At 44.0% G+C, this 144,179-nt stretch overlaps 6 protein-coding genes and 1 long non-coding RNA gene across 12 annotated transcripts in view; 4 read left to right on the forward strand and 3 right to left on the reverse strand.

Annotated features, from left to right (window-relative positions):
- LOC311108564 (tektin-2-like) overlaps window positions 1–9,103 on the reverse strand; it is a gene marked incomplete at both ends in the record, with an annotated part of 17,685 nt that extends 8,582 nt beyond the window's left edge. The window contains 5 exons of the mRNA XM_084151219.1: window positions 6,463–6,577; window positions 6,946–7,089; window positions 8,028–8,233; window positions 8,708–8,794; window positions 8,957–9,103. Of these exons, the coding sequence (XP_084007345.1) occupies window positions 6,463–6,577; window positions 6,946–7,089; window positions 8,028–8,233; window positions 8,708–8,794; window positions 8,957–9,103 (699 nt within the window). The remainder of the gene's footprint in view (window positions 1–6,462; window positions 6,578–6,945; window positions 7,090–8,027; window positions 8,234–8,707; window positions 8,795–8,956) is intronic.
- Window positions 9,104–14,933: 5,830 nt separating this feature from the next.
- On the reverse strand, window positions 14,934–55,367 carry LOC311112148 (protein argonaute-3). The gene is made up of 19 exons (XM_084155122.1): window positions 54,540–55,367; window positions 42,262–42,433; window positions 41,870–41,990; window positions 41,432–41,640; window positions 40,315–40,451; window positions 34,889–35,023; window positions 33,491–33,578; window positions 32,756–32,903; window positions 32,422–32,541; window positions 29,420–29,542; window positions 27,388–27,521; window positions 26,187–26,371; window positions 25,715–25,874; window positions 24,944–25,034; window positions 24,430–24,624; window positions 23,891–24,025; window positions 23,043–23,144; window positions 22,465–22,664; window positions 14,934–21,752 (listed from the first exon to the last, which is right to left on the reverse strand). Exons 1-19 carry the CDS (start codon window positions 54,556–54,558, stop codon window positions 21,644–21,646), a joined length of 2,583 nt encoding a protein of 860 aa, XP_084011248.1. The 5' UTR covers window positions 54,559–55,367; the 3' UTR covers window positions 14,934–21,643.
- A 4,774-nt stretch (window positions 55,368–60,141) lies between these two features.
- LOC311112138 (protein argonaute-1) lies at window positions 60,142–79,686 on the reverse strand. The gene is made up of 19 exons (XM_084155115.1): window positions 79,603–79,686; window positions 74,738–74,924; window positions 71,884–72,004; window positions 71,531–71,712; window positions 70,781–70,917; window positions 70,155–70,289; window positions 69,011–69,098; window positions 68,364–68,511; window positions 68,115–68,234; window positions 67,717–67,839; window positions 66,402–66,535; window positions 65,810–65,994; window positions 63,515–63,674; window positions 63,201–63,291; window positions 62,210–62,404; window positions 61,755–61,889; window positions 61,452–61,553; window positions 60,677–60,876; window positions 60,142–60,437 (listed from the first exon to the last, which is right to left on the reverse strand). The coding sequence occupies exons 1-19, from the start codon at window positions 79,625–79,627 to the stop codon at window positions 60,329–60,331; spliced, it is 2,577 nt and encodes an 858-aa protein (XP_084011241.1). The 5' UTR covers window positions 79,628–79,686; the 3' UTR covers window positions 60,142–60,328.
- Window positions 79,687–80,956: 1,270 nt separating this feature from the next.
- LOC311117276 (dehydrodolichyl diphosphate synthase complex subunit DHDDS-like) lies at window positions 80,957–93,627 on the forward strand. 6 transcript variants are annotated; one of them, XM_084157506.1, is made up of 10 exons: window positions 80,967–81,024; window positions 81,627–81,695; window positions 84,744–84,824; window positions 84,956–85,072; window positions 85,333–85,475; window positions 91,021–91,137; window positions 91,409–91,510; window positions 91,669–91,783; window positions 92,085–92,192; window positions 92,413–93,627. In XM_084157506.1, the coding sequence occupies exons 3-10, from the start codon at window positions 84,762–84,764 to the stop codon at window positions 92,653–92,655; spliced, it is 1,008 nt and encodes a 335-aa protein (XP_084013632.1). In that variant the 5' UTR covers window positions 80,967–81,024; window positions 81,627–81,695; window positions 84,744–84,761; the 3' UTR covers window positions 92,656–93,627. The 6 variants fall into 6 exon arrangements, with proteins under 6 accessions (XP_084013633.1, XP_084013632.1, XP_084013631.1 ...); XM_084157505.1 differs by having other exon boundaries at window positions 80,967–81,012; window positions 81,546–81,695; XM_084157504.1 differs by having other exon boundaries at window positions 80,973–81,024; window positions 81,546–81,695.
- Window positions 93,628–93,822: 195 nt separating this feature from the next.
- On the forward strand, window positions 93,823–98,130 carry LOC311115360. Its single transcript, XR_014611252.1, has 6 exons — window positions 93,823–94,497; window positions 95,831–95,851; window positions 96,259–96,288; window positions 96,394–96,447; window positions 96,789–96,839; window positions 97,467–98,130. It is a non-coding gene; the product is annotated as an uncharacterized lncRNA (long non-coding RNA).
- Window positions 98,131–106,352: 8,222 nt separating this feature from the next.
- On the forward strand, window positions 106,353–112,361 carry LOC311110215 (putative transmembrane protein ZNF593OS). Its single transcript, XM_084152983.1, has 3 exons — window positions 106,353–106,901; window positions 107,659–107,776; window positions 111,084–112,361. Exons 1-3 carry the CDS (start codon window positions 106,867–106,869, stop codon window positions 111,246–111,248), a joined length of 318 nt encoding a protein of 105 aa, XP_084009109.1. The 5' UTR covers window positions 106,353–106,866; the 3' UTR covers window positions 111,249–112,361.
- A 27,885-nt stretch (window positions 112,362–140,246) lies between these two features.
- LOC311114924 (uncharacterized protein C1orf232-like) overlaps window positions 140,247–144,179 on the forward strand; it is a gene marked incomplete at both ends in the record, with an annotated part of 4,302 nt that continues 369 nt past the window's right edge. Inside the window, 4 exons of the mRNA XM_084157249.1 lie at window positions 140,247–140,327; window positions 143,590–143,667; window positions 143,874–143,980; window positions 144,176–144,179. The exon at window positions 144,176–144,179 is cut by the window's right edge and continues 369 nt beyond it. Coding sequence (XP_084013375.1) covers window positions 140,247–140,327; window positions 143,590–143,667; window positions 143,874–143,980; window positions 144,176–144,179 — 270 coding nt within the window. The remainder of the gene's footprint in view (window positions 140,328–143,589; window positions 143,668–143,873; window positions 143,981–144,175) is intronic.

Raw genomic sequence — 144,179 nt, forward strand, 5'->3', positions numbered from 1 at the left:
GAACGGCAATACAGGCTTCACACGAAGAGTTGCCTGTATTGCGGGAATACTGGTTATTTTGTGTACACCTGTCCACTAAAAGACCAGGCTCACTGGTAGAAGCGAGTACTCTGGTGGGCCATACAGATAACTTTTCCTCTTCCCTTACTCACACCCCCTTTCATGCCATCTTGCTGTGGGGGAACCAGTCGAAATCTCTCTGGGGCCGATGAGAGCATTATGGACGCCACCCAGGCATCCGAGCTGGGCATCCCCACTCAGCCCCTCTCCATTCCCATGGACGTTTGAGCACTGGACGGGCACTCTATAGGCAGGGTCACCCACAATACCACCTCCATCAACCTACGAGTATCAGGGAACCACAATGAGATGATCCAATTCCTGCTAATTAAGTCTTATTAGGTTCCTGTGGTATTGGGTTTCTCTTGGCTCCAGCGACACAACCCCTTTATTGACTGGTCTACTGCTGCCAGCACTGCCTGAAGTCAGCGCAGCCTGCCCCGGGACGTTTTCCCGGGGGCTCAGAAGTTGCCTCTGGCCTCTCCGCCATTCCCGCAGAGTACCAGGACCTCCGGGAGGTGTTCAGTAAGGCCCGGGCCACTTCGCTTCCACCGCACAAACCCTACGACTGCGGAATTGACCTTCACCCAGTCACCACTCCGCCCCGTGGACGACTGTACTCGCTGTCGGGTCCGGAGACCAAGGCTATGGAAACCTACATTGAGGACTCCCTAGCTGCAGGGTTCATCCGTCCATCTGCCTCCCCCACCGTCGCAGGGTTCTTCTTTGTGGAGAAGGACAAAACCCTGCACCTGTGCATCGACTACGTGGCCTCAATGACATCACGGTGAAGAACCGTTACCCGCTACCACTCATCTCCTCGGCCTTCGAGCCACTCCAGGGGGCCAACGTGTTTTCCAAGCTGGACCTACGGAACACCTACCACCTGGTGCGGATACGGGAGGGGGACGAGTGGAAGACTGCCTTCAACACGGCCAGCGGTCACTATGAGTATCTGGTCGTGCCATTTGGCCTTACCAATGTTCCATCTGTGTTCCAGGCCCTGGTTAAATGATGTTCTCCGCAACATGTTGAACTGGTTTGTCTTCGTCTACCTCAACGACATCCTCGACTTCTCCCCCCCTGCCCAAGAACACATGCTCCACGTCCGACAGGTCCTCCAATGTCTCCTGGAGAACCAGCTTTTTGTGAAAGCGGAAAATGTGAATTCCATCGCTCCACCATCCCCTTCCTGGGCTACATCATCGCTGCAGGGTGGTGGATTGGCCCCAGCCTACATCCAGAGTGCAGCTGCAACGTTTCCTGGGGTTCGCCTATTTTTATCGCCGCTTTATCCGGGGTTACAGCACCCTGGCTTCCCCCCTGTCGGCACTCACCTCTACCAAGGTTCCGTTCACATGGTCCCCAGCTGCTGACCTGGCGTTCCGGGACCTCAAACACTGTTTCACCACTGCTCCCATCTTAGTTCATCCTGACCTGTACCGCCAGTTCATGGTGGAGGCCGATGCTTCGGATGTTGTAGTGGGGGCGGTCCTGTCCCAGCGTTCGGCTCTGGACCTCAAGTTACATCCCTGCGCCTTCTTCTCCCATCTCCTCAAAACCATGGAGAGGAATTACGATGTGGGGAATCGTGAGCTTCTCGCGGTGAAGATGGCGTTGGAGGAGGGGTCAGAACATCTGTTCAGTGTGTGGACAGACCACAAGAACTTGGAATATCTCTGCACCGCCAAGCGTCTCAATTCCAGGCAAGCTAGGTGGGCCCTGCTTTTCACCCGGTTCAACTTCTCCCACTCATACCGACCGCGATCCAAGAATGCCAAGCCAGATGCGCTGTCACACCGCTATAGCCCCGCGGCTACACCCCCGGAATCCGAGACCATCCTTCCCACCTCGTACTTGGCGACGGCACTCAGTTGGGGAATAGGGAAGCAGGTCTGGGAGGCGCAGCGTTCCCAGCCGAACCCCAGGGGGTCCAGATAACTGGATGTTTGTTCCTGATGCTGTCCGCTCCTGGGTCCTGGAGTGGCCCACTCCTCCAGGCTTGCCTGCCAACCGGGCTCCCGTCAGACCCTGGCCTTTGTACAACAACGCTTTTGGTGGCCTACCCTGGTTCCTGACGTCTCCACGTTCGTCGCCGCCTGCACGGTGCGCAGAACAAGACTCCTCGGCAAGCTCCGGCTGGTCTCTTCCAACCTCTGCCTGTTCCTCGCCGTCCCTGGTCTCACATATCCCAGGACTTTGTCACGGGTCGTCCCCCGTCTGATGGCAACACCGCCATCCTGACCGGTTTTCCAAAGCTGCCCACTTCATTCCTCTCCCCAAGCTACCCTTTGCCAAAGAGACGGCTCAGCTCATGGTACAGCGGACATGGTCTCCGACCAGGGTCCTCAGTTCTCGTCCCGGTTCTGGATGGCGTTCTGCATATTCATTGGGTCGTCGGCCAGCCTGTCCTCCGGTTACCACCCTCAGTCCAACGGCCAGTTGGAGCGAGCTAACCAAGACCTGGAGATCATTATGCGCTGCCTGGTCCCCCCTAACCTCACCACCTGGAGCCAGCAACTAGTGTGGGTCGAATACGCACGCAACAACCTTCCCTGCTCTGCCACGGCTCTTTCGCCTTTTGAGTGTTTCCTGTGTTATCAGCCACTGCTCTTCCCAGAGCAAGAGGAAGAGGTCGGCATACCCTCGGCCCAGATGTTTGTCCGCCGCTGTCGTCGTACCTGGAGGAGAGCCCGGTCGGCTCTTCTCAAGACCACCTCCAGGTACTGACGACAAGCGGACGGCCACCGGACCCCAGCACCCCAGTATCGTCTCGGGCAGAAGTTAAGGCTGTCCACCCGAGATCTGCTCCTCCGGGTGGAGTTTTGCTAACTTTCCCCCCGGTTTATCGGCCCTTTCCCCATCTCCAAGATCATTAGCCCCTCTGCTGTTCGTCTTCTGTTGCCCCGTACCCTCCGTATACATCCCACTTTCTTGTGTCTAGGATCAAACCCATGTCTCACAGCCTTTTGTCTCCTGTTTCCATGCCCAACCCTCTCCCCCATCTCATTGACGGCCAACCGGCGTACACGGTGAGGCGTCTCCTGAAGGTTCGACCTTGGGGCAGGGGATTCCAGTACCTGGTTGACTGGGAGGGTTATGGCCCGGAGGAGAGGTGCTGGGTCCCCGCTAGTGACATCCTGGACCCAGGCCTCATCGCTGAGTTTCAATGCCGGCACCCCGGTCAACCAGGTATGCACCCAGGTAGGACACCAGGTGGAGGGGGGTACTGTCACACCTGTCTTTGTGATTGTCTCCACCCCCTCCAGGTGTCGCCCATCTTCCCCATTATCCCCAGTGTATTTAAACCTGTGTTCTCTGTTTGTCTGTTGCCAGTTTGTTTTGTTTCGTCAAGCCTACCAGCGTTTTTCCCCTTGCTCCTGTCTTTTTGAAGTTCCTGTTTTCTAGTTTTCCTGGTATTGACCATTCTGCTTGCCCTGACCCTGAGCCTGCCTGCCGTTCTGTACCTTGTCACACCACCCTGGATTATTGACCTCTGCCTGCCCTGACCCTGAGACTGCCTGCCGTTCTGTATCTTTTGGACTCTGATCTGGATTACTGACCTCTGCCTGCCCTTGCCCTGTTGTTTGCCTGCCCCCTTTTTTTGTAATAAACTGTTGTTACTTCAACACTGTCTGCATCTGGGTCTTCTCCTGAAAAGTAATAATGGGGCTATTTTGCTTCATTGTTAAGGTCAATGGCATCATCATTGTTTTTAAATCAAGTAGTAAGTACCAGGACATTTTAACCCAAAATCTGGTTGCCTCTGCCAGGAGGCTTACACATGGCCGGAAGTGGATCTTCCAGCAAGACAATAACCCCAAGCACTAATCAAAATCCACAAAGAAATTGTTAATTGACCACAAAATCTGTATTTTGCAATGGCCATCTCAGTCTCTGGACTTACATTTACATTAGTCATTTAGCATACGCTCTTATCCAGAGCGACTTACAGGAGCAATTAGACTTGAACCCCATTGAAAACCTGTGGTTTGATTTGAAGAGGGCAGTCCATAAGAGCAGACGAAGGATATCAAGGACTTGGAAAGATTCTTTATGGAGGAATAGTCTAAGATCTCTCACAATGTGATCTCCAATCTCATAAAACATTTTAGAAAAAGGCTCAGTGTCGTTATCTTCACAAGGGGAGGGTGCTGGAGTACTGATAACAGGGGTGCCAATAGTTTTAACACCCATCTTTTTGAGTTTTTTGTTATTAGTTGTTAAACACAATATCTTTATCTGAGCAATTGTATTTGTATAAAATAATAAAATGTCCACCCCAAAAAATGTGCATGCGATACAGTATTTTTTGCTCATCTTTATCAAGGCTGACAATAGTTATGGACCTGACTGTATATTATTTCAAATTTTTTGTGGCATATCAAGAAGCTGATTAAAGAGCATGATCACTACACAGGTGCACCTTGTGCTGGGGACAATAAAAGGCCACTCTAAAATGTGCAGATTTGTAACACAACCCAATGCCACAGATGTCTCAAGTTTTGAGGGAGCGTGCAATTGGCATGCTGACTGCAGGAATGTCCACCAGAGCTGTTGCCAGAGAATTTAATGTTCATTTCTCTACCATAAGCCAACGCCATTTCTCTATTGGAGGCCAACGTTGTTTTAGAGAATTTGGCAGTTTGTCCAATCGGCCTCATAACCGTAGACCACAACGTGTAACCACGCCAGCCCAGGACCTCCACATCCGGCTTCTTCACCTGCGGGATGGTTTGAGATGAGCCACATGGTATGGGGTGGCATAAGCTAAGGACAATGAACAAAACTGCATTTTAACGATGGCAATTTGAATGCACAGAGATACCGTGACAAGATCCTGAGGCCCATTGTCGTACCATTAATCCACCGCCATCACTTCATGTTTCAGCATGATAATGCACAGCCCTATGTCGCAAGGATCTGTACACAATTCCTGGAAGCTGAAAATGTCTCAGTTCTTCCATGGCCATTGAAGAGGAGTGGGACAACATTCCACAGGCCACAATCAACAGCCTGATCAACTCTATGCGAAGGAGATGTGTCGCACTGCATGAGGCAAATGGTGGTCACACCAGATACTGACTGGTTTTCTAATCCAGCCCCTACCTTTTTTTAAGGTATCTGTGACCAACAGATGCATAGCTTTATTCACGGTCATGTGAAATCCATAGATTAGGGCCTAATGAATTTATTTAAATCAAATCCAATTGTATTTGTCACATACACATGTTTAGCAGATGTTATTGCAGGTGTAGCGGAATGCTTGTGCTTCTAGCTCTGACAGTGCAGTAATATCTAACAAGTAATATTTAACAATTTCACAACATAAACTCAATACACACAAATCTAGTAAGGAATGGAATTTAAGAATATATACATATATGAACAAGCAATGACAGCGGCATGGACTAAGATACAGTAGAATATTATAGAATAGAATACAGTATATACAGTACATATGAGATGAGTAGTGCAAGATATATGAACATTATTAAAGTGACTAGTGTTCCATTTCTTAAAGTGGCCAGTGATTTCAATAGGCAGCAGCAGCCTCTAATGTGCTACTGATGGCTATTTAACAGTCTGATGGCCTTGAGATAGAAGCTGTTTTTCATTCTCTCTGTCCCAGCTTTGATGCACTTGGGTTGACCTCGCCTTCTGGATGATAGCGGGGTGAACAGGAGGGGGCTGAGCACGCACCCTTGTGGCGCCCCAGTGTTGAGGATCAGCAAAGTGGAGATGTTTTTTCCTAAATTTACTGATTTCCTTATATGAACTGAATCTCAGTAAAATCTTTGACATTGTTGCATGTTGCGTTTTATATTTTTGTTCAGTGGTGTATATATATATTTATTTTTTAAAGTATTTTCATTTTATTCAAATGGGGATAGCATGAAATGAGAGGGGAGACAGAGGAGGAGGGAGATGCAGAATAGGGTCTATGTACCCACAGCCTCAGGCACGTATACAGTTTGAAATAGGCAGCAAGCGATTTATTAAAATGCTGTCCAAAAACACTTAGAAAAACCAAACATCCCTTTTTTATTCGTTTGTTATGGGAGTTGCCCTATTTGCCTCATGGGAACAATTTCCATACTGCGTAAAACGGTCTCTGACTGTACATCCACACATCCTCACTTCCTGGTGTCCTCATGAGCCACCCACCTCCCCAGTTTCCCCAGTTTCCATTCCCCGACCCTGACTTCCTGTGCTACTAATAACATGTATCCCCCTCCCCCTCCCCCAATACACAGACAGTCCCACCCACACATCCTTTTGTAAGAGTAGGTTGAAGTTGCCCCTAGACACTGATCTTAGCTCATTCTTGTGTTTTTACCTCTAATGGTTAAGGTTAGGATTTGGGGAAGGTAAACTGATTCTAGATCAGCCCTCTAGTACCTGTATCCTTGTAGAGGTCATTGTCTCCCTCAGCTGTAGCGAAGCCTGCATCTCCTCCTCAGCCCGGGTCACGTTGTAGTGGGTGAACTGCTCCCACTCCTGGTGTGTGGAGGCACTGCAGGGTGCAAGATAATAAATCAGCCACAGTTATACATCGGTAAGTACTGTACACTGTAAGTACTGTGTTATAAATGAGAAAATGTTTCAAGTTTAGATGATCAGAAGAGGTTTAGTGGTTCAAAAGACCATAAATCAAGATTTAGGTAAAGGCTGAGAATTTGTCTGCCATTGAGTGTTCTTCTTTCTTTGAGTGTTCTGCTATCTCAACACTGAAAAAAAGTATTTAGGGTGACGATTATGTAAAACAAAATTCCTAGAAATATCCTAGAAATATAAAGTATACTTTCACTCATGATCATCTCACTATCATCTAATTTATTCTACACAATAGGTTGACAAGGCACTACTCTGCTCCGTCCTTACCTAGTGGGTACGCGGGTGGGGTCAGGCTTGAAGGATATGTCAGATGACCTGTCTGTGAGTGACAGGCAGGATAGGTCCACATCCAGGGCCTCAGTCTTGTTGGTGAGGTCAAAGGTCAGCTGTTGGCGTGCTTCCTTGAGACAGCTTAAAATTAAATGGAATAAACTTTATTGGTGCTACATTGCTAAGAAGGGAAATTAGATTTATCATCCGAAAAGGACTATAGACACACACAAGCATACATCTGTAGGGATCCTATTAAATTACTAGAGGGGATATGTCATGAACCCTCAAAGTTCCAGAATGGGATGATAATGGCAGCCATTTTGGTCAGGGAGAAATCCAAATTGGAATGAATGGCAGTAGAGGCATAGGTGATACATTTCCTGCTTTAATTTAGGCGGGAAATTAAAAGAAAGTCATGTGATATATCAGAAATTGTGTAATAGAATTACCAACCTAAAATATTGTCATATAATTATAAATACAGTTTACACAGGTTTTAGACCAATATTCTGTACAAATAGCCTCTAAAATATCATCAACTGATTTCAGCCACTGAATGGCTGTGGATTGACTGCATTGTTTGTATGGAATATTGGCAGTTAATTTGAAAAATTATTGGAATCATTCCAATAAAATTGTCTGGCTAGTTAACTAATAAACATACTGTAAAGATAATCTTCAAATTGATTGTTTTCACAATATTTTAATCACAGCACTGGCTGATCACGGTTGACCAACTCCCTGAACAAAATGGCGGACCTTTTATACCATCATAAGATAGTTAATCTCCAGTCTAGTATTCTAATTCAGCACACATAGGCTACAGAACACAGTGGAATGTTAACGAATCCTGTCAAATTTGCTGCAATTCATCTTTATGAAGAAATTGTGAAATGAATGCCTCCAATTGTCAGTACCATCAACCCGTTTCTGTTTCACATTATCCTTTATTTTATTATTATTTTAAGAGCAACAAAACTGCCTGTTAGAAGCCCTTTCTGTTCCATGGATCAATGATACCATCTCACGAGACACAACCTAAGACCTTTGGCAGTTAAATCTCTATCCTGTCTTACCAGAGCTGCTCGAAGGCCTTGCTGATGTGCTGCTGCAGCTCTTGCTGCGTGGTGTCAATCATCTGGGCCTCCCTCTTCAGCTGGCCCTCCAGGGGGTCACGGACCAGCTCGCCCCCCCGACAGCTCTTTCTCTGGGTCAGACACTCCACTACCACCTCCAGGGGCACAGCCGTGTCTGCCAGGGCCCTCTCCGCCTCTTCCTTCACCTGGGAGAGAGAGAGAGAAAGAGAGAGACAGACAGGGTTGACAATAAAGTTTGTACTAAACGGCTGAGGTAGATCCTCTAGATGATTAAACATGTGTGCTATAATTCATTGTCAACCAGCACACATACTTCCAGAAAGAACAAAAATAACACCCTCAGGCATAATTAGATTATGATTATCTTCCCTAATAAGGGTAGGATTTGGGTAGAGTAGACTGCACCATACTACACAACAATGCATACAAATAGCATAGTGCTATGTGGATTCCCAAAGCAATTTGAGAGGTCCCTAGAGTTAACAAATTAGGGACACTGACAGATTGTGTTCTGTGAAATGCGTACTACAGTATAAGTGTTGATGATGTTTTTGGTTAGTAAAGTGAGTTGAACATTAAGTAGTTCTCCCACATTTTCTGCCATAACAAGTATCAGTGACCTGTGTCATAGCTTCAATCTCTCTCTCCACTGCCTGTACACAGAACTGCAGTCTGTCCTTCTGCTCAGTGACCTCATTGATCCTGTCACCCAGCCTGCCTCGGCTGTCACTCTCATCCCAGCGTGTCTGACAGACAGACAGAGACAGAGAAGAGCCCACGGTCACACACAGTATTATTCTGTTATTATGGGGTATAGATGTGAACATGAGTTGGTCATCTCTCTGTCAATGCATGGCCTGCTGGCTGGCTGGCATCAGACATCCATAACAGTCCCTGTCTCTCCGTACCTTACAGGCTGTCTGGTGCCTCAGGGCCCGCCCCTCCTGCCTTGTCTGCTGTGATTGGTGGCATTGGTGCTCGGCGGTGTCCATGAGCAGCCTGTTATTGGTCTCCCAGTCTGTCATGCAGTAACGCTGACCGGGCTTCCTACTCATAGTGGCCATTCCTACCAACATAAATAGACAGCTTGAATTGAGTTAGTCAGTCAGTCAAAGGTCGTAGAGACCTGTATACAGGTCTAGATCCTCCCATCAGCAAAGGGAAATTCTTTTCCACTTAAATTACATTTATGCTACTGTTATAATCCAATCATAATGGGCACACAGGTTGTTATAGCACCTCCTGGTGTGAGCCAATTGGCATAAGTTTCTACATTTGTTACATTTGATATCAAAAAGTAGGCTATGAAACCTGGCCATGATCAATTAAGAAGTTTACATAATGCTTTAAAGTAAACCTTTTAAAATCTTTTCCATGGGAGGAACAGAATAGGAAGGACAGTAGTAGCCATGACTGCCATGTAAATGTAACTGAAACCCAACCCATCTATCAAATGAAGCATGAAATGTGAAAAACCTAGGCTAAAGTTAGCTACGGTGGAAAAGCCCTAAACATGCACACCGAATAACCTGTAGCTACTTAGGACTACCAGAGCACCACTCCTGCAGAAGTAGCTAGAATGAATTCTGGACAGCAGTTTACATGTTTATGTGATCTCCTGATTACTTTACATTCCAGACAGTAATGTGATGTTGTTGGCACAATGTCACAACCCTCTTCAACTGCCATCTTTGTGCACAGACTGTTCCACAGAGAGATGAGTTTCCTTGAGGATTAATTCTGCCATAGACTTAGTGAAGGATAAATGTGACTATAAATAGGATTTTAGGAGTTTCAATTCAATCCACCCATATTTTCCACGAGGGTTGAACTGGTTCAGTGCACTCGGGTACACTTTCCATTTTCATTACGACCAGTTTGTTATGATTCATTTAATATTAGGCAATGGTGGAAAATGAAATAAAATTCAGTTGGTAGACTAGATTGTATTCTGCATTTTCGTGGTTCTTAACCTGAAACGTTGACAGGTTCAGACTTCCAAAGTCAGCTGGGCTATACTGTAGCCTAGTCCCAGTCATACATGCTTATGACAAAATGTACAATGCATTATAACGGCTTCATGATGCATTGTACAGGAGTAGGGTTGCAAAGCTATCGGTAATTTAACAAAGTTACCGTAATCTTAGGTAATTTTGGTAATTAACAGATAATCTATAGTAATTTATACTTGAATAACTTAAAATGTATGTAAGTATGTATATACACTACATGGCCAAAAGTATGCCAATAGCTCATTCCAAAATCATGGGCATTAATATGGAGTTGGTCCCCCTTTGCTGCTGTAACAGCCTCCACTCTTCTGGGAAGGCTTTCCAATAGATGTAACATTGCTGCTGGGACTTGCTTCCATTCAGCCACAAGCATTAGTGAGGTCAGGCACTGATGTTGGGCAATTATGCCTGGCTCACTGTCGGGGTCAGGGCTCTGTGCAGGCCAGTCAAGTTCTTCCACACCGATCTCGACAAACCATTTCTGTATGGACCTCGCTTTGTGCACGGGGGCATTGTGATGCTGAAACAGGAAAGGGCCTTCCCCAAACTGTTGCCACAAAGTTGGAAGCACAGAATCGTCTAGAATGTCATTGTGTGCTGTTGCGTTAAGATTTCCCTTCACTGGAACTAAGGAGACTCGCTCAAACCATGAAAAACAGCCCCAGATCATTATTCCTCCTCCACCAAACCTTACAGTTGGCACTATGCATTTGGGCAGGTAGTGTTCTCCTGGTATCCGCCAAACCCAGATTCGTCTGTCGGACTGCCAGATGGTGAAGCGTGATTCATCACTCCAGAGAACATGTTTCCACTACTCCAGAGTGCAATGGCGGTGAGCTTTACACCACTCCAGCTGAGGCTTGGCATTGCGCATGGTGATCTTAGGCTTGTGTGCGGCTGCTCGGCCATGGAAACCCATTTCATGAACCTCCCGTCAAACAGTTCTAGTGCTGACGTTGCGTCCAGAGGCAGTTTGGAACTTGCTAGTGATTGTTGCAACCAAGGACAGACAATTTTTACACACTACGCGCTTCAGCACTCGGAGGTCCCATTCTGTGAGCTTGTGTGGTCTACCACTTCGCGGCTGAGCCATTGTTGTTCCTAGACATTTCCACTTCACAATAACAGCACTTACAGTTGACTTCAGCAGCTCTAGCAGGGCAGAAATTTGATGAACTGACTTGTTGGAAAGGTGGCATCCTATGACTGTGCCACATTGAAAGTCACTGAGCTCTTCAGTACTGGCCATTCTACTGCCAATGTTTGTCTATGGAGATCACATGGCTGTGTACTCGATTTTATACACCTGTCAGCAAATAGCCGAATCCACTCATTTGAAGGGGTGTCCACATACTTGTGTGTGTGTGTATGTATGTATGTATATACAGTACCAGTCAAAGGTTTGGACACACCTACTCATTTCAGGGTTTTTCTTTCTTTTTACTATTTCCTACATTGTAGAATAATAGTGAAGACATCAAAACTATGAAATAACACATATGGAATCATGTAGTAACCAAAAGTGTTAAACAAATCAAATATATTTTATATTTGAGATTCTTCAAAGTAGCCACACTTTGCCTTGATGACAGCTTTGCACACTCTTGGCATTCTCTCAACCAGCTTCACCTGGAATGCTTTTCCAACAGTCTTGAAGGAGTTCCCACATATCCTGAGCACTTGTTAGCTGCTTTTCCTTCACTCTGCGGTCAAACTCATCCCAAACCATCTCAATTGGGTTGAGGTCAGGGGATTGTGGAGGCCAGGTCATCTGATGCAGCACTTCATAACTCTCCTTCTTGGTCAAATAGCCCTTACAAAGTCTGGAGGTGTGTTTTGGGTCATTGTCCTGTTAAAAAACAAATGATAGTCCCACTAAGCACAAACCAGATGGGATGGCGTATCGCTGCAGAATGCTGTGGTAGCCAGGCTGGTTAAGTATGCCTGGAATTCAAAATAAATCACTGACAGTGTCACCAGCAAAGCACCCCCACACCATCACACCTCCTCCTCCATGATTCATGGTGGGAACCACACATGCAGAGATAATCCGTTCACCTACTCTGCGTCTCACAAAGACACGGCGGTTGGAACCCAAAATCTCAAATTTGGACTCATCAGACCAAAGGACAGATTTCACCGGTCAAATGTCCATTGCTCATGTTTCTTGGCCCAAGCAAGTCTCTTCTTATTATTGGTGTTCTTTAGTAGCGGTTTCTTTGCAGCAATTTGACCATGAAGGCCTGATTCACTCAGTCTCCTCTGAGCGATACGCCATCCCATCTGGTTTCTCAAATGACTGCCTCGCCTGGTTCACCAACTACTTCTCAGATAGAGTTCAGTGTGTCAAATCGGAGGGCCTGTTGTCTGGACCTATGGCAGTCTCTATGGGGGTGCCACAGGGTTCAATTCTTGGGCCGACACTTTTCTCTGTGTATATCAATGATGTCGCTCTTGCTGCTGGTGACTCTCAGATCCACCTCTACGCAGACGACACCATTTTGTATACATCTGGCCCTTCATTGGACACTGTGTTAACAAACCTCCAAACGAGCTTCAATGCCATACAACACTCCTTCATTAGCCTCCAACTGCTCTTAAACACTAGTAAAACTAAATGCATGCTTTTCAATCGAACGCTGCTGGCACCCGCCCACCCGACTAGAATCACCACTCTCGACGGGTCTGACCTAGAGTATGTGGACAACTACAAATACCTAGGTGTCTGGTTAGACTGTAAACTCTCCTTCCAGACTCACATTAAGAATCTCCAATCCAAAGTTAAATCTAGAATCGGCTTCCTATTTCGCAACAAAGCCTCCTTCACTCATGCTGCCAAACATGCCCTCGTAAAACTGACTATCCTACCGATCCTTGACTTCGGCGATGTCATTTACAAAATAGCCTCCAACACTCTACTCAGCAAATTGGATGTAGTCTATCACAGTGCCATCCGTTTTGTCTCCAAAGCCCCATACACTACCCACCACTGTGACCTGTACGCTCTTGTTGGCTGGTCCTCACTACATGTTCGTCGTCAAACCCACTGGCTCCAGGCCATCTATAAATCACTGCTAGGCAAATCCCCGCCTTATCTTAGCTCATTGGTCACCATAGCAGCACCCACCCGTAGTCTGCGCTCCAGCAGGTATATCTCACTCACCAAAGCCAACACCTCCTTTGGCCGCCATTCCTTCCAGTTCTCTGCTGCCAATGACTGGAACGAATTGCAAAAATCTCTGAAGCTGGAGACTCTTATCTCCCTCACTAACTTTAAGCATCAGTTGTCAGAGCACCTTACCGATCACTGCACCTGTACACAGCCCATCTGAAATTAGCCCACCCAACTACCTCATCCCTATATTGTTATTTATTTTGCTCTTTTGCACCCCAGTATCTCTATTTGCACATAATCTCTTGCACATCTAGCATTCCAGTGTTAATACTAATTGTAATTATTTTGCACTATAGCCTATTTATTGCCTTACCTCCATAACTTGCTACATTTGCACACACTGTATATATATTTTCTGTTGTATTTTTGACTTTGTTTTTTTTTGTACCCCATATGTAACTCTGTGTTGTTGTTTTTATCGCACTGCTTGGCTTTATCTTGGCCAGGTCGCAGTTGTAAATGAGAACTTGTTCTCAACTGGCTTACCTGGTTAAATAAAGGTGAAATAAAAAAATAAAAAAATAAACAGTTGATGTTGAGATGTGTCTGTTACTTGAACTGTGAAGCATTTATCTGGGCTGCAATCTGAGGTGCAATTAACTCTAATGAACTTATCCTCTGCAGCAGAGGTAACTCTGGGTCTTCCTTTCTTGTGGTGGTCCTCATGAGAGCCAGTTTCATCATAGCACTTGATGGTTTTTGCGACTGCAATTGAAGAAACTTTCAAAGTTCTTGAAATGTTCCGGATTGACTGACCTTCATGTCTTAAAGAAATGATGGACTGTCATTTCTCTTTGCTTATTTGAGATGTTCTTGCCATAATATGGACTTGGTCTTTTACCAAATAGGGCTATCTTCTGTATACCAACCCTACCTTGTCACAACACAACTGATCGCTCAATCAAGAAATTCCACAAATTAACTTTTAACAAGGCACACCTGTTAATTGAAATGTATTCCAGGTGACTACCTCATGAAGCTGGTTGAGAGAATGCCTTGATGAAAGCTTTGCACACTCTTGGCAAAGGGTTGCTACTTTGAGGAATCTCAACTATAAAATATATTTTGATTTAACACTTTTTTGGTTACTACATGATTTCATAGTTTTGATGTCTTCACTATTATACTACAATGCAGAAAATAGTAAAAATAAAGAAATACCCTGGAATACCAGAAATTATTAGACACCTGTGATAATCTGAAGTACCCAAGAATGCCACTAGATGTCATCTGATCAAATTCCATATATTCCTCGAAAGTTACCAAAATTCTGGTCGATTACTTGTAAACGTAGAAAGTTTCCAGTAATATACCCTCCCTGTGCAACACTATACAGGAGTTACTTACCAAAAAAGATCTTCTGACTTCTAAGACTACTTCTTTACATTCCTTGAAATTAAGAGACTAGCACCACAATGAGTCTACACTACAGGCAACGGTCTGGTGCAACAACACAGAATCAGTAGAATAATATAACTAAATAATTAGAACACAGTGCAATGACGTGTCATAATCAGTCCATTTAGTAACATTACATCTGTGCTGAACCTACCTTCACTAGAACTGACTAGTGGCTGCAGCGGTACAGTCAAATAGCCTGAGTATTTTCTTTATACTCCACCATAAATTAAGGGGTGTGTGTGTGTGATCACGTGTGTGTGCGTGGTCCAGAGACAAATATCACAAAGCGAGGGGTTTTAAAGCAAAGCTTTTTATTGCAAGTATTAGTGAAAGATACACTTCAAACTGAAACAAAGCAACACTAAAAAGGGCTAAAAGGAGGAACTATAAAACAAAGAGACATTTAAAACTGAAATAAAAATACCTGCTGGTACAACAGAAAGTTTGAAACATACAGAGTAGTAAGGGAGAGAGATCGAGGCATGGAACTCATGTGGCTACCTTGTTCGGATCATCAAACACCCATTGATTTTAGCTGGTGCCTCAGGACTCAAATGGTATCACAGCACACACTCCTGATGGACATTCAATTAAAAGTAGTGACACAAAGCGACCGCACGTCAAATACAAAAGCACCTCAAGATACCGATGAAACATTAAGGAAACCCTTTAAAAAAGGCCAGCATTCTTGGCCACTGACGAGATGGGTCTTCAAACCACAGTGTAACGTTGGGAAAACAGCATCCGATAATCTCTTGAGCAAATGTTTTTTCATAATCCTCACTTGGTCTGTGAATGGACTGAAAGCAAGCAGCATCTGCTTGCACATCAAACAGATACATAAATGGAGTAAACATGTCTTAAATAAAGGATTTGTCTATGTGGGTAGTAAGAAAAGCCTATTTGGTTCTGAACAGGGTTGATGACCCATTCCATGCCTCTGACCTCTGACCCTAGAGTGAGGTGGGAACGACTAACAGACACCCTGTGGGAAAACAGAACAGCAATTCATTATTACAACACCTTGATTCGTTATACAGGCACAAGTCTCTAAGTACAGCACTCAGAACCCTCTGGCTACTCTTTTTACATCCATACACGTGGTGAAAGCTACACTTTCGTACATCGGGGCTCACTAACTACTATAGCACTGTTAGTGGTTTGAAAAGAAACACGAGAATGAACTCAGGCCTTCTGTAGTCATAAATAAAACCCAACAACGAAGTAAGAACACACTTAAGGCGGATAATTGTATTCGAGTGGAATGGGACTTTAGACTCTACTCCTTACTGTGTAAAAGTCTCTGGCACAAGGAAAAACTCCACAGAGGAGACATGAAAGGACAGAAGCCACACCTAACCATACATCCTCTGCTCCTTCTGCCTTATCACCATCGTTCCGTCCCTCCCTCCATCCTTCCTTTTCTCCTCTATTCTCACCCACCTGTCCTGTACGAGGCCAGGGGAGTTTACATGGCTAACATACATGTATTAGCAGCTCTGGATGAGGAAGTCCGTTTTTACAAGGCTCAGCTCAGTCTGTGTGGTTCAGTAAAGGTTCCCTACTCCTACAGAGATGAGATGCAACATGTGGGGAGTGGTGGGTGGGTGTGGCCTCATCAAGATGGGAGGAGAGAACCGGGGAGGAGAGAGGGAATAGAGAGTACAAGAAGATAAGAGGACATATGACAAGGCCTCTTCCCTTCACTGGGGACCAAACAGAAAGCTTAACAGCTAGATGCTGGGGTCTACATCATTAATACCTAATTTAACAGGTCCCCTTGCTCAACTGTGCCCCTCTGTCCCCCCACCACCACGTTGCTGTGCTTGTGTGTTTGGGGAGGATAAGGCTCCAACATGGAGGGGGGAGGGGTTTAAGGCCACGTCCCCTAGCTCCACCTCCACCATGCTGCCAATGTTGAGACTCTAGCCGCTCATTTATGCATTCAATAAATACAGCATAAAATATTTTGCAATATATATTTCTTTTATATATATATTAAAAATAATGACATTTAAATAGGACGACAAAATAAAAAGTTCGGCTCAAGTCAGATAAGTGTTAAGACAAAAAAACTAAACAAGAGAATATCTTACAGTTATACTTCTGTCTCTAAAATAGTTATAAGAATATCATAATCAGGTATTAATCAAGCATTATACTGTAATAATAATCAAAGCAATATTTGCAGTTTTTCCTCTCATGTAGTATAACATATGCAGCATACCAAGGTAAGTGAGGCGCAGTGTTTTTTAAATCTCTTGTAAAAGGTATCACCCCCCCTGGACTGACGGGTACCCCAAATGACTCATACAGACCCTCAGTCTTATTCTACACCCGAACTGCCCCAAAACACCAATGAAAGTGGGACCACTATCCTTCAAATTAAGGAGAAGAGAGACACAGGCCAGGGCCAGGCATTGCACTAGGATGAGAGAAAGCCATGGTCCAGACAACTGCCAACCTCCTAATATGGATGCCATACTACAGACTTCCTAATATGGATGCCTAACATTGGAACACTTAAAAACCGTTGAGGTGGTTTCAGATTCTTAAGGAGAAACCACATAAATGCAGGTTGACTGAGAGCCATCATCAGGGAAGTCACGAGCTGGAGGCACGCGTTTAAAAATGACCACTTATTAGCGATTTGTTTGGTGTCGTAATCCCCTCTTTCCCAGAGGATGAAAATCTCATTCACATAATAACAAGTCCTCGATACTCCACTGTATCTGGGAGATGGGGATTGGAGGAGGAACAGAGACAGAAAACCTCTTGGCTTTGTGTCCGAGTGAGAGTGGCAGTCTATAAAGTGCTGTGCTATGTTTGTCATTTGTGGGCCAGGCTGTGTCACACACATCGGTTTTAACTTTGACCACGCTTGTCAACGCAAGTTCCACTGTACCAACCAAACGAGTCGATTGGTCCAGACTCAAAATGCACCACTAAGAAGTGAACGCTCAACCAAAATCATATACTCTAATGTCTTTAATAACCAGACTGCAGGTCCGCAGTATGCATTTTGGTATCTGTGTGTGTGAGTGTTTGTGTACTGTGCATGTGTGTAAACGCAGGCGTTTCTGCATTGCAATGAGTTTTTTTTCTTTCAAAAATGAGATACATCTTTAGATTTTTAATTTCACTTTCGTTTTACAGCACCACCATAAAGAAAGGCACTTTCTGTGGACTTCTTCACTCTGCCATAGGTTAACCTTCCGCCCCGCAAAGAAAAAACATACAACTCAAAATCCAGTATATATCTGTGCGTCATAGACAATGGAATGAATACACATATAGCTACTTTTCCATAGAGCATAGAAAACTCTGGGGTGATGTTTTAGATCTAGAAAGGCCTTGCTCATAAATATCTATAAACTAAGCAAAGAACTGCTGAAAACACTAACGCACATCTGAAAAACGTTACTGATGATGATTTAGCGAGTTGTAATGTTGTAAGGATGTTAGGCAAACACATCTGCTATATGTAAACATGTGTTTTTTTGCCCAGGAAAAGCAGAATGTTCTATACAGTCATTGACGTTCATCAAAATGTCAGCTTGGATGATAGCTACGCTTGTCACCTGCTAAAACAATGTCCCGATCTACACACACCACCTCCCTCAACGGAACTTAGCCCTACTTCTCACTTTACATACACCCGATCCAGCCACAAGCACAAAACAATCATACCCAACTCTTTACCAACTTACTGAGCAAACTTCCTCTACTCTTCCATCTTTTCTCCACTTCTCTCTCAGGGGAATCTCATGGCAGATCTACTGGCTATGGAATGTAGTCCTCTGGCATTGGGAATCAAATCAACAGTCGGAGAAAGTGGGAAAAACAAATGAGATTATAGGCTTTGTCACATTGCAGACTTACTGGAGGCCTATACACTTTGTATTTCTGAGCACAAGAAGTGCCCTTGGTGGTGCGAGGAGAGAGAAAAGCAACAACAATTACAAGCCAAGTCTCATTCTATAGGGGCCTCATAACCCACAAGGCTTAACCTAAAACACAGCGGGCCACATTGGTACTAAAGATGAGCAGTCAAGGTAATCATCTCATTCTTTGATCAACCACACCTTTTAAAGTGGGTCTACAACACTTTGACAAGCCCCGGTGTCTCCCGCTCTCTCCTATTCTACAGGCATCAACTCCAGCCTGAGAAAGACGATCAGGATCAGAACAAATATGCTCAAAAATAAAAAAAAGTCAAATGATTCCATTTGTATTCCATGACAACAGGGAGTGAAAGAAACAGAAGCATCTCTTACGTCTAGAATTCAGAAGAGGAGACAAGTCCACCACATCCCGATCCATAACAGTAGAACGATCCCGACACGTTACATGTTGAAATATATCCACCCCCACTGTACGCACGCCGGAATACACAAATCATCTTATACATTGCCACAGGACACGAGTCAACAACAGTCTATTGCATTATCAAAACTCATATTGAATTACTGTTTACTTTTAATGATATTATTACTATGATGAATAACTATATAACTACATATGTTAGATTTTTTGTTAGCAAAAATAAGTGGTGTGCATTACAATAATGTGAAATGTACATATATACTTCTTCCAATCTGGCTTTTTAAAAAGGCTTTTTGGACACTAGTGAAGATCATGAAGGCTCAAACTCATTGGCTTCCAGCCAGGGGAAGGCTAGAGTTGGGAAGGCAGTCAAATGCAACTATAGGGGGACACAGGATTCTACCATTAGACCTCACTACAGTTCACCTATTGGGGCAGTCCTTGCCTTGAGAACTTTGTGTCCTTGTATCATTGTACCGTCAAAACAAGAGATTCTCAATGGCAACTGTTTCCACTAACAGTTAGGACGTGAAATCCATACCGTGCCCCACATAACACAGACCCTCTCGTCTACCTCATTGGGAGGTTTACTATGGTACATTCGTACACCCCCAAAGGCCTACACAGACTCCAAATTCTCAAAGGGGTGTGGCAAGGAGGCCACACCCCCCCATAGCACCAGAGGCATGTGTTCGGTCCGACACACACTTCTTTTAGTGCAGATTATTGTCTTTCTTTTGAACACCACTAGGCATGCCTCATGTCACAGAGCACATAGGAGCTAAGCAGTGACCACACAAATCACTCAGTCTCTCCGACTTCCAAGATTCATACAACTGTTGACTCTAGAAGACAGCTAGCGACCATTGGTTTGGATGCTCAGTTACACGGCAAAAATTAACTTGTCGGCTTAGCTCTCCTGCCGATCATGACTCTGAGGCATGCCTAGATTCTTAGTCACCTTAAGTACATGTAGATATAGCAGCTAGATCCATGTCTGATGAGGATATAGGCAGAGTGCAGCACAACTTGATATGCTAAAATACTGCTGCTATTAGGCAAAGACAACAAGAGAAACTAACACAGACAACATATGTTTTTTCTATCATGAGGATTTCAATGTAATGCAACATCTGGCAAAAATGAGGCAAAAATGTAGCTTGAAGTCAACTTTCTCCAGCTAAACTTAGCTCTTTAACTTCCTTGTTTGAATACATTTTAAAGGCTAGGACCTCCACGTCATAATCCATCCATACAACCCCCATTTAAACGTTCATTTCCTAAACCAGGCACTTGATTTCTAACCCATAACACACTTAATGGCATAACCATTAGACTTCCGAACCCCTCTACTAACGGGTAAGTGCCAAATTGTGTGGCTCAAAACATGTTCTCGTATGAGATCTGGGTTCTGCTACATTCTCGTAACTCACTGCTACAGACTTCCAGACATTCAAACCTTCTCTTCTAGAAGAAGCTTCTTTCCCTCAGCTAAAATATTATTGCACTAGAGGAAAGCAACATGATCTGTTATTCAATTTAGGATCGTCCACAACAAATTAAAATCCAAGAGAGCGGAGAGATAGAAAGAGCAATGAGATAGAAAGAAAGAATGCAGAAAAATGCTCGTCTCATATTAAATTACTATATCTTGAGCGTACTAATAAATACTGGAAAGAATGATTAAAAAAGAACAAGCATCTTAAATATCAAACACATGATGTACAGGAAAGAAAATTCAAAACAGGGTCACATTGCAATGTTGTACGTTGATGTGACAGCACATTAGACCTATGTCATAGGGGACTGACCTAGGGTGTGATATCATTGTATTACCCTCTATGATGTGTGCCACTGTATGCGCACAGCACTTATTGGTTCAAGTCAAATGACAACGAGTTAGAAATCATATGATTAGCATCATAGCTTATTACCCAGACAGGTTGGGACTTTTGAAGAGAGCATTTACACCGTTCAAACTCCAGGTGGCACTGTGCTCACAATAAGCGCTTGTGTTTGTCTCCTAGTACACAGTGTACATTGACACGCTCACACTTTTGATAAGTCACCGTTGGCTAAAAAAAGATGGAGGAGAAAGGAGAGGAAAGTAACCGTGGCAAGCTGGTGCGCCGTGATAGGTCTGCACCGATAGAAATCCACCCTTCACACAACTAACTATGTTCTTCTTCCTCTCCTCAACCTTTGAAAAAGAAAAAAAGTCAAAACAGAACTAACAAACGAAAAAGGGCAGAAAGTGCTGCCGTTAAAAACTGAGTTGAGGTAAAAAGGCATGATGACAAAAGGGAACGATTTCTGCAACGTCGACCATACACATCCGGAATCAAAACAACAGATCTCCTTCATGACCAAAGAAAAGGAGGGAGGGACTGGAGGAGGGTGGGGGCGGAGTCGGGGTGCCCAGGAAAAGCAGTTGGCTGGTTTAATATTGCATAATAGTGCCGAGTTCTTCCTCTCTTGTTTTAAAGCAGCATCTGTCTGCATCCTCAGTCCATTGTGGGGGGCTTCCCCCACCCCCCTCCTCTTTCCTCTACACAGTGTCAGGTCCGGATTGACTAGTTGTGGGGGGCTGCAACCCTCCTTAACTGGCAGGCGGGGTGTGTGTGTGTGAGGCAGGTGTGTGTGTGTGTGTTAAATGCAGTGATGGTGGTGTGGGGTGGTGCTCAGGCGAAGTACATGGTCCTCAGCGTGTCGTGGTGAATCTGCACCGCCTTGGCCAGAGCCTGGGGGTCCCGACCGTTACTCTGCCCAGAGACATGGCTGCCCTCCGCACTGGGAGAAGAGAAGTCATTCAGCAGGTCAGAGACAGACATGAATGGATCAGAAAGACAGGTCAACTATCATTCATACACTTCTTTGAAGCTACATTTTTTTATGTAGAAAGCTAGCTAGCTTTCTGGGGGCAGTATAATATCTAGTGCTGCTTTGGGAGCAGTATAATATCTAGTGCTGCTTTGGGGGCAGTATAATATCTAGTGCTGCTTTGGGGGCAGTATAATATCTAGTGCTGCTTTGGGGGCAGTATAATATCTAGTGCTGCTTTGGGGGCAGTATAATATCTAGTGCTGCTTTGGGGGCAGTATAATATCTAGTGCTGCTTTGGGGGCAGTATAATATCTAGTGCTGCTTTGGGGGCAGTATAATATCTAGTGCTGCTTTGGGAGCAGTATAATATCTAGTGCTGCTTTGGGGGAAGTATAATATCTAGTGCTGCTTTAGGGCAGTATAATATCTAGTGCTGCTTTGGGGGCAGTATAATATCTAGTGCTGCTTTGGGAGCAGTATAATATCTAGTGCTGCTTTAGGGCAGTAGAACACAAAAAAAAACTAAACAACAGTATTGCAGTACTGTACATTTCACCAAAAATAGATAGGAAATATGAAACCTAGAGTTGAGCACAACAGAGGCGAAGCATGCAGAAAGACTAAACCAGACCAGATTGTTTTGTGCAATGATAAAGTAACCCCCACCCCTCCCAATCACCTGTCGTGTTCCTTGTCCACCAGATGGTAGCGGGCACGGAAGGCCACCAGGTGGGCATAGTAGGCTGGCGCAGGGATGGAGACGGAGCGGGTACAGCGCACGTAGGTGTGGCAGAGCTGGTAGGTGAGCAGCTGGAACTCATCGGCCGTGAAGCAGTTGTCGTCCCACAGGACGTGGTAATGGGAGGGCCGACTGGTGCCCTGGGGAAAGCAGACAGCAGACATTACATTTACTACACCGGCTCAATTTGGGGATTTGATCGAGATGTAGTATAAAAAGCGATGTAGAAAGACAATGGCTTTCACCTAAAACTCTGGGTTTTACAATGAGCTATAGGCCTATTTATTTGCAAATGTAGTCTTTCATTTTCTTCATCTTCAAAACCAAAGAGTATTTGGTAGTTTAGTTTCAGTAAATAACTGTTTACCTACCAAAAAAAACAACAAAAGCAGTGTGAATAAAGTGTGTTTAAATTATAAAAAGCAGGCGTATTTCCTGAGACTTCATAAAGTCATTTCCTGAGAGTAAAGTGTGGTGAGACAGCAGGCTAGATGAACAGATGGTGAATGCTGCTGTACCTGTATTCCAGCGTGACTGCAGAGGTAAAAGTCAAACTCGTAGGGGTGCGTGATGTCCGTGTCCACCGTGGTGCCAGCAGGAATGTTTCCACTACGTCCAACCTGACAGAAGAGAAGAGGTCGATAGGGGGTTATTATTATTCATAACTGGCCATGTTAAAAACGTCCTTCCATCTGTCCTGTACTGTTCTACTTCAACACCAAGCTTCACACACGTCCATTCATTGAACTTTCCCTTGGACTCATTTAATGACGGCAGAAAGTGAAGGAAGGGAGGTGTAGTTATCTCCACTCTTTCTGTGCGTCCGACACAGCTCTGCATGATGTCATCTACAAATGACCAGAATAATGACTAAATAGATTTCTCCCTGTCCGTAAAAGTGCACTTTACTTGTAAACAAGGTGATAAGTCCAAAAGCCCTGCTCTCCCAGTCCTTGAGTGGCACTCCAGGTCCCCCAATTCACTTCAGGCCTAATGCTATTATGGAATATAATTACCAGGGGTAAGGGAGAGCAGGCCCATTGACAACATTGTAATTGGATAATTAGGACAACCATTTAGCGCGGTTAATAAACTAGTGGGTAATAAAGAACACGGACCAACTCTGTAACACACAGTTCCCCCCTAATCTATAAAGGGCTTTTCACACTGCTGTGCCAAACAGAGTTGAGCCAAGCTGTAGTGAGCTGGCCTGGTTACGCATCTACTAAAGTCGTTGGAACAGTGCTAGAAGAAAATGTCAGAGCCAGCACAGTTTGGGTGGGATTCAGCCCTATAGTGAGAATCAGGCACGGGTATCATCCTAAGGTAGCTGGGAGGGTGGCGGGGGTAAAGTGGGCCCACTCACCCTTTCATTGCGGTCGGCACAGAAGAGGCGGGTGTGGTGGCGTTTCTGGACCACGATGTAGGTGATGCCGGGCTGGTACTCCTTCTCTAGGCCAATGCAGGCCTCGCGGATGGCCAGCAGCTCGTAGTACAGCACCTGGGGTGGGCAGAGGGATAAAATGGGTTAAAACATCCATTATTGACGATATGACTTTGAATGTCCTCCATCTCGGCTCTGGGCAAGTTTTTCTAGTTCACACCAGTTGAGGCAGATTATATAGGCCTTGACATTGCACCCTTTTATCACCATCTGACAATGTAACAGGTAAATAAGTGTCTTAATGTTTTGGTCACAGCCATGTATGTTATTCTAATGTCCTCTTAGTGGATCTTGATGGAAGTGCATCAATGGTTTACTTACACAGATAGGTATATGTCCTAACTTAAATCAGTTTAATTAAAGAGGGAAACAACATTTGACATGCAACCTTTGACCCTCTAGTTTCTGAAGTTCTAGAGTGACTCATTTTCCCCCAGGATAGTCACTCAGTCTTTGTTCACCTGTCTAAACTGGCCCTCTGACACTCCGTCCCTGTAGAAGATGATCCTGGTGGGCTTGTAGCGGGTCGACTTGTAGAACTGGATCAGCAGCTCTCGGACCATAGAGGACAGATCCTGGATCACCTCCTGCCTGGGCCTCTGGACCCTCACTGTGGCACAGTACCTGCTGGGGTGGGCATCCATACTGCCTACCACCTGGAGAGAGAGAGAGAGAGACAGAGAGACAGTGTGTGAGATACACAAAAACACCAGCTCTGTGCAAATTGACTAGCTCTGCACAAACAGTATGAACTTGAATGCAGTGGCGATACAGTATAGACCAGGCTAATTGAAGCCTCAGACATGTAGTCCGCAGACCAGATGCGGCCCGCGAGCCTATTTAATGCGGCCTGCGGTCGTCTTAGTAAATGTGGCCCATGGTTGCAATAGTACAAAAACATTTTTTACATTTGGCCCCTGGGGTAAATTAGATTGAGACCCCTGGTATAGGTCAATAGGAGTTAAGTGAACTCACTGCAGCGATGGAAGGCTTCTTCCCGTCTCCAGCAGGGGGGTGTGTAACATCCGCCCCCAGGAAGATGACAGGCTGCTGGAATACTGAGGGTCTGGGTGGAGGAAGAGAGGGACCAGTGAGGACAGCGTTCAAACAAAGGGTCTCTAATATGATTAAGGGTTTAAGATTTATTACACAATACGTACATTTATTTCGATCATAACAAATTGGAGGACGCTTAACTGGGAGATTAAAATTGATGTAATTTGTGTACAAAAAAAATTAAACATTCTCAAGACCAATACATTCAGTATTTGAAACAGATATTGACTATTGTAGTAAAGCCTAACAAAGTTGATTTACTGTTTAAACGGATGCCCCGCTTCACATTTCTCAAAAAATAAACAATACATTTGAATAATTCATTTGATTCATATGAATGATTCTTTGACAAAACAACCGATTAACTACGCGATTACAGTAGTTGGGATTCGGTTAAATCATGGTGAATCGAAACATGTGAATCAAAATAACCATTTGTGAATCGCACACAGTCATTTTAGGAAAAAATATTAGCTGTAGCCTCCCTTTCAGATTATGTGGCTACAAAACGTGTTTTGTGGATACTTCAAGCGGATTTGTGCATTCAATTTAGTCAGCCTGCAAAGTAAACACTTCTAATGGAAGATAAATATGACTAAATTAGAAAAGGCACGTACATTTCCTAAAGAAAATTGTAATATTTGTATGGTCATTCCACAGTCCTATCCTCCAGCCACAATGGCCACGTACCGTTGGTGAGGCACCAGGATATTGTTGATACCCCCCAGCTTGACATTGATCTTGAGGCAGAGGTTGGAGAGGGTCTGGGGGGACGTCTTCACCACGTTCTTCACCTGGACACACTGAGTGGCCATTCCTAGGAGAGTATCTCCCACCCTCTTCACCTCCGCTACATGGGACCAATAACAGGCAGTCATCAATCAATCTCTGTGCGATTAACAGTCAGTCAGGTTAGGCAGGTAAAGAGTAAAGTACCACCTATGCTTTAAAGTGAAGGCATTGATAGATACCAGACATAGATGTACACCATCTGTTAACATACAACAGTACACATCTCTTATCAAAGCTGCTTCAGCAACACAAGAGTTTCAAAGAACATAAGTATTATATAGATACAGAAAATTCTAGACAGACAGTGAATCAGCATGGATAAGGTGATTCCAATGAACATCATGTGAATATGTCTATGGGTGCTCTCTACCGTAGACGGGGGTCTTTCCAGGCAGGATGACGATGATTAGCTGCAGTCCAGAGTAGGTGTTCTTCAGGTGCCTGAACATGGGCTCCACACTGTCGGCTCCCTGGGCGTATTTACAGAAACACGGCTGGCCCTGGATGGGCATCCCAGCATCCTTGGAGATCTTACGCAGCTGGTCTGTGAAACCCCTATAGAAGGAGGGGGGTAATGGATGGAGGAAGAGAGAGGGATGGAGAAATGAGGGAGGAAGAGAGAGGAATAGAGAAATGAGGGAGGAAGAGAGTGATGGAGAAATGAGGGAGGGAAAGAGGAATGGAGAAATGAGGGAGGAAGAGAGAGGAATGGAGAAATGAGGGAGGAAGAGAGATGAATGGAGAAATGAGGGAGGAAGAGAGATGAATGGAGAAATGAGGGAGGAAGAGAGAGGAATGGAGAAATTAGGGAGGACGAGAGAGGAATGGAGAAATGAGGGAGGAAGAGAGTGATGGAGAAATGAGGGAGGAAGAGAGAGGAATGGAGAAATGAGAGAGGAATGGAGAAATGAGGGAGGAAGAGAGTGATGGAGAAATGAGGGAGGAAGAGAGTGATGGCGAAATGAGGGAGGAAGAGAGAGGAATGGAGAAATGAGGGAGGAAGAGAGAGGAATGGAGAAATGAGGGAGGAAGAGAGTGATGGAGAAATGAGGGAGGAAGAGAGTGATGGAGAAATGAGGGAGGAAGAGAGTGATGGAGAAATGAGGGAGGAAGAGAGTGATGGAGAAATGAGGGAGGGGAGGAGGGAAAAAGGAAGGATGTAAAGAACAAATATAATATGGTTGGTTAGGGAATGGTTTAGTAATGTAATCCTTGAGAGTCACTGTGTAAATCCTAAGAAGGTTGTATCAGAGGTGTAGAGGACAAACTAATTACACAAGGATCACTATCTTATCTGGGAGGCCATCTCCAACAACACATCCATAGCAGGGAGAGATTCCTTTCCATATCCCTGTGGCTACGTGAGAAGCTGCTTAATGAAGAGGGGGGTTATGTTTATTAGGCACCAAATGGAAGAAAATGTACTGAAACAGTGCAGGACTACCTGGACCAATAAGAAACGCTCATTTTCATTTTTCGTTGCAAAATGTTTTGCCACGGTGTGCCCTAACGAACATAACCCAGTTGTACACATAGTAAGTGGGTGAAACAGATGAGTGGTTGGTTCCTACTTGAGGATCTCCTCGCGACACTGCCTCTGTGTGGCGAAGCAGGCGATGGCCCACATCTTGATCTCCACTCCCGTGTGGAACTGTTTGCCCCTCATGTCCCACACGCCATGACTTGGGGTGGCCACCGTCCGGTTCTGAAACCACAGTGTAGTACGGTTGATCTGCTGCGCAGTGCCCATATACACACACAGTGCTTTCACACACTCGCACACTCAGTCACACACACTCACACCCTTGTTTTTCTATCCTTGTGGGGACCTAAAATGTATTTCCATTAAAAATCATATTTTCCCCTAACCCCAACCTTAACCCTAACCCTAATTGTAAGCCTAAACCCTAAGTTTAAAATAGCCTTTGTCCTAATGGGGATGTGGGAAATGTCCCCACGAGGGAGAATTTTCCTTGTCTTACTATCCTTGTGGAGACATTTGGGGATTTCAGGTCCCCACGAGGATAGAAAAAAGGTGCACACATTATCGCATACACCCAATGGAGTAGGACATGCTGTACAGATTCAACAGTCAAGCAGACACTTCAGAAAGTCATGCAGGCACACATATAGAAATTACACATAAAATACTGGTGTGTAGACACCACCACTTTATGGATACATAGTCTAATTTAAACCAAAACACATTTACACATGTAGGCATAACATGTATAGACTGAAAGACAACAGGTGCTGTGTTTTAAAATGTTATTTTTTTCAAAAAGCTTCAAAAGGTCCTCTGAAAATGTTCTAAGAATATTTGAGCATTTCAACACTGAAAGTGTCAAAATTGTATTGCCCCTAACCTTTAAATTAACCCTTTAAAGGCAAGGCACCACAGACTGAAATGACATTTTTGCATCTACTTATCAATTTTGAGATATTTTGGTCTTTAATATTGGTTCTTTCAAAAAGTAAACAAAAATGTCCCAAACTATGTAAATAACATTTGTATTTTGTTTATCATCATCATCATCATCATCATCATCATGTCCTGAATTCTAACCACATTCAAATGGACATAAATCTAGTCATGTAATTAATTATACATAATTTAAAAGCCCATTACATAGAATGTTACAAACTGGACTATATGTAGTAACTTCATTTGAAGAGATCGTGATTAGGTCTAAATAGGTGTTTTACGATTGGTAAGCTAAATTCATTGTACTTCGCTTTAATGGTCATTTATTTCCTGAAAGTCAGACTCTTCCCAAACTAATTTTTCTCAGATTCAGAAGCATCTGCATTCACAAAATTGAACATTCACAAAATTGTTGATGGCTAAAATCAAAATTTTACAACATTACATTTTATTTGGAAATATGCACCAAAAATGCTGTTTACGTACATGGTTTAGTAACTTACAGACACTGTCGAAAGATGAAAAAAAGTCTGGTCCTGGAGTGTCTTAACAAAATTAAACCAAAATGTTTAGGCTGACTTCATCCAATGTCCAGAAAAACAGATTTGTGGTATATGTTATTTGAGGTCTCCTTGGGCAGTCCTGATCACTTATGTTTTAATGTAAGGAAAACTGGGTCCGGGTTTAAGGGTTCAATTTGATTTGACTGTTTTCATAAAGTGAAATTGGAAACCAAAGTGAGTGAGCCAAAAAAATGCATATAAACATCACAAAAGCAAGCTAAATTGAGTCATAGCTATCTGTAATACACATTCTCAAAAAAAGCAGAAATGAAAAATGATGTAGCCGTGTTCGCATTGAGCTAATACTACTAGTTTATGTTAATCCACACACACAGGCCTGTATTCACAAAGTGTCTTAGAGTAGGCGTGCCAATCTAGGATCAATTTTGTCTTAGAAATCATTATGAATAAGAGGGGGACCTGATCCTAGATCAGCACACCTACTCCTAGACACTTTGTAAAGATGATTCACAGAGAGGAAAGACAAACAGATCAAATCAAACCAAAGCAAGGGGGTTAGTTCCCTCATATCGCGAGGGTAGGTAGCGTGTCAAACAAACAGAGAGTATGGAGCGTGATTTAAAAGAAGGGTACCATAAAGTGCTCTGTGCTCACCCTGCCGCCGTATTGCAGCATGGGGGCGGGCAGCACGCGCCCCGTCACGTGGGCCATCTCGTCGCGCACCTTGAACTGGAACTCCTGCACAAAGGGGTCCGCCTCGTAGTTGGCACTGCGCACCTGCAGGGGTCACACAGAGAGAGAGACAGAGGGAGGTGTTTAGGGTGGTGAGGTAACTTGCTATCCAGAAGGCAGTGTCATATTCATAATGCACTAAAACAGAAGAAAACAAACTACTCCTATTAGAAACGCTCAACTTGTCCAAAAATAAAAATGTTTTTATTTGGTACGGAATGCCCTAATGAATACGACCCATGTTTTGATGTTGAGACAACTCAAGTTTGTAGATGTGTTTTTAGATCACATTTCCCCCAGAATTATATCTTATGCAACGTCCTGAAATAACCTTTGACATCTTTATAACATTGTCAAACTTTCCCCTCGGTTTGTCCAATCCTTCTGCATCTTTCACTCAGTTATTCCGCCCACACTTTAATTCAGTTCCTATTCGCTGACGGTTATCTGCATCTAAATGAAAAGGCAACATCGTCCCTGTCTCTGGCAGTGCACTATCAGCCAGAGGTATGTTTTAATCCCAGGTGGGAGATGGGGAGTCCGTTTAATACGGTGACAGAGGCAGAACAGCAGCAGAGCCTGAAGGAGATGCCATCTGATGGGGTCTAATGGCGTTGGAGGCAGCGGTGCTAGCCTCTCTCATCCTCCAGAAAACATCAGGGCCAAGCAGTGTGCTGGTGACAGCTAGCCACCATGATGCAACAATGCCATCTCCCACCTGGCATTTCACTGACCTTAAATCAACACTGACCTGGGCCCGTATTCAATAAGCGTCTCAGAGTAGGCGTGCCGATCTAAGATCAGTTTTGCCTTTTAGATCATAATGAACAAGACAGGGAACCTGATCCTAGATCAGCAATCCTACTCTGAGACATTTCGGCAAACCGTACCAATATATCCTCCAAACACCGGCTTCGAGGGCATTATCACTTTTATACAACGGGTTACCAATATATTCAAATAATGATTGACATCTTCATTAAAAAAACGTTATTTTGATTAATTTATTCATACTATTTCATCATTCCACGAGATATAATCCCGACATAAATCTAGGGTTGCTACCCAAGCCAGCTGGTCGTTCGTTCTATCGGTTGCCAACCACCCAGTCGTTAAGTATTTTTGTTCTAAATCTATCGACGCAACCCAGTCGTTTGTTCTAAATGTTCCATTGCCATGATGGCTGGCAACGTTCTTATCCCTTGCTTGCTAGCTAGCTAGCTAGCCAGCCAGACAACTTGGCTAACACGGTCTAGTCAAACAGTGTAGCCAGAACACAGCAAACTAGCTGCATTTCGTGTTTTTCTATTGACATTTCCTCGTACATACAGTACCAGTCAAAAGTTTAGACACACCTACTCATTCAAGGGTTTCTTTATTTTTACTATTTTCTACATTGTAGAATAATAGTGAAGACATAAACTATGAAATAACACATATGGAATTATGTAGTATCCAAAAAAGTGTTAAACAAATCAAAATATATTTTAAATTTGAGATTCTTCAAAGTAGCCACCCTTTGCCTTGATGACAGCTTTGCACACTCTTGGCATTCTCTCAACCAGCTTCATGAGGACCGCCACAGGAAAGGAAGACCCAGAGTTACCTCTGCTGCAGAGGATAAGTTCATTAGAGTTACCAGCCTCAGAAATTGCAGCCCAAATAAATGTTTCACAGAGCTCAAGTAACAGACACATCAACATTAACTGTTCAGAGGGGACTGTGTGAATCAGGCCTTCATGGTTGAATTGCTGCAAAGAAACCACTACTAAAGGACACCGATAAGAAGAAGAGACTTGCTTGGGCCAAGAAACACGAGCAATGGACATTAGACTGGTGGAAATCTGTCCTTTGGTCTGACGAGTCCAAATGTGGGACTTTTGGTTCCAACCGCCGTGTCTTTGTGAGACGCAGAGTAGGTGAACGGATGATCTCCGCATGTGTGGTTCACACCATGAATCATGGAGAAGGAGGTGTGATGGTGTGCGGGTGCTTTGCTGGTAACACTGTTTGTGATTTATTTAGAATTCAAGGCACACTTAACCCGCATGGTGATGGAGTGCTGCATCAGATGACCTGGCCTCCACAATCCCCTGACCTCAACCCAATTGAGATGGTTTGGGATGAGATGGACCGCAGAGTGAAGGAAAAGCAGCCAACAAGTGCTCAGCATATGTGGGAACTCCTTTAAGACTGTTGGAAAAGCATTCCTCATGAAGCTGGTTGAGAGAATGCCAAGAGTGTGCAAAGCTGTCATCAAGGCAAAGGGTGGAAACTTTGAAGAATCTAAAATCTAAAATATATTTTGATTTGTTTAACAGTTTTTTGGTTACTACGTGATTCCATATGTGTTATTTCATAGTTGTCTTCACTACTATTCTACAATGTAGAAAATAGTAAAAATAAAGAAATACCCTTGAATGAGTAGTTGTCCAAACTTTTGACTGGTACTGTATATCCATAAAAATGATGCTGATTCATGATTTCGACTGGCTGAGAAAAGTTGCCAGCCTGTCTGTCTCGTCCCGACTCCCGACACGTGCATTACCGTAGGACAACTGGAGATCAAATTTCAATATTGAAACAATGTTGCAAATGTCGGAGACAGACAGCAAGGTTATTACAATTCTCTGCTGTTGAAAACCAATTGCTAGTCTAAAAGAAATGGGAGATAATGTCTAGATGTTTTTTACTGTGAAAATCTAGTACGTAAATTGCCTGGCTGAGCTGATGAGACAGTGGATTGCGCAGTCAGACGCAACAGAGTAAATAGGCATTTCAACATCATAGATATAGCCGGTGTTCACTTGTGGAATAGACACTGGCTGGAATGGGGTTTTAACCAATCAGCATCCAGGATTAGACCCACCCAGTGTATAAGAGTAAATAAGCCTCCATGCCACCAGGCGGCACCACTGACTCACCAGCCGGCTGATTTCCTCCTGTCTGTCAGGTGCAGAGCGAGCCGTGGCTTTGATCATAGTGGACGTCTGATTATCTGTCAGTTTCTTGATGCAGCGCTGCCCTGCTACTATGTTACACACCTGCAGGGACACAGAACCAAAGCATTGAGTATATTGGAAAGCATTTTATTCACTAATGCCTGAATCACACTATATGGCCAAACTGAGTCAATCCACCATAGTTGCTGAAGCCACGCTAAAAAGGACAATGTGAAAAGATAATATCCGAGCCATCCCAGTACGGTTTCGGTCGGCCCTATAGTGTGAATCTGGCAAAGAAATTAATATTCCTCACCTCCAGGGGCAGGTAGGTGTGCTTCTGCTCCTGGCCCACCTGGAGGCAGGGCAGGTGGGGGTATTTGAGCTGCAGGCTGTACTTCTCTCTGAAGTACTGGGCCACCGTGCGCTCCACCGTTTGACCATTCTCCAACTGCAGAGGGAACCTGACCACAACAGGTAGATGGAACGGCAAGGGTTAAGAACATCTTTACTAACATAGAAAGGGGCTGTGCAAGAGGGGCTTGTCTGGGTCTATGTAAACTATATGACTGTCAAAGACAAGGTTATCAACAGCTCGAGTTGTCTTCAATATCTAGTTAAGATCAATACAGTGAAGATACAGAAACTGCCACACAAAGCTATCAAAATGTTGAGCAAATAATTCTCAAATGTTGAGCATCAGTAAATACTGGAAAACAAAGAAGAAAGTAGCAGCAGTTTAACAGCTGCATGTACTAGCATCTTGGCCAACGATGACTAACACCCACTGACCACTTGACTGAACTGACAAGGCTCTGACTCAGACATTTTGTGGTTCTGGTGAATTGGTCATACTACATCTAAGTGCATGCTCCTCTCCCCCCTCTCCCATCCCATCCCACCCCAAACATACCACCACACCCCAGGCTCATCTCCTGGTCTCTCTCTGGCCTCTCCTAGTCCCACCACACCCCACTCTCTCCCTAGTCCCACTCCACCCAAGTCTAGTCCCACCCCATCCTACCATCTCTCTGGGCCTCTCTTGACTCACGTTTGATGGCTGGCGGGCCGGCGGGTCACGTTGCAAACGCGGTACTTCCTCCGCATGGTTCCACAGTGTGTCACCTCCACCTTCAGACCTGGACAGGACAGAGACAGCTTTTAGGAAATTAGGGACATGGGAATGACACAAACGTGTGTACACAGGCACACCCAAAGCCTAGTATACATCCTCTTTCACACACACACAAAATACAGTGCATTCGGAAAGTATTCAGACTCCTTGACTTTTTCCACATTTTGTTACGTTACAGCCTTATTTTAAAATGGATTCATTTGTTTTTTTCTCCTCATCAATCTACACACAATACCCCATAATGACAAAGTCCGGGCTCTGCCTGGGCCACTCAAGGACATTCAGAGACTTGTCCCGAAGCCACTCCAGCATTGTCTTGGCTGTGTGCTTAGGGTCGTTGTCCTGTTGGAAGGTGAACCTTCGCCCCAGACTGAGGTCCTGAGCGCTCTGGAGCAGGTTTTCATCAAGGATCTCTCTGTACTTTGCTCCGTTCATCTTTCCCTCAATCCTGACTAGTCTCCCAGTCACTGCCGCTGAAAAACTTGCCCACAGCATGCTGCCACCACCATGCTTCACCATAGAAATGGTGCCAGGTTTCCTCCAGACGTGACGCTTAGCATTCAGGCCAAAGAGTTCAATCTTGGTTTCATCAGACCAGAGAATCTTGTTTCTCATGGTCTGAGAGTCTTTAGGTCCCTTTTGGCAAACTCCAAGCCGGCGGTCATGTGCCTTTTACTGAGGAGTGGCTTCCGTCTGGCCACTCTACCATAAAGGCCTGATTGGTGGAGTGCTGCAGAGATGGCTGTCCTTCTGGAAAGTTCTCCCATCCCCAAAGAGGAACTCTGTTAGAGTGACCATCGGGTTCTTGGTCACCTACCTAACCAAGGCCCTTCTCCCCCGATTGCTCTGTGCCTCGACACAATCCTGTCTCGGAGCTCTACGGACAATTCCTTTGACCTCATGGCTTGGTTTTTGTTCTGACATGCACTGTCAACTGTGGGACCTTATATAGACAGGTGTGTGCCTTTCCAAATCATGTCCAATCAATTGGATTTACCACAGGTGGACTACAATCAAGTTGTAGAAACATCTCAAGGATGATCAATGGAAACAGGAGGCACCTGAGCTCAATTTCGAGTCTGAATACTTATACTTAAAGGGTCTGAATACTTATGTAAATAAGGTATCTGTTTTTTATTTTTAATACATTAGCAAAAATGTCTAAAAACCTGTTTTCGCTTTCTCATTATGGGGTATTGTGTGTAGATTGATGAGGATATATATTTTTTAAATCCATTTTAGAATAAGGCTGAACGTAAGAAAATGTAGAAAAGGTCAAGGGGTCTGAATACTTTCCAAATGCACTGTACCTACCTTTGATTTCTTTGGTGAACTTGACCCGGTGGGAGTCTGTGAGAGGTCGGGGCTGCTCGTCTATGTTGTGGATGTCCAGGACCTCACACATGAACTGGATCACTGGCTGGGCTTTGTAGAAGGCCGTGGCAGACACTGCAGGACAGACAGGGCCATCAAACACAAGACTCGATCACACTCACTCAGCATTCCCAATCACTGGCACTACCTGCCAAAACCGAGAGTAATCTTGCTAGCTATTTACTGTAGATGCAAAATGTGAATTGATCTTGGTCAACCAAATACATCACGCCAGAAGCAGCCATTTGTCATCAATCATTTTTAGCTATTTAGGCCTACATCTCAAACCAGACCAAGCACAGCAGCACAAGGCCTGTTTCATTGCCAGGGACGCCACCTAAGTACCTCAGGGAAGGGAAACGCCAACATGGCTCTCAAACATGAACTAAAACCTAGGAGGAACATCCAACATCCCTCTGGCTTTATGTGCCGTTAGAGGAAGCTGGCGCCTAGATGAAGGCCCTAATGCTTTCTCCACCTGAATGGAGAGATGAGTAGAGGAGAGGAAAGAGATGCTGCACTGACACTGGCCTGACTTCACAGTGACGTCAGGGCCACGTCTGACAGCGACGGTGATGATCGGAGCATGCATGCAATTAGGGATGACGGGGAGCGCAGGTGAAGGTCACTCTCCCCAGAGACAATAGGGTTCTCATCTCCATAAACAGGAAATGACATAAGCAATTTAATGTTTGTTTTGATGCTTGTTGTTTGTGATAGTGCTGATATATTACTCTTGAAAGTGTTTTAAATAGCGCTAATTCTTGTTTGTTGCTTATATACTGGTACATTTCCTCCGTGTTGCTGTATCTTCAGCTAGGATATGTGAGTGTATGTATGTATGTACAGTGGGGAGAACAAGTATTTGATACACTGCCGATTTTACAGGTTTTCCTACTTACAAAGCATGTAGAGGTCTGTAATTTGTATCATAGGTACACTTCAACTGTGAGAGACGGAATCTTTAACAAAAATCCAGAAAATCACATTGTATGATTTTTAAGTAATTCATTTGCATTTTATTGCATGACATAAGTATTTGATCACCTACCAACCAGTAAGAATTCCGGCTCTCACAGACCTGTTAGTTTTTCTTTAAGAAGCCCTCCTGTTCTCCACTCATTACCTGTATTAACTGCACCTGTTTGAACTCGTTACCTGTATAAAAGACACCTGTCCACACACTCAATCAAACAGACTCCAACCTCTCCACAATGGCCAAGACCAGAGAGCTGTGTAAGGACATCAGGGATAAAATTGTAGACCTGCACAAGGCTGGGATGGGCTACAGGACAATAGGCAAGCAGCTTGGTGAGAAGGCAACAACTGTTGGCGCAATTATTAGAAAATGGAAGAAGTTCAAGATGACGGTCAATCACCCTCAGTCTGGGGCTCCATGCAAGATCTCACCTCGTGGGGCATCAATGATCATGAGGAAGGTGAGGGATCAGCCCAGAACTACACAGCAGGACCTGGTCAATGACCTGAAGAAAGCTGGGACCACAGTCTCAAAGAAAACCATTAGTAACACACTACGCCGTCATGGATTAAAATCCTGCAGCGCATGCAAGGTCCCCCTGCTCAAGCCAGCGCATGTCCAGGCCCGTCTGAAGTTTGCCAATGACCATCTGGATGATCCAGAGGAGGATTGGGAGAAGGTCATGTGGTCTGATGAGACAAAAATATAGCTTTTTGGTCTAAACTCCACTCGCCGTGTTTGGAGGAAGAAGAAGGATGAGTACAACCCCAAGAACACCATCCCAACCGTGAAGCATGGAGGTGGAAACATCATTCTTTGGGGATGCTTATCTGCAAAGGGGACAGGACGACTGCACCATATTGAGGAGAGGATGGATGGGGCCATGTATCGCGAGATCTTGGCCAACAACCTCCTTCGCTCAGTAAGAGCATTGAAGATGGGTCGGGGCTGGGTCTTCCAGCATGACAACGACCCGAAACACACAGCCAGGGCAACTAAGGAGTGGCTCCGTAAGAAGCATCTCAAGGTCCTGGAGTGGCCTAGCCAGTCTCCAGACCTGAACCCAATAGAAAATCTTTGGAGGGAGCTGAAAGTCCGTATTGCCCAGCGACAGCCCCGAAACCTGAAGGATCTGGAGAAGGTCTGTATGGAGGAGTAGGCCAAAATCCCTGCTGCAGTGTGTGCAAACCTGGTCAAGACCTACAGGAAACGTATGATCTCTGTAATTGCAAACAAAGGTTTATGTACCAAATATTAAGTTCTGCTTTTCTGATGTATCAAATACTTATGTCATGCAATAAAATGCAAATGAATTACTTAAAAATCATACAATGTGATTTTCTGGATTTTTTTTTTTTAATTCTGTCTCTCACAGTTGAAGTGTACGTATGATAAAAATTACAGACCTCTACATGCTTTGTAAGTAGGAAAACCTGCAAAATCGGCAGTGTATCAAATACTTGTTCTCCCCACTGTGTGTGTATGTATATATATATATATAAATAAATAAATAAATAAATAAATAAATAAATAAATAAATAATGTCCCCTGGTGAGGTATAAAACAGATCATTGGCGCCTATTTGCTTTCGCGCTCTTTTAGGGCCTATTCTCTTCATTGCTTAGAGCACAAAATGACTAATGAAAAAGAGAGAATCATTTGCAGACGGCTGGACTTTTTCTGCCCTTGGTGGTGAATGGGGGAGGGGCTAGAGGAAGCCAAATGATTTGCGAGAGAGGGAGAGCGGGAAACCTGCCTGAGAGAGAGGGAGGGAGGGAGGGAGTGAGAGAGGGGCATTAAGACAGAGAGAGCGGTCAAGAACTCCCCAAAACAAAAGCAGCCCACCAAAATCGCTCCCAAACACACAGCGCCACTCAGATCTTTGCATCTCCGTCTCCACAGCAACTGCTTAGGCAGTACTCACAAAGCAAGAGACCCCCCCCCCCCCCCCCCACCCAATCCACCTTCTACAAAGCCTGTGGCCAGCCCACCCACCTATAACCAGAACCCTCCTTGCCAGCATGCGGCACAGCACCCACTATGGAGACCTCCCATATTAGGTAGAAGTTGCCCCAAACACGAATACAGGTTCAGGGCCTGTATTCATAAAGCGTTTCAGAGTAGGAGTGCGGATCTAGGATCAGTTTAGCCCTTTAGATCACATTGAATAAGATTACATGGACAGGGGGACCAGATCCTAGATCAGAACTCCTACTCTGATACATATGGCCCCAGATTGTTTCTTCCCCCTAAAAGACACCTGTCCACACACTCAATCAAACAGACTCCAACCTCTCCACAATGGCCAAGACCAGAGAGCTGTGTAAGGACATCAGGGATAAAATTGTAGACCTGCACAAGGCTGGGATGGGCTACAGGACAATAGGCAAGCAGCTTGGTGAGAAGGCAACAACTGTTGGCGCAATTATTAGAAAATGGAAGAAGTTCAAGATGACGGTCAATCACCCTCGGTCTGGGGCTCCATGCAAGATCTCACCTCGTGGGGCATCAATGATCATGAGGAAGGTGAGGGATCAGCCCAGAACTACACGGCAGGACCTGGTCAATGACCTGAAGAAAGCTGGGACCACAGTCTCAAAGAAAACCATTAGTAACACACTACGCCGTCATGGATTAAAATCCTGCAGCGCATGCAAGGTCCCCCTGCTCAAGCCAGCGCATGTCCAGGCCCGTCTGAAGTTTGCCAATGACCATCTGGATGATCCAGAGGAGGATTGGGAGAAGGTCATGTGGTCTGATGAGACAAAAATATAGCTTTTTGGTCTAAACTCCACTCGCCGTGTTTGGAGGAAGAAGAAGGATGAGTACAACCCCAAGAACACCATCCCAACCGTGAAGCATGGAGGTGGAAACATCATTCTTTGGGGATGCTTATCTGCAAAGGGGACAGGACGACTGCACCATATTGAGGAGAGGATGGATGGGGCCATGTATCGCGAGATCTTGGCCAACAACCTCCTTCGCTCAGTAAGAGCATTGAAGATGGGTCGGGGCTGGGTCTTCCAGCATGACAACGACCCGAAACACACAGCCAGGGCAACTAAGGAGTGGCTCCGTAAGAAGCATCTCAAGGTCCTGGAGTGGCCTAGCCAGTCTCCAGACCTGAACCCAATAGAAAATCTTTGGAGGGAGCTGAAAGTCCGTATTGCCCAGCGACAGCCCCGAAACCTGAAGGATCTGGAGAAGGTCTGTATGGAGGAGTAGGCCAAAATCCCTGCTGCAGTGTGTGCAAACCTGGTCAAGACCTACAGGAAACGTATGATCTCTGTAATTGCAAACAAAGGTTTATGTACCAAATATTAAGTTCTGCTTTTCTGATGTATCAAATACTTATGTCATGCAATAAAATGCAAATGAATTACTTAAAAATCATACAATGTGATTTTCTGGATTTTTTTTTTTTTATTCTGTCTCTCACAGTTGAAGTGTACGTATGATAAAAATTACAGACCTCTACATGCTTTGTAAGTAGGAAAACCTGCAAAATCGGCAGTGTATCAAATACTTGTTCTCCCCACTGTGTGTGTATGTATATATATATATATATATATATATATATATATATAAATAAATAAATAAATAAATAAATAAATAAATAAATAAATAATGTCCCCTGGTGAGGTATAAAACAGATCATTGGCGCCTATTTGCTTTCGCGCTCTTTTAGGGCCTATTCTCTTCATTGCTTAGAGCACAAAATGACTAATGAAAAAGAGAGAATCATTTGCAGACGGCTGGACTTTTTCTGCCCTTGGTGGTGAATGGGGGAGGGGCTAGAGGAAGCCAAATGATTTGCGAGAGAGGGAGAGCGGGAAACCTGCCTGAGAGAGAGGGAGGGAGGGAGGGAGTGAGAGAGGGGCATTAAGACAGAGAGAGCGGTCAAGAACTCCCCAAAACAAAAGCAGCCCACCAAAATCGCTCCCAAACACACAGCGCCACTCAGATCTTTGCACCTCCGTCTCCACAGCAACCGCTTAGGCAGTACCCACAAAGCAAGAGACCCCCCCCCCCCCCCCCCCCACCCAATCCACCTTCTACAAAGCCTGTGGCCAGCCCACCCACCTATAACCAGAACCCTCCTTGCCAGCATGCGGCACAGCACCCACTATGGAGACCTCCCATATTAGGTAGAAGTTGCCCCAAACACGAATACAGGTTCAGGGCCTGTATTCATAAAGCGTTTCAGAGTAGGAGTGCGGATCTAGGATCAGTTTAGCCCTTTAGATCACATTGAATAAGATTACATGGACAGGGGGACCAGATCCTAGATCAGAACTCCTACTCTGATACATATGGCCCCAGATTGTTTCTTCCCCCTAATGGTTAAGGTTAGGATTGGGGGTAAGGTGATGTGCGCCGTCCTCACCGTCAATATTGAGCATCATCTTCCACATGGCGGGGCGTACAGACTGGTGGAAACCAAACCACACCTCTCTCCCCCCTCCCAGGGGATGGTCATATCCCTCTGGGGCTGAGAAGAAAGAGCGACCCACCGGAGTGTACCTGGAGAGGGGAGGGAGAGGGGGAGGAGAAAGAGCGAGATAGTGAGGGGGAAGGAGGGGGAAGAGAAAGAGAAGAGCAAAAAATAAGGAAAGAGATAGATAGAAGGGGGACAGACAGATAGGAGAATGGGAAAGTTAGTTTCCACAACCTGGACTAGAATCTTGGTCAATAGCTCTTTGCACAGTGACACAGTCTAACAACAACCTTATTTTTCAATTGACACTGAACATCAATAAAACGAGAGGGTGGCAACTCCACACGGCCTTATCGACATCTTATCACTGAGCGGCAAAGACACATTAATAACAGTGTATGCGTTTCCTAGAAAGTCCTGGACACATTCTGCCAATGTCAATGCAATAGCCTGAAGCTATAGCAAACACAGCCTTATGGCAGGTGTCGATACACAAAAGCCAGTTTTTATTTAAGACGGGAAAATACTTTCATTAAGGTTTTCATTCAGTATTGGTAGGCACACTGACAACACATTGTTTTTGAGTGGAGGAGGCTATGAGTGAGGTCAGCTATGACCGCATAGGAATGACTACACTTTTGATTTCCTGCCGGATTATCTTCATGATACTGCCATGAAAACAACCACACGTGTTTTGCAAGAGCATACATTCACATTTTTCATTACCAATGTGGCACTAAGCAGAAGTGAGTCTTCACTGAAATTCAATACTTGATTTGTCATTTTAGGAAATTATCTTGGACTAAATCAGTATCTTGGCCAGCAAATGAAATACCATATGGGTTTAATAGGCCTACATCTCCAGCAAATAAATCTGCCTCAAACGTAAAATGAACATGTAGCGGAGTTGTGTCGTTCGCTCTTAATCAGTTTACTGAGGTTTCCAGGGATAAATGCTAACCTATTCAGAAAGACATGCATCCTGTTTATCAAATAATGAACCCAATCACATAGTTATAACAACATTCCCTATTATGACCACCAGGGCGGCGAATGTCTAACTCACTTCATGGAGGGCAGGTGTCGCAGCACCACGTCCACAGCGTGTACTGGGTTGGTGCTGATGGGCTTGTCCAGCTCCAGGGGCTCAGGCATGCTGCGGCCGGTTAGCACCTCGTGCAGCATGTGCCAGCTCACCAGGGACACAAACTTGATTGAGACCTTAAAGGGCCGGTCCTTGCCCCCCTCGCCCGGTAGAGTGACGTCCAGATCCACCTGAGGGAGGGGGGTGGAGAGGGGTTAGAGGTGTGTGTGAATGCATGCGTTAACAGATCAAGAAGTGTGTGTGCGAGCGAGAGTATGTGTTTTCGGTCTTACCCTTGTAGGAGCGCCAGGTAGTAGGTTTGACTGTGTGTGTGTGTGTGTGTGTGTGTGTGTGTGTGTGTGTGTGTGTGTGTGTGTGTGTGTGTGTGTGTGGCTGGGCGTCAGTCTGCATCCATCTTACCCCTGCGGTTGCCACAGGCAGCGGGTTGGCTGTGTACAAGCTCCTCTTCCCATCGTAGACTGGCCGGCGATCCCCAAAGATGGTAACCTTGAAGTGCTGCACCATGGAGTCCACCACCTCCCTACAGAACACCAAAACAAGTTTACCTAATTTTAGACTTGTCCAAAGGTCTGCAACTTGTGGCTCTGGAGCCACATGCGGCTCTTTAACTGCCCATATGTGGCGCCATAATTAGTATTCAAAGCAATAATAATAATCCATAAAATATAATAGAAGTAGAATAAACATCAAATTAGCTCTAGTCACACTTAAACAACCACATGAACAACCCATAATCCGATACCATGTGAAACATGTTGAGAAAGGCACAAACTCAGTTATTCTAGGCATACCTGTTGACACGGCGCGGGCACTTCTCGGGCTTGATGTCCACCTCATAGAGGTAGACGTCTATCTTGGGGATGTCCACCTGGAAGCAGTTGGCCAGCAGCTTGATGGGCTTCCCCATGGTGCCATAGCCAGGCCGTCGCGGCACGGTGAACAGGGGCTGGGCTCCAACGGCTCCTAGGGAGGAGAAAAAGAGAATGGAAAAAGGGAACAATCATTCAACTTCCATTACAACGGACCAGTTCTTTGAGGAATAGGCTTAGATTAGTATATTGCTAAAATCGGCTTTGATGTGGCCACTTTTTTGATGGAAAAGTTAGGTCTAAATCACCTGTTGCCTGTGTGTCAAGAAAATATATGTTGGCTGAAATAATATACTGGAAGGAACCACGTTAGAAAGTGCAGAGACAGCGAGAAAAGCTATGGGGGGGAATACAAAGGGTTGGTTTCACTATGAAACTGTGTGTGTGTGTGTGTGTGTATATACATGCATATGCAGCGGTACGTCACACACTGCCACCCCCCAGGTAAGGGATGTCTTACACACAAGTCACTTTAATCCAGTAGACAGTTATTTTTTTAAAACAGCCCGATGTGCCATACTCATCCCAGTGCCATTTTGGGTGTGCTGTCTCGAGGCCTGCCCATCAACATCAGGAGCAGCTGATGTGAAACCTTTTGAAGCTTTAGCCTAACATTTGCTATGACGTTGTTGTTCAGATGGCCTATGTGAGATGCTGAACTATTGCGCAACACTCAAAGTCTAACAATTGAGTTCAGATGAGGGGAGTCAGTCAGTATATTGTCTTTCATCCTAAACTATACTGAACAAAAATATAAAAACGCAACATGTAAAGTGTTGGTCCCATGTTTCATGAGCTGAAATAAAAGATCACAGAAATGTTCCAGACGCACAAAAAGCTTATTTCTCTAAAATGTTGCACACAAATTTGTTTACAACCCTGTTTATTGAGCATTTCTCCTTTGCCAAAATAATCCATCCACATGTCAGGTGTGGCATATCAAGAAGCTGATTAAACATCATAATCATTACACAGGTGCACCTTGTGCTGGGGACAATAAAAGGCCACTCTAAAATGTGCAGTTTTGTCACAACACAATGCCACAGATGTCTCAAGTTTTAGAGGAGTGTGCAATTGGCATGCTGACTGCAGGAATGTCCACCATAGCTGTCCACACCAGCCCAGGACCTCCACATCCAGCTTCTTCGCCTTCATGATCGTCTGAAACAGCCACTCGGACAGCTGATGAAACTGAGGAGTATTTATGTCTGTAATAAAGCCCTTGTGGGGAAAAACTAATTCGGACTGCGCCCAGTCATGTGAAATACATAGATTATGGCCTAATAACCGATTTCCTTATATGAACTGTAACTCCGTAAAATCGTTGAAATTGTTGCATGTTGCGTTTATATTTTTGTTCAGTATACATATCCTCATCGCCCCTATTCAACACTTCCATCTCTCAACTCAAGAAGTCAAGAAAAAAGTGAACCATAGGCGTTTCCACTCAGGCTCTCTCTGGTACTCTCCACCACCAAAACCAAACTGCCCCAATGTGTCATTGATAAATGAGTGTCAGGGCTATGAATGATTCACCTCCTATTGAGTCATGATGAGTATACATGAGTGGGTGTCAGTTCATTCGGAAACCCAGCGCAGGGGGTGGACGGAATAAAAAAACAAAACAGAACCCTTTCTCAGGTGCTGCCAGCTCATGGGCCTGTAGCATGAGTAAAGATGTTTGTTTAGGGCTGTCTTTCGGAAGCTGGAGCGTTCACGTTCCTCTCCCCTTCCGTTTCTCTCGCCTGGTGGACCTTGAGGGATAGGTACAGGGGTGACGGATGCAGGCTAAGGCTAGTCCTTGGTGGGTCACAATGACAGCAGAGAAAGGGGGATCGACAGAGAGAGAGACCGAGAAGAGGGGAGTCTGGAATTCCAGCCACGACTGTCCCACGGACACACACCACCCCTTTGTGATGGAAATTATCCAGGGGGCCGAGGGGAGACTAGCGCAGGTCTCAGACAGACAGACACAGACATGGGTTTACACATACCGCCACACAAAAACACACACACACATACACTAACACTACTGCCAGACACACACACACACAATCTCAGACCCTGAGAGTCACAGGCTCTCTCTGACACACACATTGCTTTTCCTGTGCTGCGGTGGGGGTGAGTAAGCCAAGGAGGAGGAGAGGGAGGAGTAGGATGGGCCGGGGGAGAGGGCAGGGAGGGCTGGTATTTTCTTCCTTTCATCCTCCACTCAGGCAGGCATATTTTACTACTAGCCTCCACGTTGCATGAGTCATTGGGCCAACGCAGAGAGAAACACAAGAGGAGTGTCCTGCCTCTGGACACCGTGCCAGGCATTCTAAAAACCACCCACACTTTCCTCCTTGTCCTGATGTGTGTGTGTGTGTGTGTGTGTGCACAAAACACCTGACGTGATCTTGCACACACACATGCTCTCTCACGTACGCGTACATGCACACACACACGTCCTCCTGATGTGTGTGTGTGTAAGCATTTCACGGTAAGGTCTACAGCTGTTGTAATCGGCGCATGTGACAAATACAATCTGATTTGAAGTTGTTTTACATATACACACACACACAGGTGCCTTCTGACGCGCCCTTACCGACACACGCAAGCTCAAACAACCATACACACAGGAAAGCAGCTGCAGCGTCATCATCCCACCATGCAGCGAGCAAGCCACAAAGAAACACCAAAGGCCACAGAGAGAAAAGGAGAGTTGTAAATACAGAGCAGAGGAAAAGAGAAAAGAACAAAGCTAGGAGCTAGCGTCATAGCGGCGGTCAGAGGGAACTCTACTCTGGTCAGACGAAACTGGCGATAACACACACCCACAAACAGAAATTCAGAACATGGCAAAAAACTTGGGGGAAACTACTCAACATTTCCAAGCTTCCGGTTATTAAAGCTAACCCTCCTGGCTATTTCTCCTTCAGACTTTCAAAGAAATGGATTCAAAACACACTCGTGTGCAGAACTAGACTAGATAGCAAAAAGGCTGCCGCAAAATACCTTCCAAGGCATGCTAGCCTATTTTCTCTGTCGGTCCCTGATATTTCAGAATGATTCTCAAGCACACACACACAGGGCTTAGTATCTCTCAATTCTTCCCTTCTAAACTATTTGAGCCCCTTGCAAACAAAACAAGTACAAGCATACCCTGGGAACTGAAGAGGAGGGAACATCACGGAGGGATGCAGCTGTCAGGGGCCAGGGCATGGAGGTAAGTAGAGGGGGGAGCTGACTACTCTAGTCTGAGGCTTCTCTGACACTGTGTAGGCCCCAGCGGCCACGAGCTGGCCCTGTCCTCGGGTCACCCACTACCCATACAAGGCATGTTCAGTACCAAGCAAGCAACACAGCACAGAGAGACCAGTGGCTCAGTGGAACACACACACACACACACACACACACACACACACACACACACACACACACACACACACACACACACACACACACACACACACACACACACACACACACACACACACACACACACACACACACACACACACACACACACACACACACACACACACACACACACACACACACACACACACACACACACACACACACACACACACACACACAAGCAGAATAGTAAGCGCGGACACACACACAGAGTGTGAAGCTGAACTAACTGCTCATATGAACTCATTGACCTGATACACAGCAATGGATCAACCAAAAATGTCTGACTCTACAAAACAACAAAAGTTGAGGCATAAACTGCAAACCATGATTAGTATTCAACTATCCTGTAATACCATGACCTGGGAACTATTGGCCTTCCCATTGACATATTGAGATTGCCGGCAATGACAGAGAGCCTACTCAAAAGCACATGTGGAGGCATCAAAGGCTTGTGATCTGCGTCATTTAGCGGTGAGAGGGGGAGCAGGTTCAAGGAAACCTCCCCCTCGTGTGTTTACTCTGAAATATTGTGTGTGTGTGTGTGGTCAGAAAATGTGTAAAGGACGGACGTGTTTTTCAAACAGAAACATTCTAGGTACCCCTCCCAGTCTTTCAACGTTCTGTCTCGTCTTGTTTTCTGTCCCTACAGTACAAATCAAATGTTATTTGTCACATGCGCTGAATACAACAGGTGTAGACCTTACCGTGAAATGCTTACTTACAAGCCCTTAACCAATGGTGCCTAATGAATATGTCCCTGATATTACAAAGAAAAAGTATGTGGGTATGTGGAGAGATAAGGAGGCATCACAGAACTGACCTTGTAATGACAATTTCTCAGTCAAACTGTAACAGAAGTGGATGTGGCAAACTGGAACCAAAGCGATAAACTTCGCAAGGGTGGCTTTGCAAGGTTGGCTTCCTACAATTGTTCCATCATTTATTTTATTTAAATGTATTTTATGAGCAAGCCAGCATTCGATTTCAGGCGACCTCAGCTTGCTACACTCATAGGTTGGACGCTGCTCAATGTTATGAGGTGAAAAATGACTAGGCTATATTATCACAGGCTAGGAGAGAGACCAGTAACCACATCCCTGAAAAGCACTGACCGGGGTCATGTTCAGTAGGCATGGAACAGATGAAAACACTCCGAAACAGACTCAAACGGGGATGTATTCTACTACCTGAACTCAATGAACTCCAACAAGAAACTCTTAAATTGTATTGCAACGGTGTGCCCTAATTACCATTACACTGTACACAAAGTCTGGGCTCTCCCTTTCTCGCTCCCGCTGCCTTCCCCAATGATTGGCTGCAAACGTACCCACACAGACGCAGGGCAGGCCCACACACACTCACAATACAGCTGTTGTGTGTCTAATCCGGATAGGGCTGTGGGAACAGGGCGAGTGCTCCGAGACGGGGCACAAAGGCGTCAGTCACAGCAGGCAGCGGCCCAGGCACACACGGACGGACGGACTGACGGACGCACACAGTGACAGTAGAGCACCGTGGGGTGGGGGCTGGGAGGGACTGATGTGTGTCAAACAACTAGTTTATTCCCCCTCTGTCGCTTCTCCCATCTACCTCAGTGCTCCGAGAGTGTCGGCCACAGACTGGAGCCACCACAGCTGCTACCATTCACTCCACAGCCAAACACAGGCCAAAGCTGTACAGGGAGACCAAGGAGGGAGAGGCAACATGAAGTACTCGGAGGATGGATGGCAGGGGGGAAGCAAAGCAGGCTGGACCTAGAGCGTACACACACACCAACACAGTCACTCGCACACGTCAAAGAGCTAGCTCTGTTAGCCTGGCTGAGGATTCCACAGGGGCATGTTAAATGGAACACTGTAAACCAGGGCAAGCCCAGCATGGTCGGAAAATAGGGGTACTAGCGGAAGTGAGGAGGGCACAATTAAACATGTTTAGTGGTCAGGGAGACCCTCCGACTGTGACTAGGAGGGAGGGAGAGATATGGACTGGTGTTAGGCCAGGGGTCAAGTTACTGCAGGATTATGTGTTTGTAACAACAACAAAATGTATAAAAACGCAGAAGAAATACCTTGCTGCGTTTTGTAAACACAGAGCTAAAATGCTTCAGACTAATTTTGTGCTTCAGTTGCACTTCTCCAATCAGATGAGAATTCATGAAAGGGCATTCTAACAGACATTTTACATTTTTACATTTTAGTCATTTAGCAGACGCTCTTATCCAGAGCGACTTACAGGAGCAATTAGGGTTAAGTGCCTTGCTCAAGGGCACATCGACAGATTTTTCACCTAGTCGGCTCGGGGATTAGAACCAGCGACCTTTCGGTTACTGGCACAACGCTCTTAACCACTAAGCTACCTGCCGCCCAGCAGACAGCACTGATGTGTAGATACTTTTCTCTGGAAAAATGCAAGATTAACTTCTTGCAAAACATTAGGAAATGTAGCTGCCTTCATTCTTTCCATTATAAACATTAGAAATATAATATATATCGTTTTTGCAAAAAATACCTCACTTTTTCCATTGTAAGCTTATTTACTTGTGTGGCTGCCAGCCAAATAGCGTTGCACTTCTGTTGTCATTGATGAAAATGAAGCTATTTTTCTGTCGAATGTGTTGCACTAATGTATTTTCTGTGAAGGAAAACTACAGTTGCAGGCCCCTGATCACTCTAATGAAGCAAAAAACACTTCACTTTCCATTTAAAAATGCAGATTTTTTGATGGTCTGTTTTGAAAATGCTTGAAAATGATTTTTTAACTCCAACAAGACCCCTGTAGGCTCATCTCAGTGAAGTCAGTCAGTGATACAAAAAAGACCTACTAGTGCCAGCCAATCAAATGCGTTGTTTCAAAAAGGCAAAAAAAACAAAAAAACATTCTGGGATATCTTTGCTCGCTTTCAACAACGATGTCAGGCTCTGTCTTCTCTCCTTCAGTTCTCCCACAAAAGTTTGGTTACCCCCTTAAGACACTCCCCTCATGTCAGCCCCTGGGTCCCTCTCTTCCTGGCTGAACCCCCCTGCACTGGGTCACTCTGTTGTGTTCCCCCCATAGACTTAGGCTAAATGGTCCTCCCTAAACACAGAGCTCAGGAAGGAGAGAAGAGTGCCAAGTCCAGGCCTCCTCCTCGTCCCACTGATCGTGAGCTGAGACAGACATCCCCCAGCCTTACAGCCCACTCCTACTGGGCCCTCCTACTGACTCAGTCAGTCCTCTCCATCTATCCCCACGCTCTCTCCCTCCCTCCCTCTCTGGCTCTATGATTCATTCTCTCTCTGGCACTCTCCTACTCTACTCCCCTGATTCGTCTCCCTCCCTCACTATCCCGCTTTTTGGCTCAGTCTCTCTCTCCATCCCACTCTCCCTCCAACTCTCACACAAAGCCCACCCACATGAGTTCAATACTAGCCACACTCACAACATGTGCATGCCGACACAGACAGAGATGCTTCTCAGTCTAGCACACAAACATGGGCTGTTTTTATTAAGACTTGTTAGAAGTGAAAACTAACATTCCTTTCTAGGCTATGGGGTCACAGGCAGCAAGATCCTAATGAACACAGGCTCAGCAGGGTTGTGTTCATTATGGCACGCAGCGAAAAACACTTTGAAACACAGAAAGAGAAATTGAGTATTCCTCCCAGTTTCAGTCTTTTCTTCCAGTTGGTGCCTAATGAATACTACTCAGGCTTAGCCTGTGTGTGAATATTCTAGCTGATCGACAACATCATACGATTGTGAGTGGTGCAATATGTCCCAGACTAGTGTCCCAAATGGACTAGCTTTGGACAAGGATTTGAAAATCAAAAGGGGGTTCCCGACTTCCCGCCTTTTCTTTTCAAATAAAGCGAGGAGCTACCCCCCCCAATGAGGGTGGTGAAGAGGGAAAAAAAGCAGGAAGAACAAGAGGAAGGAGAATAGAAGGAGCGGGAGAGTGTGAAAACTGCCATATATGCCTATTCAAACATAGCTACTGCTAACAAACTTTAAGTACCTCAACCACCTTTACCTAGAAGACCCCCTTGATAGTCATTCATACTTAGTAACTGAGTCAATCACCCTTGGCAACCAGCCTAAACTAGTGTGATGAGACAGACCGGGGGGGGGGGGGGGGGGGGGGGGGGGGGTCCCCTGTACTGCCTGTGTGGTGTTCCTTTGTCTTTCAGTAAGCCCCACACAGGTGTGTGAGGATGAGTGTGTGTATGTCACGGGTGTATCCATTACAACAGGAAGCAGCTGGACTCCTCATGCACTATTAAGCGTGCCAGGTTACCCACCCAAAACCCCAACTGACAATAGAACTCATCTTAACACCACATACTATACTGAACAAAAATATAAAAACGCAACATGCAACAATTTCAAAGATTTTACTGAGTTACAGTTCATATGAGGAAATCAGTCAATTGAAATAAATTCATTAGGCCCTAATCTATGGATTTCACATGACTGGGAATACAGATATGCATCTTTTGGCACAAATACTTGTTCAAAAAAAAAAAAAGAAAAAAAAAGGGCCTCACAATTTGCCTCAGGATCTCGTCACAGTATTTTTGTGCATTCAAATTGCCATCGATAAAATGCAGTTGTGTTAGTTGGCCATAGCTTATGCCTGCCCATACCATAACCTCACCATGGGGGACTCTGTTCACAACGTTGACATCAGCAAACCGCTCGCCAACACAACACCAAACACATGGTCTGCGGTTGTGAGGCCGGTTGGACGTACTGCCAAATTCTCTAAAACGACGTTGGAGGCGGCTTATGGTAGAGAAATGAACATTCAATTATCTGGCAATAGCTCTAGTGGACATTCCTGCAGTCAGCATGCCAATTGCACGTTCCCTCAAAACTTGAGACATCTGTGGCATTGTGTTGTGTGACAAAACTGCACATTTTAGAGTGGCCTTTTATTGTCCCCAGCACAAGATGCACCGGTGTAATGATCATGCTGTTTAATCAGCTTCTTGATATGCCACACCTGTCAGGTAGATGGATTATCTTGGCAAATGAGAAATGCTCACTAACAGGGATGTAAACAAATTGGTGCAAAAAATGAGAGAAATTTGCATTTTATGCATATGGAACATTTCTGGGATCTTTTATTTCAGCTCATGAAAACATGGGACCAACACTTTACATGTTGCATTTATATTTTTGTCCAGTGTAATATCCAACCTCATATGAACAAAGTTTTCTGATCATGTGTTGCCTTTCAAATACCATCCAGACAGAGCTACAAAATGACGGATGTGATTTTATGGGTTAAAAGCTCAAGTCATATCCTATGAGCACTAGCTAATCTTGTCTGTTTCTCAAAACGGCACAAACGTCGCATGCTGCCAGACTACCGTTGGAATGAATCGTGTCTTACTAAGCAGGCAATCAATTAGCATTTTCTCACGCCACACTCTTCTAGCGACAAGGGCCCCCTTTCAATCATTCACTGAGGAATCAGATCCACTGTTCTGTTCCCCCTCATGACTGTATGTCTGTTAACCATTAGGTACGCAGCTGACGGACAGAAAACACCTGCCCTGTTCAGGTTTGTTTTTTAGGGCACACTGTATCAAAATGTTTTGAAACAGAAAAGGAAAAATGAGCGCTTCTTATCAGTCGAAGTCCAGATAGTCCCACCCTGTTGTAGTCCACATTCTACTATTTGGTGCATAATGAACACGGCCCAGTTATCCCCCTATTAAACTCTACAACTTGAGAAGGCTTGGAGGTCAGTTGCCGGGGGGACCTCCTCTGGAGGGAATCAATATAGCCCTGTCTGGCCTGGCCGTATCAGGTGTCACTCACTGGGTCTACCTGCTAGGGTATCTTTGCAGGAGAAGCTTCCGTTACGAATACAGACAAAGCAAACTGTAAAAACGGTTTCCCTGGCTGTCATTGCAAAAGGCAATGAGAAGGAACGGTCTGACCTAGGCTACCATCTAGGTTATACAGGGTCTACTGTACTATGGATGCTTCCCCTTTTGATTTAGGCCTAGCCTACACGTCACCACTGTTTTGCAGTCTACTCATGAGAAAACATGACCATGCAGTCCCATTGACTATTCAAACTGAAATGCTTTGAATAAGGAAAAGTAGTCAGTAACTTTACCTAGCCTCTCCTGACCTAGGGCCCTATAAAATCTGTTCTATTTTTTGCCTGAATCCATTTACTTTTTTCCCAAAATTCAGTTTTGTTTTTCCAGGTTTCCGTCTTTCGCAGTTTTTGCTCCCCAAAAAAAACGTTTCTAATAGAAAAACAACAAAATAATATGTTCTAAGTCCATAACAAACATCAGGAGACCACTTTTGAGGTCTGAGAAAAGATCTAAGAAATGTTGGTGTAGTTACCCTTTAATGCAAGTGTGCACCAGCTAGAGACCGTTGTTTGGTTAGCGGTGTTTCTGTAGCGCTCATGTGATTGCAGAGTTAGCTTATCAAATGGCCACTGGATTAATGCAAATAATGATATAATTCTGCCAGGTAGGCATAGGCTACTTTGTAGTTAACATTTAGTTGAGACGGTTTTTGGGGAAGCCTTTCCATCTACCAGCAGACGGTTATCATTAGCATTATCGCTAACGGTAGACTAGACATATGTGCGCACTGCACACAGCACAGACACAGGGACATTACTGTTCCGTTTCATAAAGTTGCAGGAAAATCCAAATCACTGACGCATTTTGTTCATGTCTTATGATTAACTTGGGCAAATTAATGAATTTTCTAATAAGTTCAATACATTTACTTGATTTCCTACTAAGTTCCATACATTTTTTTATATTGTTGAATTCCTTTTTAATGTCTGGATTCTGTGATTCCGTCCGCATTTTCCGCAACGCGGATTTTATAGGGCCCTACTGACCTCTGATAAACAGTGTGGCACATGTCTGCTGTGACAAACAAGACGACCCTATTGCTGAACCACAGGAGGCTGCTGAGGGGAGAACGACTCATAATGTTCGGAACGGAGCAAATGGAATGGCAACAAACACCTGGAGACCATACGTTTGATGTATTTGTTACCATTCCACTCCAGTCATTACCACAGCCCGTCCTCCCCAATTAAGGTGCTGCCAACCTCCTGTGTGCTGAATGTTCCATCAAGCATAACCATGTGGACTTTTCTATGACTAACGATTGAGCGTCATGAGTAGGAGGATACCCATAAAGGCTGAAGTGTGAAATATGATGCCACAAAACTTTTGTTATGTCTCCATTTCATAGCATTCCTCCATTTATGACTAGCCTAACTTTATAAGACTTCATCAAAGACACTGTACTCCCACATGGTGTGTGTATAGAATGACATTTCACCTGTGACTCACACATGGCCAACAGACAACTGTTGAGGAACTCCCCTAGATACAGTTTTTTTTAAAGTACCTGGTGGACATTCATGAATTTTCCTATGCGCTTTTAGCAACAGTGGGTGTATTTACATACACTAGCATTGCTTTCAATTGTATTGGGTTGCACAAAAACAGTCTGTGGGAAGCCAAAGTTAAATACAATTCAACTTGCTGTGCCTGTGGGCAGGACGGTTAATCATTATGACAGAGGATCGTAATTAATATCTAAAGGATCGTATTAATAAAGACTTTCCAAACCCATCTGTTGTAGACCCACTTCACCTCTGATTACATCATGTCAAAATAAAAGTCCCCCACAAATTATTCCTATTTTGTCCACATCAAATCAACTTTTATTTGTCACATACATGTGTTTAGCAGATGTTATTGCGGGTGTAGCGAAATGCTTGTGCTTCTAGCTCCGACAGTGCAGTAATATCTAACAAGTAATATCTAACAATTTCACAACATATACCCAATACACACAAATCTAGTAAGGAATACAATTTAAGAATATATATACATATATGGACAAGCAATGACAGAGTGGCATGGACTAAGATACAGTAGAATATAATACAGTATATACATATGAGATGAGTAGTGCAAGATATATGAACATTATTAAAGTGACTAGTATCCCATTTCTGGCCAGTGATTTCAATAGGCAGCAGCAGCCTCTAATGTGCTAGTGATGGCTATTTAACAGTCTGATGGCCTTGAGATATATGTTTTTCATATGGCATACGTGCAGGACATTTATTTTGACATGAGGTAGGCAGAGGGGAAGTGGGTCAACAACAGACCCATAATTGGAAAGTCTGTTTAATAATAAGATCCTTTAGATATTGTGTCTCAAATTCCCCAGTCATAATGACAAACCGTCCTGCCCACCGGCACAGTAAGTTGAAATGGAATTGTATTAAACTTATGGCTTCCCACGTACTGTATGGCGCAAGTGCAATACTTTTATTTTGACATGAAGCAAGCAGAAAACAGATCCAAGTTTGGAAAGTCTGTTTAATTTATGTTATATTCGATGTTTTTTCTCAATTTCCCACCTGCATAAGGACCAACCCTATAGTCAGCGTAAGTTGAAATTGAGTTTTATTTGACTTCTGTCTTCCAGCGAACTATTCCGTTTTTTTTTTGCAACCTAATTACTAACAATGCTAGTATGTAAATACTAGCGTTGCTAAAAGCAGCCATCCACGCACGAGACACCTCAACCAACACCTGTGGGTTGGCGTTGTCTTAAGTCAATGGACATGGACCAAAGAAAACTCACATTGGCTGGCTAACTAGCAATCAAATAACGTTCATGTTTTTGCTGGTTATAGCTTTTTTTCAGTTTCTGCTTGTGTTGCAATGTCAGTGTTGGGAAACATTGCATGCAACAATTTAGTAGATAATTTTGGCATGATATGAGCAATGACAGCCAATTACCTGTGGTTCCGATTTCCATTCATGAGGTCCCTGCCCGGTTCACTCCCCGGATCACAGATGTCAAATGTCAGGAACCCTTGCTTGGTTCAATCTGGTTTCTCGGCAGTTCAACGCCTCACAGGCGATGCAGCCGAGTAGTTACGGGTTCCCCCGAGTTCTCCTCTCCGCTCACTGTCAAACGGGCCCCTTTTCCAGTCCCTTTGCATGGGGGTCTTCCGTGTCCCGGTGTCTGCAAGTCGTTCACACGATCAAGGTATCCAATCAGATTTCACTGCCACGGCGATACTTGCTCGAGCCAAAACGACGCTGATAAACTAGCTAGCTCCTAGATTAGCAAGTGGATTGAGACAAACATAGCTAGCTGACAATTATGTCAAGATATCATAATTGCAGAATCACTGGGATCTTTAGTTTTTCTTACCAGTTTGCTGAATAAAAATCCGATAACATAGATAAGTTTGGTTTTACGTTCAGCAGAAGTCGAGTAAGGCTTGCTCGTTGGCGATAATTAGCCAGCTAGCCATCTAACGTTAGCTACCTACGACTACTAGTTAGAATTCTCATCCGACAATAGACGGCTAACGTTACTTATCCCTCAAAGTCTGCTGTCGATAGGCAGCTTGCACCCGTTTTGATGTGCAGCCTTGTTTCCACTGATGTCACTCTCCAACAGCGGCCAGTCTCGCTGTTTCTAGGCTGTCAACTCCCGGTTGCATTCGCCGATATGGCTAAGATTTTCAGCCCCGTTGCCTGAGCTCAACTCTGCGGGGCTCTGACCAACTAAATATGGTGAAGTTACTACTCTGACACCGACAGGAAGAGGTGGGTTCTATCTCAAATAGGAAACGCCAAAAGACAGTACAGTATGAAGATAGGCAGAAACTGGTTCTCCAATAGAAATCCCCGATCACGTTGGCTAGCTAAGCTCATGCGCAGAAATACGTAATCGGGTCTAACGGTCGCCTGGCGCCTAATTGCGCATGTGCATGCCGTCTAATCAAAGGCACCCACCTTCGATATAAAGTTGTTTTTGACGAAAATGAAAACGAGTCAGTTTGTCACTTTCACGAGGTCTGAGTAATAACATGTTCAATTACTTAAGACATTGTTTCGAATCTAGGTTGTGCCTTTAGATTTCGAAAAATTAACAACTAAGGAATAATTTTTCACTTCTATCATTGACTTCTAGAACCCCAAACCCCGGTCTGGTCTGCTTGGTCGGTTTCGCAAACGTTCCTGCAAGTCTCGCGATATAGCGCCTCTGCGTTTAGAAACTCTGTGCTTCGATTTTAGCCAATGGGAATAAATTATATCACAGTAATTAACAGAGAACATCTGTTCTTATGTCAAAATGTTTCCCCTTTCCTCTCTACAGACTGACATACGTTTATTTTAAATGGAATAAGGTTTCAGACAGTGGAGGCTCCTCAGGAGGAAGGGGAGGACCATCCTCCTCAGTGAATTTAATAAAAATAAAAATGTTAAAACATAAAAAAAGTTATCATTTTTAGATAAAACTATAATATATTCACGTCACCAAATAATTGATTAAAACACACTGTTTTACAATGAAGGTCTACAGTAGTCTCAACAGCACTCTGTAGGGTAGCGCCATGGCGTAGCCGGAGGACAGCTAGCTTCCATCCTCCTCTTGGTACATTGACTTCAATACCAAACCTAGGAGGCTCTTGGTTCTCACCCCCTTCCATAGACTTACACAGTAATTATGACAACTTCCGGAGGACGTCCTCCAACCTATCAGAGCTCTTGCAGCATGAACTGACATGTTGTCCACCCAATCAAAGGATCAGAGAATGAATCTAGTACTGAAAGCATAAGCTACAGCTAGCTAGCGCTGCAGTGCATAAAATGTGGTGAGTAGTTGACTCAAAGAGAGAGAAAGACAATAGTTGAACAGTTTTCAAGAAAAACATTTCTTCAAAAATGAAGGAGAAGCAAGAGAGAGAGAGTGTCATTTTTTTTTCAGTTTCAGTTACTTAGCTAGCAAATGCAGCTGGCTAGTTTAGCCTACTCAAACACCAGGCTCAAACAGAGTGATGCTATGTTAGCTAGCTGGCTATGACTATCCAACAGAACACTGGAACTCTTCCAAGTCAAAGTAAGCTTTTGGTTTTACACATTTATTGTCACCGGGGCCCGCCGGTGTAACTGCTAAACTGCTTACTGACTAGACACTGTAAAGTTACTGCATGATTGTAGCGGGTTTACTAACGCATTAGTTCTATAAGCTATGTTGACTAGGACGTTACTTTAGCTAATATGGGGACAACGATGTAGGCGGTGTGTAGTGATTATGACATGGTTTGGCTTGGAAAGGTTTTTTCACCTGGTCACATACAGCTGATGTGTTGTGCATTGAAGTCCACAAATGAAGGGAAAAGGTGAGAGGAGGAGAGCGCATAGAGGCGAGAAGGAATACAACGTGGCTGCTATGAAAGTGAACTGGGTTTACGCATGATCAGGGGTGTATTCATTCCGCCGATTCTGTTGAAAAACATTTCTTAAATGGAAGCAAACGAAACGGGGATAAAAATACCTGAATTTGTCCAATATAAACTCTCGTTTGCAACTGTTGGACTAATGATTACACCCTAGATAAGCTAGATGCAGGCAAGAGTGTGCAAGGCGGTATTGAATGTGTCACTGTCTGTCCATGTGTCACCTCAAATTTATCTCGACCTGTGTGCACCTACGTTGTAAACTTTAATTAATAGGCTAGGTTGTAGCATCCTCATGATGGGTATAGGGAAAATTAGAGTATCATGGAGTAGCCTAAAGCTATCGATGTTACATTGAACTGGGTGAATGGAATATGAATGACAGTCATCCAATATGCTGTAATAGAAATAAGGCCATGCTCATAAAAAAAGAAAATCTTCCTCCATCATAAACGGCACTGATCGCCACTGGTTTCGGAGATAGTGGTTGGAGCTTTATGATGTGATCTAGGCTAGGCTACAGATATGTCAGTATCTGTCATAATAAAAAATAACAACCTGCATACACATGGGTCTTCCAGGACTGACCATAAATGCATTACGTTTGTCTGTACACAACAAAAATCAACAAGAGTAATAAAAAACAAATTTATTTTCTTTAAAAAATAGCCCTCCCCAACAGAGTCCCCATACTATTACATCATACAGAGCCAAAATAAGTTGCTTCCATGTCCTTTCATTCAACCTATTGGGAAGTGCTATGACAAGGACTGTTCTTGATCAGTGGCTTTCATATTGCTTAGTCAGTGAGGCTGGGTGGAGCAGATTCGCTTGTGTCCTCATCATGATGCTTTTCTCAGGGTAATTCCATGTTGTCCTCCCCCGTTGCAAGGTGCTTTGTGTCTTCAGTGAGTGAAGATAAGAACTGCATCTGGATCAGTGGTGCTGGGCTTACCCAAGCTGAATTTGAACACAGAGGGGGCGGGCGGCGGGGCGGGGGGAACTAACCCCAACTGCAAAGTCCCCGCAACATTGGTGAGCCCAAATTCATTACAGGTTATATACAAATCACCTTGGACACGTGGGGTCAGTAAAATGGTGTACAAAAGCATTTTGATTGCAGAAGTTCATAAACATGAGTCCCCCCAAAATTGGCATATCATTAAATCTCTATCGTTGTTCCCTTCCAACATCCCCCTTGAGGATACACTCTGACACTACCCATCAGACATGATTGGAGGCGCTTGAAGGCCAAGAAGTGAAAGTCGTCAGACTACTTTTCACATAGTACCCCCTTGAGGATATACTCTGACACTACTCAGCACAACAATACAGAAAACAAAAAGCAGCCTTTCAGTTCACCATTTACACAACTGAGGCTATGACTGACAGGCAGAAGGGAGCACAATAAGCTCCTATCTCTACGAAAACTAAAATAAGGTGGCTCAGAATATCCAGTCATAATAAAAATGTGTTACATGCGTCAGAAAGTGATCAGAAGTGAAGGCAGGGCATACTGAGTAAGTACCCCCCAATAACCTGTGTAGCAAAACCCCTATCTGTGTTGTCCATGCACACAGCGCACCAATGGGGTTCATACACTAGGCTGGGAGGGGGATGAGGCAGAGGATTGAGGGGGTATGGATAGGGGTAAAGGGTGGTGGTGTTGGAAGGAGGGGGCAAGTATTCATGTAGGGGTTTTAAGGGGGCAAGTGCATGTGTGGAGGCGGCTCGATACACACTCAGTAGGAGAATGTGAGGGGGTGCGGAGGCATGAGTGTGCTTGTGTTGACGATGCTGTGGTCGATGTCTGTGGGTAGGAGGACAAGCTATGTACAAAATTAAAAATGAGGCGCTAAGTGTGCGTACAGTATGGGTGTGTGTGTGTGTAGGTGTATGTCAACGTAGTGTATTGGTGTGTACATCATCTCCATTGACATAGGTTGGAATATGTAGCTAGAATGGTGTAGAATGATCATATAGCCAAGGTCAAGTGCTAAAAGTGAGGGAGAAACACTTTTCATTCAGTGTTCTCTGGCACACGTCTGTTTGCTGCTTTCATACCTACATAGAAAAGATGAAGACGTTGTATTGCTACTGTTACTCTATCGGTTCAGCAAGCTTAGAGAGGTTGTAGGTGTGAGAATATGTATTATGTAGGTAGGTAGGGGTGTGTGTGTGTGTGTGTGTGTGTGTAAAGCCTGAGGGAAGACACATCTCCCCATTCTGAAGTAACATAAACCAATCAGGTAAAGAAAGTGCCTCGTAATTCCTTCGCAGAATAAATGCATACTGACAAAGATTATCTTCTTCCTGTTTACATAAGTGCCCCTTTTCCATTGGTAGGCATCACATTTGGCTGGTTAATAATAATAATGCTGGTTTAGGTGCATGGGGTGTGAGTATATTCAAGTATATTCAATACACTCAATGCAATGGTCGCTCTAACTTCTACATTGGCCTCTCTCTCTACTGGCTAATTCTCTAGGCAAGAGGAGACTCCCCAACCTGCACAGATACAGTTAAGAAGGACTTAGTCTCATGTATCTACAATATGTTACATCTGCTCTTTCTATCTCTGCTCTATTCCCACTATTAAGAGCAGAGGTCTAGCCTCACCCAGACATAGACAATTCATATAGGTGCAGGGTGGGCGGCGTTGTCTACATGCTAATCGCTAAGTGCTAATGTACCATACCACCCGTTGCACGCCTCAAGGCCATTAAAATAACAGCAACAATAAGAATGGAGTTCATGATAAAAAGTTACAACGATAATAAGTGTCCTTTTTGTCGCTCCTCCCCCCGCCCCATGACTCCTGTTGTACCAGGGGCTTGGAACAGAACACTGGCATCCGCTGCGCGGATAGGTAAGAGGCAGCATTGTGGTGGCAGTCAAAAGTCTCGGGGCAGCTCAGCGCCCGTTTTCCTCCCCTCCGTATTGCATACTTACATACAAAGGAGTGTGGAAGGTCGCATACAATACAATACCCATTTGTGTTTCTTTAAGTCTAGATAAAAACACATAGTCCTGGTAAAGTAAATACAAATAAACACTTAATAATAATATCAATAATGATAATAATAACCGTTGTGCAGGACGCTGCAGAGTCTGCCTGGGTTGATCAGGTGAGGGGTGTTTAGTTCTGGTACTGGGGTGGTTCGGCTGTGGTTGGTCAGTAATGAGAGGCATGTGGAGTGTGTGGGTGATCACAGCCATGGAGGGAGGAGGGGAGGTGGAAGGCTTCCAGTGGGCTCCCAGGCCCCTCACCGGGGGATGGTGAGTCTTAAGGGCAGTGGTGGTGGCGGTGATGGTAGTGTGGGGTGTTGCTCAGGCAAAGTACATGGTTCTCAGGGTGTCGTGGTGAATCTGCACCGCCTTGGCCAGAGCCTGGGGGTCCCGACCGTTACTCTGACCAGAGACATGGCTGCCCTCCCCACTACAGTAAGGACAGAAAGACACAGGACGCAATAAGTACCGAATAAGATCTGGAAATTATATATATAGTGCTCATCTTTTTCATTAATTTTGGGTTGAGGCATACAGCTGGATCTACACAACCGATGCCATGGAACTTGAATTCATCTTAACATTAGACTACATTTGAGGTCATAAACATCTGACAACAGATTTAAGTGTAATGTCCCTTTAAAACGTTAACTAGACCACCATGCTCACCTGTCGTGCTCCTTGTCCACCAGATGGTAGCGGGCACGGAAGGCCACAAGGCGGGCATAGTAGGCTGGCGCGGGGATGGAGACGGAGCGGGTACAGCGCACGTAGGTGTGGCAGAGCTGGTAGGTGAGGATTTGCAGCTCGTCGGCGGTGAAACGATTGTCGTCCCACAGGACGTAGTAATGCGAGGGCCGACTAGTCCCCTACAGAGCAGAGTGTAGTGAGGAAAGACCATTTCAACACTCAAGAGGGAGGATTATTTGAAAACATGAATAACTAGTATTAGGGCCCTGTGTTTTGCCTGGATATTAACTTCAAACTGTCCCCTTTTCTTTTCTTGTCAGATCGTCCAGCACCATCCTCAGACAATTGATTTCATTTTTGGTGTAATTCTCATTTCTGAATAAGGCTTAAAATACAGAAGAAAATCTTGCTATGTCACATTCTTGTGCAAAACACAGGGCCCTAACTATATGTTTTTAAACCTGCTCTTTTAAGTTTTCTTATACACTTTGCACTGTTTTAACTTACATTCATTGTTATGTTTTATGTTGTGTATCGTGTAAATATATGCATGCTGCTTTGTTGGAGATGTAAATCTCGCCTGTGATTTCTATGGTTAAATAAAGGATTAAATAAAAGTATACAAATTAAAAATCGCCATGGAGCCACAAAGTGCCGTTAAAGAGCCGCATGTGGTTCCCAAGCCAGGAGGTTTAGAATGGCTCAGGTTAGACAAACACAGCTGGACAGCAGCAGGAAGCTCCTCCCCACTCACCTGTATACCCGCGTGACTGCAAAGGTAGAAGTCAAACTCAAACGGGTGAGTGATGCTGGTGTCCACTGTGGTCCCTGCAGGAATGTTACCACTCTTCCCAATCTACAGAAAAAGGAAAGACCATACAGGACCACGATATTTCATTCCAAACGCTTATCCTTATATTACAACTGCGGACCACATCAAATAAGCTCACAGACCGCATTTGGCCCGTGTGTCGATAGTTTGAGACCCCTGTTCTACAGTGAAACCTATAAAGCATGATATAGGTTATGGTTAGAATAGCTCTGACTGTTGACTCACTCTCTCAGACTTGTCGGCACAGAAGAGGCGTGTGTGGTGGCGCTTCTGGACCACGATGTAGGTGATACCAGGCTGGTAGTCCTTCTCCAGCTTGATGCACGCATCCCTGATGGCCAGAAGCTCGTAGTGGAGTATCTATGCAGAAAAATAAAATATTTACTCGTTATCTGGCCAACTGATATCTTTAGAGATAGGTGCGTTGCTCACCTCATTCTGTAACTCTTCCCAGTATTGTGCATTATTGTCACATGCTATATTAAATCGATCATACTTATTCAGAGATTAACTATGTACCATTATTTAACTGCTATAAACTACTAGGCCTATTGGTCAAAGTGAGTAAAAATATATTGATCTGGCCAATCCAACTCTGTCACTTATGAATAATACAAAATGGATCCCCCATCTCTATTGATCACTATTTATAACCCCCAACGACAGAGACCAGTAAGTACCTGTGGCAGCTGCCCCTCAGGGACTCCATCCCTGTAGAAGATGATCCTGGTGGGCTTGAAGCGGGTCGACTTGTAGAACTGGATCAGCAGTTCTCGCACCATGTAAGAAAGGTCTTCGATAATCTCCTGCCTGGGCCTCTGGACCCTCACTGTGGCACAGTACCTGCTGGGGTGGGCATCCATACTGCCTACCACCTGGAGAGAGAGAGGGAGGGGAAAAAAACAGAGAGAGGGATGAGAATGAGAGAGAGAAATGAGGGGACCAGCCATACAGACACAGACCAGGGCCTGTATTCAGAAAGCGTCTCAGAGTAGCAGTGATGATCTATGATCTGGTCCCCCTGTCCATGTAATCTTATTCACTATTATCCAAAAGGCTACTGATCCTATATCAGCACTACTACTCTTAAGACTATGTGAATCCGGGCCCAAAATTCAGAAACCACTCCTAAAAAGCAAAAGCTTTGAAAATACAGAGATGAGCTGAAACAAAGACTAGATAGACAACCCAAAACATCAATATTTAATTCAGTGTTCTATGATTCACCTCTAGCCAATGACACAATGTGAGCACTAGCATCCTCTATAGGCACAGGATAGGCGGTGTCAGAAGCTCTGTGTCGTCAGCATCTATAACCTTGTAGCCTTATGTCTTGTTACTGTGAGAAAAATAGTCATCCTTCCTGCCCACCTCTACATGCTTTGACACACACGCACACACGCAGAAGGACATACAGACGCACACAGAGGGCTGAGTGACTCAACAGCCTGTCATGATCGCTAGGCAACCACACAGCCAACCACAGGGTTGTGGGATAGCGAGGATCGGGGTGACGTCATTTCCTCCCTGTCTGTGAGTCAGCGCTGTGGCATTGTCTTCCCCTTCTACACCTCTTATGCTTTTCCTCATCCCTCCCTCTTAAAATACGATGTCCTCTTAATACATCATCATTTGTGTTAACATGGTGTAGTATTGTAGAGGCAGCCTTACAGCGGTAATGGAGGGCTTCTTCCCATCTCCAGCAGGGGGGTGTGTTACATCGGCCCCCAGGAAGATGACAGGCTCCTGGAACACTGCTGACCTGTGAGACGGGAAGGGAGAAGGGACAAATTCAGTCAAACTCATAGGAGTTTTCATCTGATTTTAAAGAGTGCTCATATACATAAAAGGGTTTCCGTCCAGAGCACATTCAGACCAAGGTCGTATCCATTAGGTACCAAACGGAACAAAACGGACTGAAAAAGGAAGGGACTTTGCGTGCCATAATGAACCCAACCCAATGGAGAGAGTTGGTGAAAGTTTACCGTTGGTGAGGCACCAGGATATTGTTGATGCCCCCCAGCTTGACATTGATCTTGAGGCAGAGGTTGGAGAGGGTCTGGGGGGACGTCTTCACCACGTTCTTCACCTGGACACACTGAGTGGCCATTCCTAGGAGAGTATCTCCCACCCTCTTCACCTCCGCTACACGGGACCAATAACAGGCAGAAATTAAGTACAGGTCCATAAATGCTAAACTGAAGCTATTATCCACCGATGTACAAAACATTAAGAACACCTAATATCGAGTTGGCTGGATGTCTTTTGGGTGGTGGACCATTCTTGAAACACACGGGAAAGTGTTGAGCGTGGAAAACCTAGCAGCGTTGCAGTTCTTGACACAAACCGTTGCAGTTCTTGTCTCCTCTCCTTCAGCTACAGTGAGGAAGAAAAGTATTTGATCCCCTGCTAATTTTGTAAGTTTTCCCAATTACAAAGAAATGATCAGTCTATAATTTTAATGGTAGGTTTATTTGAACAGTGAGAGACAGAATAACAACAACAAAATCCAGAAGAACGCATGTCAAAAATGTTATAAATTGATTTGCATTTTAATGAGGGAAATAAGTATTTGACCCCCTCTCAATCAGATGGATTTCTGGCTCCCAGGTGTCTTTCATACAGGTAACTAGCTGAGATTAGGAGCACACTCTTAAAGGGAGTGCTCCTAATCTCATCTTGTTACCTGTATAAAAGACACCCGTCCACAGAAGCAATCAATCAATCAGATTTCAAACTCTCCACCATGGCCAAGACCATAGAGCTCTCCAAGGATGTCAGGAACAAGATTGTAGACCTACACAAGGCTGGAATGGGCTACAAGACCATCACCAAGCAGCTTGTTGAGAAGGTGACAACAGTTGGTGTGATTATTCGCAAATGGAAGAAACACAAAAGAACTGTCAATCTCCCTCGGCCTGGGACTCCATGCAAGATCTCACCTCGTGGAGTTGCAATGATCATGAGAACGGTGAGGAATCAGCCCAGAACTACACGGGAGGATCTTGTCAATGATCTCAAGGCAGCTGGAACCATAGTCACCAAAGAAACAATTGGTAACACACTACGCCGTGAAGGACTGAAATCCTGCAGCGCCCGCAAGGTCCCCCTGCTCAAGAAAGCACATATACAGGGCCGTCTGAAGTTTGCCAATGAACATCTGAATGATTCAGAGGAGAACTGGGTGAAAGTGTTGTGGTCAGATGAGACCAAAATCGAGCTCTTTGGCATCAACTCAACTCGCCGTGTTTGGAGGAGGAGGAATGCTGCCTATGACCCCAAGAACACCATCCCCACCGTCAAACATGGAGGTGGAAACATTATGCTTTGGGGGTGTTTTTCTGCTAAGGGGACAGGACAACTTCACCGCATCAAAGGGACGATGGACGGGGCCATGAACCGTCAAATCTTGGGTGAGAACCTCCTTCCCTCAGCCAGGGCATTGAAAATGGGTCGTGGATTGGTATCCCAGCATGACAATGACCCAAAACACACGGCCAAGGTAACAAAGGAGTGGCTCAAGAAGAAGCACATTAAGGTCCTGGAGTGGCCTAGCCAGTCTCCAGACCTTAATCCCATAGAAAATCTGTGGAGGGAGCTGAAGGTTCGAGTTGCCAAACGTCAGCCTCGAAACCTTAATGACTTGGAGAAGATCTGTAAAGAGGAGTGGAACAAAATCCCTCCTGAGATGTGTGCAAACCTGGTGGCCAACTACAAGAAACGTCTGACCTCTGTGATTGCCAACAAGGGTTTTGCCACCAAGTACTAAGTCATGTTTTGCAGCGGGGTCAAATACTTATTTCCCTCATTAAAATGCAAATAAATTCATAACATTTTTGACATGCGTTTTTCAGGATTTTGTTGTTGTTATTCTGTCTCTCACTGTTCAAATAAACCTACCATTAAAATTATAGACTGATCATGTCTTTGTCAGTGGGCAAACGTACAAAATCAGCAGGTGATCAAATATTTTTTTCCCTCACTGTACACTGATTTAAGTGAACTTAAGTGTCATCAATAAAGGATCATAGCTTTAACCTGGATTGACCTGGTCAGTCTATGTCATGGAAAGAGCAGGTGTTCATAATGTTTTGTACATTCAATGTATCATATATGTCTGTTTCTGCACTTTGCCAAAGTAAAAGGTAATACATTATATAAAATATATTAGTGTAAGGGTGGTGGTCAAGCAAGGTGAGTAAACTGACATTTTGGTTAATGAATTCTAACATAGAGAATTAAGTAAGTGAATCATTCAGCATGAATAAGGCCAATCTTACCATAGACGGGGGTCTTTCCAGGCAGGATGACAATGATTAGCTGCAGTCCAGAGTAGGTGTTCTTGAGGTGCCTGAACATGGGCTCCACACTGTCGGCTCCCTGGGCGTATTTACAGAAACACGGCTGGCCCTGGATGGGCATCCCAGCATCCTTGGAGATCTTACGCAGCTGGTCTGTGAAGTTCCTGAGGAAAGTGGAGACATTATTTTGTTAGGAAAGGAACCGGTTTCACATGGTGGTGCTGTCTGCTGAGCCAAGACTGTGTTTATTAGGCACCAAACAGAAGACAACAGACTGAAACAGGGAGGTACCACCTGGACTTCTCCAAAGGAATGCTCATTTTCAATTGCAAAATGTTTTAGAACATTTCCCGTAGTGTGCACTAATGAACATGATCCATGTCACAGCAAGTAAAGCTCCAAATAAGACTACTCTAACACACAAAACTACCTAGCAAAGCCAAGAACAGTACATATTTTCGCTTTAGATAAATACTGTTGCACTCTGACAGGAATCTCTAATACGATGCCTGAAGATATCCACCTCAGACACCCCTTTCCACACTACCCCCACTCCCAGCAGGGTACTTACTTGAGCACCTCCTCCCGACACTGTTTCTGCGGGGCGAAGCAGGCGATGGCCCACACCTTGATCTCAATGCCGTTGTAGAACTGCTTGCCCCTCATGTCCCACACCCCCTGGTTGGGCGTAGCGATGGCCCGGTTCTGTGAGGTGGAACAGGTGGGAGACAAAAGCTTCAGAACCAGATCAATGTCAGGGCTGTTTGCACTCTGTGAAATCCACAACTACTGTAGTAGGGACTGACTTCTGAAGCCAGAAGCCTGGTTTGATATAAAGTGGTGAGGAGGAGGAACTCTGTGGCCCCTTTGTGTCCGGACGTAATTTAGTCATTCATTGTAGCCGTTGGTGCTCTGTTGAGTTGCTATTTTCTTGGGTTTTCTCGAGTCAATTAACTTGTGACATTCCTTGATTACTCTTTATACTAATAAAGTCCGATTTAATCAACAAAAACAAAAGTCAGTTTATAAAAGGTTAAGGATACAAGACTGTGTACATATCTGGCTGTGTTGGCAAAATCACTACATGATCGTTGAGCAAAGTGGGGAGAGGTTGCCCGTTGTCACAGATCCAAGACCAGTCAGAAACGTTCAGCTAAAACTACATCAATGACGCCGCTGGATCTCAAAACTGAACTTGGATCCGCGTTAAGTAGCAATGATATCCTTCGCCACAGTTGTCTTAGGACAGATCGCTCGAACCAGTCATGACTATTCAACAAAACAATAAATACTTTTCAAGTTGCTTTCCAGCAAATTTCTTAGTTACATGATTGTATAACTAGCAAAGGAGTTTTGATGTTGAGGGTGCAGTATTTATAAAGTTTGGCTAGCCAGCAGGATATAGCTGGGCGCACATGCACACTAGGCTAATTCAGGACATAGATTGTAGTTTTTATACCCCGATATCAGGAGCTGGCAGTGAAAAGTTTGATGAAACAATTCAGAGACTAAAACGAATACATTAGATGACAAATATTTAAAGAGAGCGAATCGATATACAATCCCGAAATCAGCAGTAACTGTCAATAGTAAAACAAAGCTTAAAACGATGTTTGAGTGAACCTGAATCCAGAAAACGAATGGTGAAGTCGCTTCCGGACACGTTAGACTCCTCCTCCTCCTCCTCACCACTCTATAGCCTACTGGTGAGTGGTTGTGTGGGCTACTTCTGTTGTTACTGTCAATGTATCAATATATATGTATATATTATAAATAACACACACATACATATACACACACACATTATATATATACTTCGCTGGACCAAGTACACACAATTGAAAGGGTGCTTAATGTGGCCGTACTACAAGTGTGATATCTCTTACCCGTCCTCCATACTGTAGGATGGGGGCAGGCAGCACCCTCCCCGTCACCTCCGCCATCTCATCCTTCACCTTGATCCCAAACTCCTGGATGTACGGGTCCAGGTTAAAGTTGGCGTTCTTCATCTGTGGACAGACGGGGAAAATAGATAGGATGTGTGTTATTCATTCACACTGCACAATGCTGTGCTGTCAATTCACATCTAATCTGTGGAGAGACAGGAATAATAGGAAGTCATTTACTATGTATAGTATTTTCCCTCAAGTCTAGTAGTAGTATGTGTTCATCTGTGTTGGATGGCCTGTGTTAAATTCATTAACACATTAATGCCAATTCTCATGCTCATAGCTGGTTGTTTCGCATTGCAGCCTCCAGTCACCAGATGATGCCACTGACTCACCAGCCGGCTGATCTCCTCCTGTCTGTCAGGTGCAGAGCGAGCCGTGGCTTTGATCATAGTGGACGTCTGATTATCTGTCAGTTTCTTGATGCAGCGCTGCCCTGCTACTATGTTACACACCTGCAGGGACACAGAACCAAAGCATTGAGTATATAATATTAGCAGGAATTTTCTTCTCAAATACATAAAGCAACTGGATTGGATTGAATGCATTCACTCTAGAAGAGTCAGCGGTCCCATATTCCTCACCTCCAGGGGCAGGTATGTGTGTTTCTGCTCCTGGCCCACCTGGAGGCAGGGCAGGTGGGGATACTTGAGCTGCAGATTGTACTTCTGCTTGAAGTACTGGGCCACCGTACATTCTACTGTCTGTCCACTCTCAAGCTGCAGAGGAAACCTGGTAGGGAACGTGTAATAAAGAAGATGTCAAATGACTTGATGATAATGTCAGTATGTAGAATTCTAACACAGAAAACCTTTTTTTTTTTTTGTAATTTAGCAGACGCTCTTATCCAGAGCGACTTACAGGAACAATTAGGGTTAAATGCCTTGCTCAAGGGCACAGACAGATTTTTCACCTAGTTGGTTCGGGGATTCAAACCAGCGCCCTTTTGGTTGCTTAACCACTAGGCTACCTGCCGCCCCTCCATAGTCACCATGTCTCACATTGATGCAAGCGCCTCTATAAAACCACTGGTGTCTTCACTAAATACTACAAAAAGGTGGATAATACAAAAACATTCATCCTTGTAATGGACCATATCCTTACTCAGAATCACAAAGATCAATTTCCCAACTGACACCGATGATTTATAGGTAATTACTTTTATTGGGAAGATCCAAAACATCCCTTCTCCAGGGAGAATCAGTCAGATCAACCGTGTGACACTACTCACGTCTGGTGGCTGGCGGGGCGTCGCGTGACGTTACAGACGCGGTACTTCCTCTTCATCTGACCGCAGTGAGTCACCTCCACCTTCAGACCTGGCAACGCCCACCGACAGCAGGGCACAAACACACACAAAGATAAGAGCCCACAGTAGTGATGGCACGGGGACAGACGTAAATGGGGAGAGGGTGGAGGAGAAGGGAAGGACATCAGAGTTCTCCCCATAGGCTGTATGCACAGAGGCGCAGCTCCACCAATCTTTCAGTCGTTCACTCTTTAGCGCCATCATGTGGACTTTCAAATGTATTTCTTTATGAAAACTAATACAAAACGTATAGTAGTGCTTTCAATCACGCTGTTTAGAGAAATTCAGAAATGCAGAATTCAGGATAGAGTAGACTGAGAAAGGTGATGAGGATTTATACTTTCTGAAGATGAGCTTCACACTATGAAAACATTCTGGGGAGCCCCTGGGGTAGAAAATAACAGGGGGCATGGTGGAGAGAAGGATCCATTAGGATGAATGTCAAAGACAAGGTAAAGAAAAGGAAATGGTGGAATGAGGGGTGGAGGAGTGGAGTGAGGAAGAGGAGATAAGAGAAGGAGTGAAGTGAGGGGTGGAGGAGTGGAGTGAGGAAGAGGAGATAAGAGAAGGAGTGAAGTGAGGGGTGGAGGAGTGGAGTGAGGAAGAGGAGATAAGAGAAGGAGTGAAGTGAGGGGTGGAGGAGTGGAGTGAGGAAGAGGAGATAAGAGAAGGAGTGAAGTGAGGGGTGGAGGAGTGGAGTGAGGAAGAGGAGATAAGAGAAGGAGTGAAGTGAGGGGTGGAGGAGTGAGTGAGGAAGAGGAGATAAGAGAAGGAGTGAAGTGAGGGGTGAAGGAGTGAGTGAGGAAGAGGAGATAAGAGAAGGAGTGAAGTGAGGGGTGGAGGAGTGAGTGAGGAAGAGGAGATAAGAGAAGGAGTGGAGTGAGGGGTGGAAGAGTGGAGTGATTGAGGAAGGAGTGAGTAGGGAAGGAATGAGTGGTGAGATGAGTGGTGAAGGGTGAGTGGTGGAGTGAGGAGTGATGTGAGGGGATCGTCTGAGGGGGGGGCATTGGTGAGAGGCAGGCGGCATGGCGTGTGGAAGGTACTCACTCACTGTTCAACGGCCCACCTTTGATCTCCTTGGTGAAGCGGACCCTCTGCGAGTCGGTCAGGGTCTTGGGCTGCTCGTCTATGTTGCGGATGTCCAGGACTTCGCACATGAACTCGATCACCGGCTGGGCTTTGTAGAAGGCTGTGGCAGATACTAGAGGGAGACAGAGAGCAGTAAGTAAGTAATGCATTCATTCTGAATGGAAGTGAGGTGCAGCGCAGACAGAAGCCCAGTGGTATAGGATTCCATTATTCCTAAGCATTGGGTTGTGTTCGCTATGGCACTCAACGGAAAACATATAAGAAAATGTTTCAGCAGAAAAGAAAGAGTTTCTTATAGGACAAATCCAGGTAGTTCCTGCCTGTTTCGGTCAGTTTTTGTCCGTTTGGTGCCTAATGAACACAACCCAATAGTATAGAATTAAGTCATTTCTAAGCATTGATCTGAATGTGAATTTTTATGCCACAAAAAACAGATGTTAAATCATAGACCACTGTGAATGTAACTGTAAGAGCATACTTAAGATATCACCTCTCGTCATCATACATTTTCATTCCATAATATAGATGAAACTTTTTATGCAACAAGATCTGTGACTTCATACCCTAGACTAGATCTTGTCTGGTGGGACTCAGCCGACTCACCATCAATATTGAGCATCATCTTCCACATGGCAGGGCGTACAGACTGGTGGAAACCAAACCACACTTCCCTCCCCCCACCCAGGGGATGGTAGTATCCTTCAGGTGGGGAGAAGAATGATCGTCCCACCGGAGTGTACCTTGATGACAAAAATGACGTTATGGAGAATGACTCATTTGAGTCTCAGCACCACAGCATGATTCAATGTCCAGTAATTCTATGTCACCTATAAGGCTTGTGATCTGGTCAAGCTTCCAAGTAACTGTCTGATTATTAGATTCTGTCCATGTGACACCTTTACACAGTTCTCAGGCATCTGTTGTTCCGTTCATCTCCTCTAGGTATGTAAATATAATAGAATCTAAAACTAAATCGCTGTTCAACAAGGTTGACAGGAATGTCTTGCTATTGTTTGAGATTTTAAAAAAATCTAAAATAACAAAACATTCACACCTCAAGGCAAACATATGCCTTTCAATTTGTTTGAAGACAACATGCATACAGTGTTGTCCGGTGGCGTGCGTGTCTGTTTGCGTGTGTGTTCTGACTGTCTGTGCATCATAGATCCTAGCTTTGTAATTAGCTACAAGCTTCTCTGCCCTTGCTTTCTTTTCATTTTCATAGTGTGTGTGGTGGCGTGTGTGTGTGTGCGTGCGTACCCTCCTACGTGTCTGTGTCTGTCTGTGTGTGTACGCGCACGTGTGTGCTGGTGTCCACTCGTGGATGTGCTTAATGTACACGGTGTACCGTACCTCATGGAGGCCAGGTGGCGCATGGCTACATCCAGGGCTTGGACAGAGTCCAGGGGGACCGGCAGGCGCCCGCTGACCAGCGTCTCCTGGAGCAGACGCCATGACACCGTGGCCAGAAAGCGGATAGACACCTTGAAGATACGATCCTTCCCCTCCCCGGGGATAGTCACCTCAAAGTCCACCTTCAGGGAGAGAGAGAGGGATGAGCAAGAGTTGTAGATGGAACAACGGAGGAGTGTAGTTTAGGTGGAGGGGAGATGGGAGGGGGTTTCAGGACAAAGCGATAGAATGGCAGAAGTAGAAAGGGGACTTGCTCAAATGTATAGCACACACACTCTCTCCCTTACGCCTACCTTCTCACTTCCGATAGGAAGCGCTAGCACCGTATAGATATTCTTCTTGCCGTCGTACACCGGCTTCCTGTCGCCAAAGAGCTGGGGCTTGAAGTGTTGCACCATGTATTCCACCACTTCCCTGCAGGGGGCGACAGAGTCAAACACACCAGGGTTACCATCATGACCACCAGAGCCGACAAAACCACAAAAGACCACCATCTGACAACAAATGTAGTGCTCCAAATTAAACCCAACATCCTATCAGAAATCTGGATGGATGTTTTTTGGGGAGCAGGGAAGACACAATTCAATTGGTTATTGATCAAGCAGGATACAGCTGGTGAGAGGTGATGGTCTCATGGTCGTGGGGGAATCCCTAGGAGAAAGGGAGGTAGCTGTGGGGACCCAGCACCTCCGAATACATGGTGCCTTGGCCTTCGTCTAACTGTGGGGGTAGAGTGGTCGGGTTGAAAAGGAGAGGTCATGTGGGGTTGACCTTTCGCATGCCTGCCTGGACCCTTTGTCTGAAAAAACTCTTACTAAGTAAGAATGAAGCAGGAAGCTCTAAGATGTGTTTGGTGTGTGTACTTATTAGTATGGAACATTTTCATCTTGCAAAGTAAAACTTCAGATTTGACTCAGCTTTTCTGTTAATCAAGTGAGTGAGTGAGTGAGTGAGAGAGAGAGAGAGAGAGAGGAGATACATTTCTCTTCTGGGTCCAGTATTTTTGTTGTTGGAAATAAAACAGTTGAGTTACACTTTATGAGGTTGTACAGCAGCTGAAATAAATCCTCAGTCAAATCAATCGGAGGAAAGAAACACTAGCAGCTCAATTGGCCAACCATTGAAACCAATGTCTGGGGTTTAGAATAGATTGGCCAATGATGACCACCCTACAATGAGGCTCTCCAAGACCATTAATCATATCCTGCCTAGGAAATGGTGGATACTGGACTAGTGTGTCATAGTCATGGTGCGCTAATGAACTGTGAGTCTATATCTGTTTAGTTAAATCCTGATCTCTGAATCATCTTGAGAAGTTGTTCAACCTCTACAGAATAAGACTTCTATATAGAGTGTGGTCCTCCCAAGCTCTGATTATGGCGCAGTTCTACAGTACATATTCTGTGGCTCTTAAAAACATTGGGAAAATGTTAGCGATCAAGTGGACCACTGCTTCACTTACACTACCAGTCAAAAGTTTGGACACGCCTACTCATTCAAGGGTTTTTCTTTATTTTTACTATTTTTTTTACATTGTAGAATAATAGTGAAGACATCAAACTATGAAATAACACATATGGAATCATGTAGTAACCAAAAAAGTGTTAAACAAATCAAAGTATATTTTATATTTGAGATTCTTCAAATAACCATCCTTTGCCTTGATGACAGCTTTGCACACTCTAGGCATTCTCTCAACCAGCTTCATGAGGTAGTCACCTGGAATGCATTTCAATTAACAGGTGTGCCTTCTTAAAAAGTTAATTTGTGGAATTTCTTTCCTTCTTAATGCGTTTGAGCCAACCAGTTGTGTTGTGACAAGGTAGGGGGTGTATACAGAAGATAGCCCTATTTGGTAAAAGACCAAGTCCATATTATGGCAAGAACAACTCAAATAAGCAAAGAGAAACGACAGTCCATCATTACTTTAAAGACATGAAGGTCAGTCAATACGGAACATTTCAAGTTTCTTCAAGTGCAGTCACAAAAAACATCCAAGTGCTATGATGAAACTGGCTCTCATGAGGACCGCCACAGGAATGGAAGACCGAGAGTTACCTCTGCTGCAGAGGATAAGTTCATTAGAGTTACCAGCCTCAGAAATTGCAGCCCAAATAAATGCTTCACAGAGTTCAAGTCACAGACACATCTCAACATCAACTGTTCAGAGGAGACTGTGTGAATCAGGCCTTCATGGTTGAATTGCTGCAAAGAAACCACTACTAAAGGACACCAGTAAGAAGAAGAGACCTGCTTGGGCCAAGAAACACGAGCAATGGACATTAGACCGGTGGAAATTTGTCCAAATTTGAGATTTTTGGTTCCAACCGCCGTGTCTTTGTGAGACGCGGTGTGGGTGAACGGATGATCTCTGCATGTGTAGTTCCCACCGTAAAGCATGGAGGAGGAGATGTTATGGTGTGGGGGTGCTTTGCTGGTGACACGGTCTGTGATTTATTTCGAATCAAGGCACACATAACCAGCATGGCTACCACAGCATTCTGCAGCGATAAGCCATCCCATCTGTTTTGGACTTAGTGGGACAATCATTTGTTTTTCAACAGGACAATGACCCAACACACTTCCAGGCTGTTTAAGGGCTATTTTACCAAGAAGGAGAGTGATGGAGTGCTGCATCAGATGACCTGGCCTCCACAATCCCCCGACCTCAACCCAATTGAGATGGTTTGAGGTGAGTCGGACGGCAGAGTGAAGGAAAAGCAGCCAACAAGTTCTCAGCATATGTTGGAACTCCTTCAAGACTGTTGGAAAAGTATTCCAGGTGAAGCTGGTTGAGAGCATGCCAAGAGTGTGCAAAGCTGTCATGAAGGCATAGAGTTGCTATTTGAAGAATCTCAAATATAAAAATATAATTTGCTTTGTTTAACCCTTTTTTGGTTACTACATGATTCCATATGTGTTATTTCATAGTTTTGATGTCTTCACTTTTATTCTACAATGTAGAAAATAGTAAAAATAAAGAAAAACCCTTGAATGAGTAATTGTGTCCAAACTTTTGACTGGTACTGTATAGTTGGGGACACTTGGGTGACAGATGTTGAGTTGGGTAACCTCAATCCCCAGGCTATTGCCCACAGGGGACGAGATCTGGTACACGAGACTATGCTGGGTGACATGTTACTCTACCTGTTGACCCGTCGGGGGCACTTGTCAGGCTTGATGTCCACCTCGTAATGGAACACGTCCATCTTGGGGATCTCCACCTCAAAGTAGTTGGCCAGCAGCTTGATGGGCTTGCCCACCGTGCCCATGCCCGGCCGGCGGGGTGCCTGGAACACCTGCTGCATGGGTGGAGGGAAGGGCCCCATGGGCACTGGAGGGGCAGGGGTGTGGTGGTAGAAATGGGCAATTTAGGGAAGGTGTATGGGATGTTTAGGCAAAGGCAGAAATGGTAGGGATGTGGGTATGGGAGATGAGGAAATAAATGGAGTAATGAGGAAAGAAAAGTGAGCATGGGATGACGGGCAGAGAGAGGGGGCATGGGCATGGGATGACGGGCAGAGAGAGGGGGCATGGGATGGCAGGCAGAGAGAGGGGGCATGGGATGACGGGCAGAGAGAGGGGCATGGGATGACGGGCAGAGAGAAGGGGCATGGGATGACGTGCAGAGAGAGCGGGCATGGGCATGGGATGACGGGCAGAGAGAGGGGGCATGGGATGACGGGCAGAGAGAGGGGGCATGGGATGACGGGCAGAGAGAAGGGGCATGGGATGACGGGCAGAGAGAGAGGGCATGGGATGACGGGCAGAGATAGAGGGCATGGGATGACGGGCAGAGAGAAGGGGGCATGGGATGACGGGCAGAGAGAGAGGGCATGGGATGACGGGCAGAGAGAAGGGGCATGGGATGACGGGCAGAGAGAGGGGGCATGGGATGACGGGCAGAGAGAAGGGGCATGGGATGACGAGTCAGAGGAAGAGACAGGAATAAGTAGAGAGGAAGAAAAGGGCAACAGACGGAGAGGAAGGAAAAGATTGAGCGGCAAAATATGGGGTATGTGGGAGAGAGAGAAGGGTAAGAGGAGGATATTGACGAGGGATAATAGCGGGAGAGAAGGGAGGAGGAACAAAGCGATTAGGGTGAGAGGAGGGAGGGTGTGAACGAAAGAGAAGGGAAGGGAGAGGGGTGGTTGGTGGTTGAATGAGAATTAAGGGTAAGAGAGAGAAAAAGAATACATTAGGGCGATGCTGGATTCACCAAGCCGGACAGACACTGAAAGAAAGATAGACATTTCCTTAAACACGCCGGTACGTTTAGAAACTGGTAGAGGAGTAGGCTAGCCTCACAAGGGATTCTAGTGTGATTTTGTTTAAAACACCTACATGTATTAAAAATAATAAAATTACCTCAGCCTATATAAGATGGTGCGATGACAAATGTGCCTTAGTTAGCGATAGTATCATAGGAATACAATCCAACGGTCACAGAAGAAGACTAAAAGCCTGCATTTTAGATGTTTTAGTTTGACATGAATGCTACTGCTAGCCTCTATTCAAACACATAATTTGAAACTTTGGTATTGAGCGGAGAGTGAATACAATACAGAAACGTAATGTAACTAACTAGTTCATTGCAGTGAGGAAAACAAGTATGTGAAGTTCAAGAGGTGTATGACTTCGAGATCGGCCTGGCAAATGTGAGACTCCTGCCTTCCTCCCTGCATGAGAGGGGGGCCCAGCCTTGTCCAGCCCATGTCTTAACCTCTGCTTCCCCAGAGACCGGCCCTCTCACAATCACAACAAAGACCCCAGCTGCCCTCCTCCTCCATCACACAGACAGGGGAGATGGGGAGAGAGGGCGAGCCCCCACTACCACACACACAAACACAGGGGTCCCCCCCAACATTCCCAGCCTTACCATGGAGACTCCACAGCAACACTGGCATTGTCATGGAGATCAGGAAACCTGGAGGGGTAGTGGGTGGGTGGAGGGGTAGTGTATGTGTGTGTGTGTGTGGGGGGGGGGACCTTGGCCTTATTCATCCTGAAGCAGTGTTAGTGTTTCCACATTAGGACCGAGCGGCCTCTTCCCCTGTCATGAATCTCTCTCACATGCAAGGCCTATAGCTGAGCTGAGTGGAGAGCTTGTGGTTTAAAAGGCTAGCATGGAAATCCTCTAGTCAAGCATAGCAGTCAGTCATGGATGTATACGCTCACTAGGCCTTGAAAAAGCAGCCAACTATGGACTGGCAATCTGGCATGATAAATAACATAAGATTAGGTAGATTCTACTGAAGGTGACAAACAGTGAGGTGTGTGTGTGTGTTACGCCTACGGCATAAGTCTCAACAGTCTTGACACAGAGTAGGCTAAACACACTGACACACATGCACAATTGCAGACACACACGTCACCGGCAGCCCGCCCCACGCCAGTGTAGGCAGATGGTGAGAAGTGGAGCCAGGGCTCACACATCCCCAGACAATAGCAGTCTTTCCCTGGCACTGGGGCCCTTTCCATGTCAACTGTGTGTGTTTCTCTCTGGAGTCTGGTTTAGGCCGTGTTCCTTTACCATTGAAAAATGGAATTACACACACTATTCCCACATCCATTCCCTGCTGACATCACTAGAGATGATTCCATGTCTAATAGCGGTCTGGAATGGTGATATAGCTAAGACTTAACTATTTATAGGTTTAGGTTAATATAAATATTCAAATGCTGTCCTGAGGTACAGGTATAAAACATTTTAGTAGCTTAACTCTAGTCTTGAGGACAGAATCAGTGTTAAATGGGGCAGTGCAGTCAAACACATGATTTTCCTGTGTTTTTTTTATATTTCCACACTGAGGTTGGAATAATATTGTGAAAATTATGATAATGCACTTTTAATGTAAGAGCTGTTTGAAAAGACCGCCTGAAATGTCAGCTTGTTTGGCTGGGTGGGGTTTTTGGACCGCCTCTCTGCCAATAACAGCTATTTTTCAGGTTACACATCCTTCACATTACGCTCCTCCAATTAGGCCCCTCTCTCAGACCACTCCCAAACAGTCCTAGCTACATTTTTGCTTGAGAAATTACATTTTTCTAAGAAGATTGTTTTCAATTAAAATGGTAAAAAATTAACTATCACAGTAAGGTACTTAGTTGCTCCCAGACATTATTTGATATTGAGATAAAACGGCTGCATTGGACCTTTAACGGAAAATACCACAAACTATATTTTGGTATTTGTTTCATTAATCCACTGTTGATACAGTCCCAAAATGTTTTGCATGTCAGCAATCAAGACATAAAACTTAGAAAATACAGAAAGTGTCACAGTATGCTGCGTTTTGCATCATATGATCAACAGTGGACGAAACAAATACCAAAAGATAGATTTTGAGTGGAATTTTCCTTTAAGTGTTACTGATTAACTGACTAATATTAATGTGTAAATGGTGTCCTATACAGGTTCAGCAAAATCCTACTAGTCGCAAATCTGGAGGCCAGTCAGTCAATGTAGTTGCGTAAAGATACACATCAAAGAATATGTAGCTTTAGTCAGAGAAGCAGACTTCTGGAGATGGGCAGGTCTGGGGGTCATTAGCTGTTTGTCCCCCTCCCCCTCTCTAAAAACAAACAACTCCATACTTCTTTTTCTTTTTTGTCATTTAGCAGACGCTCTTATCCAGAGCGACTTACAGGAGCAATTAGGGTTAAGTGCCTTGCTCAAGGGCACATCGACAGATTTTTCACCTAGTCGGCTCGGGGATTAGAACCAGCGACCTTTCGGTTACTGGCACTATGCTCTTAACCACTAAGCTACCTTGAGTGTCAACAAGCTGTCAAACTATAGGCCTACTCCATTTGAATGACAGTGAATTTTAGCTAACATAACTGTGATTAACACAAATACCTGGGGACCAATCTTTGTAATATCAAATTTTCGCATTCCATTTGTCACTAAATCTTCTGTTTGTGATCAAGTTCAGACTTGGTTAGAGTGTCACTAAAATTACATGAGATTTGATTATGCACACACTGGACTTCAGACCAGACTAAAGCACAGCGTCATAATATCACAGGTCATCATAATATCTAGAGTTGTATGGCTGTCTGCCCACTTTAATTAAGTAACAAAAGCGAAACACATGCTTTTTGATATGCCATTACTTGCCCTTCGTGAACTAACCCTGACACTTGACTTCCCCCCCCCACCCCTACTAGCACAGACTTTGCTGATAGCTACTTTATTGAGGAAAAATGTACTTACTATGACTGAGATATGTGGATGTCCCACCTAGCTATTTTAAGATGAATACATTAACTGTAAATCGCTCTGGATTAGAGTGTCTGTTAAATTACTAATCTGTAAATAACTCTAGCATTACCCAATATGAACATTAAATTGGAATGACCTTGATGTAAAAATGTGGACATCCATTTTACAATGGTGTGGTTTAATTTCTATAGCATGCACTAATCTAAATAATAATCACAATGTAAGGAGGTTGTCCAATAGCCACTCATTTCAGTATTCAAATACATAACTAATTGGTGGTGTTCACATAGACTTGAGTTAGTTCATTGTGTATTCATTTTGGTGGGGTGTGAATAAATAATATTTGGATCAGTGCACGTTTCTATCATTCCAAAAATGTATGTAGAACCCAGACTGCCAAAACAGACTGTCTCGTATTTGGGGTGTGTGAGTGAGAGGGGTGCTGAGTAGTGGAGGCGGACTTTACCTCGTGTCTCCTTGCCAGAGATTCCCACGGTCCCTCTGCCCCTGCCCCTGCCCCTGACCCTGGACATTGTCAGTGGGCCCAAAAGACCCGTCTCTCGCTATGATAAGTAATTTCGTATAGTGCACGAGCTATGGTAGAAAAATTCCCACAATCGTTGTGATGGACGGGGTTTTCAGCCAGCCTGCTAGCATAAGAGAATGCTGCACCAGATATGACGGCCCGTTTTAAAAAATTTGGCCAATTGCATGTTACCATCTGCTGCTATAGATGAAGATAAGCAAACATTCCACCATTGACAGAGAAAAGAGAGAGACCTACCAGCGCCAGATGGTCCCGGCTCCATCCCATCCACTTAACCGAGCGGGCACTAGACAGTCCAGGGTTCTATGGCCACAGCGCCGGCCCCTTCAGGCTGGAAGAGTTGCAGACTTCCAGCCCCCTCCTCTCGGCGTGTAGTCTTCTCCGTACTCGCTAAACCCCCACCCCTTCCAGTACCCCCAGACACGCAGAGTTGTAACGACAAAAGCTGCCTGTCTGATGACCCGAGAACCGCTGTCTGAACGGCTCTAGTGCGAAACCTTGCGTCGGTCTTCTCTCCTCCGGGTTGAACGCTCTTTGCCTGGCCTGATAAGATTGTCCGTGACGCTATGCTTTCTTATCGGTCTGTTATGCTCCTACTCACGGTTCAAGCAAGATTCTCCAGTGGAACAAAAAGGGCCAGCCCCCCTCCCCGAACTGAAACCTCTTCTTTGACTTTAAATTATGTTGCATTCTGCACACGAGTTGTTGTAGTCGCCCTCTACTGGAGGCGGCTATACGGGTTTTCTTGGAGTAGCAGCGGAGCTGTACATGATGCTATCGGGGATTCTTGGACGTCCCTACCGCCGCGCGCAGCGTTTCCCAAACTCGGTCCTGGGGACCCCAAGGGGTGCACGTTTTCGGTTTTGCCCTAGCACTACACAGCTGATTCAAATAATCAAAGCTTGATGATCAGTAGATTATTTGAATCAGCTGTGTAGTGCTAGGGCAAAAACCAAAACGTGCACCCCTTGGGGTCCCCAGGACCGAGTTTGGGAAACCCCTAACCATAACCCTTCCCTAACCTTAACTATTTTAAATTCCACTTCAACAGAGGGTAGGGACGTCCCAAGGATCCCTGATAGCACTGACGCGGTACATTGGCTGGGGTTCATGAAAAAATGTAATACTATTCTGTAATTTTCAAGAGTACAATTTGAAACCTATCCAGTAAATGTTTAAATATCCTATTCGACCCCCAGAACACCAATTGCACTAATTGAATTTCGCTAAATTGACCTGAACCATTTTCCTGTCAATAGGCGATATGCACAGGCGAGCATGACGTATTTCCGGTTAAATCTCAGGATGGGATGTAAACTTTAGAATTTGAAGCCTTTATCCAGTTTGCTACGTGGTGTCATACTGGATGTCCGGATGACCCTCCGTATATCATTAACAGGTACTTTAGGCAACTCCAGCAAACTCCTTGTAAACGTCATCTCTGCCATCATAACGGTCTACTGTCACTGTCTAATGTTTTTTTCTGGTAACCGGAAATGCCCAAGCATCCTTACGCCAATGCGGAAGTGATGCGTGCATAGAGCCTATCCACATGCAGAGAAATCTGTACAAACAGTTCCAGGAGGAAGTGGTCGGTCTTTGATTACGTCACTCCGTCGAATAAGGAAGGGGACGTCATCTTAAACTGTGAGTTGGAAGGTATGTGAAATATGTAAAAATACGGCTCATAATGTTGATAATTCATGATCTCTTTCAACAATATGAATGAAATCTACCATTTTAGTGCAATTGCTTTGTACATTTCAAACAGTGTTCATCATTGGTTATCGCTCCCTGTCAGGTTTGCCTGAGTTGTGTTAGCTAGCTAGCTACAGTAGCTATGATAACTATCAAACGTTAGCTATACAAGACCTGATCCACATGAATCAAAGATGCATACTCATATAGGTAGTTATCAGAATATTATTTGGTAAATATATCCCGTTTATGCATGCATGTAGACTAGTGGCGTATGTATCAGAACTAATCAGATACAGTGGGGTCCGAAATTATTAACACTCATAAAGAATAGCAGAAATCACTGTATAAAAGAAATAACTCAAATACTGAGCTATATTGTATGCTGAAATGTTTTTGTAAATTATATTATTTTATACTAATACAATTGCTCAGAGAAATAAATGTTGTTTAACAAGTAATAAATGTTTTTCTAAAAAAAGTAAGGGTCAAAATTATTGACACCCTTGTTTTGGAATCCCCGAGCCGACAAGGTAGAAATCTGTTGTTCTGCCCCTGAGAAGGCAGTTAACCCTCAACAAAAACTGCTCCCCGGGTGCCAATGACGTGGATGTCCACCAACATATTTTACAGTAGGTATGGGGTTATTTTCTGCTCATGCATTCTCATTTCGACGCCAAACAAGTGTTGCACGATAAACAGAAACTTCTGTACTTCTTCAAAACTAAAACATGAAAAAAGGTTCAGTACTATATATTATTTTTAACTTTCAGTACTTCTATCAATTGGCTCACGTCATCTACTGATTTGAGAGAGGATCAAGTCTGTCTATCAGCGCAGCTGATGTCCCCTTATAGCGCGAGCGCATCATGCCTGCTTCACTTACTCATTGCTAGCTCTAGCCTGTGCTGAGCAACCACTGCACTCACTGGGAGTCTTGGCTGCATCATGTTAGCTCCACACTCATGCTGCACAGAAGTTAACACACTTGAATAATGCAACACGGCATGTAAAAATGTTGCAACTGTTAATTACTGTTTGCAAAACAATGTTCATTACAGGCTTGAACACTTTACAATGCAAGAAGATACCAGTAGCTCAGACTGGTCTCATAGACTAGACGTAACATAGTAAACGTAAATCCGGGACACTCAAATTAGTATGATATGTTACATTTGGTAGGGTTACATAGGCAAAAACGAAAGCAGGGTGGTTGGTCGGGGCGGATGGTTGTTCGGGGCGGATGGTTGTTCGAATCTCATCATGGACAACTTTAGCATTTTAGCTAATTAGCAAAGACTTTTTAGCTACTTTGCATGTTAGCTAACCCTTTTAGTAAACCCTTCCCCGAATCCTAACCCTTTAACCCAGGGTTCTTCAATTCCGGTCCTGGAGGGCCGAAACACCTCTGTTTTTCATCCTCTCCTTCTAATCAGGGGCTAATTCAGACCTGGGACACCAGGTGAGTGCAATTAACTACCAGGTAGAAATAAAAATCAGAAGTGTTTCGGCCCTCCAGGACCGGAATTGAAGAACCCTGCTTTAACCTAACCCTCAATAACTCAATGCATACACTCACTCCTATTGAATATGCATTCACCTGTATTGTGAATAGGCCTAGGCTACATTTTGATTTACCCAGTTTATCAATAGCGATTTACCATTCAAATAAATATTACCGTTATGTAGTTAGATTAGTTGTATGAGTATCATTGATTCATTAATACAGGGCTCTCCAACCCTGTTCCTGGAGAGCTACCGTCCTGTAGGTTTTCAATCCAACACCAGTTGTAACTAGCCTGATTCAGCTTATCAACCAGCTAATTATTAGAATCAGGTGCACTAGATTAAGGTTGGAGCAAAAACCTACAGGACGGTAGCTCTCCAGGAACAGGGTTGGAGAGCCCTGCATTAATGCATGCATTTGAAAAATGGACATGAAACATTTCAAATGTAATGATGTTGAACTCAGAAGATCTGTCTGGATCAAGTGCCATTCTGTGACTTTGGCTAATACGCCTTCTTGTTTTGCCGTGGTATCGTTTTGGTAGCAAGTATTGCGATGGTATCGAGTATCGTGATACTAAACCTGGTATCAAAGTCGAAATTCTGGTATCGTGACAACATTACGCCAAACCCACCACTGGTGTGTGCGTGACCAAATAGCTCTATTTTCATGTCATCTGACCAAAGCATCGGTTCCAATCCAAATGCTAATGCTGTTTAGCAAACTCCAGGCGTTTACATTTGTTGGATGACATGAAAATAGAGCTATTTGGCCACACACACCAGTGGTGGGTTTGGCGTCTAAACGAGAATGCATGAGCAGAAAATAACCCCTACGGTAAAATATGGTGGTGGATCTTTGATGTTATGGGGCTATTTTGCTTCCACTGCTTCCTTGTTAAGGTCAACAGCATCATGAACTTTACCAAGTACCAGGACATTTTAGCCCAAAACCTGGTTGCCTCTGCCAGGAGGTTAAAACTTGGCTGCAAGTGAATCTTCCAGAAAGACAATAACCCCAAGCACACTTCAAATCCACAAAGAAATGGTTAATTGACCAGAAAATCAAAATTTTGCAATGGCCATCTCAGTCTCCGGACAAGTAAACCCCATTTGAAAACCTGTGGTTTGAAAAAAGTACCACAGTATGAGTCATAATACCCAGAAAACCTAGCGGTCAAACAGGGAAATGGTTCCAATAGTTTTTCCACCATTCATTCTTCCCATAGGTTTTTTTAGAAAAACTTAAATTAAGGGCTGTGTTATGTGTAGGCTTACCCTGGTGTGACGTTTTGATACCTGTGTAAATCTCTCTAGGACAAGGTGACTTTTATCAATATATTCTGCTGTATTTACCCCTTATTTTAAGTGTTTCTAAAATCCCCTATGGGAAAAATGAATGGAGGAAAAAAGATTGGAACCTGTTTGACTGCTACGTTTTATGGGTATTATGACACCTCCACTGTGGGGCTCTATTGAAGAGGGCAGTCCATAAGCGCAGACAAAGGATATCAAGGATCTGGAAGGATTCTGTATGGAGGAATGGTCTAAGATCCCTCCCAATGTGTTCTCCAAAAAAGGCTCTGTGCCATTATCCTCACAAGTTGAGGTATTCAAAACTGGGGTGTCAATAATTTTGACCCTTACCTTTTTTGAGAAGAAACTTATTAAACAAAATCTCTCTCTCTCTGAGCAATTGTATTAGTATAAAATAATATAATTTCCCAATTTTTTTGAGCATATAATATATCTCAGTATTTGAATTATTTATTTTATACAGTCATTTCTGCTCATCTTTATCAAGGGTGTCAATAATTTCAGACCTCACTGTATGTCTGGTATGTGGTAACAGGCTCCTGTAGCACAGTTCAAGACTAGAAAGTAGTGGCCTCTGAAGACCTTATCCTACTAACCTTCAATGAATGCACTGCCATTACGTTTGTTGATGCACCCCACTGAACTAGGCCTATGCTCTATATGTAACTATGCTACATACCTCTCACTACTGTGTCTAATGCAGCTCATGGCTATACAAACCAGGGACTGCTGAATTTGTCAAACAAGCGTAACGGCTAACCTTCTTAATAAATTGCTTGTTTATAGGTATCTGTTTATATGTATCTCTAATGTATGTAATAAGATGTAATGCATGCATCTATGATGCATCTCCACAGGGGTGTCAGAGTTTGAATATGTCGTGGATAAGGGAAGGTGAATTGAACCTCATTGAGAAGCTCTCAGCCAACATACTGAAGGTATGACTATCTATGTGCAAATGCATCCCTTCTGAGGATATTTGAATTAGTTAATCACAACCACATTTTTCTGATATGTAATATGGTTCTATCTCTATGGAATCCATCCACCCCTCCTTGGTCTCTCCCAGGCTGGCCCGATGCCCAAACATGTGGCCTTTATCATGGATGGCAACCGGCGCTACGCCCGCAAGCGTCAGGTGGAGCGCCAGGAGGGACACACACAGGGTTTTGACAAACTGGCAGAGGTGAGGTTCCCAGGGGACATGGGTGTCATGTCATGATGTAGTTATTGTTCTTTCTATCATAGTTGTTCTCATTCACACTTACCCTTTTGCATGAGCATTCACATTGTCTTAGAAAAGTAGGCAACTGCACTTCAACCATATCCTTCACCGTTACCATCATAAAATGTATTTGTATAGGGCTGTCACCAAATACATTAGAAATACATACTACTTTAATGTTGGCTTTACTGATGATCAACCTTGGTGGCTCCTTCCTTTAGACACTACGCTGGTGCCTGAACCTGAACATCCATGAGGTCACAGTGTACGCCTTCAGCATCGAGAACTTCAAGCGGTCTAAAGACGAGGTGGACGGCCTGATGGAGCTGGCCAAGCAGAAGTTCATCAGACTGCTAGATGAACAGTGAGTGTTAGAACAGAGCCAGAGTGCTGCCATTAAAGATACATAGGTGTGGGAGACAAAGCAGCATAGCTACCTGCTAAATGAAGGGTTTTCTTTCCCCAGTCACAGAAGGACTGGGAGAAAAGCTAAAAGTGCTCAAGGCAGATGTTTTACAGACACTTTAATTGAAAACTCGACAAGGAGGATGTTTCAGTAATACACTTGGCCCAGGGTTTCACTTGGCGCCGGACAACGTGACCAGGAAGATTTTAATTTACAGGCAATTTGAGAAATGTACCGGACCCATATGTATTGGGTGCGTAAACCATTAGGGCATCCACCCATGGTGCTCAGAATGACAGAAATCACATTTAGATTATGGTAATTCATTTTAACAGAATATGCAACTCCTGTAATGAAGCAGCCAATAAAACGTAATTTTCAAACATTTGCCAAAATGAAATTCGCAGGAAAACACCATTCTAAACAGCGTATCTGATGAGTGGTGCCATATGTGACAGAGATGAAAATCTCCCATAGAAACGTACTGTAGAAAGAAGATGCAACAACTCGGATGGGTTGTTAATATGACTAGGATTGAGCCTTTGGCTTCTGAACAACGAAAGAAAGTATGAACCAATAGAACAGGAGAGAAATGGCATAAGGGAAGTTGAATTGAAAGTCCTTGAGAAGCTCTTAGCCAACATACTAAAGGTATGACTAGGGAAGTCAAATGAAATGCATTTATATAACTACTTCTATCTATACAGAAAATCATTAACAATTATTTGCCAGAAGCATGACTTAGCCACAGAGGAATTGAGGATCATTATCTTCTTAATTTTTTTTGCTGTGGATTGTTTCAAATCACAAGCTCGTAGGCCTTTGTCTATTTGGGCAGCACGCAATTTTGGGCAGCGCGCGTGGCAATAGGCCTAGCTGATTATTGAGTTGTGGCTGTCAGTGAAAAGCATCTAAAATATTTATGAAGAAAAAGTGTCTTGAGTATAATTTTAAATGTTGACACAAGAATAAGGGGAGGGGTATGTGTCGAAGATATAGGCAAGTCTCTTTCCAGAATGGCTCAACTGTCTCCCATCAATTCTTGCCCATTCATTGTGTGAATTGTTTGCCCTTTTGATTATTTATTCTTATCAATTCCCCATTACATATGTACACTGAGAATACCAAACATTAGGAACACCTTCCTAATATTGAGTTGCAAAAAAATCCTTATTTAACCTATCTCCTCCCATTCATCTACACTGATTGAAGTGGATTTAACAAGTGACATCAATAAGGGATCATAACTTTAATCTGGATTCACTTGGTCAGTCTATGTCATGGAAAGAGCAGGTGTTCATAATGTTTTGTATACACCGTGTATGTCACCAGTAGTAAATATACAGTTAATCCCTGTCATTTGGTTACATTAGTTCCTGTTACTGCATGTATTAATTAGTAATTTACCGTTCACATTCTCGGAGTGGAAACGTTGTTTGCAGAGTTCACAACTTGCTACACTTGTGAGAAACATGTTTTGGTTTATTTCATCACCATAATTTACGAGTTTTGTGAATTTTTCATTGTCTTTTGTTTGCTCAATGTGAGCGATTAGCATGTGTCTGATTTCTCTGTCCTCTTAATGTTGAGGGAGCGTGCGCGCCTGAGCACGCATAGAAGTACGGAAATGTAGGAAAGTCAACGAAGTCTGTTTTTTTAAACATCTATTGCAAAAGATAATCTAGCCTATTAAAACTATAGTTCCTCACAGTAGGCTATTTGAAAAATCTTTCCAACAATCTCCCCCTCGATAATCACCAAGCATCGGTGTGAAAGACCAGAATATAATGATCGGATGAGCCCATATATCCAGTGGAAACTTAATAAAATACCCGAACACTTTTCCCTTAGGCAAAAACAGCTGTCTGTCCGGAGCTCACTAGCGCGGGAAACTCTAAGGGCCTGGAATAGGCTAGTTGATAAGATGTTGCAAGTTCACTAGCGAAAGCTTCCGCCCAGACACAGTTGATTGATTTGATACAAATGTTGCACTTTACAATAGCGATAGCTCAAGTCAAGAAGATGGAAAGCGAGGCAGGAGAGTCTGAGTAGAGAGATTAATGTGATTTGAAAGAACCTGAATTTATCATATTTAATGTTTTCATTTGTCGACTATGTATTTTTACTGTTGACAATTTAAGTTATAGGCAGGGGTGCACATAACTGGTACGCAGGTACGCAAGCGCGACAAAAATCAGGAATGCTTAATGCCACTTGTGTTACTACGCGCCGTACTTGACCGATCTTCTCATCTAACCTTACACATGACATGTTGCTTGTCAACTACTGTCAGGGATGTCCAAAAAGCAACAGACATTAAGCAGCTTCTTTGGCGTTTCGCCACCTACAAAGAAACGCCAACTGGAGCCAGAGCCGAAGAAAATACTTTTTTCGGAAAAGTGGCTCCAAGATGTGCAGTGGCTTGAAGCTAACGATGAGCGCACTGAAATGTGGTGCAAGATTTGCCACTCAAATCCACATCTAGCAGACAAAACAGGTGCATTTTATAAAGGCTCAAAGAATTTCAACCATCCTTTATTTGACAAACATGAAAAGAGCAAGGAGCACACGAATGTAGCGCAAGCCATTGCTAAACAAGCTAGCCGAGAATAAATGTCCAGTCGCCCACTTGCCAGATGGCGAGACAAGCTGAATGAAGAACAGCGGCAAGCTCTGTTTAATATTTTTCTCCTCGCCTTCCATAAAGCTAAACACGCATGTCCCATGTCTTACTATTCTGAGGATGTTCCTTTACTGAAGCGGCTAGAAGTAAATGTCGGAGGTGCATATCATTCACGTGAAGAGGGCACACGGATCATGCAGAGCATCGCTCACGCCATCAGCGGGGAGTTACGAGCCAAGTTGCAGTCTGCTGAATTTTGGGGGCTGCTTTTTGATGGATCTGAGGACATCACAAAAACTGAGCAGGAAATCGTTTACAGTGTGTCTGTGTCCAGCAACGGAGAGTTTACTTCGGACTTTATTGGACTGATTGAATTGGGTGCTGACCGAACCGCACAGGCCATAACAGACGGACTTGTGAGACTTTTCCAGGACACAGGCTTGGATGACTGGACAACAAAGTTGGTCGCTGTGTGCACAGACTGCTGCTGTCAACGTGGGTATCTACAACGGCGTTGTGCCAAAACTCCGGCAACTTGCTGCGGTTGGAGACTCCCTTGTGCACATTCTGTGCACCGCACACACACTGGAGAATTGCGCGAAATCAGCTGATCGCAACGTTCCTTACTGTTAGACATTTAATCGCTCTGTGGTCAAGCTGCTGCAGTTTTATTTACAAAAAGGTGGAGCAAAAAAAACTGCTGCACTGAATAAGCTATGTGAAGAAAATGGGCTCTCCTTTGTGAAACTGGGTAAGTTTCATAATATCAGATGGTCTGCATGGAGGCATGAAACACTGTTAAAAATATCAAGACTATTGCCAGCCATTAAAATGCAACTGGTTACGAGTGATAACAGTGACTTGCAGCATATCTGCACAGAGCGTTTTCAGTGCTTTCTGTCAAACATGCTTGACATTTGCAACATTTTGAACACCACATCCATTAGGTTTCAGAAGGAAAAGCTGACCATTGGAGAATGTAAGGATGAACTCATGGTGGCCATTGGACAGTTCACACTTCTGCTTGATGGTGAAAGCCATAGGGCACACACTGTTTCCAATGCTGATGCTGACAGAGACAATACTCAGGGGGTTAATTGAAGAGTTTGAAATCAGATATGACTCCCTCAAGTCATGTGATCATTTCTTAGTATTTGATCCTTCAACATGGCCTCAGGAAATGCAAGACCTCCACAGTTTTGGAAACACAACAGTTTGCAGCATTCTCAAGAAATATGAGGCCACCTTGCAAGTTGACAAAGATACCACTGTGACAGAATGGATGCGCTTAAAGCAGGCAGGAAAACGCCTGGGAGCCTCTTCTGTGTATGACTTGGTCCAAATAGTAAGTACAAGTAACCCAGATGCTTATTCCAACATCAACAAGGTGGTTAAGCTGTCTCTTACACTGCCTTTAAGCAGTGCAGCTTGTGAGAGGGGATTCTCACATCTCAACATTATAAAAACCAAGTACAGATCTTGTCTGTCACATGCTCGTCTCTCAGCACTGATGCACATTCACCTGTCAAAGCAAACCACAGAGACATTTGACCCAAAGCCTGCTGTTGACCTGTGGATGGAGACAGCTAATCGGAGGCTCAACCAAGGACAGGGAGGTGCATCTGCAGCATCTTCATCATCTACCATGCAGGAAGCTGAAGCAGAGGACAGTGGTGGTGGCACTGAGGAGGACAGTGGTGGCAGCACTGAGGAGGACAGTGATGGCAGCACTGAGGAGGACAGTGGTGGTGGCACTGAGGAGGACAGTGGTGGCAGCACTGAGGAGGACAGTGATGGCAGCACTGAGGAGGACAGTGGTGGCGGCACTGAGGAGGACAGTGAAGAAGACTGCACTTATTAAGACCACGCTACATATATGGTGAGTACCAAACACCATCTGCTGGTACTCACCTGAGTAACTCACTGAAAAAGTTATGTGCACCCCTGGTTATAGGCATACTGCTGGCCTATAGGTAATGCGGCTATGAGTTCAATGCTCATTTCTTCAGCCGCCAATGGATCACGGTGTATCAATGTGTCCATATGGCAGATTCTGGTGCTCTCGCATTAGATGAATTTAAACTTTTAGATTTGTATCATTTTAATTCAGATTTGTATGATTAACCACGTGACAATGATTTTGAAAAACGAAAACGTTATTATTTAAATGAAACTGTTGAAAATCATAATTGGCAGATCGGTAGAAATGGTTGGATAAATTGTAAGCTTTCCCAAACTTAAAAATCACGCGCTGCCTATGAAGTATTTGTAAAATAATTGCCTCCAGGTTTCCATGGTCAGATTTTTCCTATAGGCTACTTTGAAGCAAGGTAAGACATGCCTCATAATATGAAGTAAAGCATCCAGATTTCTAATAATTTAAGTATGTTTTCAAAATGCATACTGGCTCCAGCTTACATGTTGATGCGCTGATAGCCTGTTGCCTGCACCTAAATGGTGAATGAGAGGCGCTCTTCAATTACCAGTTGAGAAAGACAAATATAGTAGCTCTTTTTAATTGTGCACCAATTATTATTTATTTTTTCACGCGATTGCATTTAGAATTGTTGCGCAATGAATGGGCTTATAAAAGCACGTATTACTCCAGCAGTAACCAGTTGAGTAGCTGCAGGAGAAATCCCTCTCAAAATTAATTAATTAATTTAATTCCTCTAAATTATGCAAATTAACCTATAGACATATAAGCATGACTGTCAAATGTATTTACATCAATTATTTTACAATTTGATTTTTTTTCTCCCTGTTATTTTGGCCAGCAACAGTTTTATTTATCAGCTTTTCATTTTTTTATTGTTGACCTAAAGCCAGCAATTGCCAGATAACAGAAACCATGAATTGCCCATGTATGTTCCAATCCAGGGAGAATCTGGAGAAGCATGGGGTGTGCATCCGGGTGCTGGGAGACCTGACACTACTGCCTCTGGACCTGCAGCAGCACATAGCCCGGGCTGTGGTGGCTACCAGGACTCATAACAAGTAGGCACCGCCACCTCATCATCCTGCTGCTTCTCACTTCTCTTAGGTGGCTGTGAGCTGGTGTGCAGCCATCTGAAAAACATTGCAGCTTTGACAAATGCATCTAGGTTTATTGCAGATGCTGGACTGCAGTTGTTTATAATGCAATGCAATCTCTCTATGCATAAAACAACACATGAACTTCAGTTCAGTCATCTAAGATATCTTCTAGAGTGGCTTCTTACAGCTGTAATAACTCATTTATTAACGACCCACCTTCTTTTGCCAACAGATGCTTTCTGAATGTGTGCTTTGCCTACACCTCAAGACATGAAATCGCTAATGCCGTCAGAGAGATGGCTTGGGGCGTGGAGCAGGGACTTATCAAATCCAGGTAAACTACTTCAACAGAGATAAGCGTTCACTCATGGCCCTCTCAAATATAATTGTTCAATTTGCATTATCACAGATCAAGATTTATTTTCTGAATTGGCAGTTAATCAATTTATTTTCTGCTCGTTTCTATTGTCTTGTCTCGGTTGTTGTATCCAGTGATGTGTCGGAAGCCCTGCTGAGTCAGTGTCTGTACAGCAGTAACTCTCCCAATCCTGACCTGCTCATTCGCACGTCAGGAGAGGTGCGACTCAGTGACTTCCTGCTGTGGCAGGTAAGGACAAAGACACTCCTTACTAAGGTGGTTAACTGTTACCAGCGTGACGTTGAATGCTAACGAGATTAGCCTCATGCCAAGCATCCTCTTTGGTAAGGACAAAGCCTACTTCCTGTTCAGTGACTTCAGTGACAGACAGTGGAGGCTCTGGTTTAGCTGCCTCTCCCACTACCTCGTGACTTGTTCTTTGTAAATGTAGGCTGTCTGGTGTTACTCATGGGGATTATTCAGTGGGGTGCAATGTTTATAGAACGCTGCAGACAGAAATGTAATATTTTTTGTCTGTGCTATCCTGCAGACGTCCCACTCCTGCTTAGTGTTCCAGTCAGTCCTGTGGCCAGAATACTCCTTCTGGAACCTGTGTGATGCCATTCTGCAGTATCAGCTCAATCACAGACCTCTTCAGGTATGATCTATCTCTCTGTCTTTCCTTCATTCATCCCCCACATACATTCCTCCGTACGATATTTACCCAACCTTTAAACGTGTGTGCACTTTTGCCACAAATGAGAATTCATTGAGTGAGAATTCATTAGCAGGATCATCTGAATACCTGTAATAAACTACTGTGTTGTATGGATCACTGTGATCTGCTTGAATGACTGATCCCAATGTATGTGTTGCAGAAAGCCAGAGATCAACACAGAGAGGGACAGACCCTACAGCAGCATGAGGCAGACCGGGCCTGTGTAGCAGACCTCCTACAGCACAACGGCAATGGAAAGCCCCTGGATGCCCAGAAGAGACAGGAAGCACTGCTCAACTACACTGCCAGCCGAGAGGAACGGGTTCAGGACTTCCTTGGTGCACTCCAGCACAAGAGAGACTCCTTCCTTACTGACTTAACCAGCCAAGCTGCTCTCGCATAAAGAGGGAATGAGGGGAACACAATGCTCCCCATCTTGAATTGGGGGAGCAATCCAATCTCTCCTCTTCCCTAAAGGGCTGAGTGGTTTGAAACGTCTTATTTTGTATGAGTGATTTTACCCCTATGGGGCTGTATGTGGGATATTTATGTGTAGTCTGAAAGAGAAGTCTGATCAAAGTCTAATAAAAAGATACGTCTGGTCAAGCGCTAATAGTTCTAAGTTGTTCTGTAAAATGTGTCCATCAAATCCATTGTCATGGTGAAACAGTAAAGGGCCTTCCCCAAACTGTTGCCACAAAGTTGGAAGCACAGAATCGTCTAGAATGTCATTGTAAGATTTCCCTTCACTGGAAATAAGGGACCTAGCCCGAACCATGAAAAACAGCCCCAGACCATTATTCCTCCAAACTTTACAGTTGGCACTATGCATTGGGGCAGGTAGCGTTCTCCTGGCATCCGCCAAACCCAGATTCGATCGTCCGACTGCCAGATGGTGAAGCGTGATTCGTGAGCCGTTGTTGCTCCTCGACTATCCACTTCACAATAACAGCACTTACAGTTGACCAGGGCAGCTCTAGCAGGGTAGACATTTGGCGAACTGACCTGTTGGAAAGGTGGCATCTTACATTTACGTCTTACGACGTTGCAATGTTGAAAGTCACTGAGCTCTTCAGTAAGGCCATTCTACTGCCAATGTTTGTCTATGGAGATTGCATGGCGGTGTGTTACATTTTATACACCTGTCAGCAAGGGGTGTGGCTGAAATAGCCAAATTCACTAATTTGAAGGTGTCCACATACTTTTGTAAATATAGTGTATGTGTGCTGGACTGGTCAAGTAAAATTCTCAATGAATGTCATTGTGCAATAACTGTTTTATGGTCATGGATGCCCATATTTGACATGTAAAACATGAAAACTATATTTTTACCATGTTTCTTTATCTTGCAGAATAAACGTGATTGTTAATTTGGTTTAATGTACATTGCGTTACTTAGATTCATAACAAATAGTTCATCCAAATGGATGATTTGTAACATAGGAAACTTTTTTTTTACCAGGATGTTTTATTTTGTATCTTGCATCATTGAAGGTGTGATGTACACTGCAGACACAAAGTTTAACCCAGAGGCGCAACATCGCGAGACTGCCGGGAACGCTTGGGAAGCAGATCAAGCAGACAAGACCGGGGTTTGGGGTTAAAGAAGGTAATGAGAGAAGTGAAACATTCTTCCTTAGTTGTTAATTTCTCGAAATGTTGGCACAACCTGTATACGAGCCAATGTATTAAGTAGTTAAACGTTGTTACTCCAACCTCGTGAAATTGACAAACTGACACGTTTTCATTTTCGTCAAAAACAACATATCGAAGGGGTGCTTTTGATTTGACGGCCTGCACATGCGCAGTTTGGCGCGAGAAGACCCTTAGACCCGATGACGTGTTTCTGCGCATGAGTTCAGCTAGCCAAGCGTAATCGGGGATTTCTATAGGAGAAGCAGTTTCGGCCTATCTTCATACTGTACTGTCTTTGCTGCAGATCCTGCAGAGAGAACGCCACCTCCTTATAGCGGTGGTATTTCTCATGCACTATCTCTTTAAGAAAATGGAGACGCCCACAAGCACGTGATTCTGTTTTCATCCAATGTCTGACTTCAAAATATAAAAACTGGTTCAAACCGGTTTCTATCTTATATTTTACATTCTGTCATTATTTTACATTCACCATTGTTGCATTGCTAACGTGGCTAGAAGAGCTTAGTGAGAAGCCAACAACTCACAGAAAAAAAAACATTTTTAATTTTGTTGCAATTCCCGAACAATCATCAACATGCCTAAAAGAAAGGTAAGGAATGTTTACTTCTCCAGCTAACAAATATATTTGTATTATTTTATGCTTGCATCTTGCCCTTTTAAAATTGCATTTGGTCTCTTCATCAGTACTGTATGTCGTCGTTTAGAAATGGCGGCAAAACGGGTCATCCTCTCAACGCAGTCATCAATATATCAAAGAAACCGTATAAAAAAAGACAATTACATAAGAAATAAGGTGTAAAGATATTAGCCATATTTATTAAGGTTATTCGTCCTTTACATTGACCATACCTATGACGAGTACATGCACTCAAGCTAAGTACGATTTGTGCATCACGCGCTTGGTGTTTCTTGGAAGTTGTGCAGCAGCTCGCCGGCCTCAACTGATGTATTTCATACATATTATAACGATTTAACTATTAATTTGTGTAGTTCAATGTGCTGCCTGCGAGCTTTTGTGTCTCATTTTCTAGTCATGTTCAGGCAGGCTTGAATCCGTGAGTCACAAAAATTGGTGGGAAAAGATGCTTGGTCGTTTTTCAATAGTTTGCACACGAAGCAACACTTAAATGCAATCTTATGAATCCTCTACTTTACCAGCAAATAGTAATTCCTTGCCAATGCAATTTTTTTCAACTAACATTAGCTAGAGTTGTTAACGTTAACTTCAGTCATTTGCCCCTGCCCTGCAAATTTCAACATCAGGCTGCCATCTTTGCATAGCCAACATTAGGGAGCATCTCTAATGTGAATGTCCAAGCAGCATATGCGCGGGTGCTTTTCAATGACATTTTTTCTATTGGGTTTATCGTTGAACCTCAAAAAGTTATCATAAAAACACATCGCTGCATCTTTAGCCGCTTGGACTTCGTCGAAATAATGTTGCTAGGTAGATTTATTGAGCGCGAACTTCATCTTGTTGACGGCTGTCTGGCGCGAATTGACGCAAAACAAAGGAAGTGCCAAGCGCGCCCGACTTGTGACAGGACCGATTTGAATTTGAATATGAGCGGGAATTCCTTCTAAGTAAGAGCCTAAAACAGCGGAAATGTATGTCATCAAAAATGTATGGCTAACTCACTCACTGTGGTGTATGTAATGAGTTATGCAAAAAAAAATACATTATACAAAAGCCCAGCATGTTCTCTGGGGATGTGATGCTTCATTTTGATCAAAGGGCCCTTCCATAGAATAAGAGAGGGCAACAATGGACATAACATCCACTCCAGTTACCTTACTTTTTGAAAAGTACCTATGCTGTACTACCCAGACATATACAGTACTGTCAGATACATTCACTGTATTTATTTATTATTCAACCTATTTAACATTTTTCTTCTGCTTTTTTTCTTCTGTTTTCACAGAGTGCTACCAAGGGCGATGAGGTATGCATACAAATGTTCACAATTAGGGCAATATTAATTCTAAACTGTTAACTAGTGTATTCGTTATAATTTTCACACTTTAACCGAACTACAACTTATAAAAGCTGTATAGGAGATACATAAAGTCTTCATGAGCAATTTGGTCTATAAGTGCTTCACAGATCATTTGTAAACACAGTTATATACAGAAAGGTTGGTGCTTTGCCAAATGTGGCATTACTCTTTTGAAACACTTTATAAAGCATGACATTTGCTTATGAATGATCATTTGCTGATACATCTATATACGCTTTATTTATGAAGGCTTCGTCAAGCTTTAAAAGTTGTAGTTTGTTTTAAAGTTGGATCGTTATAGTAGTAGCTGAGTTATTATGGTTAGATTTGTAAAATGTGTTTCTTTTTTTCAGCCTGCAAGACGTTCAGCACGTTTGTCATCTGTAAGTAGTACCATTGAAACAGGCTACTTTAGAATCTGTACATTTCTTTGTATTGCAAACTCGTGTATTACTTACCCTAATTACTGTCTTATTTATTTTTTGCAGAGACCTGCTGCTCCAAAGCCGGCGGCCAAACCTAAAAAAGCGGCAGCACCCAAAGTATGTTAAATATTTGCCTTTAATCTGTATTTTATTGATAAAGTTGAAGTTGTTAGAGTTCTTCAATGTGCTGTTTTCGCATCTAGAGTTTATTAGCTGTTGTGTTAACCTTTAGCCTAAGTGTTATTGATTCATGACCTTTGGCATCAACTTAGAAGTTGTCCTATTTATTATATTTTTAACAGCCACATGAGGGAAAGCCTCAGTTAAAGAATCTCAAGTATTTGGCCTTCCTGCGCATTTGACAAGATGCATAACATCTTGAAGGAAGTGAGAGGAGAGAGAAAATACACCTACTCTTTCAGTAGTCAATAGTGACTAACTAATGTGTTGTTTTTCAGAAGGCAGCCAAAGGAAAGAAGGCAGCTGAGAACGGTGATGCCAAGGCTGAGGTTTGTTTCCTGAAAGGATCTGTTTGCAATCTCTAATGTTCTGTGATTCTTCTTTCCCCCCTTGGGTTTTAGATTTGGTTTCGCTTTAGGCTGTACATTACTTTGTATGCAGTTCATCACTCACCCTAACCACAAACCACCCTGTCCCTTGATGGGGATTCAACCTCTTAGGGGATGTGATTCAATTAAACTGTTTGCATTCAGCTCACCTCTACATGCATGCCGTACTTATTTGATGGGCACCCAACTCAATTATGTGTGAATTATGCAATGATATTAACCAAGCAGAGTTCTGTGGAAATTGTTATTACACAATTATTACATAGAACCTCTGGACACTTTTCATGTAATATTTATTTGCTTTCTGCCCTGCTGGCATAAGTTGTAATTGAATCTATTTGCACAAAAATAACTTGTTGTCTTTAAAAAATATATATTATTAATTTTCACTACAACAATACAGTAGGCCTACAGGGTTTGATGCACTTAAATATACGTAATTAGTTAGTTTGTCGGTTTCTTATTTTCTATTCTCTTTTGAAAATAACAGGTGAAAAGTAACTTTCTTCCCAGGGTTGTTTTACACAGTTTTTGTGTGTCTGAAATAAGTCCATTCTTTATTTCTAGGCGAAGGTTGAGGCTGGTGGAGACGCCAAATGAAGAACTGTTTGAAGTTGTGATCATTCTGTGTACTTGGTGACTGTACAGTTTAAAATAAGTATTTTTTACCAAGTTTTTTTTATATTAAAAGATATCATTTATAGTTCATTGTGGGCTTACATTTGAGGTAATGAAGCTGTTCCAAGGGGTTTTCTCACGTTCATATCCATTTTTATGCCTTGTTTAAATGAATACCGTCCATATCCTGTCAAAGTAAAAGAAAAAAATACCCTTCTAAACCTGTTTTTTTTTTTTTTACTGCTGAATGTTATTTTCCTACATAAATCCAAACATTAAAGGCAGCTAAAGTGTGTTTCTAAAATGTTTAAGAGGAATAGGGTTTTTGCCACTCTCCTTTTAGTTTTTTACTGTACAAGTAATATTAATTAATTACTTACCAAATGTTTTTAATCAACATCGGATCTTCTCATTCAGGAGACAGACACAGTTTGAAAGTAATCACTAACTTGTATTAGGTCAGCACACAAAATCAACCCAGAAAATTAATAATGTGAACTTAATCATTTGTTCTATTGTTTATTTTATTAAATTGTTATGTAAAAACAGTGGAAAGAGCTATTGTGACTCCTATGAAATTTAAATGTTCTTGAATAAAATGATACAAAGGCTATTTTTGTTTGAGTGCTTTAGACTTCAATATCGTGTAACAAATAATTATTCAGCAAACTATATCAAACAGTCTTGGTCACATTTTCTTACATGCTAGTTTGTGCACAAATCCACACATTTGCTAGACCTTATATGGGGCAGAGACAGCAACTGCTTCCTCTCAATCTAGACCTGGTCACCTGGTGCTCTCCTTCCTGTGAGAACAATACATAGGATGAAAGTGGATGAATTGAGGCCTTTTCTCTACTGCCATAAAAATGCATTACCAATAGGGCTATTATTGGGTATCTGTTACTGTGTCAGCAAAAGTAAGTTTGCTCTGGTATGTGGCAGTTCTGTGTTGTCATTTTTCGAACACCAATCCATCCCTTTGACGTCAGGCGCTTTGGATAAAAGCGTCTGCTAAATGGCATATTATATTATTTATTATTATAAAGTTAGTGCAGGGCTGAGGTGTATATAATCTGACTATTTCAATTTCACATTAGATCTTTGTGTGATACCTTTTTGCCTCCAATAGAGGGCAGTGTCTGACCAGAATTAAGGGACTTTAATCACTGTGGCTTCCCTGTCCACCAGATGGCTCTCTTAACTACAGCATGTTAGAATTGACATAAGGAGAGCCCTGTTAGTGTTTTCAACTTCAGAAAATCTTTTTCTGTTACATACATTGTACTTAGAGTTAATGTATAGCCATTTGATGGGCTTGGGTTAAAAAAATACATCCAACCATTTGCCTCCAAAACTTTGCAACATCAGCATGGCTAGGCCCTAACACATTTTGGTAAATTAGAAGGATAGCCTCCCCATCCCAACGTGGGAATTTGGAAGCCTAGCGAGGCAAGTGGCTATATCTTTTCAACCAAGTAGGAGAGTGTATGATGTGCCTCTCCCTACAGTGGGATGTCACACACAGACACAACACTCACTCCATGAACCAGGGGGCCAATATGACTGGCAAGAAGATGTAAACCTGTGAGTGTCGCTATCACTAACCTGTGAGTTTCGCTAACACAAGTCTATACAGACTGTACAAACAGTCAGCAGAGAAGCGAAACATGTGCCCTTGACGCTGCCTATACGACAGGGGTTGGACCTAAATGTGGGATTGGTCTGTATGTCATGTATCAAAATGAACAGGAGAGGATTTCACACTCCACCGTCATTCGGGTCAGGGATAGTGAATGTGCTCTCCACTATCGTGCAAGTCTCACACATTGGACTGGTGTGCCATTTTCAAATAGTGTAGGCCTAGTGGAATTCCCTATAGTCAGGAGTCACTTAATGGACAATAATGGTGAATTAACAAATGAAAACACAGTGAAAGCACTTTTAATTGAAAAGAAACAGAACCACTGTAAATTTGTTCTGAAACAACTGAACTAGCGAGACACCACAAGGGATGGTTGTCCATGTCCACCCTGCAAACCTCATACAATCCGCTGAGTTCATGTGACTAGCATGAAGTGGAAGGGGATGGCATCCTCAAAGACAAATGTTAGGCTATACACATAGGCCAGTCAGTTGGGGGTAACTACCCAAATGGGTACTAGCTGGGGAGAGGAGGGGAGTGGGAAATATGGGGCGGCAGGTAGCTTAGTGGTTAAGAGCGTTGTGCCAGTAACCAAAAGGTCGCTGGTTCTAATCCCCGAGCCGACTAGGTGAAAAATCTGTTGATGTGCCCTTGAGCAAGGCACTTAACCCTAATTGCTCCTGTAAGTCGCTCTGGATAAGAGCGTCTGCTAAATGACTAAAATGTAAATGTAAATGGAAAGTTTCTCACAAGTTATGAACAAATTATGGGGAGGGGAAAGCAACCTAAAAGGAAAGAGGAAGGTGGGGGTTGCTGAGAGTTCTGCTATTTGTTCTAGGATAGTGTTGACAAGAGGAATGGATATGAACATTCCTTTAGGTCTATTAATGTATAGCTTCTGTCTTCCAATACCATGGCATTAGACAAGGGGCCAAAGTGTGACACCAATCAGGCTCCCGAGAACTGGAGTTGCCCATCCCTGCATTAGACTACACAGCAGAGCACTAAACTAACCATTTGTGTGCTAAATGTCTGTCTGTTGCACGTTTGGCCAATAATCTATTATCAGTCAACGAAAGCAATACTCCAACAACAGTCAATCAATTAATCAATTATGTAACCTATAAACCAAAATAGGAACGTGGGAACCTCAAACGCAACCCCATCGACTAAACACGATCAAATATTTGCATTTGTGTCCGTTTCATTAGGGCTACAACATGTTATCACACTAGGCGAGCGCATTCTGTTCAGAGGGGTCTGTGTGACTTGTATGCACACTTAAATGTATTGTGCGCTCATTGCTCAGACTGCCCCACCCCCTCGTGTATCTATAGGATGGTCTGGCTTCCTATATAGCTTGATACGTGAACATCGTGTGCTAATACTCCTTCACTTGCTTGGGCACATTTTAACCAGCTCAAATAGAGCACAGTTGCAGGTCAGTTCAAACTACAGCTTTTTAAATGACACTTTTACGCGAAAATGAGTTTTTGTTAAATATATTTTAAATGTAGCAACAATTGATTTCCAACAGTTTGTAATTGGTTGACTCAATGATTAATTAGCTAACAATATAAATGATCACCCAATTTTTGTTGTTGTTGTTCTTACAATTAACCGATGTTTAAGTAGTTGGAAAGTATAACCGCTCAATGGGATAGATATTCTTGATTAGTTCATCGAAAATTGTTAAATTCTCATTTGGAATTAATAGGTGTGGTTTTTAAATTGGGAATGGAACCACTTAGGCTGCTTAGAGAGGCAGCCCAATATTACTATTTTTTTCACAATTGATCTTTTGACCAATCAGATCAGCTCAAAAAAAAAAGATCTGATGCGAAAGATCTGATATGATTGGTCAAAATACACATTTAGTGGAAAGAAGATCAGAATTGGGCTGCCAGTGTGAACAGCCTTAGTGTTGGCAGTTTATCAAAATTGAGAGCAATTGCCCTCAGCACTGCTTATCTAAAAGTATTCATTGTATTTTGTCATTTTGTTGGATGTCTGCTAAATTGGAAAGCATCTTCTTGTTTCAACTTATGAAATATGATGCAACTTTTTTGGGAGAAACTGCTGAAAGGCTGGTTCTGTGCACTAGATGTATTAGGGAACGATTTGATGGGAATTGATTTGATGGCAATTGATTTGATGGGAATTGATTTGATGGGAATTGATTTGATGGGAATTGATTTGATGGCAATTGATGCATTGCATTTCATAAGATTATGAAACTATTGTGTAAATGTCTTCAGAAAACATGGTAAATCAATAAGGTTGTACTACATTTGTTAGTTTAACTGAGAAAAGTACTACTATATGTCCAAATACTGTAACAACTGTAATGGTAGTTTTTCACACATGCAAGAGGCAGGTGGCAGCAGTGATCCTCCATTCCAGGTTTGAGACAGTGGTATAGGGGCTTTGACTGGGAAAAGCTGGGAGAACAATGGGGTGATTAAAATGGCACTGGCATGTCTGGAGTGAGGGGTCCCATAGGGGGATGAGGGGTAACATGGTATGTGTTTCCGGTTAATTCCATGCCAGGGATTGGCATAATTTCACAAATGTGGGTGTTTGTCATTGGGATTTGCTGTCTGTTGTGTTTTAACATGCACAATTCACCTCTCACCAAGTACTAGCTATGTTGGTTAAAAGTTGCAACTTGGGTCTTGTTTAGAATGCCTATATGGTTGCATGCATGGACTGTATGCATTAACTATACAATCTAGTCATGCATAAGTTTTACCTTTTGCAGGACTAACCTGATATACCTTGAAGGGTTAGCTGATAGCTCCGGTTAACTTCTGATGCTGTATCTCCGATAAGACTATATGTTCCCCATTCACCCTCCCACACTAGTCGAGAGTGCATAATATGGTGATAATGTGAGATTCCTAGAAGCATCATACATTTTGTGATCTTTACATACATTAAGCAATGTAATCGATGTCGCAATGCCAATTTGATGATTGGTTGTCATCACACGCTCTTCTTCCTGCTTTTTTTCCACTGACATGTCAACTCTGGGTGGTAAGTGTCATAAGCTGCATTCCAATTGGCCTATTTACACTTTTATAGCCAGCCCAGTTGGTTCTCATTTACTTAGAATGGCTTGTGCTAATTGTTTGATTGGCCAATAGCCTTGTTTACAAGCCACACTGCAAAGTTCTGTGATGGAAATAGTGGCCCTCCTTTTCAGAGCAAGACGCGCACCTAAGATCAGGTGCATGTGCCACTTGTGGAAAAACTCCCACAATTTCAAACGGTCCAAGAAGATCTCTCACCAGCCCCACCCCTTTCATTTTAAGCCTGGGATTCCTTCATGCACAGCTGGTGGCTTGCCTGTGAAACACAACAGTCACATACATATGGGGACTTGGCTGGGGGGTTGTGGTGTTGCTTTCCCTTTTGATGAAATATTAAATTATTCTGACCATGTGCAAGCCCCTTGACCAGATCTGATTTTCACTCTACGCCACAGAAAAAAGAAAAGCCAGTCAATGCGAGCATGCTCTATGTCTATGCATAGGCACAGTTTATCGCTGCTCATCATACTGCTTGCATGAGGAAACCATGGAAACTGTAGTGCACACGCTACGGTCATGTGAAGTGGAAGGTAGGTCTTAAGCTCAGTAAGCACTGGGAAGAATGGAGATTGCACAACTTTTAAATCAGATTTATAATGTGATGTAATGCTGCTGCGGAGCTGTTGCCATCAGATCGGTGGCTCTGAGGAGAGATCGAAGCTCTGACCGTAGCACAGTCTCAGCTGCTGATGCCTATATCGCTCACCGTTATCAGCCTATGTCACTCAGTGGAGAAACCCCTGACTTGTTTTTGGATGGGAGCAGTACAGGGAGTGAGGATGCGGGAAGATAGGAGGGAGGAAGGAGCTCTAGAAGGCTGTCATTGGCTGTGAGTTTGGGGGCTTGCTGTACAGGGAAGGAAAAAAATTATTTGATCCCCTGCTGATTTTGTACTTTTGCCCACTGACAAAGACATGATCAGTCTATCATTTTAATGGTAGGTTTATTTGAACAGTGAGAGACAGAATGAAAACAAAAAAATCCAGAAAAACGCATGTCAAAAATGTTATAAATTGATTTAGCATTTTAATGAGGGAAATAAATATTTGACCCCTTTGCAAAACATGACTTAGTACTTGGTACTTGTCCAAGTCATTAAGGTTTCGAGCCTGACATTTGGCAACTCGAACCTTCAGCTCCCTCCACATATTTTCTATGGGATTATGGTCTGGAGACTGGCTAGGCCACTCCAGGACCTTAATGTGCTTCTTCTTTAGCCACTCCTTTGTTGCCTTGGCTGTGTGTTTTGGGTCATTGTCATGCTGGAATACCCATCCACAATGCCCTGGCGGAGGGAAGGAGGTTCTCACCCAAGATTTGACGGTACATGGCCCCGTCCATCGTCCCTTTGATGCAGTGAAGTTGTCCTGTCCCCTTAGTAGAAAAACACCCACAAAGCATAATGTTTCCACCTCCATGTTTGACGGTGGGGATGGTGTTCTTGGGGTCATAGGCAGCATTCTTCCTCCTCCAAACACGGCGAGTTGAGTTGATGCCAAAGAGCTCGATTTTGGTCTCATCTGACCACAACACTTTCACCCAGTTTTTTTTTTTTTGTCATTTAGCAGACGCTCTTATCCAGAGCGACTTACAGTTAGTGATTACATTTTTTTTTTTATACTGGCCCCCCGTGGGAATCGAACCCACAACCCTGGCATTGCAAACGCCATGCTCTATCAACTGGGCTACATCCCTGCCGGCCATTCCCTCCCCTACCCTGGACGACGCTGGGCCAATTGCGCGCCGCCCCATGGGTCTCCCGGTCACGGCCGGCTACGACAGAGCCTGGATTCGAACCAGGATCTCTAGTGGCACAGTTAGCACTGCGATGCAGTGCCTTAGACCACTGCGCCACTCAGGAGTTGGCAATTATCCTCTGAATCATTCAGATGTTCATTGGCAAACTTCAGACGGGCCTGTATATGTGCTTTCTTGAGCAGGGGGACCTTGCGGGCGCTGCAGGATTTCAGTCCTTCACGGCGTAGTGTGTTACCAATTGTTTTCTTGGTGACTATGGTCCCAGCTGCCTTGAGATCATTGACAAGATCCTCCCGTGTAGTTCTGGGCTGATTCCTCACCGTTCTCATGATCATTGCAACTCCACGAGGTGAGATCTTGCATGGAGCCCCAGGTCGAGGGAGATTGACAGTTCTTTTGTGTTTCTTCCATTTGCGAATAATCTCACCAACTGTTGTCACCTTCTCACCAAGCTGCTTGGTGATGGTCTTGTAGCCCATTCCAGCCTTGTGTAGGTCTACAATCTTGTTCCTGACATCCTTGGAGAGCTCTTTGGTCTTGGCCAAGGTGGAGAGTTTGGAATCTGATTGATTGATTGCTTCTGTGGACAGGTGTCTTTTATACAGGTAACAAGCTGAGATTAGGAGCACTCCCTTTAAGAGTGTGCTCCTAATCTCAGCTCGTTACCTGTATAAAAGACACCTGGGAGCCAGAAATCTTTCTGATTGAGAGGGGGTCAAATACTTATTTCCCTCATTTAAAATGCAAATCAATTTATAACATTTTTGACATGCGTTTTTCTGGATTTTGTTGTTGTTATTCTGTCTCTCACTGTTCAAATAAACCTACCATTAAAAGTATAGACTGATCATTTCTTTGTCAGTGGGCAAACGTACAAAATCAGCAGGGGATCAAATACTTTTTTCCTACACTGTATGTGCTCATGAGACTGGTGCAGCAGAAACATAATGACAGTTTTACTGCTCCTAAAAGAGAGGGAGACTGCTCTCGCGCTCTCTCCCCAACCCATCCCCCTTTGTGTTTTCACAGCCTCTCTGTCCCACTCTTCCTGGTCTGAAAGCAGGTCTTAGGCAGGCATTTTATAGCTTGGTCCGAAGCTATGTTCCCTGCAAAGATGGGAGCCCATAAAGGGCAGGGAATTCCCATGTCATTTGAGAGGATGTATTAATGAGGGTGGATGTCTTGTCACTGTACTCATATTTTAATAGATATAGCCTATATCCAAACCTCAAACTCAAAACATTCTAGCTCCAATTCACCAAATTGGTTTACCAGACAATCGTTCCGGATTTGTAAATTCAATTGATATCGGTATGTTCTTTAATAGCTTTGAGAAAGTCGACCAGAACCTGTTCAAAGCCAAAGATTTTGACTTAATTTAATCTCCTAATCGGATTATTTGAAACGAGACCCAACAATCAGATTACTTTATTTTAAGGTTGTTTATCGGACCCCTGCTTTGCTGACAGATTTAAAGAAAGCTTTGGATTGGTCTACTGTGTGATCTTGGCCACAAGGTGATGGAGCTGGCTTTGGCCATGAATCTCCGTAGTAACACATCTTTGATGGTTGAGTAGTGAAGGAACCCTTCAAAGATATATAACATATGAAACAGCATTGCCCAAAAGGACATTTATCTAGCATGGCATGATGGGATACTACTACAAGGTTGTGATGTCATTGTCCATCAACAGTATGGATGTCAAGCAATACCATAATTTGGCATGAAGCCATGAACATAATTAAAAGTAAGATTCTGGTGAAGACTCAATGATTAGGTGGAGTAAACATTGGTTACATCATTGTTTGTTAGCTGCAGTTTATCTTCCAGAAATCTATTAGCCCACTGAAATGGAAGGAGCTTATGTAACACCAAAACAAACTCCATGACTCCACAATCATAAAGGCGGTTGTTCTTCCAAGTCAACACGAATGAGGAGTGGTCAGTTCTGGAAGGCAAATCAGATTTTTCTGTCATAATTTCTGCTACTGTTGGAGGAGATTAAGAGGGCAGGTCAACGTTGTTACATAATCCAACGCGTTGACACATGTTCCCTTAGACATGTGCGGTTAAGCTTATGAACACTTTTTTTCTCTTTCCAATGTGTTGGCTGGATGAGCAAATACCATCTGACAGTTCGCAAAGGGTTTTTATACTATTGTGGCGGGGAGGTGGGTTGGGCTTATGTGTGTTAGAGCGCAAGCCACCGAGAGAGTGATGCATTTCGACAGCTGTGTGTGTGTGTTGGGCAAGTCGGCAGATCTGGTTGGGTGAGACCGGGCTATATAAAAGGGCGGAGCACAAAGCAGAAGCTTTCTCAGTAGATCCAGTCTGCCGTCACACTGTTGGGTACCCAAACTACCTGGTGCTCTTTGGTTGGCTGGGCGCTAGATGATTGGAGTTCAGACTGGCCAGTTGGAGTTCAGACTGGAGTAGCATATAAAGGCTCTTTTCCGACCACATTCCGGACCGCTTTTTGCCCAGGAGCAAGTCGGAAACCCGGAATTTCAAGGATTTTTTTTCGGAGCGTTCCTCCTTTTGCCTAAGCAAAAGGGTGTAATCGCAACCAGGTTGGCAGATGAATCCCTCATGTTTCTACCTTCCCTGCACACTGCCAGCTTTCCCCCTTGCCTCCCAGTGAAATTGTTGTTATTGATGCGATGTTCATGGATTGGTGAACTTCGACACAAGACCCATATTATTGGTCATGGAGAGATGTATTTAGATGGTGGCATAATGAGTTAATTAAGATGGCTTTAGTGGTGGTGTTGGTCTCTCCCTCCCCACATCTGGTCCTGTTTACTTTACTTGTGAGTTGGAGCGCTATCGCTCAGTTTTCCACATATCGCAGAAATGTACTTCAAGACAAGCCACTCAAGCAGTTGGAGGTAAAGAAAAAAGACAATTGAACACTTTTTAAAGGATAGAACTTGGCTCTTTCCAATTAGGGATGTCACTTTTGAGTGAATATGATCTGGAAATTGTTCTGCATTTAGGGTTTGGAGGGAATTCCTTGAATTGGAATGATGATAATCAAGATGACTACTCATTACGTGTGATTTATCTTCAGAGGCTGAATGAATCGAACGTTTTGACTCGAGTCAAGTTCACGGCTTCGTGAATAGCAGCATTGTTGCCCTCGTCAGATCTAGTTCAGACATGCTGATTGAGATTTTTTTAAGTTTCTGAGAAACGGTGCCAGGTCCAAAACCAGACCAGATGTTAGTTCTGACGATGGCACTTTTTTTCTGGATGGGTTTGTCTGTAACGAGACTGCACTGGACTTGACCGGATCAGGGAGACAGGTTTTTTCATAGTCCCCGCCTCAGGCAAGAACTGTTCGCTTCCTCGACGCCATTCAGAGGGTTTGAGTTTATTTGCAAGCATAGAGAACTGCCTTGTTTCTCATTATGCCAGTCTGTCAACGGTATCAAACTTGAAGAGGAGGCTTTGGTTTCATTTGTAGGCACACTTTTTTCCCTCAGTGTTCAACAAAATGTAGTTTAATGGTTTTGTCTTCAACTAGGATTGTTCTGAAAACACTTTTTATTGATGCGTCAGTATGCTTCTACACATGGGTTGAATTCTGGTTTCCTATTGGCTTAGTGGTCAGATGGAGTGACTCCATGATCTCTTTCACTGCAGGTCTCCAGACCAGAGCTGCATCATCACACCACTGCACAAAGAACCCAACCCCAGACCCACTGCAGACATGATCATCAGACTGGGCAGACTGACCCCTGGATACTTCCGTCTCCTCCAGGTGTGTAAACTGTGGATGGCCTTTCATTGGGGTTTTGGGTTTGCCTAATACTCCATGAATGCATGTGCAAGGAATTATTTTGACATTTCTCTCACTCTACTTATTGATATGACTTGTTTCAGTGAGTCAGCACTGAATCAAGTAAAGATGCAGTCCATATGGAATCATCAACACTTGAGTGAACAAAACCATCATTCAATTTCAGAAAAACAGATTACCATACATTTACACAGTATTGTGTTATAGAGTTGCAGATTCATTAGAAGTAAATCATCTGGGCACTCATCCCATCCCAATTAAGTCAATGAAATTCCAATTTGCCCTACAACACTTTGCTGTCTTTAGGCTTGAATAACAATAATGGCCATAACCGATTTTGAATAGAGTCCTTCTTGACTTAGGAAATGCCAGCTCAGATGTATCTCTTATGAGGGAGTTATGATTCACTTGACTTGGAATGTAAGAGTAGCGTGACCGGGTTTAACTTCCCCCTTGGCTCAGATCTAGATGTAAGCAAAATGCACCACTTCAGAGTATTTGAGCATTGCTCCAAGGCCATGGTTTCCCTGCTCACATCCAGTAGCTAAAAGCTAATGAAAACTGCCTCTCTAATCCTCTTAAAAGTAGTTTCCTCCTTTTTGAGTTCTACTGTAGACTCTAAATATGGCAAGTGACCAGTAGTAAAAATGGCATTACCAACACCAACTTGTCAGTCCATGTTGAATTCAGCCAGGCGGGAATCTGGGCCTAATGTATAATAGTAGCCGCTTTCCCCAGGACCCCCCCATCTGCGACCCACAATCCGCTTTCATCAACAAAGCCACTGATATGATTAGCATCGACGCTAGTGATATGATTTCCTCCCCCTTTCTTTTGTTCCTCCTCCGCCGCAATAATCCTTTACAGTCATGAACGTGACGCATCATTTGTGTAAAGTGTTTTCTCTGATATTTTTGGAATTGGAAAACAAAGACCCCAGTACAGTTTTTCGTGGACTCAAATGCAAAACGGACCATAGGAAAAGTGACTCGCTGTTACGTAAAATTCCACGTGTTGCTGTGACAATTGATTTGCTTTGTAGTTGGAGGCTTTGAATACGTGTGAAGGAAGTGAGGACTTCTCTACATTCTGGATTGGATTTATGGTTGGGTTTATGATGGTTAAAATGCTTTCAGATACAATAAGTTATCCATCTGGTTAGTAAATCAAGACTCTCCATTAGCGAGATTGCTCTCAAGTGGGCATAGGCAATCAAAGATGTCTCTAAAATCCTAATTGAGACCTCTCTATTCCCACTGCCATATACACCCCTTAAAATGAGTGGATTCGGCTATTTCAGCCACACCCGTTGCTGACAGGTGTATAAAATCGAGCACACAGCCATGCAATCTCCATAGACAAACATTGGCAGTAGAATGGCCTTACTGAAGAGCTCAGTGACTTTCATTGTGGCACCGTCATTTTTTAAATATTTATTTTTAATTCAACCTTTATTTAACTAGGCAAGTCAGTTAAGAACAAATTCTTATGTACAATGACGGCCAAACCCGGACGACGCTGGGCCAATTGTTCGCTGCCCTATGGGACTCCCAATCACGGCTGTATTGCGATACATCCTGGAATCTAACCAGGGTCTGTAGTGACGCCTCTAGCACTGAGATGCAGTGCCTTAGACCGCTGTGCCACACGGGAGTCATAGGATGCCACCTTTCCAACAAGTCATTTTGTCAAATTTCTGCCCTGCTGGAGCTGCACTGGTCAACTGTAAGTGCTGTTATTGTGAAGTGGAAACATCTAGGAGCAACAACGGCTCAGCCGTGAAGTGGTAGGCCACACAAGCTCACAAAACAGGACCGCCAAGTGCTGAAGCGCGTAGCACGTCAAAATCGTCTGTCCTCGGCTGCAACACTCTCTACAGAGTTCCAAACTGCCTCTGAAAGCAACGTCAGCACAATAACTGTTCATTGGACGCTTCATGCCGCACACAAGCTTAAGATCGCAATGCCAAGCGTCGGCTGGAGTGGTGTAAAGCTCACCACCATTGGATTTTGGAGCAGTGGAAATGTGTTCTCTGGAGTGATGAATCACGCTTCACCATCTGGCAGTCCGACGGACAAATCTGGGTTTGGCAGATGCCAGGAGAACGCTACCTGCCCGACTGCATAGTGCCAACTGTAAAGTTTGGTGGAAGAGGAATAATGGTCTGGGGCTGTTTTTCATGGTTCAGGCTAGGCCCCTTAGTTCCAGTGAAGGGAAGTCTTAATGCTGCAGCATACAATTACATTCTAGATGATTCTTTGCTACCAACTTTGTGGCAACAGTTTGGGGAAGGCACTTTCCTGTTTCAGCTTGACAATGCCCCTGTGCACAAAACGAGGTCCATAAACAAATGGTTTGTCGAGATCGGTGTGGAAGAACTTGACTGGCCTGCACAGAGCCGTGACCTCAACCCCTTCAAACACCTTAGGGATTAATTTGAATGCCGATTGCGAGCCAGGCCTAATCGCCCAACATCAGTGCCCGACCTCACTAATGCTCTTGTGGCTGATTGGAAGCAAGTCCCCGCAGCAATGTTCCAACATCTAGTGGAAAGCCTTCCCAGAAGAGTGGATACTGTTATAGCAGCAAAGGGGGGACCAACTCCATATTAACGCCCATGATTTTGGAATGAAATGTTCGACGAGCAGGTGTCCACATACTTTTGGTCATGTAGTTGTAATCTTGCGGGTGTATCCAGAGGCCTTTTTCACTGAAGATATGGCAGTGCTCTCAAAACGCCTGAGCTTAAAATGGAGTCCTATCTTATTTGCTTGGAGGCCTTCCAGGGATAATGGAGGGCAAAGAGGGGGGCTGTATTGTACAGAGTCCACATTCCCTCCCGGTGTGAGGGGACCTTCTGCACCTGCCCTTTGGTATAGCGTGCAAAGAGTTTGGTCTTTCCCAGTCTCGTGTACCAAGAACATTGCGCCCCCCTTTTGCAAAAATATTTCCTTGCCTTCTAAATGTTTAATAACTGTTCTAACCACAAGCATGGGCACATGACAGGGCACTGTGGTTATGTGGAACACTGCTGTTGTTGGGGATGTTGTGTTTGGGTATCGTTTTTGAAAGGAAGAAGCTTTATTGCCTGTTTTTATTTCTGTAAATGTTCATGTTTCGTCACATTCAATTATCTTTTTATAGAATCTTTGTTGACTTAGGCAAAATTTAGGTATTGGTCATGGTTTTTCCAGATTTGGTTGAGATGTGTTCTCCGACCCATACATTGATAACTCACCTTTTTGCCTTTTGTATGTTCTCTCTACAGAGACAGGTGGCCGGTGAGGTGCAGACCCAGCCACATGACCGCGCGGTCAACCAGATAGCCATGATGCTGGCCATCATGGGCCTGAGCCTGTCCTACTACAGTGCCAAACGGATGACAGAGAAGGTCCAGAGGCTCCAGAAGAGAAGAGACTCCCATACACCCTGAGGAGACCCCCAGTGCGCCGGTCTGCTTTGAACCCGGAGAGAAGACGAACCAACGCAGAGATGTTGTGGATAGAGGAGATGAGGAGAGGAGACCTGGAGATGACGGTGTCTGTGTCCAGAACAGCACCTTTTCACAACCAATCAATCGTAGTCACGTCGTTCAGACGCAGGAGTTTTACTGGGATCACTCACCATGCAAAGAGAGTTCGGGGGCTGCTACTGTTGTTAATTTTTTTGCCCCAATGGGTGTCGGGGGGACCTTGTGGGGGGCGGATGTGGGAAAGACCCACGGTGGGGTTTGTGTGGTCCTGATAAGGGTTTGTGAGCTGGTTTGGGGGGTAAAAAGTACAACCAGCTACCTATGGTCAAGCTGGGCCCGAGCTTCAGCCGTTGCCAAGGTACGTGTGTGCAAGATGCCGTCAATACTGTTCTGAGCTAAAAAGGGATAGGATAGGAAAATACTAAATAAATTATTCTAATGTACTGTGAATCCTGCCAGTGCTCCAAGCATATGACAGTGGGGGTAAAATAACTGAACAGTAATTCCTTTTTAAGGGAAGGCTATCTGCATTTGAGGTATCTAGTAATGACTGAAGTGTGGCTGAAAGTGAGGAGAAAGGAACCCTCTTAGGTTTTTGTAATTCCTTATTGTTTAAAAAAATAAAAGTGAGTAATGTGAACTAGATGTGGAGTAGGAGTCTCAAACTGGTCAATAATTCCACATGTTCAATATCTGTTGATGTCAGACACAGAAACAACCGTACAGTACTGGTGAAACATAGTATTTTAACGTTTTAGGAACTTGTTTATCCAAATCTACAAAAAAAAGGCACTTAATCCAAATCACAACAATTTTTGTTTTTCACAATGTTTCCAGATTAATCTATTTAAATCTTGATAAAGATCAGTGGCTTTCTTTTTAAAGAACTCTATCTGCAATATCTACTAGGTGTTACCACAAATATTCTAACTTCAGTAAACATTGCAGCTTTTAATCTCTACATAAAACTCAAGATTTCATAATACTGTTTTGTTTTTCTAAAGAATGATAACCATAAATGTATATTTCTGTGATGTTTATGAATATTGAATAAAGCTGTGACTTTTGAATGATAAGAACAGTGGCAGTTTAGTAATGATTTTAAGGTGTTTGGGAATTCTGGAAAAACCAATGTGAACAAGCTCCATTTTATCCAATAGTTATCTTTCACTAAGGGAAACTTCTCTCAAGTTCTACATTTCTCTGTGAAACGATGCTCTTGCCCCACCAGTTCAGCTCAATAGCTGCTTGGTTGGATTTGGCATATTAGACTGTTGTAGCACCACTTCCTCTATCTACTGGTATCCGCAGGAGCGTACCGTCTGCACACAACAGGAAGTGTTCAGGCCTCCAGACAGCCGTTGTCTTCCTCATAACTGGGGCATCTGTATCTGACTGTGGTCTCTGTACCAGTCTGCCCTCATGCGTAACCCCTCTTGCACCAATTTAACAGTGGTGGCAAAATCACAGGGCAATGTTTTACTGAACAAAAATATAAACGCAACAATTTCAACAGTTACAGTATGTTATAAGGAAATCAGTCAATTGAAATGAATTCATTAGGCCCTAATCTATGGATTTCACATGACTGGGCAGGGGCGCAGCCATGGGTGGTCCTGGGAGGGCATAGGCCCACCCACTGGAGAGCCAGACCCAGCCAAACATAATTAGTTTTTCCCCACAAAGGGCTTTATTACAGACAGAAATACTCCTCAGTTTCATCAGCTGTCCGGGTGGCTGGTCTCAGACAATCCCGCAAGTGAAGAAGCTGGATGTGGAGGTCCTGGGCTGGCGTTTATACACGTGGTCTGCGGTTGTGAGGTCGGTTGGACGTACTACTAAATTCTCTAAAATGACGTTGGAGGCGGCTTATGGTAGAGAAATGAACATTAAATTATCTGGCAACAGCTCTGGTGGACATTCCTGCAGACAGCATGCCAATTGCACGTTCCCTCAACTTGAGACATCTGTGGCATTGTGCTGTGTGACAAAACTGCACATTTTAGAGTGGCCTTTTATTATCCCCAGCACAAGGTGCACCTATGTAATGATCATGCTGTTTAATCAGCTTCTTGATATGCCACACCTGTCAGGTGGATGGATTATATTGGCAAAGGAGAAATGCTCACTAACAGGGATGTAAACAAATTTGTGGCCAAAATTTGAGATAAATGTGCTTTCCGTGCATATGGAACATTTCTGGGATCTTTTATTTAAGCTCATGAAACATGGGACCAACACTTTACATGTTGCATTTATTTTTTTGTTTATAATATTTTTGCTTTAACTGTCAGACAGTTTATTAATACAGAAAAACAGTCAAATTTGAATTGCTATATTCTCCAATGGCACGCATTTTAGAACGTGTGCAGATTCTACAAAATCCATGTTTGAGAAATCCTGCCATCCCAGTATATTTGAGGGTTGGAGGAAGACTCATGCACCAGTTCAACATCAGCTGTTCTGAGGCCCCTCCTTGTCTGTTCCATGTTATCTCTACAGAATGTTCTCTTCTATAGCTGGGTAGACTGTATAGAAGCTATGCATCCTGAGGTACTTATAGAATGACCATGTTAGGGAGGGTGAGAGAATAGGGTAGTGGTGACTCATGAGGACTTCAGATAAGAGGGACAGGGGTTGAAAGCTGTTTGTGTACGGCTTGTTGATTCACCAGTCCAGTTCTTTATACAGGTTATTTTGAAGAATGCTGAAGTCTTGTCAGTACTAAATAAGAACATTATTTGAATGGCACACTCAAGCGTTGGCACAATGGGTCTGAGGAATAGTTTATTTCCTCATTGTCCACCTCTAAAGTTTAGGAAGATATAGGAGATAGATATTGACCTCTGAAGACATCTGAAAGATATAAGGGTCATTGCTTGCTTGCTTTAAGTGATGTTTGTCAGAACTAGGAGAAAGTACGTGTAGTGTTGGAATGTTCCATGTTGAGTGTTAGGAATCTGTGTTCAAATAGTTCCATGAATGTGTTTAACTTGTCACATAATGGAGAAGTCTGAATTGGCTTTGTTTTGGTTGTCTTTTAGAAACAAGTCTGATAGATTAGACTCTGTTGTTTATGCCTAAGCCACCATTAGCAATAATGGAACTGTTAGCACTTTTAGCAGTAGACAAAATGTTGTCGCTTTCCCTCCGAATTATCTCCAGTCAGGCGTATAGCTTGATCAACTGGGGATCACATCAAAATCGCTTTGTTTATTTGTGGTAAGCCCAGAGAAGGCAGATTGGAGCTTGCTTTTCTTCAGCTAACGAGTCAGGGTGGGGGTGAAAGCTAAAGCCAGAGAATGCATGCTCATTGCTCGCTCAGACGCTCACTGGCAGATGTGATGCCCTGTGACAGGCCAGGGACAGGGCCTCGTTGGGTGACACGTGCCCCTCTGCCCATGGCCCTAGCTCCTCCCCTCCCTCCGCCCTACCATCCTGTCTCGCCCATCACTGGGCAAAAACACTACTTTGGTGTCTCCATGATGCAAGCCTGGGACACAAACCTAAAAGCAGCGTTCCCATTGGCTATCCGGTGAAGCGTCACAGAAATCGGCCCAGATATGAGCCGCAGAGACAAAGGGATGGGGTTCAGGTTGGTGGGAGGGATTCAGGGCGGGGGAAACGTCTACGGCTATTATGGTCCAACATGTTTCCTTTTTAACCATAAGGGAGGAAGGAGGTCAAAGAATAGCACTTAGGAGAGAAGTGAGAACAAAGTGGCCTTCCAAGTCCAGAAATTCCATAAATGGCTTTGTAGATGATTGTAGGTATGTAAATTCAACACTGATTTCACTAATGTAAAAGTGGCTTAGCTTTGGCTAAAACTGTCCATCGCATGAAGAAAGCCAAGGGGTAAAAGAAAAAAGTGTAAAGATCATTATGAAAAATGCATCCACCTATGTTTGTATCCAATCATTGAAATGCATCCACCCATGTTTGTATCCAATCATTGAAATGCATCCACCTATGTTTGTATCCAATCATTGAAATGCATCCACCTATGTTTGTATCCAATCATTGAAATGCATCCACCTATGTTTGTATCCAATCATTGAACTGCATCCACATATGTTTGAATCCAATCATTGAAATGCATCCACCTATGTTTGTATCCAAACATTGAAATGCATCCATCCATGTTTGTATCCAATCATTGAAATGCATCCACATATGTTTGTATCCAATCATTGAAATGCATCCACCTATGTTTGTATCCAATCATTGAAATGCATCCATCTATGTTTGTATCCAATCATTGAACTGCATCCACAAATGTTTGTATACAATCATTGAAATGCATCCACCTATGTTTGTATCCAAACATTGAAATGCATCCATCTATGTTTGTATCCAATCATTGAACTGCATCCACATATGTTTGTATACAATCATTGAAATGCATCCACCTATGTTTGTATCCAATCATTGAACTATTTCTAAATGAGGTAACTATCCCCAGACATTGAAATACTGTTTGTGTGAATGGTATAGATTTTGTGCATGCAACGTCAAAAGTTTGTTCTCTGTTGTAGTTGTGTAAAATACTCTGCCCAAACAGAGCAGTGGAGTTTGAATGAGAAGTATGGAGAGAGCTTTGGGGGAATTTGTGTAAGGTTTGTACTGCCAACACTGAATAATCCACAAGGGGGTCTCTAGGCCATCTCTAATTGTAAGTCACTCTGGATAAGCGCGACTGCTAAATGTCCCTCTGGGCCTGTCTAGCTCATGAAGTATCGGTCTCCCTCTGTTAGCCCAGCCTCTATGGTACCAATGTGTGGAAGCACCATATACCCATTCCTCCATCTTTTGGGGTGGTGTGTGTGTTTTCTGCAAATGCTATATTACTTTGAGGTGCCTGATTGGGTTGGCCAAACCCTGGCCTTTTCCCTGTGAAATGATTTGTTGTATTGCTAGTCCTCTGTATCTGTGATCATTGATTATAGTCCTGAGTTTTTGTTATTTCAAAAAAATTGTAACATGGCTAAAACAAATGGATGAAGTAAACTAATAGCTAATGGGACAGTGAAAAGGCTTGCAAAATGATTACCGCTCAAAAGGACACAGTATCTTCTCACAGACATGTACTTATTGACTTTCTAAGTGTTTTATAGGACCTTTATTTTCACAAATACGCACCCACACCCCATCCGGTCAGTCTCTAGCAACCACAGGAGGTTGGTGGCACCTTAATTGGGGAGAATGGGCTCGTGGTAATGACTGGAGCAGAATCAGTAAAATTGTATCAAATACATCAAACACATGGTTTCCATGTGTTTGATGCCATTCCATTTGCTCCGTTCCGGCCATTATTATGAGCCGTTCTCCCATCAGCAGCCTCCACTGCTAGCATCAGTGGAGTGGAGCTGAAGAGACGGCAAGATGCACGTGCCAGGCTGGTGCATGTGATGAGTTGGGGTAGAAGTGGGGCTAGTCAGTGCCCGGGGTGACAGTTTGCCAGTTTTGTGACTGCAGTCTGCCACTGTCTAGATTATACTGAACTGAGCCCCTCTTTGTCCTTAAAGGATGCTATTCTTTAGGCACCAAGTGAAAGGGGAGGGACTACCTAAACTAGTCCAAGAAGAAATGCTTGTTTTCGCAAAACGTTTTGCTACAGTGGGCCCTAATGAATATGACCCTGACGGCATCACCACCACTGTTACTCCGTTACCAAGACACAGATCGAGGATCAGTGCACCCTGCCCAAATCTTGATATTAGCTGGTGAAATACAAAAACTGACCTTAGATCAGTTCCACCCTCTGCCATGGCAGCCTTTGGCCTGGTGAGCCATTAATGTAGGGCAGCATGTTCCCACTCATAATCTAACAGTTTTTTACGATCTGTCTATCACTATTTTTTCATCAGTATTTTGTGAAAGCTGCTTATCTCTCCGGACTCAAACCTTGTTTTCTCGTCTATTTATGGCCTGTTATGGTTTACCCCTGGTTTTTATTAGAACCATATATGTAGATGTATACACATATCTCTGTTTTTTGTGGTTATCTTTTTTGCTTTTTCTTTTAAGACTTGTTAGCTACTGTCTGGTACCTGTTACTGGAAAAGAGACAAAGAAAAAGAAAGCAGCCTCTACTTGGAATCAAGATCACAGTTCTAAAAGTGATTCTTGGTTAGGAGTAAATCTACCTCTACAATGAACCAGATTGGCCTAAGGACGGAATGGGATCTTGCCAGTTGTCATCTTTGGCGCAGATAACCCCATCCTTGTTCAAAAGATTTTTGAACAAAGATTCCACAAGACAAACATCTTATGTCAATGTTGGGCTGGGAAATGTCCTTACAATGTTCCCCTGTTTCTTCGTAAGAATTCATGCACTGAGGGATTTAAGTATGAGCATACTAAAAGCAACCATCTGGGTAACCCTCCCATAACTCCACTGATGTCTATGTATGGTTTAGCTAACCTTAGACAAATCCTTCACCACAACCATTTCATGAGCACAACTACATTTGCAAGTGAGATGAGAGAAAACACAAGGGGCAGAGAGACATTGCCAGGAGATGTTGCTAAACCTGATCAGGAAGTGCTCTGACATGACAAATCACAACCACCTTACACCAGCTCATAATTCTGGCCGAAGAACAAGACTTCAGTTCCACTCAACAGTTAATAACAAGTTTGGAATCTTAGAGTAGAGTCAATCATTCATTATTTGATGCTTTTCTCAGATACACGTGTCTACAAACGACCCTAAATAGGTGACATGTAACACTTTACTGTACTTGAAGGGGGAAAATGCCTTATGAATGATGTTGAATAAATGCATAATGAAGGTTGTTATGATATCAAAACAAGGTGCTATGACTGGTGTCATAAAAGTCTTATGAATGCCTTATGTAAACCCTCTTCAAGTAAAGTGTTCCCGATAACATCTATAATAATATGCCATTTAGCAGACACTTTTATCCAAAGCGACTTACAGTCATGCATGCATACTTTTTTGTGTATGGGTGGTCCCGGGGATCGAACCCACTACCTTGGCGTTACAAGCGCCGTGCTCTACCAGCTGAGCTACAGAGGACCACATCTATCAGGTACACACTGTCTATTCTCTTAAGCTTGGGCTCACACCTTGATTACTACTAAAACCTCTTAATAATAATAAAAACCATACAAGGAAATGTCAGTCAATTCTATGTTTTACGGAAACTAAAGCAACAGTTGATTGGCTTGGGGCCAGATTTTTAGGGAATACTGTTTGTCAGAACTTGTGGCTATAGATGCTGGGGCCAGGGATAGACAGTGGTTAGAGAATTATACTCTCTACAAATTCCCAGTGGAAGGTGGTTGAGTATAGCAGCAAAACAGCCTTATCATTGTGGCTTACAGTCATTTTAAGATTCCTTTAAATTAAGTCAAATGATATTCCTGTTTCTAAGCTTTGCACTGTAGATAGGAATGTTGGAGGCTTTGTGTATCTGAATAGGTTCATGTAAGAAACATCTTCACTTTTGATATACATGAAAACATAAGAACATAGTTCTCTAGTCTACAGCAGCAACAGTTTGCTTCGTCCAGCCCAGTTTAAAGAGTTGACTGAAAAGTCTCTGCAATGTGAGAGGAGGGTGTGGCTTGCTAGGGAGATCAGCAAAGCCTGTTCTTTCCCCCTTGACTCTAGAACATGTCATTGTCAATAGCTGACATATACAGGACATACATAGCCCACATACCCTTTAGGAAGGCAGCCTAGTTTCTACAGTAGGGTCAAAATGATATGGATCCAGTTGATTTGGTTATGACAGGACAGTAGAACTCACTCACACCTGCTATATGTACCCTGATCTATATTTGTTTTAATACGACAAAATGGAACCAAACCCTATACTTCTTGTAGGCCTAGTTACAGTAAGGTTTACATTATAGTTGCAGGACATATACTTAGAATATACAGTTTATCTGGATCATGAGCAAAGGCATGCAATATATTTAGCTAAGAGAGCAGTCAGTATAGAGTATGACTTCACCTGTATATACTGTACATGTGGTAGAATCGAACATACTGCTAAACTGCAGATTCAGGGACTCCGTAGTCTCTACTAATGGTACTATAACTTTTTTACCCCCTGGGAGGCTGGGCCTATTTGGGCTGTGGCACCAATGCCTGTTATTACTGTATGGCTGAAGTGGTTGTGGTTAGCACAAGTTGCCATAACCCCTAATTATGCAAATACAGTCTTTCATTGGGGTGGCAATACTCACATTGCTTCATAAATGGAGGATTACTCAAGTGATCACTTAACAACATCCATCGCTACAACAACATTCCCCTCTATATAAAAATGAAGGGCAGCAGTGAGCAATGATCATTGTATGACCATTGTGCAGTGTATAGCCCTCCCCAGGCCAGGCAGTCTTTTCCCCAAAGAGAGTGACATAGACTGACATTGCTGAGTACTCTGGTTTCCTCACTGCTGACTAAGGGGAAAACAAAGGCACCTAGTCCGCCAGGATTGTGTGGGTTTTGTATTGTGGAGCGTAATTACTACAGCATATTGTGATTGCAGAGTGTAGATCTTTGTGTAGAACTCTGTGTGTGTGTGTGTGTGTGTGTGTGTGTGTGTGTGTGTGTGTGTGTGTGTGTGTGTGTGTGTGTGTGTGTGTGTGTGTGTGTGTGTGTGTGAGCAGGCGTGTGTGTGTGTGTTTGCGTGCATGTATATTGTTTCCCACATTTTCCTGTCATTTTGTCCATTTCCATAGCACCTGGTCATTCTACAAAGACCTGAATATGCACCACAGTAACCCCCTCCTCCAACAACTGCAGATGCAAGTACATTGATGAGGATGAGGAGTTGAAAGATACATATTAGCCCTTTCTCCCCCCATCTCCCACCTGGCACTGCTCTCTTGAGTGATTTATTCCACACCAGCACTGGTTTATTTTAGAAAGCACATGTGAAGGGGACAGGTGCACATGGCCATCTGATAGACATCGGATCAGACCTGTGTGTAGGGAAGGCATGTTGAGGGAGAGGCAGAGATGCAGTTACTGTTCACCCGGGGAGCGTTGCCAAATGTGACAGCCAGCAGCAGCAGAGATCTCTAAAAGCGGGCCCAAGGGATTTACAGCCATTCTCTGGATGCAGATACCTTTGTTGTGGGCTGAGTTGCCTCCTTATTGGTCCAGAGAGCTGTCAATCATGAATATGTTTAAAAGCAGATCTGTCAGGATTGGCTGGCTGGGAATGGAAGGGAATTGGTGTTTGCATGTGCTCCATTAAGCCAACAACAGTTGAAGACATGCATTGTGGCTGGAGAGGAGTTCTATGATTGGTTGAGTTGAATCACATGGTTGTGTTGCTTAATCTGATCTATGGATCTGTCTTGTATGTAAATACGATGTTGAATGGTCTGCACCGGTTTGTCTCTTTATCATGGCTCTGATCTCTCTCTCTCTCTCTCTCTCTCTCTCTCTCTCTCTCTCTCTCTCTCTCTCTCTCTCTCTCTCTAACAAACTATTTATCTTGTTATGGATATGTCACCTACAAAGAAAAAGGTTGGACAACCACATTCTTTGTGCAATCCCTTCAAAGGATCAAAGTGAATAGTGTGATGACAGCACAAGCATAGGCCAGTGCCCTGAGGCATACCAACATAGTTAAAGGACTTGGATGATTTTGAGGAACTCTCGCTTTAAGAATTTTCTAGAATTGGATATCAAGATATTCAATTCAATTCCTGTTTTGTGCATGCAGTCATATAATATAACATAGGTCACAGCCCACATGTATGACCCTTATTCTACAGCCATGTGACAATGTAATATTACCCTCTGACATGTATGTATGTAGAGGAAGGGTTCTACATGTACAGGGGAGCCAGGTTCATATGCGTTATGCATGTTGTGTGTCACGTATGGAGAGCGCCTTTATTCAGCTGGCGTTGGGCCTCTTTAAACATACATTACCGTAAACAGTTGGGCCAAGGCTGCGGTCATAACTCATTGTACCCATATGTGTTTGTGTGTGTATCTGGACGTCTGTACAGTAAAATACAGTATGTGTGTGTGATTTTCAATAACGGCCACTGAGACTTTAACCGTGCTGAGACATAGACAGAGGGCTCGGTGTAGGGTATGTACGTGTAACTACACAGGCAAACTTGCTGTGTAACCCGCCCCTCCTCAGCCAGTTTGAACGAGTTATCCCGAAAGTGAAAAACTGAGCAGAGGAGGGGGGCTAGAGTACGAAGAGATGCCAACACAGAGCTTCTCAGTTTACTGTGGGCTATTTTGCTACTGCAACCCCTGAATCTCCCCCTGTTGTTTCCCTCAACAAGCTGGCAAATTAGCACAAAGGTCATTCCAGCTTGCCCAGGAACACAGATGTGCACCCCAGTAAACTCCACCGAAATAAACACCCCCACAAAGGTTGAGCTGCTTTCCCCAGCCAAACCTGACACCAATGTTCTCCTATGACCTGCCAGAAACATTGTGATGATGTGAATGAAGGCCAGTTGCGACAGATGAGCGATCTTTGGAGGACTATTAGTTATCCTAGAAGGCCAACGAGGGAACTTCTATTGCATTGCATCTAGAAAGGGAGTAATGATTATAGACTGCGTTGATATAGTGCTTTTTACAAGCGCTCCAAGTGCTCGTAGTTTTATGTAAGAGGGGGGAAAGTCACTCAGGAGCATGACTTTAAGTGACGGAATGTTACCAGGCATGTGAGAAATTCTCCAGCTTGCAGCCTGTACTCGAGGACGTTAAGGGACGAGTCGCTGTATGCCTCATGCCTATGGAGACGGGCTAGGATTTCACTATGCAGACTTTTCCCTTGCATGTCAACAAGTTCACATATAGGCTACATACACTTCACGTCAAGGTGGACGAGATGGGGGATGGTTAGTAATGTAACTCACAGGGGCCCTATAGGGGGAGGGGCAGGAAGACGTGTATATTTACACACCGGACAGTGTTTGAGTATACCTCCACAGATCAGTAGCTTGGGCCTGGAGGAATGTATCCTGTGTTTGTAGTAACTCTGTGAGTGGTCATTATTGTGATGAAAAGGGCACTAATGACAGCCGTTTAGGCTCTCACCCAGAATGCTCCATTGTTTACTCCCTCAGTCTCTTTCCCTTTCGTCCAGGCTTATTTTTGCCTCCTGATTTATGGATTGTGGGTGTGTTTTGGGGTAAACACAGGGGTTGGAGGTATGGAAGTATGTTACCTATGGGCTATATGGGACGAGTGTTGGCAATGGCATTATGGTCATGGTCGGTAACCCGGGTTCTCAAACAGGTTTGGCCTGACAACGACAATGGAGTTGGCTGAAGTTTATACAGATTTGCTCACAGTCCAGCTGGGTGGGTAGGTGGGTAAGTGCCCGATCCACTATGCAAGGGGTGTTGACCACAGTTTACTCTTGGACCCAGCATGTGTGTGTGTGTGCGCGCATGTGTGCGTGTGTGTGTGTGTGTGCGTTTGTGTGATTAAGCAAACACAAACGTGTGCTTGTGTCCTATAAACAGGTTTGCACACACTCACACACTTCTACAGCAGTATGCTGTGTGGCTGCTCATGTTTTAAGTGCCTGTTGGGAATGGCAGTAGAATGAGCTCTTTTCCTAGCTCTACTATTCCAACTGTTGCGTAACAAAAACGATGAAGTGCCCATTCACCTCTCATCGTCCCAAAACAGACATCCATTTTTGTTGTACTTTCCATCAAGATTTGCGATTTCAGATTACATAAACTTGTACTATAATGCCAAAATCATGTTTTCAGAGCGAATTTATAGGTTTGTATACATTCTACAGATTCTAAACATATGGAACATACTCTGTTCATGGGCTGTGATACATGTTGTGTACATTCCCCTATGTATGTATTTGTACAGTGATGCTAAAATGTTTAATTTGTCTCTATACTCCAGAATTTCCAGAATGTCACCTTTTATTTGAGGGTATTTTCATACATATCTGTTTTACCGTTTCGAAATGAAAGCACTCTATATATCTAGTCTCCCCATTTGAAGATGTCTTAAGTATTTGGACAAATTTCACTTATAGTGTATTAAAGTAGTCAAAAGTATAGTATTTCTTCCCATATTCCTTGCACATGATGACTGCATAAAGCTTGTGACTCTACTACAAACTTGGATGCATTTACAGCTTGTTTTGGTTGTGTTTCGGATGTTTTGTCCAATAGGAAGTGAATGGTGAATAATGTATTGTATCATTTGGGGGTCACTTTTATTGTAAGTAAGAAAATAAGATGTTTGATCATCCTGTTGCAGGATAATGTTGCTGCTATGCACGACATGTTTTACTTGTAGTGTTAAAAGGCTTCTGAAGTTTGTAATTTCCACTTAGAAAATTCAGATAGATTTTTCCCTTATGAAAAATGTATCAACCCCTACAAAAATGTCCATTAATTATAATCCACATAATAATTCACATTTCCTGTTGCTGTAGGATTATTTTCTTGCTGTAGCAAACTGGCTCAAATTAAGATCCTATGTGTGTACATGAATGTGGATGCTACCATGATTATGGATAATCATGAATGAATCGTGAATGATGAGTGAGAAATGTACAGAGGGACAAAGATCATATATAGGTAGAGAGCATTAAACAGAACAAGGCTATGTCAATGACTCAATTTAGAAAAAAATGCAAATAGAACCTCATAGTCCCAAGCTCTCCATTGGGCAAAACGTAACCCAAAACATAACCAAAACCAACTGCAAATGCATCCAATAAGTTTGTAGAGTCACAAGCTTGATGTTGTCATTGCGTGCTAGGAATATTGGAACAAATACTAAACGTTGGACTACTTTGGTACAGTATAAGTGAAATCTGTCCACATACTTATGACATAAAATTATCTATAAAGTGCTTTCATTTCTAAACGGTAAGTCAGATATGTATGAAAATGCCCTCAAATAAAAGGTGACATTCTGTACTGTCTCTTCATATGAAACATTTTATCTCAAATCTCAAATTCTGGATGTATACAGAACCCCTATCATAGTGTTCCAATCATTCTTCATTCTTATGACATAGATGGGCTACGCAGGTTAAAGAATCAACACTATCTTTGTCCGACAACACCACAATACCAGTTCAATGGGAAAACACAAGTGACAATCCTCACAGTCATTGAGGACCACTAACTACAGTACAATGCTCCTCTATCAGTCTATTTCTTGGCATCCCATGTGGAGCATTATGCAAACACACGGAAGAGTGTGAGTGTGACAGCGTACTTGTTTTCCTCATTCATTCAGATGTGTGGCATCTAATAATGTTGCTGCCTCCCCGAAGCAGTTACTTAAAACTCTCTGCTGAGCCAAGGACAGGGAGGTTTGGAGAACTTGGACCCTGCAAACTCTGCATCTATGTTGTGTGTGCTCACAGCAAACATGTTACTGGGTGTCACAGGAGGTTGGTGGCACCTTAATTGGGGAGGACGGGCTCGTGGTAATGGCTGGAGCGGAATGAGTTGAACTGTATCAAATACATCAAATACATGGTTTCTATGTGTTTGATGCCATTCCATTCGCTCCATTCCAGCCATAATTATGAGCCGTCCTCCCCTCAGCAGCCTCCTGTGCTGGGTGTATGTTTGTCTCTACGTGTTTGTAAAGATGAGTAGAGCTTAGATGCATGTCAAAATCAATCTTTGAAATATATTAGGAGTTCTGTCCTATTCCTATTTTATGGATCATAGTTACATGGTATGTGACTTGTTTGTGTAACATGCATTGCCTGAGGTGGTAGTGTCAATAAAGAATTTCCAATGAAGTTCTTACCTCATTGACAATCATTTAGCCTGTGAGGTTGAATATAGCACTCTGATGGTAGTAAATACAGCAGGTATGCAGTAAATTGAGTAAATATATAACGAAACTAAACATGGCTTACCTGAGTAGGTTTGAATGTCAGTCATATGACAAGAAATAACAACTTGATCATAAACAGCTTCTGTTTATTAATCATTATCAACTCCATGACTCTGTGTTCCAATGCTTTGATTATCCAATATCCTGTTTATCATCTTGGATTATGACTTTATCAACTGATATAGCTGTATATGGCAATTACTGTGCAATAATTAAGTATTCATATATACAGTTGATGGCAAACTAATGGTAATTTAGTGCAGAACAAACCCACCATTGGTTTGCATTGGTTTTCCATCAATATTTGTCTTTAGCATCAACATGTTGATGGGGGAGTTGTCACTGGACACACTGGACGACTCAAGGTTGAGTACCAAATGGCACCCTATTCCCTAGTGCACTACTTTTGTCCAGAGTCCTATGGGCCCTGGTCAAAAGTAGTGCACTATAAAGGGAACAGGGTGCAATGTGGGATGCAGCCTGTCAGGACCCCCTGGGAAGAGTTGATATCAGTCCAATCCAGCCACTAGGCTCTGACTAAAGGAACCATACTGTGTTTGGTATGGAGAGGAGGGTCAGCCAGTTGGAATCTTTCCAGGGTTGCTCTCTTTACATAAGGTGCTATTTCGATGGGGAACATTCTGTGCACGTACTGATGGTGCACGTACTGTATGTACATTCATGTGACAGCTAGGTGCAGAATGCTAAATGCGGATCCATGTCGTGCATGCACATGCTTGTCAATTTCATCATAGGGGACCAATAAGAGGATTCTGTGTGACAGTGTCACAGCGACATCACAGAATGCACACTGATGGGATGGAGTGGAGAAAGGGAGAGAAAAGCTTAATCCCAAATCATCCTCCAGCTCCTGCACTCCTAGATCTAAAGGTGAAGGTGTAGCTTATGGCTAGCTTCTCGCGTGGCGCTGACTGGTAAGACGCCTCACACTAGCTAGCAAGGCAGAGGTCCTGGGTTCGAGCCTCGGTGTGAGCCGAATCAGGAGGAAGCGGTACTTGCTAAGCAATCAGCGTGACGTTCTTTACATAGGCTAGGTATAAGCAGTAGGGTACTTGCTTCTGCTCTGGGGTGAAGCTTCCTGAAGGTACAGATCTAGGATCATCTTCCCAATCCCAACCTTTTCCGTTAATGGGAAAATGCAAAACTGACTCAAGATCTAGGGGAAACGTCACCCTATACACTTGCTTCACCTTATTAGACTGAGTGGAATTTGGCCATATTGCTAACACCTATCCAATCCCTTCAGATCCCCATTAGTGCCTAGAGACTAGAAAGGAGGAGCTGAGGTTTGATTTGGGATTTAGATAACGAAAGATAAAGGAAAAAGGGAGGAGCGCAGTATTGACATCTGCAAAGGTCCAAATACCAATTTAGCAATGCTATGAGGTGTATGGAAGTGGATACTTTGCACACAGCCATAAACAACGACTGGTCTTACAGTCGCCCATGGTGTGTGGGTGTTCCGCTAACTCTGAGATGCGTTCTGGGTAATGGACCATGGTGTATGTGAGTGCACGGTGAGGATCCATGTGTGTATGGATAAAGAGATGGGGATAAAGTACCACAAAGACGTGTTGATCTGTTAGTCATTATTCGCTATATGGGTCACTCAGTTTCTCCATGGACACATCAGCTGTTCAAGAGATGATACCAACACAAAAATGGGCTTGTATATCACTTTGCCTACACATATCAACATACTCTTCATATAACATATCTGAGGCGATCCTGTGCTTTTCTCAAGGCTATATAGTACATTGTCTTAGTGGGGATTTCAAACCCCAACCCATGACTTCAACACTCTTAAATTGTCTCACTGTCTCTTCAGTCTACACATCGTTAGTCACGTTTGTCATGGGGTGACTGTGTACCTTCCTGAATAAAGCCTAGTGCAGAGAGAAACAGAGACCCCCTAATCTCCATGGTCACAGACCCCCAGCAGACTAAGTTGATCCACCACAGACCACCAAGGACCACCATCAGTCACCAACATGCCACCCATTCTATTTGGTTCCTTCAGCAGATTCACTTACCTCTGTAAACATTTATTGTCCTGTCTTGATAAAGAATGCAAATACAAGAAGCCTATTATCTATATACACTGAGAGTACAAAACATAATATTGAGTTGCACCCCCCCCCCCTTTGCCCTCAGAACAGCCTCAATTCGTTGGGGCATGGACTCTACAAGGTGTCGAAAGCGTTCCACAGGGATGCTGGCCCATGTTGACTCCAATGCTTCCCACAGTTGTGTCAAGTTGGTTGCATGTCCTTTGGGTGGTTGACCATTCTTGATACACACAGGAAACTGTTGAGCATGAAAAACCCATCAGCGTTGTGTAACAATGACGCTGGGAGTCAGGAAGCAGGTGCAGTTGGTGAGTTTAATAAAGAACATGGAGTTATACAAGAGAAGGGTCTGGACAACGCTGGCAAGGGGGTGGCCCTGAGGGCAAGGAGCGGGCTGGTCCGGACGGCGAAGGTGGAATTCTCAGATGATGTTGTGATCTAGAATGTCGTCCACCGGAACCCAATACCGCTCCTCTGGACCGTACCCTTCCCAGTCCACCAGATACTGTAGCCGACCCCCACAACATCGGGAGTCCAGGAGGGATCTGACGGCATAGGCGGGGCTTCCCTCGATGTCCAGGGGAGGAGGAGGGGTGTCGTGGGGGAAGACTTCAGCCAGAGGACCAGGAACCACCGGCCTGAGGAGGGAAACATGAAAAGAGGGTGAAATCAGGTAGTTAGTGGGGAGCTGTAATCTATATGTCACCTCGTTGACCCTCCGAAGGACCTTGAACGGCCCCACAAACCGGGGGCTCAGCTTCTTACAGGGTATGCGGAGTGGGAGGTTCCTGGTGGAGAGCCAGACGCGATCACCAGGATGGAACATGGGAGCCTCACTGCAGTGGCTATCCTCCTGCTCCTTCTGGCGGCGGATGGCGTGCTGGAGCCTCACGTGGACATTGTTCCAAACCTCTTCTGCATGCCTGAACCACTCGTCCACCGCAGGAGCTACAGTCTGGCTCAGGGTCCCCGGAGCCAGGGCTGGCTGATAACCCAGAACACACTGGAAGGGAGTCAGCCCGGTGAAGGAGTGACGCAATTAATTCTGGGCTTACTCCGCCCAATGGAAGGAATCGGGCCCACTCCCCCTGCCGGTCCTGGCAGTGACTCCTCAGGAACCTCCCCAGCTCCTGGTTCATCCTCTCTACCTGCCCGTTAGACTGAGGTCGCTACCCGGAACTGAGGCTGACTGAAACCCCCAGCTTCTCCATGAGGGCTTTCTATACCCGTGACGTGAATTGGGGGCCACGGTCAGAGACGATGTCCTCCGGAAGGCCATCGTGCCAGAAGACCTGCTGGAACAGTGCCTCAGTGACCTGGAGAGCGGTAGGGAGACCAGAGAGAGGGATAAAACGGCAGGATTTAGAGAATCTGTCCACAATCACCAGAATGGTGGTGAAACCATCAGAGGAGGGGAGATCAGTGAGAAAAAATAAAAAACAAAAAAACTGACTGTGCTGATGGCCCACCTTGGCAATGGACAGATGAGACCAGGGATGCTGAGGAACGGGAAGGGGAAGGAGCTTCTCTGCTGGAGTGTGTCCCGGGGAAATTTAGTTTGGGCACATACGGAACAGGAGTTGACGTAGCGAGTGACGTCCTGTGCCAAGGTGGGCCACCAGCACTTTCCAGAGATGGATTGAATAGTGCGGGGGATACCTGGATGTCCAGCGACGACAGCTGTGTGCGCCCAGGTCAGCAGCCGTTCCCTTATCCCTGTGGGAACGTAGGTGCGCTCAGGAGGACAGGTAGTAGGTCGAGTTCCCTCTCCCGGGCCTGGTGAATGTCCACATCTACATCCCAGAGCACGGGGGCTACGAAGCGAGAGGGCGGAACTATGGGTGCACTTAGGACAGGAACCTCTCCTGAGTCGTAGAGACGGGACAGGGTATTGGCTTTGGTGTTCTTTGAACCTGCGCGATATGTCAGAGTAATCTAGTGAAAAAAAGGGCCCACCTTGCTTGGGGGCGGGTTCAGCCTCCTCACTGTCTGTATGAACTCCAGGTTCCGATGGTCGGTGAGGATGAGAAATGGGTCCTTGGCGCCCTCCAGCCAGTGTCTCCACTCCTCTAATGCCAACTTCACCGCCAGGAGCTCCCGATTGCCGACATCATAGTTCCTCTATGCAGGAGACAGTTTCTTTGAGTAATATGCACATGGATACAATTTCTGAGGATTACCTTGTTGTTGGGACAGGACAGCCCACACACCCACTTCCGAAGCACCCACCTTCACCACAAAGGGCAGCGTAGAATCTGGGTGTTTGAGCAACGGGGCGGAGGTGAAACGTTCCTTATGTAGGCGGAAGGCTTCATCGGCTGCAGGACTCCACCTCAACTTACGGGGACCACCCTTGAGGAGAGAGGTGAGAGGAGAGCTAAAGTTCTTGATGAATCGGCGGTAGATGTTGGTAAACCCCAAAACCCCCTTTATGGTGGATGGGACTGGCCATGACCTGACAGCATCTACCTTCATACTGTCCATCATCACTCTTTGCGGGCCGATCTGGTGACCCAGAAAGGAGACAGCCTCCTGATGGAATTGGCACTTCTCCGCTTTGACATATAGGTGGTTAGCCAGGAGACATTCCAGGACTACTCGGACATAGCCGAGTAGACCAGGATGTTGTCGATATACATGACCACCTGGCGTCCTAGCATGTCCCGGAACACCTTGTGAATGAATGCCTTGAACACTGACAGAGCATTGGCTAAGCCATAAGGCATCACCAAGTACTCGTAGTGACCAGACACTGTGCTGAAAGCTGTTTTCAATTCATCCCACTCCTGGACGCGGATAAGATTGTAGGCACTCCACAGGTCCAATTTAGTAAAGAACCGGGCCCCGCGGAGCTGTTCGATCACTGCCGGCACCAACGGGAGAGAGTAACAGTATTTAGTGGAGATGGAATTCAAACCTCTGTAATCAATGCATGGGCATAACCCTTCTTTGCCACAAAGAAGAAGAATGCTGACGCAGGGGAGGTGGACGTGCGGATGAAACCCTGTTGGAGCACCTCATGGATGTACTCCTCCATAGCCTTGGTTTCAGCCACCGACAGAGGGTAGATGCGGCTGCGGGAAGGCACAGAGCCTGCAAGCAGGTCGATGGCACAGTCCCAGGGGCAATGAGGGAGACAGGTGGCGCGGGTCTTGGAAAAAAACCTCCCGCAGGTCTTGGTATACCTCCGGGATGTTGGGCTGAAGGGCAACCATAGGTCTCTCAACCGATGTGGAACCACAGGGGAAGGGAAAGCAGGTCTTCCGGCATTCGTGTGTCCAGTCCGTGATTGTCATCCTCAACCATGAAATGGTGGGGTTATGGTGTTGGAGCCATGGAAGGCTGAGGATGATCATGTGTACGGGTGCACTGATTAGGAAGGGAATGCTTTCTTGATGTATGGACTCCACCTTGAGGGTGAGTGGGGTTGTGATAGTCCCAGATCCCAGTGGTCAATTATCCAGCGCTTGAACTGGAAACGGAGAGGAGAGTGGGTATGAGGTGATGTTGAGGGAAGTAGCAAGGGTCTGGCCACTAAAATTCCCCACATCACTGGAATCCATTAGAGCTGTAGAAACAATACGAGGGACAGCCAGCTAGTGAAATCGATACAAAAAGGGTTTGGCGGAAAGTGATGATGGATACTCACGCCTAACCCAGGAGACGGATGATTTAAGGGGCCGTCACTCTGTTCTCGTGGACCCCAGGTTGGGACGTACCAGACACTGTTGAAGCTGGTGCCCCTCTTAACAACAATAGGGACAGAGCCACAGCTGTATCCGACGGCGTCACACAGCCGCGGGGAGGCGTGTGGCCCCTACCTCGATGGGTTCAGGCTCTGACTCAGAACGGTCAACGAAGGAGGGAGAGAGGCGATGGGCGTGCCGATGCTCCCAAAGCAGGTTATCCAGACGGATGGCCATCGCGATGAGTGTTTCCAAGGAGGTGAGGGCGTACTCCGCAGCGGTCTGGCCATCCTGCCGTAGTTGGAGTAGGCACTCACCCCCGTCTCTGCACTCCGGTGGATGATCGAAGACTCCTCTGAACAGAGCCATAAACCCCTTTGAATCATCTGTCCATAGAACATTCTTCCAAGAGTCTTGATGATCATCCAGGTGCTTTTTGGCAAACTTGAGTCAACCTTTTGGACGAGATGGGTCCCATTATGCCTGGGGAAAACCAAACACTGCATTCCACAGTAAGAACATCATACCAAAGGTCAAGCATGGTGGTGGTGGTGTGATGGTTTGGGGATGCTTTTCTGCCTCAGGACCTGGACGACTTGCCTTAATAGAAGGAACCATGAATTCTGCTCTGTATCAGAGAATTCTACAGGAGAATGTCAGACCATCCGTCTGTGAGCTGAAGCTGAAGCGCAGCTGGGTCATGCAGCAAGACAATGATCCAAAACACACAATCAAGTCTACATGAAAATTGCTAAAAAGCAACACATTTGAAGTTTTGGAATGGCCTAGTCAAAGTCCAGACCTAATCCCAATTGAGATGTTGTGGCAGGACTTGAAATGAGAAGTTCATGCTTGAAAACCCACACGTCACTGAGTTAAAGCAGTTCTGCATGGAAGAGTGGGCCAAAATTCCTCCACAGCGACGTGAGAGACTGATCAACAACTACAGGAAGCATTTGGTTGGAGTCATTGCAGCTAAAGGTGGCACAACCAGTTATTGAGTGTAAGGGGGCAATTACTTTTTCACACAGGGGAATTGGGTGTTGCATAACTTTGTTTATGAAATAAATGAAATAAATATGTAATTGTTGTGTTATTTGTTCACTTATGTTCCCTTTATCCAATATTAGGTTTTGGTTGAAGATCTGATAACATTCAGTATCACAAATATGCAAAAGTAGAGAAAATTAGAAAGGGGGCAAATACTTTTTCATAGCACTGTATATATATATATATATATCTTCCCAAAATGCCATCCTGGGCCAATCAAAAGGCTGATTTTGATGACTGAATTGTTCATTTTAATTTCAAGTAAAACAATCTAAGAACAATCCATGTTTACATCACAAAGCCCTATGGATCACCATGTATATAGCTCAGTTGGTAGAGCATGGCGTTTGCAACGGCAGGGTTGTGGGTTCGATTCCCACAGGGGGCCAGTATGAACAAATAATGTATGCACTCACTAACTGTAAGTCGCTCTGGATAAGAGCTTCTGCTAAATGACGTAAATGTAATGTATACATTGTGCCCTATGGATCTATGTTAATAGTGTCTCTGCCTGCAATGATGAGAGCAGAGGCTTTGTCCCTCTCTGTGATTACACTGAACACATCTGTGTGTCTGGAGGAAGATGAGGAAGGAGTGAGGCTCTGGGATGTGTGTGTGGATGGATGGAACACTGTGTTCTGTACATTTTGTTCTATATTTCGGGCAGTGCTTCATGCCCTGAGCTGAGAGGAGTGACATGGCTCCTCGTCGCCACCTGGTGGTGTGTTGTGGAAATGCATCTGACCTGAGCCCTCGAGGAAAAATGTAATGTACATACAGCGCATTCGGAGAGTATTCAGACCCCTTGACTTTTTCCACGTTTTGTTACGTTACAGCCTTATTCTAAAATGGATTAAATGAATTGTTCCCTCCTCAATTTACACACAATACCCCATAATGGCTAACCTTTTCAAACAAAAATGTGCATCCTGTAGCACTAACTCCACAAAGTTTTGGGACACTGTAAAGTCCATGGAGAATAAGAGCACCTCCTCCCAGCTGCCCACTGCACTGAGGCTAGGAAACACTGTCACTACCGATACATTTCAACAATCATTTTGCTACAGCTGGCCATGCTTTCCACCTGGCTACCCCTACCCCGACCACAAGCTCTGCACACTCTGCTGCAACTTGCCCATGCCCCCGCCCACCCCCGCTTCTCCTTCACCCAAATTCAGATAGCTGATGTTCTGAAAGAGCTGCAAAATCTGGACTCCTACAAATCAGCTGGGCTAGACAATCTGGACCCTTTCTTTCTAAAATTAGCCGCCGAAATTGTCGCAACCCCTATTACCAGCCTGTTTAACCTCTCTTTCGTATCGTCTGAGATCCCCAGAGATTGGAAAGCTGCCGCGGTCATCCCCCTCTTCAAAGGGTGTGACACTCTAGATCCAAACTGTTACAGACCTATATCCATCCTGCTCTGCCTTTCGAAAGTATTTGAAAGCCAAGTTAACAAACAGATCACCGACCATTTCGAATCCCACCGTACCTTCTCCGCTATGCAATCTGGTTTCCGAGCTGGTCATGGGTGTACCTCAGCCACGCTCAAGGTCCTAAACCATATAATAACCGTGATCGATAAAAGACAGTACTGTGCAGCCGTCTTCATTGACCTGGCCAAGGCTTTTGACTCTGTCAATCACCGCATTCTTATTGGCAGACTAAATAGCCTTGGTTTCTCAAATGACTGCCTCGCCTAGTTCACCAACTACTTCTCAGATAGAGTTCAATGTGTCAAATCGGAGGGCCTGTTGTCTGGACCTCTGGCAGTCTCTATGGGGGTGCCACAGGGTTCAATTCTCGGGCCGACTCTATTCTCTGTGTATATCAATGATGTCGCTCTTGCTGCTGGTGACTCTCAGATCCACCTCTACGCAGACGACACCATTTTGTATACATCTGGCCCTTCATTGGACACTGTGTTAACAAACCTCCAAACGAGCTTCAATGCCATACAACACTCCTTCCGTGGCCTCCAACTGCTCTTAAACGCTAGTAAAACTAAATACATGCTCTTCAATCGAAGGCTGCTTGCACCCGCCTGCCCGACTAGAATCACTACTCTCGGCGGGTCTGACTTAGAATATGTGGACAACTACAAATACCTAGGTGTCTGGTTAGACCGTAAACTCTCCTTCCAGACTCACATTAAGCATCTCCAATCCAAAGTTAAATCTAGAATCGGCTTCCTATTTCGCAACAAAGCCTCCTTCACTCATGCTGCTAAACATGCCCTCGTAAAACTGACTATCCTACCGATCCTTGACTTCGGCGATGTCATTTACAAAATAGTTTCTAACACTCTACTCAGCAAATTGGATGTAGTCTATCACAGCCCATCCGTTTTGTTACGAAGCCCATACTACCCACCATTGTGACCTGTATGCTGTCGTTGGCTGGCCCTCACTACATATTCGTTGCCAAACCCACTGGCTCCAGGTCATCTATAAATCACTTCTAGGCAAATCCCCGCCTTATCTTAGCTCATTGGTCACCATAGCAACACCCACCCATGTGGTCCTCTGTAGCTCAACTGGTAGAGCATGGCGCTTGTAACGCCAAGGTAGTGGGTTCAATCCCCGGGACCACCCATACACAAAAATGTATGCACACATGACTGTAAGTCGCTTTGGATAAAAGCGTCTGCTAAATGGCATATTATATTATATTATATTATAGTATGCGTTCCAGCAGGTATATCTCATTGGTCATCCACAAAGCCAACACCTCCTTTGGTCGCCATTCCTTCCAGGTCTCTGCTGCAAATGACTGTAACGAACTGCAAAAATCTCTGAAACTGGAGACACTTATCTCCCTCACTATCTTTAAGCATCAGTTGTCAGAGCAGCTTACCGATCACTGCACCTGTACACAGCCCATCTGTAATTAGCCCACCCCACTACCACATCCCCATATTGTTATTTACATTGTTATTTATTTTGCTCATTTGCACCCCAGTATCTCTATTTGCACATAATCTTCTGCACATCTATCACTCCAGTGTTAATACTAAATCATAATTGAAATTATTTTGCACTATGGCCTATTTATTGCCTTACCTCCATAACTTACTACATTTGCACACACTGTATATTGATTTTCTATTGTGTTATTTACTGTACGTTTTGTTTTTCCATATGTAACACTGTGTTGTTGTTGTTTTTACCGCACTGCTTTGCTTTATCTTGGCCAGGTCGCAGTTGTAAATGAGAACTTCTTCTCAACTGGCTTACCTGGTTAAATAAAGGTGAAATAAAAAATGAATAAATAAAATGACAAAGTGAAAACAGGTTTATAGACATTTTTGCAAATGTATTCAATATAAAAAAACAGAAATATCATATTTACACAAGTATTCAGACCCTTTGCTATGAGACTCGAAATTGAGCTCAGGTGCATCCTGTTTCCATTGAGATGTTTCTACAACTTGATTGGAGTCCACTTGTGGTAAATTCAATTGATTGGACATGATTTGGAAAGGCACACACCTGTCTGTATAAGGTCCCACAGTTGATAGTGCATGTCAGAGCAAAAACCAAGCCATGAGGTCAAAGGAATTGTCCGTAGAGCTCAGAGACGGGATTGTGTTGAGGCACAGATCTGGGGAAGGGTACCAAAAAATGTCTACAGCATTGAAGTTTGGAACCACCAAGACTCTTCCTAGAGGTGGCCACCCGGCAAAACTGAGCAATCGGGGGAGAAGGGCCTTGGTCAAGGAGGTGATCAGGAACCCGATGGTCACTCTGACAGAGCTCCACAGTTCCTCTGTGATTGGGAGAACTTTCTAGAAGGACAACCATCTCTGCAGCACTCCACCAATCAGGCCTTTATGGTAGAGTGGCCAGACAGGAAGCCACTCCTCAGTAAAAGGCACATGATAGCCCGCTTGGAGTTTGCCAAAAGGCACCTAAAGACTCTCAGACCATGAGAAACAAGATTCTCTGGTCTGATGAAACAAAGATTTAACTATTTGTCCTGAATTCCAAGCGTCACGTCTGGAGGAAACCTGGCACCATCCCTACGGTGAAGCATGATGGTGGCAGCATCATGCTGTGGGGATGTTTTTCAGCGGCAGGGACTAGTCAGGATCAAGGCAAAGATGAACGGAGCAAAGTACAGAGAGATCCTTGATGAAAACCTGCTCCAGAGCACTCAGGACCTCAGACTGGGGCGAAAGTTCACCTTCCAACAGGACAACGACCCTTAGCACACAGCCAAGACAACGCAAGAGTGGCTTTGGGACAAGCCTCTGAATGTCCTTGAGTGGCCCAGCCAAAGCCCGGACTTGAACCCGATCGAACATCTCTGGAGAGACCTGAAAATAGCTGTGCAGCGACGCTCCCCATCCAACCTGACAGAGCTTGAGAGGATCTGCAGAGAAGAATGGGAGAAACTCCCCAAATACAGGTGTACCAATCTTGTAGCGTCATACCCAAGAAGACTTGAGGCTGTAATTGCTGCCAAAGGTGCTTCAACAAAGTACTGAGTAAAGGGTCTGAATACTTATGTACATTTATATTTTAGTTTTTTATTTGTAATACATTTGCAAACAATTTCTAAAAATCTGTTTTCACTTTGTCATTGTGGGGTGTTGTGTGTAGATTGATGAGGGAAAAAAACAATTAATTCAATTTTAGAATAAGGCTGTAACGTAACAAAATGTGGAAAATGTCAAGGGGTCTGAATACTTTCCGAATGCACTGTATATACATACACAGAAAGGCAGGCAGGCAGGCAGGCAGGCAGGCAGGCAGGCAGGCACACACACGCGCACACACACACGTGCACACACACACGTGCACACACACACGTGCACACACACATACAATATGTTATACATTTACTGATGTTCCTAGCTCCAGGAGTTAGCTGACCAATACTGATTACTGCTATGTGGTTGGGCTTTACTTTACTATGGAGAGGCAAGCATTGTTCCATAATCATTGATTTGTGAACATTTACTCACAAAGCTTGATATGATACTCTCCATATTAATAATGGCACCCCGACAACCTTCCTTCAATTACGTTATACTTTTCTTTAAAGAGGCAATCAGCAGTTGATTTTTGGATGTATAAATTAATGATTTGTACCTATTGATTATTGAAGAATATAAATGTTAAATGCCTCATGAGCTTAGTTCAACTGTCAAAATATAAGCTTGTTTCACTCCAATGTTTGTAAGCAAACACTATATAGCCTCAAAACATGGTTAAATCTATAGTTTTTATATCATAGATGGTCGGTCCTTGCATCCATAGCTCTGTCTATGAATTTGAGAGTGGTTACATTTCTCTAGCCCCATCCCACAGTTTTTTAGCGAAACAGGGGCAGGGATATTGCTTTGTTATTGTTTCAACTGCTGATTGCCGCTTTAAACTGACATGTACCAGAAAGTCACTGACTGTCAAGGTGTAGCACACTTCATAGATGCAAGATCATTTCTAACTTATTTTAGCCAACATGCACACACAACACCCCCTTAAACAATCTTTAAAAAGAGCATTGCGTTTTTTCATAGATACACCGGTTTCATCCAGTTTCATGCCCCATATGTGATAACATAAAGGGTCAATCAATCCTGAGTCAGGGTGCAGAGGTAAAACAGGATAAGGTAAATCAAGACATTCTTATCCATAAATTAAAACAAAACAAACAGGTGTGAAATATCAAAGTTTAGACTTCCTGAGTCATCTAGTGGCCATGAAAGGCAATGCACAAAGGATGTACTACCTTCAATGTTATCATAGATCTAAATTGGTTGGATTGGTCAAAGTAATAAGGTGGTAACCTTGCTTACACCAATCCAATCACTTAAAGATCAGTGATTAGTTCAAGGAAGGAATGGTGCATTGTAAATCTAATGGAATAGGGCCCATGTGAGATTGAGTGCAAGGTAAAGGGAAACCCAATGCTGTTTCTTGCACCTCCAGATGGCCAGTGCCGTCAGGTTAGGCTGACCTCTTAGGATTGATTCAGGATGGCGCTGAGTGGAGGGTTATGGCCTATAGCCTATAAGGAGTCAATGCATGAAAGAGAAGGCCCGTATAGCCAACAATACATAGCTTAGGCTTCATGCCTACAATATGAGTAAGTCTGATAATTCCTTGACTAGAACTAGGTACAGGGTGAAGTTGCCGCTAGATACATTAACTAAATTATGTTTGAGCTGATCTGCGCAGCATTTACCATGAATGTGATCTCTGCTCACGTCAGGGAAAATGCCTTAAGAATGCAGCATTGTTGGCTGTATAGTGCACTGCTCTATAACGCACCTTTGGATTGAATCCCAGCCTAAGTCTATAATAACTGCAGGAGTTGATTTGCTGTGCCAGTTGTCTTCCTGTTGAATAATGCAGATGGACATTCATGTAGAAGGACACTCAACCATTCAGCAGACAGAGGCATGATGATCAGGTGCAGCAAACACTAACAACACTGTGAGTGAAGGGGATCAGTGCGTTTTGGCCTGTACAACATGCACAGTTTAGCAGTGAAAAACCTTGTGCCCTAATGTATACGACCCAGGTAAATATTTGGATATCTCTATCTCAGGATGAAATTCAATCCCAGGCAGCCATGATCAGTGGCTACTGTTCAAATAGGAAACATCCAACAGCAGTCAAGCCTATACTGTGTGTGTGTGTGTGTGTGTGTGTGTGTGTGTGTGTGTGTGCGTGCCTCTCACATACAAGCCCATACATTATTTATGTTTATCTTATAGGTATGCAATCCCTTCATTAAAGTGGAACTCTATATGGTAATCAAAACCAGCAACATGAGAACTACAGGTATGCTAAGATTACACCACTGTGTAGTATAATCAAGATTATCATCAAGTCTGCCAATATTACATTGGTAAAACAACACCATTGCATTTAGGATTGAGGCAATGTTTACTAGGATTATGAGTGGTTTATGCAAAACTATATAACACTTTTTTTGTAATAAATAAAGTAGGAAGAAAACTCGAAAAACATTTAGTCAGATAATAGATAATGAAACTGTTCGAAGAGTTTATAAAAACCTGGCAGAAACATATTTTCTTTAGATATCTGGTTGTATTGTGCTCAGTAGTCAATGAAACTGTATAGGTCATCAAAGCTTTATGATGTCTGTCTCCATCTGCATTACACTGGCAAGCCCTCCTCAGGTTGCCAAGAAACCAGTACTTGGAAACCAGGTGCTGCGAGGAAGAATGGTAGAGTCTGATTGGTGGCTTGTTTGACTGACAGCACGCAGGCACCAATGGGAGCTCTCCAAGGAAGTGAACAGGTAAGGATTGGAGTTTGCAGTTTGTGTACAAATGCACTAAAAGTTAATTAGGTAGATGATACAAAAGAAAAAGAAAGACAACAGTGTTGTCACTCAATACTTTTCAAATGTATCTGGAGTCCATTAAACACTCTACTCTTTAGTCACCCCACCCTAAACAAAACTAGAACTGTATCGACGTACATGTTGCAGTGGTACAACTCCATTTGGTAGCAGTAGTCTGCCCTGAAGTGTCTGCCATAATTGTGACACATTTTATAATGAGCTGATTTTGTAGTCTACCACATGACAACGTGTGACAGAAATGACCAACAATCAATTAGGAGGAACATTAAGCTCTGTGTACTGATCTACTGAACACAAGCATCATTGGGCTTTGGGCCTGACATACACTCTAAACAGTATCAGAGTGCAACGGGCATCTAAACATGGCACCAGTGTGGAGCCACCGCCCACTGGGTTAGGGTTACAGCGGCCAGTCTAGCGGAGCCAGACGACAATGGCCCACTACCTCTGGAAAAGAGCCCTGCTGAAAAATACATGAGGAAACCCACACCTGTTTCCAGGTAACCGATACAGTCTGAATCCTGAACCGTGACAGTGTGTGTGTATGTGGTTGCGTGCATGGGGTTGTGTGTGTGTGCTCACATCGGCAACCGCTTGATTCCTCTAACTGATCAGATGCTTCATAGGGATGTTACCAGCAACCTGTGTTCCTGACAAGAGACATTGACAATCTAATTTGGATACAACATGTAACAGCACAGGCCTACAACACTCTAGACAGGCCTAGAGTGAGTCAGGTCAAAGTTCCATCGAGGCTGAGTCGTTGTCTAAGAGCTGGAAGTGTACGAATGGGAAAAGGGCATTAGCCAAACTGAGAAGACCTGAAGAGGGGACTTGGTGGAGGGTGGCCTGCCTCAAGAAGCTGTGAGGCCTTACTGAGAGTTGTTTCAACAGTACTAGAGGTCCTCTAGGGTGAACAAGCATGAATCCCATATGGAAAGTGTACAAGAGCAAAGTGATGAAGACCCTGAACCCGGACCTAGAGGAGTACACGGAGGAAGAGGTAGAGAACAAAAAGCCTATCTTTCATGTGCAGCTTTCCCCTGCAGCTTTCCCCTGCATATTTCCCCTGCAGCTTTCCCCTGCAGATTTCCCCTGCAGCTTTCCCCTGCAGATGTCTTGCTCTACCTGATTCGAGTTTGTGTTCCACAAATTCAAGTTTGTGTTCACAGGTGTGGGCACTGATGTCAGATCAGGTAAAGAGATAGCAAGCAAGTAAGCGTGTTGATCTAGGATCAAGTCCCCACCAAACTAATGTCATATTATTCACTGTGATCTAAAAGGTACAACTGATCCAAATCAGCACTCCTACTCTAAGACGCTATGATACACACGACCGCTCATTTAGGATTGCGGTGGGTTCTCACAGCGACATATCTGTTTGTTTGCTTTTTCATTGTTGTTGAAGTTTGACTTATATCATTTTGTTCCACCCTCAAAGGCTTATTTCTGCTGGAACTTTAAGGAAACTGCAGAGCAGTTCCTCTTGTGCTTTGTTATAGTTTTGGCCAAAACATGCTAATTACTGTGGCATAGGCTTTCAATGTCAAAATCGAAACCCAAATCGTTGCTATACTGCATTCGGAAAGTATTCAGACCCCTTGACCTTTTCCATATTATGTTACTTTACAGTCTTATTCTAAAATGGATTTAAAAGTAGTTTTCCTTCCTCATCAATCTACACACAATACCCCATAATGACAAAGCAAAAACTGTTTTTTTAAAACAATTTATAAAAAATACAAAACTGAAACATCACATTTACATAAGTATTCAGACCCTTTACTCAGTACTTTGCTGAAGCACCTTTGGCAGCAATTACAGCCTAGAGTCTTCTTGGGTATGACGCTACAATCTTGGCACACCTGTATTTGGGGAGTTTCTCCCATTCTTCTCTGCAGATCCTCTCAAGCTCTGTCAGGTTCGATGGGGAGCGTCGCTGCACAGCTATTTTCAGGTCTCTCCAGAGATGTTCAATCGGGTTCAAGTCCGGGCTCTGGCTGGGCCACTCAAGTACATTCAAAGACTAGTCCCGAAGCCACTCCTGTGTTGTCTTGGCTGTGAGCTTAGGGTCGTTGTCTTGTTGGAAGGAGAACCTTTGTCCCAGTCTGAGGTCCTGAGCACTCTGGAGCAGGTTTTCATCAAGGATTTCTCTGTACTTTGCTCCGTTCATCTTTCCCTCAATCCTGACTTGTCTCCCAGTCCCTGCCACTGAAAAACATCCTCACAGCATGATGCTGCCACCACCATGCTTCGCTGTAGGGATGGTGCCAGGTTTCCTCCAGACATGACGCTTGGCATTCAGGCCAAAGGGTTCAATCTTGTTTTCATCAGACCAGAGAATCATGTTTCTCATGGTCTGAGAGTCTTCAGGTGCCTTTTGGCAAATTCCAAGCAGGCTAGAATGTGCCTTTTACTGAGGAGTGGCTTCCGTCTGGCCACACTACCATAAAGGCATGATTGGTGGAGTGCTGCAGAGATGGTTGTCCTTCTGGAATGTTCTCCCATCTCCACAGAGGAACTCTGGAGTTCTGTCAGAGTGACCATCGGGTTCTTGATCACCTCTCTGACCAAGGCCCTTCTCCCCCAATTGCTCAGTTTGGCCGGGCAGCCAGCTCTAGGAAGAGTCTTGATGGTTCCAAACTTCTTCCATTTAAGAATGATGGAGGCCACTGTGTTCTTGGGGACCTTCAATACTGCAGAAATTTTTTGGTACCCTTCCTCAGATCTGTGCTTCGACACAATCCTGTCTCGGAGCTCTGCGGACAATTCCTTCAACCTCATGGCTTGGTTTTTGTTCTGACATGCACTGTCAACTGTGGGACCTTATATAGACAGGTGTGTGCCTTTCCAAATCATGTCCAATCAATTACATTTACCACAGGTGAACTCCAATCAAGTTGTAGAAACATCTCAAGGATGATCAATGGAAACAGGATGCACCTGAGCTCAATTTTGAGTCTCATAGCAAAGGGTCTGAATAGTTATTTAAATGAGGTATTTCTGTTTCTCATTTTTAATACATTTGCAAACATTTCTAAAAACCTGTTTTGGCTTCATCATTATGGGGTATTGTGTGTAGATTGATGAGGATTTTTATTTATTTAATCCATTTTAGAATAAGGCTGTAACATAACCAAATGTGGAAAAAGTCAAGGGGTCTGAATACTTTCTGAATGCACTAGCTACTGTCTGCTACTGTCTGCAGTAGCTACTGGTTTATTCATATGAACATTCACCCCACCCTCATACTGTAACCTACGTTAGCTAATATGATGGACAAGCTATCAGTGCTATCAGACATACTATCAGTGATACCCGATATTGAAGGGTTTAAGAATTCCAAAGGGCTTTCGATGATTGAGTTCTCATGATTTTTCCTTGTCTCTTGACACCCCTGGGGTGTCTAGGATTGATATGGACTGTAGGAACAAGGATGACCCAGTTCTTCGGAACGTCTGGAAACCTGATCCCGAACTGGAGCTGCGTACACATATTAGATGGCATTCTAGTGACAGGGGATGAGACAGATACAAACAGATAGCCAAGCCCCGTATTCAAGTCTCAGAGTAGGAGTGCTGATCTAGGATCAGTTTTGCCTATTAGATAATAATGACTAATATTATATGAATGGGGGGGGGGGGGGGGGGGGGGGGGCTGATCCTAGACTTTGACATGGTGACGGCCTATGTGAAGGATACTGCATTAGAATGATGTGTGAATACGTAGTTCTTTGAGTTATGGGGGACTTTAGCTGTCATCGTTCTTACTGTATGTCTGAGAAAAGCAAAATATATTTACCCTCTTGGAAATTACCTCTGTGGCATCTTTTTTCTATTTTTCAAGTGGATACAGAAATAAAGTAGGCTGTATATTCTCCCTCAGTTTATTATCTTTGGCATAATGGATTAAAATGAATCCACAGGGATAACTCAGATATTACTTCTTCAGTACAGGAAATGATGTTGCTACAAATGAGGATTTTGCTGTTGATGTGGATTATGTGTTACATTTGGACACTGTCCAGCATTTTCAATGACAGACTTCTCCTTGACATTTTCTGTGTATTTCTTTTTCTGGAAAGTGCTTGTAGCATCTGTATTAACCCACTAGAGGGCAATCACTACCAATAAATTAAATGCACTGTAAAGCAAGGTAGCAGATCACAGCCTGTGTTTTTACTCAGCGCTCAGTACTTCACTACCAACACTGCTGTGGCTGACAATATAAATGTGTGATGATCATTGCTGGGCTTGTGTTCCCAGGTCAACAATGCAGAGATTGACATGAGTCCTGTCCAGGAGGATGAGGGGCCCAATGCAGTGTCTCAGCTGGCCAAGAGAGTAAGCACACACACACACACACACACACACACACACACACACACACACACACACACACACACACACACACACACACACACACACACACTCACACACACACACACACACACACGGCATGGAACTTAATGCAGACTTTACACCTTCATCTTACATTAATCTTACATTCCGAAGGATTGGCATTGGACACTGTGTGTGTGTGTGTTCAGATGCAGGGTGCCGGGGCTAAAGGCTGGAACAGGATGTCAGCGCTCTTCAACAAAGAGGACGAGCACCAGCTATTGGAGGAGACTGAGAGCCCGCCTGTCCCTGACCAGTCAGTGGGACTCTACTCTTCTACACAGCTCTCTATCCCCCCTCCTCTTCCTCCTCCTCCTGAACATGGAAATATTAGCCATGTCTGATGAACTAATGCTCAATTAAATAAATAAATCATGTAATTTATATTCATTGAGTTAAACATATAATGATACACAAAATGACGATCCCACTCTCTCCCTTGTGTCCCCAGTCCA

Source organism: Coregonus lavaretus (assembly GCF_964263955.1).
Source record: "Coregonus lavaretus genome assembly, chromosome: 3".
Classification (NCBI taxonomy): Eukaryota; Metazoa; Chordata; class Actinopteri; order Salmoniformes; family Salmonidae; genus Coregonus; species Coregonus lavaretus.

Bases quoted from the DNA above. Each gene is read 5' to 3' on its own strand.
- LOC311112148 (XM_084155122.1), bottom strand. The intron at 40,452-41,431 runs GTGAGTTAGACA...TCCCCTCTCCAG, and splicing joins CGACACCTGCCCTCCATGAA to GTACACTCCGGTGGGTCGCT. The intron at 24,026-24,429 runs GTGAACAAAGAC...TGCCCACCCCAG, and splicing joins CAGAGGGCCAGTTTAGACAG to GTGCTGTACTACGAGCTGCT.
- LOC311112138 (XM_084155115.1), bottom strand. From the start codon at position 79,627: ATGGAGCCGGGACCATCTGGCGCTG. The intron at 67,840-68,114 runs GTGAGTCAGTGG...GTCTGTCCACAG, and splicing joins AGGAGGAGATCAGCCGGCTG to ATGAAGAACGCCAACTTTAA. The intron at 65,995-66,401 runs GTAAGTACCCTG...CACTTTCCTCAG, and splicing joins TGTCGGGAGGAGGTGCTCAA to GAACTTCACAGACCAGCTGC.
- LOC311117276 (XM_084157507.1), top strand. From the start codon at position 84,762: ATGTCGTGGATAAGGGAAGGTGAATTGAACCTCATTGAGAAGCTCTCA. The intron at 85,073-85,332 runs GTGAGGTTCCCA...TCCTTCCTTTAG, and splicing joins GTTTTGACAAACTGGCAGAG to ACACTACGCTGGTGCCTGAA. The intron at 91,138-91,408 runs GTAGGCACCGCC...TTTTGCCAACAG, and splicing joins GCTACCAGGACTCATAACAA to ATGCTTTCTGAATGTGTGCT.
- LOC311110215 (XM_084152983.1), top strand. From the start codon at position 106,867: ATGTACTTCAAGACAAGCCACTCAAGCAGTTGGAG. The intron at 106,902-107,658 runs GTAAAGAAAAAA...CTTTCACTGCAG, and splicing joins AGCCACTCAAGCAGTTGGAG to GTCTCCAGACCAGAGCTGCA. The intron at 107,777-111,083 runs GTGTGTAAACTG...TTCTCTCTACAG, and splicing joins GATACTTCCGTCTCCTCCAG to AGACAGGTGGCCGGTGAGGT.